Consider the following 144,179-nt stretch of genomic DNA (forward strand, 5'->3'; position numbering starts at 1 on the left):
TTGATTTCGCAGGCCCATTTCAAGGCCTAACATTCCTAGTTGTGGTAGACAGTTTCTCCCGGTGGTTGGAGGTTGTGCCTGTACAAACAATGTCATCAGCTAAAACAATTCAGGTTTTAAGGGGCCTCTTTGCCACCCATGGGTTACCTGACGTGATTGTCTCTGACAATGGGCCCCAATTCACCTCTGCTGAATTTCAGGATTTCCTCAAGGCCAATTGGATTAGGCACACGACTTCGGCACCCTTCCACCCGTCCACCAATGGCTTGGCTGAACGCAACGTCCGAACAACAAAAGACGCTCTGAAACGCATCATCCGCGGCAACTGGCAACAGCGATTGGCACAATTCCTTCTGGCACAGCACACCACACCCTGCACAGCCACTGGGAAGAGCCCAGCTGAGATGAGGTGGGGAAGAAGATTAACAACTAAGCTGGATAGACTTCACCCTGACAGACTGCCCACAGAAGCTGAGGCGGCTATACCAACCCGGTCTCTCAACATTGGCGACTTAGTGTGGGCCAGGAACTATGGCCCGGGAGACAAATGGGTACCGGGAGTGGTCATTGATGTCACGGGGCCATTGTCTTATTCTATTGAGGGGGAAGGGAATAGAGTAATGAAGAGACATATAGACCAATTAAGAAAAAGGGCCCCAGAAATTGATATTGTAAAAAATGATGTGGGCAAATACACACAGGCTCAAGATGTCATACTCAATCCTGACCGCCTGAGCTCAACAGTTACCAGGGATGGTGAGGGTGGAGTTGAAACACAAACCAGGCTACCTAACGAAGTGCCTCAGCTAGGCAACGATGACTGGGAGTTGATTCCAAGGGGTAGCTCAAGTGCATCTCATAGAGATCAACAACATCAAACTCAACAACAGAACACTAACATTGGGTCATCAGAGCCCTTGGCCCAAACATCTGGGACTGGTGCCAAAGGCCAGACAGCAAATGAGTCGGTTGCCACCAAGAGTAATAGATACCCCACCAGGGTTCACAAGCCACCATCATATCTGAGAGACTATGTTAATAAATAACATTAGTGGGGGGGAAGGGGTGTTGTGTCTGTAGATTAATTAAAGGGGCCTTTCTGGAAGTGGGAAGCTCTGAGTGCAATTATTGGTTGATGCAATTTAGGCGGGAGTTTCCGGGCTGGGGATTGGCCACTGTTTGAATGTATCTGATTATATAAGGGGGAGTTAAACGGTTAATTGCCAGTTGACTATTGCTTGTGTTAATAAACGTTCTTGCATTAAACCTCACGGTGTGATCGTCTATTCGAACCTAGCAATATTACTTTCCCCGTTCCATATATATTAGTCCTTTGGGTTCAAAAAAGACGTGCTGTTGTGCAGTTCCTCTGTGGATATGGAATTGACCGCACTCCCAGTCTGGAAGCATGGAATCTAGCACAGTCAGGGCAGGACTGATAGGACTGGAGCTAGCACACAAACCCTGATTTATCACATTGCAAATGGCAAATGCAGCTGATGTGTCACTGTTGTAAGGAACCTGTCATTCTATTGTGGAGTAGCTGAATCAACTCCACAAATTTCTTTGGGCATCCAAACATTTCAGGATGACCCAGACACTGTGTACAGTGTAAAATGCCTTTGTCAGGTCCATGAAGACAGAATACAGAGGTGTGCTCCGCTCAATGCACTTCTGGACTTGCCTCATGGCAAATACCATGTTTGCAGTACTTTGTTCTGGTTGAAAGCCACCCAGACTCTTGGAGGTTCTTTTCTGAGACAGTGTCAAATTTGTTTAGGAGAAAGTGGGCAAAGATCTTGCTTGCCCTGGACAGCGGTGAGATACCTCAGAAGTTTCTACTTTAAGTTTTCAGATTTGCTTCCCTTGTTTTTATAGAGACCCACAATGAAAGGATCACATAAGACATCAGGTGTCTCTCCTCTGTGGACTAAATGTCTTCCAAGATGTCTTGGAATGTCTTCAAGGTGTTTGGACTAGTGCTTTGTTGATCTCAGTAGGAATCCCATCCTGCCCTGTTGCTTGATTTGACCTCATCTGCAGGATCACTTTCCTGATTTCATTAGTAGAGGGAGGCACGTTTAGGGCATACAAGACTGGCAGCTAAGGAATCTGCGGTAAGACATCATCATCAACCATGGATGGCCAGTTGAATAAGTTGGAAAAGTGTTCGGTCCAGCAGTCCTTCCTGGTCTTTGATTAGATAACAGTAAAAGGGAGCATTCCCCTTACCATAAGGACCATATACTGATTTTATGGCACTGAAGAACTTTCTGGTGGCATGCATGTCTACATAGTGTTACGCCCACTCAGGCTTCCTGTCACCACTCATCCTGCATTTCTCATAGATCCATCTACCTTTTGGACTGCAGGTGCTTAAACCTGTCTTTCTTTTGAGATGGCTGATGGATCATTCTGCCAATCTGCACAAGGCCTACTTCTTGGCCTGGAGGGCTGCTAAAATGGTCTTGTGGTTTTCATCAAGCCCAATCTTGATGCACCCAGGTTTTCAGTACAAATACACTTGTTGAAGTCTGAATAATGACATCTTTAAACTGCATCCACTTTGCAGAACAGGTTCCTACAAGTGGTAAATTGCCTGAGAGTTTTCATTAAGTATGTCTTGGAAGTATTGAACTTGGTCTGGGTCTTGTAGTCTGCTGATTCTGAATGATATTCTAACTGACCTTGGTTGTTTATGATGTAAGGGGGCTGTGTTTAGATTGAGGAACAATTGGATCAGCCTGTGATCTGTTCAGCTCTCAGCACCCTGCACGGCACACGTGATGGTGATGTCTTTAAAATCACACTGATGTACTATGACATACCATGTTTCCCTGAAAATAAGAATGGGTCTTATATTTTTTTTTGGACCAAAAGATCCATTAGGTCTTATTTTGGGGGGATGTCTTATTTTGCAGCCACCTGCCTGCTCCCTCCCACTATCTGGTTGACTGCAGCTGCAATGGCTTACAGGGCTTCCCAGGGCAGACACACTTTTTGCCCGGATGGAGAAATGATGGAGACCGGAATCTTTGTCTACTTGCAAATGGGGTGCTTTGAAATGGAGCTAATCGCTCCATTTCAAAGTGCCCCTTTTGCAAGCAGATGAAGCTTCCAGTCTCCATCATTTCTCCATCCAGGTGATAAGTGCTTGGGCACCTGTGGGGTGCTTGGAAATGGAGCAATTTGCTCTGTTCCCAAGCGCCTCATAGGCACCCAAATACTTTTCGCTCAGAGGGAGACAGGAAGCTTTGTCTGCTTGCAAATGGGGCACTCGAAAACAGAGCAATTTGCTCCATTTCAGAGCACCCCGTTTGCAAGCAGATGAAGCTTCCAGTTTCCCTCTGGGTGAAAAGTGCGTGGTAGAGCCAGGTGGAGGCAGAGGCATGGAGTGGGGGAGGCAGGTGATCCCAACGTGCCCCCCACTCCATCCCACCATCTCTCAGCTTGTCTGTGGCCACGCCGGGATTGCCTGCCTGCCCCCCATGCCTCTGCCTATGTCTGCTGCTGGTGCTGCCGCTCAAGCCTCCCATGAGCCAGGCGGCCACGCAACACGTCCGGATCGACTGCCTCCCCCTACTGCCTCTGCCTCCACCTGCCTCCACCGTGCACTTTTCACCCAGAGGGAGTCTCACCTGCACTGCCCAAGGCTGTGGCTGCTGCCGGACACCATTGGCCCTCGCGTGCTTGCTGCCTCTTGTGCTGGCTACACCCATCCCCCACAGGCTTATTTTTGGGGTAGGGCTTATATTAGGCCCACCTCAAAAAAGCAGGCTAGGGATTATTTTCAGGGTGGGTCTTATTTTGGGGGAAACACGGTAGTCAAATGTTTGGACCCGAGATTCAAAGAAGTAGTTTTGAACTTGTTTGCAACTCTGAACATCATGTCAGTGATGCATAGGTTGTGTTCAGCACATTTGCTCAGAGGTAGCAGGCCATTTCTATTTAGTTTTCCCACATCATGTCTCCCAAGTACTCTGTTGCAGTTGTTATTGGCTGTCCCCACACTAGCATTGAAATCACTCAGAATCACGAGTTTGTCGCTGGCAGGGGGGTTGTTCAAATAATCTGGTTTAGGTCATTGTACAGCCTTGCTTATCTTCATCTGGACTCCTGAGAACTGATGCGTAGGCACTGGCAGTGGTGATATACTGGGACATGCTGAACGGAAAGTGGAACTTCATTATGACTTCATTTATCCTAGTGGGTAGGATAGAAATGTTCTTCTGCAGGCAGTTTTTATTGCAAAATCCTCTCCGTGAGTCCTGTTGTCAGTCTGTGGTTTCCTTTTCCAAAATGACATATAGCCACTCGCTGCTTCCTATAATGAACTCTCGTCTGCTGGCCTGGTCTCACTGAGTGCAGCCAAGTCGGAGACGTTCGGCTGCTATGAGACTGTCTGTCTTTCAGACTATGATACTTGTCTCTATCCAGCAAGGTCCAGATGTTCCAGTTTTCAAAAATGAGTTTTCCTTGATTCTGTTTTCTTGATTCTTGACTGCCAAGGAGATGATCTGCTGTCTGTGGTTAACTGTTGTTGGGATGCAGGCAATGTTTAGGGTACCTTTTCCAACCCCTTGACTCATGTGAGGGTGAACGATGCTATCCTAGAAAGGCTGCTCCAGGCACTGAGATGAATGACAACTGGTCCAAGGGTCACCCACATGCAGTTTTATGACTAAACTGCCGCTGGCCATCTTCACCTGTTGCTTTGCCACTCCCCCATCACTGCAGGACTCCACAAATTGGGTTTGGACTGGAAGGCTTGTCATGCTCTTAGCTCTCCACAACGGCTGCTAGGACTGCCTTTTTGACCCTTGGACTGTTGATCAGTCTCTTCCACTCGGTCTGCCAGGGCTGATTTCCACACTGGGATAGACACCTATCACCAATAAATATGTATGAAAGTACACTGTAGAAAGTTACCTATTTGCTCTAGTTTTTTTGGGCCATTTAGGCATAACTTGTAATAACCATTCTCTCTTTCTCTTTAGGCCCATAATTGCCTTGGTCTTTGGTCCCTCAATTTTCAGATCCATTTCAACAGATAATCTACCTATCATTTACAGCAATCGTTTCCATTATATATGTACATTGCCATCCCCAACCAGCATTTCTAATTTTATGACTTTATCAATCGTTCAAGGCATAACTAGTTAGCTGAGAGACAACATATGTGTTCAATTGAGTCATTCAATCATTATTTATAACAGAGGTGGGGTCCCAAGGCCCGGTAGATTTCTTGAAAACCTTGGATAAAGCCCCTAGAGACTTCCAAAGTTACATCATACCCTAATTATTTTAGTCTGGTAAAAAGGGGGAGTGCCAGGATGTAACCCCTAGTGTGGATTTTTATTTTAATATATGAGACAAAGGAGAAAGGAATGGAATAGTTGAAATGCTACAACTCTCTTCAATAAAGATTGGAAGCACTGTGTGTATAAGCGTGTGCATTGTGTGTTTTCCTTATTTGCCTATATTCAGTACAGTTTTTGAGTGCAGATGTTTTATAAATACTCCTGATCACTGAGTATTCCTGAGAAGCTTAGTTTCTCTTAAAAACACTTACTGAGCTCCTAACCCACAACAAAACCGGTTGAAAAGGAAACAACCAGGCTAACAGATATAGGAATGCTAAGTTGACCTAAGTTTATCCAAGGCAAGCAGCCTGGTTTGAGTGCAGGGTTTGGAGTGGTGGGAAAAGGGTGATTCATTCATTATGCTGGCTGGTTTTCCGGTCCAAATCTCCCTCTGCTTTGGTTTCCAACCTTCAGAGCAATAAAAAGAAGGGCTTGTAGTAATTATTTTATCATTTCCTTGTGGTCAGTAATGCAGCTAGGGAGTACAGTAGTGATATCACAACTTGAACTTACTGTTTGGATTAACTGACCATTTTCCTTTGTTGCTGCTGCAATTAAATTGGAACGTTTTCTTCCTTGGGATTAATTAGCACATGTGTTGTCTTCTTGTCCCATGACATCTCCACCACTCCTAAGGAGAACAATATGTTCTCTCACTTGCTCTCCTGATGCTATTTTCCCTCAAGAAGGTGCATTTCACCTTGGCTGGTTTCATGATGACTGTAGTTTCCTTGCATTACCTAAAACAAATGCTGATTATGACACTAACTAGACTAGAGTAAGCAGTTTCTATCATTCAGCTGCATGAAGGCTATAAATCTGGCTGCCAAAATCCAGGCAGCCACTGCAGGGCAGTAACATTTTCTATCAGTAGCCTGCCAAGGAGTGCTTGCTTGGATTTTGGCATTTAGGATCAAATTACCCCAAACTGTATTCATTTATTTACTTGTATCCTGCCTTTATTATTTTTATGAACACATCTAAGACGCCTTTCTCCTCTTGTTTCCCCACAACAACAACCCAGTGAGGTGAGATGGTTTGGGAGGCAGTGATTGGCCCAAAGTCACCCAACTGGCTTTCATGGCCAAGGAGGAACTAGAGCTCACAGTCTCCCGCTTTCTGGCTTGGTGCCATAACCACTTAACCAAACTGGCTCTCTCTTTGACTGGACAGAGTGACAGGACTTGCTGAGAGGAGTGTGAGGGAGAGGGGGAATCAAAGAAGCCCCTCAAATGATGTCATCAGATCTAGCAAAGGGTTAGTAACTAAAAGGACGAGGCAGGCAACTAGGAGAAAGAAAGTATAAAGTGGTTTCCAGTGTGCAAATACAAAGCTGGAAAACTTTGAATCTGGCTAATGTGCAAAGAATGTTCAAACTATCGCACCATTGCACTCATTTCTCATGCTAGTAAAGTCATGCTTAAAATCCTACAAGCTAGACTTCAGCAGTATGTGGATCGAGAACTACCAGAAGTACAGGCAGGATTTCGAAGAGGCAGAGGAACTAGAGATCAAATTGCCAACATACGCTGGATCATGGAGAAAGCTAGGGAGTTCCAGAAAAACATCTACTTCTGCTTCATTGACTATGCTAAAGCCTTTGATTGTGTGGATCATAACAAACTGTGGCAAGTTCTTAAAGAGATGGGAGTACCAGACCATCTTATTTGTCTCTTGAAAAACTTATATGCGGGTCAAGAAGCAACAGTGAGAACTGGACATGGAACCACTGATTGGTTCAAAATTGGGAAAGGAGTCCGGCAAGGCTGTATACTTTCGCCCTGCCTATTTAACTTATATGCAGAGCACATCATGAGAAAGGCAGGGCTAGATGATTCAAAAGTTGGAATTAAGATTGCCGGAAGAAATATCAACAACCTAAGATACGCAGATGATACCACTCTAATGGCAGAAAGTGAAGAAGAACTAAAGAGCCTCTTGTTGCGGGTGAAGCAGGAGAGTGCAAAACTTGGGGAAGAAATGGAGGTAGTGACAGATTTTATTTTCCTGGGCTCCAAGATCACTGCAGATGGGGACTGTAGCCAAGAAATTAAAAGACGCTTGCTCCTCGGAAGGAAAGCCATGGCAAATCTAGACAGCACACTAAAAAGCAGAGACATCACCCTGTCAACAAAAGTGCGTATAGTCAAGGCTATGGTCTTCCCAGTTGCAATGTATGGCAGTGAAAGTTGGACCATAAGAAAGGCTAAGCGCCAAAGAATTGAGGCCTTTGAACTATGGTGCTGGAGAAGACTCCTGCGAGTCCCTTGGACTGCAAGGCGATCAAACCGGTCAGTCCTAGAGGAGATCAATCCTGACTGCTCTTTAGAAGGCCAGATCCTGAAGCTAAAACTCAAATACTTTGGCCACCTAATGAGAAGGAAGGACTCACTGGAGAAGAGCCTAATGCTGGGAAAGATTGAGGGCAATAGAAGAAGGGGACGACATAGAATGAGGTGGCTGGATGGAGTCACTGAAGCAGTAGGCGTGAGCTTAAATGGACTCCAGAAGATGGTAGAGGACAGGAAGGCCTGGAGGAATGTTGTCCATAGGGTCGCGATGGGTCGGACACGACTTCGCAGCTAACAACAACAACAATGTGCACACATTGCTCCTGTACAGATCTGTAGCATCACAGTAACAACAGACATTACAACTAGGGGAGTCCCCAGATATGTTGTTCCTGGCCAATACCTGTCTAACATGTCTTCTTTCTCTAGCACTTATGCGAGTCAGCCAGTATTTAAAATATTGTACTGCTTTCTCCCTCCACAGCCTCTGAGTTTGAATACATAACTTTTTTTCAGGTTGGGTTTTTATCAATTCAATACATCGCTTCCCAGATAGAGAAGCAGTTTTGGATGTTGCTCTGGCATTCAGATTACTCTGAGGAGTAGCCAGAGATACGTACCAGTATTTGCAGGAAACATCAAAAGAAGATAAGATAGTAACCACTACTGCCTGACTGAAGGCTGACCTTCCTCTTTACATGTGTGACATATGTAAAAGGAGATGGGGTTTCCTTCACATGGGTGCTCTTTTGACTATTTTGATGACCCATGTGGGTCTCCTAAGAATACATAATTTTTCTAGTTGGACATCATATTTAGTTCTAATTTGTTTTATCTGTCTGTTTAGAAGAGTTACTTTTCCTATTATTTATCTGCACAAGTAAGGCATTTTATTTTTTTATTTTATTTTAATTCCATTTATATCCCGCCCTTCTCCGAAGACTCAGGGCAGCTTACAAGCTTAGCAGTAGCCTTCATTCTATGTATATGCCTGCTTGTTAGGGCTTTCGCGCACACACCAGCGGCATTATTACAAAGTCAGCTTAATTGCCCCCAACAATCTGGGTCCTCATTTTACCTACCTGGGAAGGATGGAAGGCTGAGTCAACCTTGAGCCTGGTGGGATGCGAACCTGCACTAATTGCAGGCAGCTGGTGTTACTTAAGGAGGCATTAGCCCACTGTTCCACCAACGTTCTTTTTATGCAATTTTATGCAATTTGAAACTAAACTGTCCTCATTACTTTCTTGGGTACTAATGTATAACTGAGCAGGTGTCTTTTCTTCCCCAGATACATCAACTACATCAAACAAAACAGATTATATTGGATCAGTACCATCTTGTAGTCTGCTGAGAATGTGGGATGATGCATTCGTACAGATTGGCTTCATATTGTTTAAAGTTTGTTTTCATTCAATAAAATTCAATTTTGTTTATGCCTTATGAGATTGATTTAACTCCTACAGGGTGAAAGACTGAGACCAATATTGTAGTCACATATTGCACTTTACATTGCAAGGGTATGTGGCTATGTTATTTAGTTGGTTCCATTTTTACCTTTTAATTACCACAAGGGCAAGAATAGATTCTAGGAACCCTATCTACGTCATAGGATTTTTCCTGTAAAATAGATGATACAAGTTGTAAGTACTGAGCATTTACACAGAAGGGTGAAGGCAGAGCTTTATAGACTTAGGGGTTTTCTAGGAGAGCAGCTAGAGGCCTGCAGTCGTCCATCCTGGGGCCTGTCTGTTCCAGATGCTAACTGAACAACACACAGCTGAAACCATTACAGCTACAGCAGGTTCTTAAACTTGAAATGGGCTGATCCAGTTCCGTCAATTCTCTTCTGGATCTGACTGGATATAGGAAATTTATCCCCAGATCTCCCACATTTTTATAAAAGATCAAATCAGCAAAGTGAATTTCACTTGAGAGGTACTGGCCCTATGGGGGAAATAGTTCTCTCTCTAGATCACAATCAGATGGGTTCATCCATCATGGCAATTCATGTTTAACCATAATTTTATTTAAGGTTTTAAATCATTAATCAAAGTTTGCAAACTATAATGGCAGAGTTCACAAAACAAACTGAACTCTCTTGGTCTTCTACCAAGGGGTCAAAACTTGGTTCTGCTGCCTTGCGTGTGTGTGTGTGGGGGGGCACAGAGGACCATGCAACTATGGGACTGGCTAGTTCCTTGAGAGCCCCCCCCCGGCTTACTGTAATAAGCCAACATTAAATGGCCATCTTAGTATTTTCCCCCCATTTTGATGTTTAATTTCACTGTTCTATAATTTAAATATTTTAGCCCTAATTTAATTTTTAATTTTAATGTTAATTTTATATGTTGTTATATTTATCAGTTATATAACATTGTACATTGCCCTGAGCCCCTCTCTTAGGGAGATTGATGGCTTAGAGATAGGAAATATAAACAAACAAACACATGTAAAGCAAAATAAGTAATGTGTCAGGACCCAACCCAAACCACGTCTTAGGAAGACAAAACTCTCGGAGCCAAATCTAGTCCAAAAAGAATCTTTACTATGACATGCTTGGTTGTAGGAATACAAGACAGGACTTAATATTGTACTACAAACTAAACCCTTATAAAGAGTTCCCGATTCAACCCCCCCTTAACCCCATTTGGTCAGACCCCCATCATTTACTTTACTTTACTTTACTTTTATTAAATTTGTATACCGCCCTTCTCCCGAAGGACTCATATCATCCCTCTCATGGGAAAAAGGAACTTAGGACCTTTTATGTTTATTGCTCTCTTCCATGACACAAGCCAGATGCTCCTACCCTAACCCCCGCTTTTGTTTCCCCAGTTCAAAAGGCTTCTCTTTTCCTTTGAAATGCCTAATACTGGCTCAATACACATCTGTTCCCTCCTCCTCGGGAGATGGCAGGATCCATGGAATAATGTTTTAAACATACATTTATGAATATGATATAAATGGATTCTGACATAATGGCATTGTGTATTGTGTGAGCTCACAGCAAGATATACTGGATGCTGTTTGACATTTTATAGATACGTATAAATCACATTTCAAAGATTTATTTCATAAGACAAATATGGCTTCAGGATTTATGGACAAATGGCCTAGATATGTTTTTCCCCCCTTCTTCACATGTACAGGTGACCATCCTAGGTGCAAGGAGGCAAACTAAAAATATTTGAGTGGTGATCTCATGACTCAAACTCCACTCTTTATGTATGTACATATGTGTGTAATACTTGCTACTGTACTTTGGTAATGGCAACCTGTTACCTCCTAATCACAATCTCTCTTGCCATTAGCCATGTTGGGTAGGACAGGGGTAGGCAACCTTGGCTCTTTTATGACTCGTGGACTTCAACTCCCAGAATTCCTGAGCCAGCATGGCTCAGCTTGGAAACTTCTCCCTTCTCCTCAGCATGGCTGGCTCAGGAATTCTGGGAGTTGAAGTCCACAAGTCATAAAAGAGCCAAGGTTACCTACCTCTGGGCTAGGAGTTAGGAGAGCTGATCCCAACTATCAGGAGGCCAATGGATTGCCTGCTTCTAAGGGTATAGAGCTGCAATTTAAACATACTCACCCAAATATACAATATGTTCTGTTGATAGTTCAAGAACCTCAGACTAGGCAGATACATGTCACCTTTATAAGAGAATGGAACAAAAGAAATCTTTTGTACTGCTAGGAATGGGGAAGGAGGGGCCGTGAGGAAAGGAGATCTTGGGAGATTGGGCATGTTCTGCTTTTTAATATTTTTTTTTTGTCTTAAAAAGTGTTGCTTGGTACTGAAAGTCTCCCACTTGCTGATAGTAGGCAGCCACTTAGAAAATGAGCAATCAAACATTGTATAGCAGAACCTGTAATGTATTGGCCTTTTGTATATGTTGTGTTTGCTCTTGTTGCACTGCTTGCTAATTGCTTGCATTCAATTGCTAAGTGCTGGTTCACATGTATGTTGTAATGGTTGCTAGCCGGCCCAGACTGGTTGTCTCCAGCCAGCTAAGTAGGTCTTTGGGCGGGAAACCTATGCTTCAGACCTATTGGTCACCGCCTATTGGCCAACTGTATAAATAGCTGCGCAGCAGCTCCCTTATTGCTTCTGTTCTGTTCTGACCTTCAATAAAGCATTTTGCTGTTTTGAACCTTCCGTCTTGCTCAATGCCTGCAAAGAACCGGCTACACAACAGAACCCTTGTTCAGAGGAACACAAAGAGTCAGAAGTGATTGAATGACCATAACAGAAGATGACAACATTTCAGTAGGAGTTTGCTAATGTGGATTACTGGAAGAGACTTTTGTCTAAACCAGGTGTAGCTGAAACAGAGTTGGCTGATGGTTCTCTTTCCAAGCAATACAGATGTCATAGAACAGTGTTTCTTAACCTTAGCAACTTTAAAATGGGTGGACTTCAACTTGGGGAATTCCACCCATTTTAAAATCGCCGAGGTTGAGCAACACTCTCATAGAGGGTATACCTCTCTGGATGATGAAATGTATGCATGAGCACAGAGATGTACAGTTTGCTTTAGAGGAAACTAAGCAAGGTTTCCACAAATAAGAAAGAACTCTGAGTTGAAGTGATCAACCTGTGTCCCAGCTGCCTGAGAGAATGCTTCTCCATCCAAAATCTGGAGCAGTCCTGAAATCCTGTTCCTGTTATGTTTTCCACTGTAGCCCACTGAATGCTCTGCTGGGAAAAGGACCCTTCTTAAGTGCTGCATCTGAAATGCTTGCTGAACATCTAATAAATCTAACAAATAAAATACAATTCTGCACATTGTTTATGGTGCCTTCATAGTCTCTACTTGATGTGATGCCTTTATTGAGAACTTATTGTCTTATTGTTGTTAACAACGCCTAGTACAGACATTTTATACATTTATGTTGGGAGAGTTTCATGATAATTTTGAGTGAGTTTAATATGTACCAGGGCAAAGCTGACCCATTCCCTTTTGCTTGAAGACTTCTCACCCAGAGACTTCTGAAGAGGTTGCTTTCTCCAAGATGAGTTAACTCTGCCATTGGACTACATTGAGAAAGCTGGAACAGGGAAAACATCCTCTGCGTGTGCCCTTTTTGGGCTGCAAAAAGCCTCTCCTTTCCTTGTGTCCCAGCCATTAGGATCTCAGACCTGGAAGGTCACCTGGTCCAAGGCACAAAACCATGGCACCTCTGAATGGGAGGTTGCTGTCCAGAATGAGAATTTGGAATAAAAGAGAGCCCATTGTTTTGCCAGGCTTCCTTTAAAAATAGCTCAGACCACCAGAAGTGCTTAGCTACAGTGCCCATTCTTGTAACGCCTTGGTTAAGGTTTCTCCAACATGATGCCTTCCCGATGTATTGGAATTGATTGGGATTTCTGGGCATCAAAACTAGATAAGGATGCTGTGGAGCAGCAGAATAATTGCCCCATCACCTTCATTTATTTTAAGACCAGTGTCACTGAACCTCTTAACCATCTGTCCTCTCAACTCCTTCACATGTGAAACTAGTTACTAGTTCTTTCATGGAAGCCTTGGCTGCTCCCAGCATGACGTTTAACCTAGCTTCTGGGTCACCCAGCCTGCCTGCTTCCTCTTGCTAACTACCATCTTTCAAAATCCGCTAATCCATGGGCTGCAATGCTGGGCTTTGGTTGTGTTGATGACCCACAGCTGGGAAACCACATTCCTGCCTGTGCCAGTCCAGAGGCTGATCCCTAAATAAAGGGAAGTTATTAATTGTGTGCTAATGGAAGTCCATTGGCAAAGGCACTTGGCAGAGAAAGACATTACGGGCAGCTGGATGAAACATTTATCCTGGTGCAGCCACTGACATTCCACTAATTATCCAATTGAGGCAGGATAGTATTATAGGCTTAGAAGAATAACAGACTGGGAATGGAGCAGGGTCACAATTATCTAAATGTAATGGTGACTCAGGAGACAGATGAGAAGTTATGAGATTCCAATCTGTATATAGTTCTTTGAGATGGATAAGCTGATTGCAAAGGCAGCCGTTATCTAGGAAGGGAATGAAAAGAGGAGGGAGCATCAGGAAAACCAGTTCTGGGGTTAGGGTTAGGGTTAGGGTAAGGTAAAGGTAAAGGTTCCCCCGCACATGTGTGCTAGTTGTTTCCAACTCTAGGGGCCAGTGCTCATCTCAGTTTCAAAGCCGAAGAGCCAGCGCTTGTCCGAGGACGTCTCCGTGGTCATGTGGCCGGCATGACTAGACGCCAAAGGTGCACGGAACGCTGTTACCTTCTCACCGTAGTGGTCCCTATTTTTCTACTTGCATTTTTACGTGCTTTCGAACTGCTAGGTTGGCAGAAGCTGGGACGAGTAACAGGCGCTCACTCTGCTATGCGGCACTTGGGATTCGAGCCACCAAACTGCCGACCTTCTGATTGACAAGCTCAGTGTCCTAACCCACTGAGCCACCGCGTCCCTTTAGGGTTAGGGTATCTCCTCTTAATTCATGTCTGCAGAATGAAAGGTCTCTCTAAGTCTAACCTCAATCTTGATTTTGGGAAATATGTGATTCATTCACAATGTGCTGCTTTAAAATATCAATTGGTTGCATCTGCCTTTGTCTCTCTTAAATTGTTTGAAAATAAATCTGGAAAAGGGAGAATGAAGCCATGTTCTTTCACTTGACTGAGATGCCAGTGAGACACATTTTTTTAAAATGTAAATGAGCATCAAAAGGAATTGTTTCATCAGTTTCCAACAAGGCCTTGATTGGATTCATATTAAGATATAAAGTGGGCTCTTATTTGTTAGTGTACCATGGTGTAGTCATAAAGGCACTATGATCTGAAAACCATGGTTCATACACAGCATGTTGTATGAAGTTAATTATGGTTTATCTAATAAAGCTGGTGTAAGCAAACCGTATTTTAGTTCAACCAAGTTCAATTGATGGCAGATGGTAACAACAGCTTCATAATGGCATGGTTCTGAGAAGGAATTTTCTTCTTATAACCAACTTTGGTTTGGGGAGGGTAAAGCATTTCTTTGCAAAATATCCCCAAGCTACCAGTTACCACCCAGCAAGATTCTTCCACGGTGCACATCCCAGAAAAAGCCATTATCATGGAGGAAGAAAGACTCTGCTGGGTGCAGAGGGATGGCAAGAGAAATAGGGACATTTGGGATCCCTGCTCTATCCAGTTTTCTATTCCTGCAATTTATACCAGAACCTGCAATTATAAAAAAATGTATATATAAATATACTTATTTATATTTTCCTCTGATGTCTGTGAAAAGAATGTGGGTTGCTCAATGCAAATCAACATAATGTGAAAATGAAAAAAAAAATGTTAACCAATAATTGTCCACTGCCATCTAAACTCTTCCCTTCTTTCATTTCTTTTCTTCCAAATGTTTGTCTTCTACACCAAGAGAAATAGGGACAATTGGGATCCCTGTTCTATCCAGTTTTCTATTCCTGCAATTTATACCAGAACCTGCAATTATAAAAAATGTATATATAAATATACCTATTTATATTTTCCTCTGATGTTTGTGAAAAGAATGTGGGTTGCTCAATGCAAATCAACATAATGTGAAAATGAAAAAAAAATGTTAACCAATAATTGTCCACTGCCATCTAAACTCTTCCCTTCTTTCATTTCTTTTCTTCCAAATGTTTGTCTTCTACAGCAATTTGACAACCACTCCCATGTCTCCCAAATGGTTGGCTATGCTGGTGATGAATTACAGGAGCTGCACTCCAACCCACCCATCTGAAAAGCTTCATGATGGGCAAGGCTACCTTAAATCTTTCTTCCTTGAAGGGAAGTTAAAGCAGCTCTTAGATTTAGGATGAAGATCAATTTTACTCTAGCAAAAAATGCCCACTTGTATTGCAAATAAATACCTCTCTACAGCTTTCTCCCCTGGCCCACATTTCAACCTCAACCCATGACTGAGGCAGTTTTAAGGGCTCTTCCTCTCAGCTGAGTTAAAATGCCCTTCAGCACTCCTTCAGGAACTTCCTAAGAACAAAAGCTTCCCGGTGTGAACATGGCTAGGTAAGTTCCATTACTGCAGGAAAGAAATAAGATGTACACACCTCAAAGATCTATTGACTGCCAAACATACAAATCAAGCCCTATTTATAAGTCTGTTCCAGGGTTTAAATTGTAGCCCTTTTCCTTCCATCAACTTCTGGCAGTTCTTTTCCAAGCCTGGAGTGTTGGAGACAGCTGCTCCCTATTTACATAACAGTTCTGTCCAGTCTGAGAAACGATATTCCTTCCCCGCTAGCTTTCGCCTTTCGATTAATACCATCATAACTGGAATGGAGTCAGCCAAAAGTCTCCTGCCCTCCCCATCAAGGGGATAAGAGCAATTGTTTCGCATTGCACAAGCTGCTTTGGAAATTCCCTCTTGGAGGCCATCTTGGGAAGCGGTGTATTGCCTTCTGGGAACAGGAATGGACAATGGGAGATAACTGGGAAAATATGGGCTGCGGGGCTGCTCTGTGTCTCTTAGTGTAAAACCAGTTACTCTGAGAAGTATTCCAATGGAGGTTAGACAGTCACCTCTCTGCAATGCGTTAAGTCAGGTATTTGGTTCTTCAAAAACTAAAAACAGTGCAGGAGTTTGGATTTTCTCTAAAGAACACCCTGCTCTTAAAAGGTTGCTTTCCATTAAACCACATTTTTAAAATGAATTTGTTCTCCTTTGCAGTCCACATCAGTTAATATTTTTTTTAAAAAAAATCCTTTTAAAATCAACAAACTCCTTAATTTCTTCTCTCTAATGGGCCCTTCTACCAACACAAAGGAAATTATTCTGAACTCACTAAATCCGTCAGCATCCATATCATATAGGTCAGGCTTATCAGAGGAAGGTCCCCCTGAGTTTCCTCCATCCTCCTCTTTTGGCCAGAGAAATGTTCTCTCCCAGGAATCCATGTCCTGGCTATTTCCAAGAAACATAAATCATCCTTTGGCACAACCTCCAAGGGGAAGCAAATTGAAAACATCCAGACTTGATGTGGCTGGAGTGCAGGGCACAGGAGCAAGGCGTTGATCTGCCTCACTTCGTAGTAGACCAGGGCATTGCCTTCCTTAGGGAAAAGCAACTGCACACCCAAGGAGGCTTTTCAGACTTGTGGGAGGACAATATAATGGTAAAACCTGCATTCATTTCATTCACTGCCTCCTTTCTGCAGGCAAAGAGAAGAGGCTAGGGCCGATAGAAGCCTGCTGCAGACTCTTCTATCCTCAGGTGACATTTCGTTGAGGCCAATGGACAAATCCCACCAGTGCAATGGAAGACAGTAGGATATTGGCCCTCCCTTTCTCCCCAATCGACTACATTTCACACAGTCCTTGACTTGCAACCATTCGTTTAGTGGCCCTTTACAACGGCGCTGAAAAATCCCCAAATCAAAAGTGAATTTTTGTCCTTATCTTGTAAGAAATAAAACTCCAAGTCTCAAGTCATTTAGTCATATTACTGTCTTTAAGCAAAGCGGTCAGTTTCTCCATCTCCGCTAATTCCCTTCTTCCGTCGTGCGTACATATTCCTCTTTCCATCTCTAGCCACAGGGCAGCCCTGCAGCTCATGTTATTTATAAAAATCAAGTCCCATGTTATCTTCCCACCTGTTTATCTGCCATCCCTAAAACAAAAACTACAGGTTTCAATTTTCAACAGTTTCCGAACTAGTGTAGATATCTGGTTCCAGAATTACTTAGACTTAGTTTTGACTAGAGGTGGCTCTATCTTTATTTTTTTTAACCCACTCACAGTAGATATCCCGGTCTGTTTACCAACCCTAAAATTCTTTCTACCTCCCCCCCACCCCAATCTTGACACTGAAAAGGTAGAGAAGCCACCACCTTAGCTGTCAAGTGCCCTTTAGTCGGCTTTTGAATAGCTTATTTTTTTTATTTTTTTTTTAAATTCCATTTATATCCCGCCCTTCTCCGAAGACTCAGGGCGGCTTACAAGCTTAGCAGTAGCCTTCATTCTATGTATATGCCTGCTTGTTAGGGCTTTCACACACACACCCAAGCGGCATTATTACAAAGTCAGCTTATTGCCCCCAACAATCTGGGTCCTCATTTTACCTACCTCGGAAGGATGGAAGGCTGAGTCAACCTTGAGCCTGGTGGGACTCGAACCTGCACTAATTGCAGGCAGCTGGTGTTACTTAAGGAGGCATTAGCCCACTGCTCCACCAAGGCTCCTTAACGAGAAGTTGTCATTTTCTTCCTCACAGTGAGTAGCAAACAATTACATGAGATATGGGGGTGGGTGGGGGTGGCACATGGTAGGTGGTCATATTTTTTTACTCCCCCATGGATGAGAGGAAAGGAACACTGACTGGTTCAGCCTGAGTTCTCAGAATGGTTCTGGGGGAACAATTACACACAAATTCAAAAGGACATTTGGGAGATAAAAACACTGGAGGTATGGAAATGACACATTTTTTATTTTTATTTTTTTAATCACATTTATATACCGCTCTTTCCCGAAGGACTCAGGGCGGTTTACAGGGTGATTAAAAAACAGAGATACAAAAGTTAAAAACAGATTAAAAAAAATTATATTCGTCCCTGCATAAGTAAAACCCCAGTTAAAATAAGATTAAAGCTAAAATTAAAATTCTCAGCCTGGGCCAGAGAGCTCGAAGAGCCAGGTCTTCAGGTCCCGGCGGAATGAACGGAGGTCGGGGGCAGTCCTCAGCTCCACTGGCAGCTGGTTCCAAAGGGCAGGCGCCCCCACTGAGAAGGCCCTATCCCTGGGTGTCGTCCGCCGGCAATCTCTTACCGGTGGCACCCTGAGAAGGCCCTCCCTGTGGGAGCGCACTGGACGAAGGGAGCTTGATGGAGGTGCTCCCTCAGATAATCCAGGCCCATTCCATTTAGGGCTTTATAGGTCATCACCAGCACCTTGAATCTCACCCGGAGGGCAACCGGGAGCCAATGCAGCTAGTCACATGGGTGACTAGCAGGAAAGATGCAATGGAACCTATTGGGAAATAATCAAAAGCAATTGCTATTGTTGTACTGTCTGGAAACAACTCAGATGAAAGTACTGTTCTGGCCACTACATCACAAACATGCCAGAAAAAAAAATGCAGAAAAGAGCAAGCAAAAGTATCAGCACAACCCATTCTTTATGGAGGAGTTATAGCACTGTGGAAAGCTTTGGTTTCCGCCAACTTGGTTTCAGAACTAAGGCTGTGTTTGGCTTTCATACTTCCTGGGTTCACACAATACTGAACCATAAATGGTTGGGTTCATCGTTTGCTCAGTTAAAATGTGGTTGGCTTCCGTGATTCAGTGTGCTATATGGACGCAATCCAAAATTCAGCTGGAGCTTTATGAGTAACAGTGTTCACAGGAATTGTGAGCAAAATCTTGTTTCCTAAAATTAGAATTCGGTAGAATCATAAATATGTCCTGGCCTTGAAACCCTGGATCAGTGTTTCTCAACATGGCTGCTGGAGTATTCTAGTAGTTGAAGTCCACACATCTTAAAAGTTGACAAGGTTGAGAAACACTGGCCTGGATTGTCATTGAAGCCAGATCTCCAAGCTGGTAGAACCCAGAAATTAGGCATTTAGCCTGTTCAGCATGAGTCATCTAGGTAGTTAGGATTTAGCTCTTCCTTCTTAAGGAAGGGAAGCAGCCCCCACCTTTCTCCAAGTTTTTGGCTGGAAGGATCCGGCAGATCAGATTTCCTTGATTTCTTTCTAGGCTGGAGGGAAGAACACTAATTGAAAACAGCTACCTTGATGCTGCCATTTCTGCCCACTCGGCTGCAGGGAGGCAGTCTGAGGCTCCCATTTCAAATTTAAGGGGAAAGGGTCTGAGTTTGCAAAAGGCTCTGACAGATGAAGGCTGGGCTTTGGTCCAAGGCCTATATATAGAGTGAACATAGGCAGACTATGCACACACAGTCTGGAGACCAAGGGGACACACACAGGCCAGTCCCCCTCCCAGCTTTGCAAAAGATCTTCACGGAGATCTCCCTCCATCTCTGTTCAGCTTCTCCTTAGCAGCTATTTCTTCAGCAAAAACCTTGTCAAGCAAAGGTTCACTTTACAGTACCTATTCCACTATTGCCATTTAATCCTGCAGTTTGAAAAAGGTTTCTGCTTGCAATTGGCTCCAGCATTCTTTGTTTAATAAGGACGGTCTGTGCTCCCTGGAATCCATTCTGGGTAAACAAATCTCTCTCTTGCTATTGTGCTTCTCTTTATCTTTAATGTGGGGATTGCTTGGGCTGGGGTGGGAAACAAAAACTTGTTGAGAGTAGCTACAGGTTTCATTGTTCAGAGTTTAAACCTCTTGCCTTGGTTTTTCTGAAAGTTAAATCTGTAAGAGTCAAGTTACATTTCAACATTGCCTATAGCAGGTGCAGATGTCATCCAGACCTCTTCCAACAACCCTGCCCATGTTCCTTTTCTATTATATTCATAATTGTCACATGAGCATCAAGGAGTGTTTGTGTGTGTGTGTGTGTGTGTGTGTGTATGTTCTCTCAGCATTCTCAGAAGTGGCTTGTCATTACCTTCTTTCTAGGGCTGAGAAAGAGCAACTGCCCAAGATCACCTAATTTGCTTTGTGACTCACAGTCTTCCAGCTTCTAGCCTGTTCCCTTTACCACAACACCAATACACTAAAAAGTTCAGCTTACTCTAAAAACAAAAATAAAAAATAGACAGCATTTAGTTCAAATTCCTGAATTCCCATGTAAACATTTTAAAATGAGGTACGGGAAGCATGCAAAACACTCACAAGCATGGTCCCAAGAACTCAGAGAAGGGATTGGGGTGGAGGTGCAGGAAATCAATGAGCATTGCTGAAGATCTGGAAGTGTGAAATCATCCATGTTCAAATCAAGTGAGAGACATGTTTATCACCAAAAGAAGGAATGCTGGTTCCCTATTCATTTTTTTATTTTCGTTTAACTCTGAAGCTCAGACTAAGCAGGTTATTGAGTTACACATATATTTTTCCCTCCAGAGAGGCCAGAATGAAAGTCCCAAATGTTTTTAAAGAACAACACCTCATGATGTGGTCATTGTTTCACCCCCAGTTCACCTTGAAGGCAATTTAAATTCATCTTTACCTTTTCTATTTTTAAAGTAGTGTGCTCCCTCTTCTCCTGACACAAATGATCTAATGATCTTGTCTTACAAATGATCTAAAATATTTCACTGATAATATTAGTAATTATTTTGTTCTACTGGCCATATGAGTATGCTTTGGACTCATCCCTTCCCCTCTGTTGATGGGGTGGTAGCATCCTCTATAACCATTTTGACTTGGATTGAAGAAGAGCCTGGACATTTGACCTCTGAGAGATTTGCTCATGCTATGCTTGCCCAACACATTCTAAAGCTCCTGCCTGCTCTTACTTGGGCATCTTATATGCAGATATTTATTGTTGTTTGCTATACATGTATCTAGCAGTTGTTGCAAAGGCTACTGAATCTGTAAAGGAAAAAAGGACCATTGCTCCTGGAAGAGAGTGCTACTCCAGAAGGCCAGGGAAAAAGAAAGCTAGTTTCTGCCACTCATGCAATTATGGTTTTATCCTAAAAGAATGCATTACTGTACAAGTTCTACTTTGTATGACTCTGCTTTCTACCTTTTTTTTCAGTTTTATCTATTTCAGAACAGCATTGGTCACCGGGGTGGTACAATTAACGTCACCCTATTTTCCAGTTAGTTTGAAGACATCCATGCACACTAATGCATGCTAATGTGGCCATGATAAACAGCCTTCTTAATCAACTAGTGAGATTTCTGGATAGGGAAAAGCAGAACATTATTATTAAAAATAAATACAGTGGTGATTGTGCTTTTTATCTTAAATATGTTAAAATAACAACACACGTGTTACTTATCTATGTATTCAGTCTCTAGGCACCCTCATTGTAAAAGTACAAACACAATTAATGGGGAGAAATTGGGTTAGTGACTGCAAAATGTAGCCAATCAGTTTTCTCTATTTGGAGCCATTTCTCAATTCAAAGTGGTCAATTGCAAGGAAGTTTTTTTTCCCCAGAATTCAGCCTATGTATTTCCAAGAAGGCCAGTTCTGCAGCTTATGGGGTTTTTTCCCCCTGAGTGATTAACATAACAAATACCTGGATTGTGTCATTGGAATACTTTTTCCCTAAGAGATGATTTCATTGTTTCCTGCTTTAGAGCTGGTCCTAGTGGCTTTGTATTGCTTCTGAATACGAAAACCTTGCAAAATGAAGGCAAATATTCTGCTCAGAGAGAGGTTCCCTGACGTTGGGCTCCAGCACAAGTCCAAAAGCTCAGACGACTAAATCTCTGGTCCCAGTGACCGATCCAGATTGGATCCTACAGGAAAACCTTGGTCTACTCTGAGCCTTGGATGCATTTCCCACTTCTATCATTTGGGGTAAATTATTTCACAACTACTTTAGCTAAAGCCTAGTTGAGGTTACCCAACTAGAAACAGCAGCTGGCTCCAGAAAAAAAAAAATATCAAACATGCTGTTAGAAAGAGGGAGGATATTCCATTTGGAAAGCAGCTATGAAGGATTCTGTGAAACCGAATGACTGAAAGCAAATGCAGGCTGCTGTTGCTCTTCTTGAGTGGCGCCAGTCAAGTCTCTCAGCTTGGCATATGCTATACAATGTCTGGGCCTTAGGGGGAAAAATTGTCAAGTACCAAATTCAACTTATGTTTGGTGACTGAACAGAAGGAAAATTGGCAAAGTTACTGGGAAGACATGCATGTTGCTGGAAACACCCACTCAGCCTACTTGCCTGTATCAAATTATTATAGATGTCCCTTTATGCACATTGTACACAAAAGGGAACAATTTTAGACCTACATTTCCCAGCCAAGATGTCCTCTAAATGTGTGGTCTTCATTTCCCATTATTCTCTGTAATTCTGGTTTGGAAATTGTGAGAGTTGATGTTCATGTTCAGCACTGAGGATGTTACCTAGTTGGCTAATGAAACATCTGCAAGAAAATAACCAAGTTCAGAGAGCACCAAAGACCTCACATCAAGAAGATACCCTAACTAGAGAGGGATAAGCTAAGCCAGGACATTTGGTTACTTTCACCAGAAACAGGCATATCCAAGGCTCTTAATCTTTATTTTCTTATGAAAATTGCTGAAGAAGCAAAGATCTGTTAATCAGATGTTTTTTCCCCCCAAGACAGATGGCCAGATTCTTTCCTGCATTCAAGAACAAGAGATCAAATTGATGGTTTCTCTCTATGTTGTATGCAGATAAAGACCAACCTCAGCTCTTTTATGACTCGTGGACCTCAACTCCCAGAATTCCTGAGTCAGCTATGCTGGGAGTTGAAGTCAGCTATGCTGACTCAGGAATACTGGGAGTTGAAGTCCACGAGTCATAAAAGAGCCAAGGTTGCCTACCCCTGCACTAGGGGATCATAAACCTCTGTCAAAATGAGGAAAGCAGTGTTACACTGTCAAGCTGCAAGCTCTACCTCTTTTGTACACATATACAATATCATGCTGCTTTTGTTATTTCCTCCCCCATTTCCCAGGGCAATGCCTCTGTACATAAAGATGCATGGCCATGAATTGGGAGCTTCCAGTATATTAGCATTAGATCCTCCCATGCTACTTAGCATATCGGGCAGCAAGGGATATCTAAGATTTTCAGGTTTGGGTGAATACTTCAGTGTGATGTTTAGAGTCTTGAAGTCCTCCATGAATGTTCTTTGCCATGTATTTCAAGGACATCATCTTAGTCATTTGGTATCAGGGAAGTCCATCTCATTGCCATCTTGGGGATTCGATTGTTCTCCACAAGGAGAATATAACCTGCACGTTGGAGTCATCTGCATATGACAATGTTATGTAATTTTCAGGCGAAACTCTTTTGGAGGACTTTTTTGTTAGTAATATGGTCAAAATAGGGAATCTTTAGGATTCAGCAAAGGCATTTTAGTTGGAAGACATCAAGTTTCTTGTTAAATACTTGTTAAATACTCACTGATCCCTTCCAGGTCTCACTGGCATAAATGGCTGTTGGGATCACTATAGAGACGAGCAAATGGACTTTAAATGTCTGTGGAGATTCTCAGTCATCCAGGTCATAGTTGCCCCAAAGGTGCTTTTCAAAAGACAATTGGACTTTCTTGGTTTTTCCCCTTGAAGATGTTTTGTTCCTCATCTAAGAAGCTTCTTCAGAATTGAAGATGCTTCTTGGATGAAAAGCAAAACATCTTCAAGGAAAAAACAAGTCCAGCTGCCTTCTGAAAAGCAACTTTGGGGAAATGGAATTTAAGTTTCAGTGATAGATGACAAGGATCAGATTTTATTCATCCTCTGGAAAACAGATGCTGCTTTTCCTAGTCTCTATGATCCGAGTGGGATTCCCTGTATCTATGCCCTGGATCTCATGTACCTGATCTTTGATTTCTCAGCACTTATTCTGAGGACTATTTTGGTTGTTTCTTCAACTAAGTCAGTCGTCACTTTTTGTAGTTTCATCTCATCTTCCTCAGATAAGGCAATATCATCTGCAAAATCCAGGTCGCCAAGAAAAATGAATGCCTTTCCTGGTGCGTGATGTTGATCACATAACATAGTTGACAGCCATAAGGAAAAAGAGTGGTTATAGAATACAACCTTGTCTAACTCCATTAATAATTTTGAAGACACCCATATGACCATTTTTAGTCTTAACACAGCAGCTTGATTGTAGGTATAAGTCTTTAAAGATTTAAGTTTAAGTTTAAGTTTATTGAATTTTTATACCGCCCTTCTCCCGAAGGACTCAGGGCGGTGAACAGGGCATATGAATAAAAATACAAACGTACAAAAGTTAAAAAAAAGGATTAAATTATTGCACAAATTAAAACAATCAAAATATACAAACATTAAAACCCTGACTCCCCATCAGGCCAGGCCAGCTTGTTCGAATAAATGGGTCTTTAACCCGCGCCGGAAGGAGCGAAGATCTGGTGCCATCCGGAGCTCAACCGGCAGTTGATTCCACAAAGCCGGGGCACCCACAGAGAAGGCCCTCCCCCTGGGGGCCACCAGCCAGCATTCTCTGACCGGAGGCACCCTGAGGAGGCCCTCTCTGTGGGAACGCACAGGGCGGAGGGGTAATAAAGTAATAAAGACTGTCCATACACCATATAAATGCAGAATCTGCCAGAGAGATTCTCGGTGGACACTGTCAAATGCTTTCTTAAAATCAATCACCAGTGGATGTTGATATTCAATGCACTGTTTCGTAAGGTGAAGACTTGTTCACAACAGGAACTTCCACAGCAAAGTCTGGCTTGTTCTTTTTCCAGATGTTGCTATGTGGCACTTTGTAGTTGCCTAAGGAGAATTATGCGAAAGGTCTTTCCAGGCACTGAGCGGAAGGTAATGCTTCACCAATTGGTGCAGTTGGAGATGTTGCCTTTCTTGGGGATTTTAACAATAGCCCCTCTTCACCAGTTGTCTGGAGCTACACCATTTTGCCAACATTTATTAAACAATGTTGTCAGCTCTTTCACCACAGCTCGGCCATCATGTTTTAAGATCTCTATGGTTATCTCATCTAAGCCAGCTGCCTTATTGTTTTAAATCGTCTAATCATCATCACTCCACCATTGTTGGTCCCAAGCCCAGATGTGAAAAGAGGAGGGTTGGGCATCGGGCAAGCAACCCGTCTCTATAAAAATTATAAGTGCTACAGAAATAGCAAGAAGAATCTCAACTTACAGTACACAGTTGCTGTTAATAGTCAGTGAGAGATCTATTCTCCATTAATTGCTTTAATATATTTTGATCATTTAATTGCTTTTATTTTTAATCCTATTGCTGTAAATAACCCAAAGTGTTGGGAACTGGGTGTCATATAAATTATATGTAACAAATAAATACAAGAAAACAAGTTCTCTGCTGCCTTCCATTGGAAGCCAATGGCCACCAGTCCATACCCTGTACATACGAGTGCAAAACTTCTCCCTTTTGTCAGTTTTAAACCCCAAAACTAGATCCACCGAGGCCCCTAGGCAACAGAGGATGATGGAAGAAGCACAAGGAACTGATTAGTGGCCGGAAATTACAGTCCCAACACGAGAAAGAAGTGTCAGGAGCAGGGTGAAGCCCTGGATTGGTTCCCTGCTTCCAAGACGCTTCTTCCCCTGACTTCTGCCCCTGCCTCTTAGAAGCCAGAAATCTTCTGGCATTTGACAAGAGGGCCTCATGCGTGGGTGGGAGCTCCAGTAAATTGAAGCAGGCGTTCTGAAAGGGCCAGAACAATGCCTGGAGGAGTTTGTGGTTTTTCCCCCAAAAGTTCTTCCTTAGGCAGGATTAGTGGTGACATTTGGTGTTTTTGAGCAACAATTGTTTGAGGTGGAAGGAACACAGATTCCTTAGCACTTTGCTCTGTCTGCATTCCCAGTCTTGTTCTCCTTCCTTCTCCACTGAACATTCCCCTCCCTCCCTCCCTCTCCAGCATTACTCAGCTCACATGGAATCCATTTGTTTCTGGCATAGTTCAGGCACATTTGCACTTGAGGGATTTATCTTGTGTTTGCCGAGCGGTGAAGTCAACAAACTCCGACGTGAAGTGGTCCCAGCTGTTTGCAAAGGTCCTATCCCGGCCCCCTCCTCAGCCACCTTCTTTTCTCCAAGACAATGATCTCATGCTGGCAGAAAGGCCCAGAATGGTTTATGGGAAGGCTACTGTGTTAAATAGAGTGGAACTGGCTTAGTCCCAGGTTAACAAACCTAGAAGGGATCACAATGAGTTTGTTCTTAGGGAAGCGATGGGAAAAGGGTAAAAGCATCTGTAGCATTTGAAATAGGAATTCACTAGATTCAGGTTACAGCGGAAACATCCTATGTGCTCCCTGGCATCTGCCCACATACTTTATGATTGTAGTTTGAATGTCCCTTTGGAAGAGAGCCTTGACTTTGCCTGCACAAAGTTTATGGTCTCTTTAAAATATGTTTTACAACCTTTTCTCAACCAAAACCCTCACAAAAAGCATTAAAAGGAAGTCTGTGGTAACTGTATCACTATCTTTAATTTCTATTTATTGTTTTTGGCTTTATGCTTTCTTTTACGCACAATGTTTCATTGTTTATTTTATTTCCCAGTTTATCTGTGACATTTTACATGACATGGACAATACAGTGTACTGTATTCCTTACCAATCTTTTCCAATTCTATTGTGACCCACTTTCAACACACTGAACTGAATACAGTAAATGTTTTAAAAATAAACAAATACATTTGATATCTTAATGTAAAATAAAGGTTGAAAATTCAGTATTTTTTATTTTTTATTTATTTTAATTCCATTTATATCCCGCCCTTCTCCGAAGACTCAGGGCGGCTTACAAGCTTAGCAGTAGCCTTCATTCTATGTATATGCCTGCTTATTAGGGCTTTCACACACACACCCCAAGCGGCATTATTACAAAGTCAGCTTATTGCCCCCAACAATCTGGGTCCTCATTTTACCTACCATGGAAGGCTGAGTCAACCTTGAGCCTGGTGGGACGCGAACCTGCACTAATTGCAGGCAGCTGGTGTTACTTAAGGAGGCATTAGCCCACTGCTCCACCAAGTAGGGACATTTTAAACTTAAATCCAGAAAAGAGTGAAACAGAAAATAAATAAAATCAGCAAAAGCCTAGAAAATATCTGGATCATCACTCTGAATTCAGCTGTTGAGCTTTGTTCATCATGTTACATGTGAACCAGGCAATCATGCCCTAGTAGTCAATAAATTGTGGTTGAAACAAACTACTGTGATTTGAGATACCAATGAATGCCCTAGGAGTAGTTCGCCTTGCTCTTAATTGTTCTTAGTCTACTTCCTGCTTTGGAAGATATCTTCAGTGGATTTCTTTAACTTGGGGGGTTCTGCAATCAACTGTCATTTCCTAGGAACTTTCCCTGTTTTCTAGAATCTTCCCAGGTAAATTGTTTTATTTTATTGTATTGTATTATTTTATCTATATTCTGCCTGTCTCGTTGTTAATTGTTCCTATGCTTTATTCTTGCTCAGCCTTCCAGATATGTTTTAGGATTAGAATATTCATGAAATTGTACAATGTATAGATAGATACAGTAGATATTTCGGTTAAGAACTAGAATAGAATAGAGCTGGAAGGGACCTTGGAGGTCTTCTAGTCCAGCCCCCTGCTCAAGGAGAAGAACCTATATACCATTTCAGACAAGTGATTGTCTAGTCCAGGGGTAGGCAACCTTGGCTCTTTTATGACTCGTGGGCTTGAACTCCCAGAATTCCTGAGCCAGCATAGCTGGCTGAAGAATTCTGGGAGTTGAAGTCCACGAGTCATAAGAGCCAAGATTGCCTACCCCTGGTCTAGTCTCTTCTTAAAAACCTTCAGTGATGGAGTGCCCAAAATTTCTGAAGGCAAGCTGTTCCACTGGTTAATTGTCTTCACTGTTAGGAAGTTTCTCCTTAATTCCAGGTTGCTTCTCTCTTTGGTTAATTTCCAACCATTGTTTCTTATCCTGCCCTCTGGTGCTTTGGAGAATAGTTTCATGCCCTCTTCTTTGTGACAACCACTCAAATATTGGAATACTGCTATCATGTCACCCGTTTCTTCTTTTCTTTAGACTAGCCAAACCCAAGTCCTGCAGACGTTCTTCATATGTCTTCAGGCCTTTGATCATATTTACTTGCTCTTCTCTGGACTTTTCCCAAGGTCTCAAATCTTTTTTGTAGCATATTGATCAAAACTGGTTGAAGTATCCCAGGTGTGGTCTTACTAGGCTTTTATAAAGCAGTACTAATACTTTGCACAATCTTGATTCTATGCCTCTGTTTATGCAACTCAGGATTGTATTAGCTGTTTTGGCGGTGGCTGCACACTGCTGGGTCATAGTCAAGTGATCTTGTACAATGTATAATAATGTACAATAATACTGCATCTTCCTTTCTACCTTAACCACTTCAGTATGTTACTATATCATTCAGTTGCAGCTATTTTATTCCAAGTAAAATCTGATTTTTCTCGAGATTAGTTTTCTGATTTTCAAGATTGCTGTAGCTATTTTATACTCACAGTTTCACTTTGCTACAGAAAGCAACAAAGGCAGATTAGTTCGGGCAGCATAAATAAATGTAGGAAAAAGTCACCCTGAGGAATGTTTCTTAAACAATGTCCTCAAATAGTATGCCTTTGGCCAGTGATTGGTCTTTGGAGGTATGAAGAACACAAAAGTCTGCTACTTTCAAATATAAAATGGGAAAGGGTAAAAATTTAGAGGGGTGAAATATACATCATCTCACACTTGAAATGCCATGATACTGAAGGAAATGACTAGGCCACGCCTGAGGGCGGGATCAAACAGGTCATCAGTCTTGAGTCCCTCCATGTTCACAAAAGATCTAATTCCAGCCCTCTGTGAATTCCATTGACTCTTCTCTACCGCCAATTTGCTTTGACCTTTAGTAGTTTAGATTCATGTACATAGCTTAAACTTGAAATAAACCCTTATATTAATTTGAACTGCCTGGCTTTCCTGATTTCTGCGCTTGACAGTTACAAACTAGAAACAGCTGCAAAGAAGAATATTTGTAACTCAGATTTGAAATGAGGGTTCCTTGGTGTTCTCTGGGCTTGCTTGTTTTTTTGCAGACATTTCATTACCCAAACTAGTGGTAGCGATTATCCTGACTTTTCCTTTCCTTTCCTCCAGTCCATCAGAAAGGGGCACAGACTTGTAGAAAGTCTTGTACTTCAGCATCATTTTTTTTTTGCTCCAAAACTTGACCTTTCCTTTCCTTTTGCCTAGTAACAATGCCATTGTAAAACAATTTTGGCTAATGTGTTGATGTCACAGTAACTTGGCAGAACAAAACCAACTCCACAACAAATGATTCTCAAACTATAGTCCATCAGGATTGCAAACAGATATTTCAAGCAACATTTCCCCCTAAACATCTATTTGCACAAAATATCACCCACCTCCCTGAAACATTTATGGCAGTTCTGGCCTTAAAACATGTTTTTTTTTAAAAAAAAAAACTACTATCCAAATGTATCTTGGCACCAGGTGAGATGTGTACCAAAAAGCAAAAATGGCAACTATGATTATGCAATTGAAGCCCACCTATTTTAGGTGTACTGTATTGTGCATATAATGCTTATAAAAAGAGGGCAAGGATTGGATCATGCAGTCATGGCTACTCCCTTGACTTTACCACCCCCTTACCCCTGTAATACTGGTAGTCCTCAACTTACAACCACAATTGAGCCCAAAATTTCTGTTGCTAAGTGAGAAATTTGTTAAATGAGTTTTGACCCATTTTATGATCTTTCTTGCCACAGTTGTTAAGCGAATCACTGCAGTTCTTAAATTAGTAGCACAATTGTTTCCTCATGGACTTTGCTTGTCAGAAGATTATAAAAGGTGATTACATGACCCCGGGACACTGCAACCGTCATAAATACGAGTCAGTTGCTAAATGTCTGAATTTTGATCACGTGACTATGGGGATATACTGCAATGGTTGTGTGAAAAATGGTCATAAGTCACTTTTTTCAGTGCTGTTATAACTTTGAACGGTCACTAAATGAACTGTTGTAAGTTGAGGAGTACCTGTACTATCACTCAGTGGTGCTGCAACTGCTGCATATCAGAAGTGGTTACACTGAATAGTTGTTGCAGTGTATGCCTCCCAGCATACACAAAGGACAGCACAGCAGGAGGCTGATGGTGCAGATCAGCAGAGGGGTTGGACAGCTCCGGGCGATAACTGCTCACTCAGGATAAGCCTAATGAGTTAAGCTGTTGACAGCCCCAGGCATGGTCAGCCTGGTGGGAAGCCAGGATCTACACCCATTGTCACCTGCACTGGCAGGAAGCCCAGGTTTGAACTGATTGGATGCCATCCACCTGGGCAGGTACAAATAGACGCCCGGCTTCCCTGTTTCCCCAGTTCATTCTGTTCAGAATAAACTCATCTTTACCCCAGCTCTGTGTCCGTCTCTATGTGAAGCACGCGACTTTACACTTGTTGCTCATAAGATGGCATGGGAGAAAGTCATGAAGTTCATCATAAGTCCTAGATTCATGGAATTGAATCTGAAAGGTGGACAGGTTCTTTGAGATCATCAAGTTCAATTTCCTGTGCAGCAATTCAGTATGATATCATTAATGGCAGAATAGAGAGAACAGAAACCTGCTAACTATTTAGATAGTACTCTCAGCGGCGTATTGCAATTTGCTGTCAAAAGTCCCATTGCTGTTAGCAGGTTAAAAAGGCATTATTTTTGCAACAAAAGCATGGAAGGATTCTCTATTACAGGCAACAAATGAAAAATAACAGCTGCAGTTATTGCTCCTAAAGAGAACTGAGAGGAGTAATGCTGTCTCTGGCATTGCCTTTCATTTTCCAGTAACAATCGATGCAATATTTTGTATAAATAAGTAAGCAATATTTTAAGGAGCTGGAGAGGCACTGAATACAGTAGCCACATCAATTTTCCTTTGGGAAAATAAATGTTATGACACTGGAAATGTAGAGAAAACAGGAGGGAAACTCTGTATTTTAGTCTTTTGATTTTACAAAATTATTTGTAAAACAGTGACATGGTGTTTAGGAAACACATTTTTATAGAAGTGGGTGAAACGAAATAAACCAAAGAATTTACATAATAACTGGGAAGCTTCTGATATGAAGGCTTCCCTGTTCTGTTAGCTACATTAATTCTCTCCTCTCCCAGCTGTGATAAGAAAATAATAAACTATTCAATATGATCTGTTCCAGATATTACAAGATAATTTACATACTTGAGATGAATTATAAATGATCATTCAGCTTGTATCTTTGCCTACATTGTATGCTTTTCATCATTGTCAAGAGTAGGAACAGTTCCAAATCAGTCTCTTCCCCCCTCCCCTGCCCTCCATAATCGTTTGACATCCCATTTCACTGCTTCCAGAGTTCATTGCTGTATCTGCTCTTTGTGTTTACTCACTCTACCTTCCTCCTTTTTGGCCACGGCAGTGGATCCCAAAGTGGGGGGAGAGTAGGACTACTGGACAATGTATCTAGAAAAGCACTTAGGAATGTCGGTTTCAGTCTAGAAAAAAAACCAACAATCCAGAAGTATATTGAAAGGGCCTGGAAGTGACTGTAAACAAACTGCCTTTGGAAGGAATGGGAAGCTTTTGAGATGTTTATCTGAACTGGAGGCCGGGCAGGGAGGTCGCAGACTCCTCTACCAAGCCAACACAAGCACTAGAGACGCATGATTTCATTTTATTGTCATAACCTCTTGACCCCCTAGATGCTGTGGTGGAGCTTGCATTTCCGGGCTGCATTTTGGCTGAGCTTTGCTCAGCTTACAACTAGCAAATTGGGACATTTGTGGGATTGAAACACCCGCAGCATGACTCAAAGCTGGCACTGCCACACGAGCAGCTAAATGGCTGCTTGAGGTAAAATAATTTTAAGGGCCATCAGTCAAGTAATGAGCAAGGCAGCAGCCGGGTGGGGTGGGGGAAGGATTCCTGAGTTATCCTTGGCTTTCCCAAGACATTTCTCTGAATAACTCTTCTCTGTGATCTTTGGGGGAAGATCATACATGTGTCACAAATGTGGAGAATGTTCTTGGCCAGAAAGCACCAAATTAAAGAATGTTTAGGTAGTCCTCAACTTACTACCACAATTGCTAATCAAGGTGGTTGTTAAGTGAGTTGTGGCCAAATTTACAACCATTTTTTGCCTTGGTTGTTAAGTGAATCATGCAATTGTTAAATAAATCTAGCTTCACCCTTTGACTTTGCTTGTTGGAAGCTGGCTGGGAAGATTGCAAATGGCGATCATGTGACCCTGGGATGCTGCAACCATTATAAATACATGCCGGTTTCTAAGAGCCCGAATTTTGATCATGCTATTGTAGGGATGCTGCGTCAGTTGTTGTAAGTCACCTTTTTAGTGCTGTTGTGACTTTGAATGGTCACTAAATGAATGACTGTGAGTTCAATGATTATCTGTATGCTTCTTTAAATATTCTGAGCAATGTCCTTTCCTCAGCTAAGGATCCACAATCATGCTGAGGCTTGCTGATGTGACATAGTCCATACAGAAACAAAGGATCTCATCTGAACTTGATTTAAGCAGAAACTGCAATAGGGCAGCCATTTTGGTTTCTTCAGCATTTCAAAGTACGGCCTCTTTAGGTCTGTTGCAATAGATTTAACATGAAGAGTCCAAATGTATAGAAATAAGCATAACTGAATTCAGGGTAATTTATTCTGTATGACCACATAATAGGGTTTTACAGTGAACAGGGTTTAGACAGTAACTCGTCCTTGTAAAATACAGTGTCCATATTTTCTTGGGGAAAAAAATAAAGGATGAACCTGAAAAAGGGGCAAATCTGAAACAGGTACTTCCACCCTTAATCTTAAAGAGGTTTACAGGGTAAAACTTTTACTTATTTTACTTTACAATTCAAAATTCAGGAGTGAAAGCAAGAATACATTTTTATAAATGTATATACTAATAAAACATTCAAAATCAAACAGCATATGTAAATATATTTTAAAAAGACAATTCAATTTCTACACTTTGTAACATGAAGGTAAAGAGACAATATATTGAGTGGCTCCATTTGTTTGGCTCAGGTTAAGTGACCAAAATAGAAATGAGTTTTTGAAAATAAAGGATATCCTTTACTGTATAGTAACTAAAGGACATATGGTCACTGTATTTTTACAGTGCAGTGCTATGTTCTTGTACTATTCATGTGCCATTGGTTTTTGGGGACTAGCCAATTAAATGCTATCTTCGTTTGGTTGTGTGGACTAAAAACCTAATAAATATCTGCAAGAAGTCAGAAGATAAATGCAATACAGATACATCTTATATGGTAATGAAATCTCTGATGTCATAAATTGACATTTTCTTGCTAGTTTTTAATATAATCTTGTTTTTCAGCCAATGCACAGTAATCATTGTACATTGTGCATTGTGCAGTAATCATTTATTTTTGTTATTTCTGATAAGGAATAGGGAGCTAATGTGTTATGTATAAGAAAATCAAACTTCACATTAAGTTCTTTCAATTGTCCTCAAAACACAGGAGTTCAAGCCTGGAAATCCAACAAAAAGAGCCTTTCAAATGTTGTGACTCAAAAAAAAAAAAATCCAGTTGTTTCCTTTGACCAATCTGGTGCCATCTCCTAAATCTGAGCTGTCTGGGAAAAACAGCTGAACCATTCAGAAAATTAGATGCCTAACCAAATGGAAGCTCTATTTACAGAAATTTAGAGCAGGGACTGAAAGAACAAGGAGTTTCAAATTAAAAGATCTGATTGAAAACAGACATAAATGACTAAACTTAATTACAAACTTTGAGAACATCTCAGTTAACTTCATCTTATTGGGAATGGTTTCCTTCTTTAATAAGTATAAGAAATATTAATTATTTTACAACTCCCACTTTTCAGGTCTAAAGTCTGAGTCTCAAATGTTGGAATCTGTTTTCCACACCAAGCCCCCAGTCTCCGTCCCCCAGGATTTAAAAGAAAACAGCAAATATATGCAGAGTGATTTCCACATTAATGTTTGCAGTTTTCAAGCATTTTATTATTGGATATTTTGACGTGTCAGCAGAGTAGTTTTTTTTGTAAAGACCAGGGCTTTTTTTTGTTGTAGAACGCACCGGAACAGAGTTTCAGCACCTTTTTTTGATGGATTTTTCCAGAGTTGCCTTGAACAAAATCCTAGTCTTTTAGATGCACTAAAAATTGAAGGGGTTTTTTTTCAATTACAAAGGTAAACCTTGTAGGGTAGGCAAGGTGGATTGTATGATGTGTGTGAGTTCCGGCACCTTCCCCCCCCCTGCCAAAAAAAGCACTGGTAAAGACATATAAAAATAATGGTGTTGGCCACAGAAACAACAGTATTATTCATTTTAGATAGTCCAATGCAACATTATTACCACTTTGTCATGTCTCTGTCTGCTGCCAGCCTGTGTGATCTTCTTGCAGCAGCTAATTGTTTCTGCAACTTCTTTGCAGAGGTGGCATCTGCTGCTGTTTCAGAATCTTCTCATTTTTGGTTTTGTATGAATTTGTTTTTAAGGCTTGGTCTTGTGCATCCAGAATTAGCCCCTCTGTCTCTTTCTTCAACTTTCCTGCTTTTAGCCATTGCCAGTTCTTGTTATCTGCTTTGCCTGCATTTTTTTAATGCATTGGCCATGTAATACTTTGCCTTGCCATGTCTCTTCTCTATTTGGTCTTTCTTGTAGGCCAGCTTGGTCTCTCTGGTGATCAGTAAGCCTTCATGGTATACTAGCTTCAGTGCATCTTCTTCATTGTCCTTCAAATAGTCTTCCAATGCCCTTTTTCCTTCTTCAACTATGTGGTGTACTTCCAATATTCCACACCCATCTATTTTCCTTGTTAATAGAGTCTGTCAACATCACTGTATGGATGAAGGTCATGATTCATTGTCATTATTTTTCTGGTCTTCATCTCCAGGGTTTTAAATTTTGCTCAAGTCCAGTCCATTATTCTAGCTGCATATTTAATGACTAGAATTGCTAAGATGTTAATTACCTAGAGGGTATTTCCTCCATTCAGTTTGGACTTTAAAATCTTCTTCACTCTCATGATGCATTCACTTTTAATCTTCTTCTTGACTTCAGTGTGCTTGATGTTGTCAACTTGAAGGAGGCCTAGACATTGGTAGTGATTTTCTTCATCCTGAATCTTAATGTTACTTTCCTAGGGCAACTTGAGTCCTTCAGCTTTCACTATTTTTCTCCCTATGGATGGTAACAGTGGCACATTTGTCCGCTGTAATATCCTGGCTATATATATGGACAGTGTTGAGCAGCGATTCTATTTCAGATGGTATTTTTCCATACAGCTACAGGTTAACCAGATAAGGAAGATTAGATAGTTTGGTAAATTTTCCCCCACATTTGATGCCCATGGTCTCATTTGTTCAGTGGAGTTGACAGACAAATCAATGCAGTGATAAACCATAGTGATAGTGAATCTCCTTGAAAGATTCCTCTCATGATATTACCTGCTCGCAGTCTATCACCATGGACCAGCAACTCTGGCTTCCATTGTGCCATTGATCTTTGCACAAAGCTTCTCATGCTTCTACTGATTCCTGTTATTTCTAGGCACTTGATCATCCAGTCATGTAGCAGGGAGCCAAATGCCTCCTTGTAATCAAGTCCAGTCTACATTCAAGTTAGTCTTCCTTCTCTTGCACTTTTCCCAAATCATCTGGTCAATTAGGAGGTGATCTTTTGTTCCTCTGCTGTTTGGTCAGTTTCATTTCTGCTCCAGTGGCAAAAGCTTATTTTCATCTAAATGCTGTTGAACCGCATCAGTTACAATACCAGTAATTTAAAAATTGTTGATAACCAGGTAATCAATCTCTAGCTGCCTGGTGCTTCTCCTTTTATTGGATCTTTCATTATAAGATAGGTTTTACCAGATTATGCAATCTTCAATTTTACCTCCTCGCAGTGGGTGTAGAGCAGTCAGATGTTCAACCAAAAACCATGCAGCTCATTTTCAGCTGGTGCTGACTAATTCTTGATCATTCTTACCCTTTTCATCACCATTTTAGCTGTTAATACAACTTCTTTCATTTCAGCTTCCTTTTTATTTTTCTTTCCCTTTTTTTTCTTTTTTCTTTGGGTTGTCCCGTAGCTCTGCCCAGAACTACATTGTTTCTCCTTTGTCAGTTGTTGACTGATCAGTAGCAGCCTGTCCATCAATCTCAATTGACTTCAAATGGAGATTCTGCCTATTGCATGCAATTTGAGATTAATATATACTAATATTTTTGACTATAGTTGATGCTTGCTTTGATTCCTTTTGTTTTTTTAGTTAAAAAGCTTTAGTCTTTCTGAGGAGAAGGTAGAGGAGAGGGTAGTACCTGGTATGGGAATAAAAACTATTCAGTAACCATGCTGATTTCCTCTAATGCTGATTCCCTTTGGTTTGCCTCTGCAGTCAGTGTTACTTCTGACAAGGTTTTGATTTCTTTGCCCTGGTTAGACTGTTGTAGTTTTTCCCATTCTGCTTCTGTGAATACTTTATTTCGTATTATAAATTGACATTAATCGGCTAACATCTGTTCTATTATTTCTGATTCTGGATGTTATTATTTCCAGAACTGGTGCATTTTTTTCCAGGTATCCTCTTCCCGTTGGACTCGATTTGTAATAACAAATCATTATTTCTTTGTTTATTTCATATTTTTGTGATGGATAAATAACTTTTCTTCCAGTAGTCCTGCAGCTGCTGGCCCTGGTTGCTCAGCCAACAGACCCGAGTCCTGTAGCCCATTTGTCGCCAGATGTCCAGGAACAGCAAAACCTAGCATAGCCCTTTTTGGCCCAAGCAATGGCTAGTCCAGTGTGAGTTTCTGTAATTTACATCTCATCATATTTTTTATACGAGAGACACTCTTCATTTGGCTCCTCTGATGAGGCCTATTCATCTGACATCTCACATAGCTCTCTTCCTCCTCAGACCATGCAAGTCCCCCAAACCATGTCAAGGTAATGTCTCATGGAGGTTATTTTTAATTATTAAAATTTTATCCTGTCTTTTATATATTTTGGGAATTCAAGATGGCAAACATAACAAATATTCCTGCTTCCTATGTTCCCCACAACAATAACACTCTGAGGTGAATAACCCAAAGCAACCTAGCTGGTTTTTGTGCCTAAGTGGGAACTAGAACTCACAATCTCCTGTTTTTTGGCCAGCACCTTCATTGGCATATCAAACTGTCTCTCTCTCACACTTAAACATTGGAATTCACTAGTAGGAGATGTGTGCTGGATACCAGCTTGGCTGGCTTCAAAAAAGGATTGGATCAATTGGATCAATTCACGGAAATCAAAGAGATCAGTAGCCTTTGGCCTTGCTGGCAGCCTGAAGGCCATCAGCTGGGAGACTAGTGGGCCTGCCTGTGCAGTTGGCTGGCCACTGTGAGAATGGACTGCTGAACTAGATGGGGCCAAAGATCCGATTCAGCAGTGCATTGCTTATATTCTTATGGCTGCCATTTTAATATATTTTAGGAGAGCCCATCGCTGCAACCATTTCACAAGGTTGTCCACAACATGTTCTCAAAAAATCTAAATGAGACTGCTGTCACACAATAATTAGCAAAGTAGCCTCTGCTCTAATATGTACGAATAAAAAAAGTTACAGATTTCACATACAGGTTTGCTTGTTTCAAAATGGGTTCCAGTTTCTGCTCGAAATTTTTCCGAAAACTTACTTGTTCACCACAAGCAGCTTTAGTGGTTTGGTAGGAAGTCATACTTAAGGCAGCTTAAAACATTTAGAACTGGTTATGCCTTGTGGTAAGATGCAATTTAAGCATGGTTTGCTGCTAACCAAAACTGGATGGTTTCAAACACTATGCTATATGATCCAGGGACAGCCATCCAATAAGATGTAGACTCTGCATGAATGTCAGATCCATTTTTGCAGTCCCTAGAGCACTATTTTTCAGCAGTGGGATTTCATTTAAGCAACAGTCAAAAGATGCAAGAGACACTGCAGGCTGTGAGTTTATTTTTTATTTTTGTTTGTTTTAAGTTGAGCTCAACTTCTGAGGCCTTTGTAAACATGACCATGTTATTTTTTTGCCAACTAATGGAAAAGTGGTTTGTTTGTTATTTTTTTCCAAGATATTTTCAACTTCTTAGCCTACCTTCAATGCTGGGGTTTTGGTGGTCTCCCAAGTATTAATTGAGATGACCCTCTGCTTAGCTTTTTTTGAGATTTGCTATGTGTATCATTCAGGAAGCCGAAGACCCACCCATACTCAGAGGGCACCCAGTTGAGAAAGGCTGATGTGGAAAATCCTAAGTTGAATTCTGGATTTGATGGACTCTATTCACACATTGCGTTAATATCATGGTTTGCTTTATCATTGATTTGAAGAAATGACAGTGGCTAAGCTCACATCCTATACTGTCATACTGTGGTTTGCTTGTTTGCTTTGGCTTTTTAATTTGGTGCATGTGTGGCACTAATCCAGAGTTTGCTATAGCTGTAGACAAAGCCACAAATGGCTAGGTTCACACAACACACTGAGCCACAGCCAACCACATAATGGCACAATGTGGTTTGAATGCAGCTGTGGTCTGAAGCTGTTTAAAGCCAACTCAGTTGAGCAGTTCAACTGAGAAGAAACACAAGGTGAGATGATGCCATGGATTGCAGATGGCTGCAGAATGGCTACGCAAAGGTACTTTTACAGTTGTTCCTTTAAGCAGCACACAGGAGTTTGAAAAGCTAAATGCACAATTGCCAGAGAGCTCTGGCACACTGGAAGAAATAGGATGCTCCAAAACAAACAGGACTAAAATTAGCATTTTGTGCTTTCTCATGTTTTGACCAGCAGAAAAAAACCTGTAAGAGACACCCAATTAATCTTTTCTCAGACTCCCCATATCTCCACTAAACTGAAAATGAAAAGAGGAAAAAGCCTGTTAGAAGCCACTGGGAAGCAGGGAGCAGCTTCTCTGCCTTATCATATACAGACGCTTGGAAAAGATGGAAATCTTTTGTTCCTTCTTGGCTAACATCCTAAGCACTTCAAAGTAAAACTCAGGTTCTGACTCCTCTTTTGAGCTGGCCTTGCTGCCCTGGAGAGGAAATTTACTTCAAGTCAGCAAATAAATGGCCTGATTAATCCACTTGAAAACCTTTAATCATTTGCCAGTGCTAACATTTTAAAAACCTTGTCAGCAGATAATTCAGATTAAATTTCTAATTTTGCAAGGAATTCTGTATGTTGGTTTCCTACATTATATTTTGCAACAGCCCATTCACATGTTGTTGTACTATAGTTTAAAATGCCAAATGGTTACAAGTCAAGCATTTTATAACTCTGTGTAAATAAATAAATAAACAGGGCAGCAAGAATATTCATGCTGGAATAAAACACATATAAAAGGTAAAGGTAAAGGTTCCCCCGCACATGCGTGCTAGTCGTTTCCGACTCTAGGGGCCGGTGCACATCTCTGTTTCAAAGCCGAAGAGCCAGCGCTTGTCCGAGGACATCTCCATGGTCATGTGGCCGGCATGACTAGATGCCAAAGGCTCACAGTATGCTGTTACCTTCCCACCGCAGTGGTCCCTATTTTTCTACTTGCATTTTTACAATACATTTTTTTAAAAAAACAAAAGCCCTCCCAACCCCCTCCCCTCTCCCCAACCCTCCCCAGCACCTCCCTCCCCTTCCCCTCCCCCCTCCCCGACTTCCCAGAGCTCAATACAGGGTATAAATATACAAACAATCATAGTCTACCTTATGCAAACAACAATAAAATATTAAATATATTGCACTTTAACTCTTATAAAATAACTACAAGTAATTTAAATATCACATCAATACTTATTCAAATGCTAGATGAAACTTTTTAGTCCCATATTTATTCTGGATATAATCAATCCATCTTCTCCACTCCACAATATATCTCTGTTGCGACTGGTCTTTCAAGTACGCTGAGATCTTTGCCATTTCCGCCAGATTGGAAACTTTTAAAGTCCATTCTTCTATAGTCGGCAGTTCTTCCTTCTTCCAATATTGCGCTACTAAAAGTCTCGCTGCCATAATTAAATTCAACATCAGCTTAGTGTCCACAACAGTAGTATCAGTAATAATGCCCAGTAAAAACAGTTGCGGACAAAACTTTATCCTTTTCTTGAATATCTTTTGCATGTTCCACCAAATTTTAATCCAAAAAGCTTTAACCTTTCTACAGGTCCACCATATATGAAAATACGTTGCATCTTCACCGCCACACCTCCAACATTTGGGCTGGCAGTTTGGATACATACTTGCTAATTTTCTACTTGCATTTTTAAGTGCTTTTGAACTGCTAGGTTGGCAGAAGCTGGGACGAATAACAGGCACTCACTCTGCTACGCAGCACTAGGGATTCGACCCACCAAACTGCCAACCATCTGATCGACAAGCTCAGCGTCCTAACCCACTGAGCCACTGCATCCCTAAAATGCCTAAAATGCCTTGGTGGAGCAGTGGGCTAATGCCTCCTTAAGGAACACCAGCTGCCTGCAATTAGTGCAGGTTCGAGTCCCACCAGGCTCAAGGTTGACTCAGCCTTCCATCCTTCCGAGGTAGGTAAAATGAGGACCCAGATTGTTGGGGGCAATTAAGCTGACTTTGTAATAATGCTGCTTGGGGTGTGTGTGAAAGCCCTAATAAGCAGGCATATACATAGAATGAAGGCTACTGCTAAGCTTGTAAGCCGCCCTGAGTCTTCGGAGAAGGGCGGGATATAAATGGAAATAAAATAAATAAAATGAATAAAACACATATATTCAGGGCCAATGTAGGAGATTTGCCTTTGGCATATCAAATTTGGTAGAAATATGGAGAGGGAAGAAATAATGCTGGAATTAATTCCATTTATTATTCTATTTATTCCATTCTTTTTATTTATATTGCTTTCAGGTATGTTCCCAAATAGGTTTTGTTTTATAACCCTCTCTGGAGGGAATTTAACTGAATGTAGTATAAAATAAATAAATAAAAGACAGGCATCTATGGGGCAGAGGCCTCAAAAAATATAAAAATGCTGGCTAAGATGGTTCGAAAAAGAGGCAGGGCTTCAGCCATACGGTTTTGATTATTATTTTTTTTGAAACACTCCCTCCCCTTTCCTGGATATCCCTTCGCTAAAATCTGTAAAATTGTAAAACCACATTAACAGAATAAACAGAATTAGTTAGTCCTTGATGTACAACAGTTCATTTAGTGACAGTTCAAAGTTACAATGACACTGAAAAAAAGTGATTTACGGTATAACTATTTTTCACTCTTAGGACAGTTGCAGCATCCTCATGGTCAGGTGATTAAAAATTCAGATGCTTGGCAACTAGTTCATATTTATGATGGCTGCAGTGTCCTGGCTGGGTCATGTCATCATCTTTTGTGACCTTCTGACAAGCAAAGTCAATGGGGAAACCAGATTCACTTAACAACCGTGTTACTAACTTAACATCTCCAGTGATTTATTTAACAACTGTGGCAAGCAAGGTCGTAAAGTGAGGCAAAACTCACTTAACGACTCACTTAGCAACATAAATTTTGGGCTCAAATGTGCTCATAAGTTGACGACTACCTGTACTTTTAATTTTTTTAAGAATTCAAAAATATTTTGTAAAAGCTTCTTTGACCTCTCTTGCTGGTAGGTCCTCCCTTCCTGAGTGCAGTGCTCACAAAAGATCTTTGGCAAAGTTTTATATTGAGAGCAGAGAAGGTATGTGTGGGACAAGGGACTCCTCAAATCATGACAGGCCTTTTTGGCCCAAGCTTTGGAATGACACAGGTGTAATTTGTGATGTGTGACTCTGCTGAATTCCTTCTGAATGTGCCAAATGTTTTCTTCTGATTTTTTATTTCTTTCTTGTCCTTGACTTTGACCACTTCTCTTTTTCTGCTTTCTTCATTGTTGCAGGGTGGCAGAAGATGCAATGGATTTCGCCTGGCCTATGTTTCTCAGATTCTCTATAGCTTTCCTGATTGGCTCCGTATGTATCTTTTCAGCTGGTCCAAAGTTTTTAATCCTGAATACTTAATAGAGATGTTTACTTTTAAATAGGGGCACGTAGGATTGCATTGCAACAGCTGTCATTTAATAATGATGGTAATAGGATTCCCTGGCCCCTCCTTTTTTTTTGTCTCCTCATGACTTATTTTTCCTTGCACAAACCATTGTATGATAAGATGACATCCAGTTAAGGTCAAAAGACAAGATGACTGAGGAAGAGGAAATCACGTGGATGTTATTTGGAATTGTTAAATAAGCTTGCTGCAAAGGTGAAACTTGCTTTCCAGTCAGCTGGTTGATAGAAACCTCCATGTATTTGGTGTTTGAAACAATCAGGCGTGTGTAGCTGATTTCTTTGCACCCGGGATGCATTTAGATGACTGACTGCAATTTGCAATTTTTCACAAATTTCTAACTTGAGAGTGTTATTTTTATTTTAAAGCCTTATTTTGCAGAAAGATAGAACTATCAATTACTGAAGGTCACAATTTAGTTGGCTCAGGATTAATGTACGGGGTAAAACTGGATCAAGTCTTGTTCTCCTGTTCTACATAAAGTATTAGGCAAGAGGAAATTCATCAGTTAGTACATTACTGCTCATTTTCTTTTCTATTTTACTATTGCATTCTAGGAAATGGCTAACTTTATTATATTTATACTGCCCTCTACCGGTTCTTTTAAGGTCACTGAAATTGTGCTCATGTACAGGACATTTATCTGCTGAGTACCATCTACAAACTATGGTTGGATGATATGCTTGTGTAAGAGGTATTTTTCTCTGCTGGTGAACAAAATTTGCCCACATGCATTCTTCGCAAAAGTTGATGACTTATTCTGTTTTTTTTGTTTCCCAGTAGTTTTGGCTGGCTCTGGAATTCTGGGAATTGAAGTCCACACAGCTTAAATTTGCCAAGTTTGTGAAACACTGCTCTAAATAATTCGTTGCATTTTGAATGCTATATGCTGCCTTGAGAACTGTTTGGGAAATTGGAAGGGCAGGACGGAAATTATTTGAATAATTATAGGCCTGCTCAAAGCAAAGTCCTTTGAAGTTAAGGGCATGTATTCATAAAATGCTAGTGGCTTTAATCTTTTTGCAGTCCATCTACCTCATGGGATGGGTGAATTCCATGTGGCTTTCTGGAGGGTAAAAGCATAGGCAGGGGTGTTATGAAGAGAATTACTGCACGATGGCAATACCGTACATTCTAGAGTTGAGACATAACTCTGTGGCCTAAGAGGATGCATTGTCATGTGAGCTTTCTTCTACAACTATGTGCTTATAAAATCTGTCTCACAGGTGCTTGATAATAAAATTGGCACAATTCATGAAAGCCTCTATTTAAAAATGAGTTATATTAGACAAAGATGACTTTAAAAAATTCTATGTGTCTAGTCAGAATAACCCTACATATACTTTTTGAGAGCCAAATGTCAGTGCTGTTGAGAAGCCCAAAGGCTTGTCAGTGCTAATTCTGGCTGATACATTATTTTACTCTCCACTTCCTTTGTCAGTCAGTTCTTTATACCAAGTCCTGGGCTTAGCATAAAACCTTCCTTTTGGTGAGGAAATGCTTTAAGATGGAGGGATCTTGAACCTAGCAAATTCCCAGCCTCTCTCCTGAAGTTCTTTGTTTGGCCTTCTACTTAACACCAGTGAAGTAGCTCCTGAGGCTTCTGGTGAGAAGAATAATTCTTTCTATAATCTCAGAGGAGGCGATTCCAACAAATCCAGCACTCCGTGAGGTTTCATCTGGTACCAGAGGACAGCAACATCAGCTTACGACTATATTGGCAGTTGGAGATTTAAGAGGCTGTACGAAAAAAATATTTTCTGTACTTATCACTAAAAAAAATTGCTGACAGATTCTGTATGTTTTTTTAAGTGACACTGAGACAAAAGAAATGTGTGAGGAAGCTTGTTTTAAGATTCTTTCAAAGTTCTATTAAACAAAAGTTGTCTCCTGTTTAGATTATAAAGTATCAGGATCATAAGGTCAGTGCTCTATTTAGCATCATGGGGGAGAGAAGAACAAACACAAGCTGATTTGTCAGCAAGGCTTTTTCTACGCCTCTGCACGTTGACCCAGCTGCCTAGGCAAGTAAGCATTCCCATGAAGGCTGCTCCTAGGATACAGTGTATAAGAAAAGGAAATGTTTCTTTCTCTCACATATGCAAACTGCTGGAAAACATTCTGTTATATTGGGACTGCTTTCTTTTACAGGCCTTCATTGCGTGGCTTTTTTGTAAGTTATTTCTTTTTTACTGTATTTGCAAATAATTTCCCATTAAAAAAATCTGAAAGCTGTTCCAAATCTTGCACAGGGAAGCTTCTTGGCGAATCATGAGCTGCATCTACACTATCCACATGAATTCTGACAGAATCTAGTTCAGAGGGAATATTTGTGATCCCTTTGAGTCACTTGATTTTAATAAAACCATTTTCCTGGAAAGTGGAAGGTCATGATTGCTAATAATGACTGCCAAGGAACCAGAGAACAAGCACTCCCTTTTCCTGCAATTGGAGCTCATAACAAGAACTCCTTTTTCCTGCAGAAAATATTTTTTTTAATAAATGAAACTGAACTGTGTTTTATTTACATGTGCGTTAACTAATACCGTAGTTTGAAAACATGTTGGCTCACTCCAAGCCTCTTCCCACTACTCAAGTTTGGATTTGAGATTTCTCTTAATTTGAATATGCAAGGTACAGATATTCAGTACCAACAGCAGGAAGGAAGGCAGCCTCCTGAATTGAGAGGGATACTCTGGCTATTATTACTGTTCTGATACTGAGTGTTTTCATAGCCGGAGCCACAGGTCTACATGGTCTTTGATCCATGAGGCATCATACTGAGATACAACCAGCTTTTGACCTCCTGTTCCTTTTGCTGCTCTGGCAACAGCAGTGACAAATAACAGGGCTACAGTTATTTTTAAAAATGGGTGGAAAAAGAAGAGGCATTTGACACTTACAATTCTCAGTTGGCTTAGATATTACAGGTGATGCATTTCACAAGGCTGTTAAACCTGTGCTTTTCCAACATACCTTTGGCTCTAGAGGATTGTGGGCATTGATTTTAGGTGTGTAAGCATAGACTGTTAATTGTATTTTAAAATAATTAATATTGTCACAGGAAATAGTTTATTTTTGCTTTGTTCTTCACTTTTCATACTCTTAGTTGATTGGGGTTATTAACAAATCTTGTAACAATAAAAAGTCTATAATAATAGAAAAAGTAGCTAGTGCTCCCCAAGATTAATGTAATGGTAAAATGAGAGGCTTCCTTAAGTTTACACAAATCACCAAAGCTGAGGCTTAAATATCCTTCAGGGGATCTGTGAATGGGTAAAAAAGTCAAGATGGCAGTTACTGCCACACAATCAAAGCCCCAGCCTTTTAAAAATGTGTTTCATAACACATGTTGAAAAAGGATGGAGCTTCAGTCTCAGCCACCATCTTGATTCCTGCCCGCCCCCCACCTTATAAATCTGGATCATCAACTGCTGTTGATTCTAAAGTCAACTTTTTATTGGAGGAGCCAATGTTTTGGCTTATGCCACTGCCACTGCTCTAAAGAGGGGTCCCCAGGTCAGTACATAGCTCATCCAGAAACACGATGGTTGGGATCTCAGAGATTCAATATTTTCTTGTCTAGACAAACTAGAATTAATCTCATCAAAGCAATGTGTCCAATTTCAGAATTTGAACAATGGTGTGTCTAGATGGGAGAGGCTCACATCAGAAGACTGATTGGTGATGGGACTGATTGGCGAAGTCCATTGGTGATGGACTTCCCAGAACTTTTTTCCCCCCTTTTGTTGTGCCTTTGAGTCAGTTTTTGACTCCTGACAACTGCCTGGACAAATCCCTGGTTTTCTTGTCAAGATTTTGGAAATGGTTTGCCATTGCCTGCTTTGTAAGACTGTGAGAAAAGTTCTGGCCAAAGACTCACTCTGCTGGCTTTGTACCTAAGGCAAGACTCACCATGTCCCAGTTTTTAGTCTGATGCCTTAACCACTACACCAACTGGCTACTCCCAGACCTTTATAGTAATTTTCCGCAATAGGGATGGGCAATCTGAGCCCTGCTTAGTCTCCAATCCCTGGAGCCATCTCAAGCCAGGTTCCTAAAATTGATGGCACAATATCCTGCCACTCTGAAATGGAAACAGTAACTGAAATATGCTTAATATAGTTGCAGTCAGAAAGTTGCTCCTTGATCCTCAGCTGTCACTTGATTCACAGGTGGCAGCTATAACAAGAACCACTTTTGGCCAATTAATCTTATGTCAATTGCTGCCCTTCCTGTGCAGGTTGGCTTTTTTTATCCAGTAAAGAAAAATGTTGGGGTGTCTATATAAAATAAATTAATGAAAGCAAACATCCGTGGTGGCACAGTGAGTGCCATTGCTATCCCCTCCTTCAATTTTTCTTCTGAAAAGGCTGCCTTCACCTAATCTGCAACATCACCATACATACTACAATGTACATAATATATAGAAGCAGCATACTACAAATATATAGGAACACAGTCATGAATAAAAAGACGGGCACAACACAATTGTTCTGAAGTTGCATTAAAGATATGGTGAACACAAAGAAAGGCTTCTTGGGGAGGGATTTTTTTTACAATTTTCATTGTTTGCTAACTTAGTAGTAAGCGAAAGAACAAATATATACAGGCAAAACGTACTTGATAATGATAATTTTATTTTTTTCTATTCTATCATTCTATTCTTTTATTCCTATATTCATTCCTTTCTTCTTTCCTCTCCACTGGGAACAAAATGTAGTTGTCTGCTAACCTTTTAATAAACATTTTTTTGCAACAATTCTGTGAAGTGGGTTAGACACAGAATGAGTGACACCAACCCAAGGCTACGTATGGAGATTTGAATGTGGATCTCCTTCAGCCCGACCTTCAAATCACAGCATCACCCTGGGCAAGTGTTTCTCAGCTTGGCGGCTTTAAGCTGTGTGAACTTCAACTAACAGAATTCCTCAGGGGTTAATACTACACAGTTTTACAAGTCAGCTTGGCTTTGCCCAACCCTCCTTTCCCGCCTTTCAGTCCTTCGGATTTACGCCTCCTCCCACCCGCTCCTCTCGGATTTCCGTCTTGCTTGGAATCTAGTCCACGCCCACTAGAACTTGAGCTCCCGCCATCAGCCTCACCAAAGCGCGTTTAATTTATAGGGATCATAGAGAGAGGCCGTGGTGAGGCACAGTTAACTTCCGGTTTTTTTTAAAAAAAAAACTACTTCTGTTGACGGAATACTATTAATATGTATTTACCGTATCAATAGATCTATTCATTTATTTATTATCTATTCTAGAAGACTTGGAGGGAGCTTCCTTGCCTTTACAGTGTTTAAAATCAAGAATGCCCCCATGACTTTCCAGAACCCTCCCGCGCTTTTTAATGTATCTGCGCCAACTCCTTTGGGGTGACGTCATCACTCCGAGCCGGAAGCGATCTGCCCCTCTAGTGTGCATCTATCTTGTTTATTGCGGGGCGGCGGGTTCGCCGCGATGATCCGCCTGCTGGCTCCGTTGTCCAACCGGAGAGCTGCTTCACGGGTGAGAGAGATTGTGAAACTGGGCAGGAAGCTACCGGGGTGGCCGGGAAGGATTTATTGTGCAAGGAACGAGGTCCCCTAAGGGCCTATTAGATCAGCGTTTCCCAACCTTAGGAACTTGAAGATGCGTGGACTTCAACTCCCAGAATTCCCCAGCCAGCATAGCTGGCTGGGGAATTCTGGGAGTTGAAGTCCACGCATCTTCAAGTTCCTAAGGTTGGGAAACGCTGTATTAGATGACCCTTGAGAAAGCCTACTGGCACGGTATCAAAGCTCCTCATCGTATTTTCTGTGCAGGGGGGAACTTGTGCAAACGTAGCATAGGTTAATAGGTTAAATCATGGTTGTGATCCCCCCCTTCACTCAATTATGTCCAATTCTCAGAGACTGTCTGGACAAGTCCCAGCAGTTTTCTTGGCAAGATTTTTCGGAAGTGGGTTTGCCATTGCCTCCTTTCCAGGGCTAAAAGAAAGTGACTGGTCCAAGGTCACCCAGCTGGCTTTGTGCCTAAGGTGGTGTCCAGGTGTCTAGCCTGATGCCTTAATCACTACACCAAACTGATTCTATGTTTGTGTTTTCCATGGCTATTTATGTTGTATCAGTACAGCCATTATGTTTACATCTTCTAAGGTCAGAAGAATATTCCCTCTTGGCTATCCTGGGTGATCCCAAAGTTGTTAGGAGTCTATGCATAGAAAATCATTGCATACTCTCATATTGGATAAGAATTAATCCTTGGTCACAAAGTTTCTTTTCTTTTCCTATTATTTATTTAGTAGCTATTTATTTCATTTTCTATCTTCCTTATTAGTTTAAAATAATTTCTTCCCATGGTTTTATTAATGAATCATCTTCATAACATTCCTGTGAGAATTAAATGGAGAGAATGGCTTATCTAAGATCACAACATGAATATAATATTTGAAGGGAATTCATCCTTGTGACTTCTTGATAAGCATCTATTTTCTACATCACACTAGATCTCATTTAAGAATTATCTGTTAATAAGAATAAACTCCCTTGATAAATAAGATCAGTATGAATTCACAGAACACTCTAAATCAAAGCTTCTTTTGCTTTGGGGCTATGTATAATTCCAGTTAATTCTGTTTAATTCAGGTAATCTTGATTAAATACTCATGTTTTAGCAAGTTGCATGAACATAACCTCTTTTTAAGGTAGCACTCTTTTGGAAAAGGTGCAACTTGGGATTGTGGGACTTGTCCAATGCATCTGAGCAGTGCTACATTGAGAAGATGTTTGCAGGCTTTGTGGGAAAGTAATACCTTTTTGCATTGTACTGATGAAAAAGGTGTTCACTACGGTACTTATTAAGAACAGTAATGATTTACCCAGTTAACCCTGGATACAGAAGCATTTGTGTGAAATGTTGAACCATAGTTAATAACACTGGCAGTGTTTGGACAGTGCTATAGAGTAATTTTGGTTGGTAGTGTGTAGTTCAACAAATACACTAATTAGCAAGTCTGATTGACTTTTATATGCAATGAATTTTATAAAACTACATAGAAAAAATATTGGGGATCATAATCAGAAAGCCTATTCCTTCTTCAGTGAGCTGCTCATATTCAGTAGCACAGGGAATTATAGAATGTAATAAGAAAGATGATGGCAAGGATAATGGAATGGATATAAAAAGACACTTCTTTTAATGTCTTTTCATCAACTCAGTACTGTGGCTAAAATAAGGATGCACAGAATTAGAGCTTTATGCTGCATTTCATCTCAGATATTTTATTTGCCTTTGCAACAATTAAAAAGGTTGGGATATTCCAGGTATAAGTAGTAGTGATACAGACTAAGCAGCCTAATGACAGTCGATCCATAACACATTGATCCTATGAATCACAAGTCAGGGTGTTCTTCAGATGTTTTAACTTGGAACTATAGTTTCTGCATGGCCTGGCCTGCCAATATACCAATAGTTGGGCATTTTATCAGTTATAGTCCAAAATATTTGGAGGCACTTTTCCTTTACTCAGTTGTTGAACAACTGAACAACAATCCTGAATTATTTAACTACTATTTGCTTTAAACCACAATTTCCAGTTTGCCATAACCCAAAAACAATTTAGTGAAACTGAATTTTGGCTTATTCCTGTTTAAGCAAACTGGGAGAAAGATAATTAGCTATGAACCTGGTTATCCACCTATCATTTTTCCCTCTTACGCTTTAATATGGCTTATCATTCTGCTTGAATACTGTCTTTGCACTGGAGATAATCTTTGTTTCATTTTCCATTCCAAGCTTATTTTTACATTGTCCAAAGAACAAAGTTTGGTTGGCAACGTAGATGGTTCAGCTGCTGTGGTGGATGAATCTTCATTGCAAAGTAAGTATATTTCATGAGAGCATGGTTTACTTCTATGTATGTAAATTTATATTTGTGAATCTTCCCCATTACCACAGGTTATTATAGCAGCAATTCTATGAACTAAGTTAGCCTGGGAGTTACTGGCTAGACCAGGGTAACTTGCAGAATGAAATTAAATTAGAAGCCAAGTTTCCCCAGCCTTAGGTAAATAACATACCGTAATTGCTGTGCTATTGGTTGAGTTAATTGAATTATTATCAAATACTGGTGCTTGCTTCAAGCTATGATCTGCTGTAGGGAGTAGGGGTTTTTTTGTTCACTTCCAATATTATTTTGCAAAAATGTTTTAGAAATGCACAGTAACAGGAATCTTGAAGTAACCTTGTGAGAAATCCTATGGTCAGTTCTTCAGACAAAAAAAAAAGATGCTTAACAAATATCAGAGACTACTTTTTGTATATATAAAAAAGATAACTCATCTTCTCCTAAACTGTTCTCTTCCAGTTGAGTCAATTACAATTTACATTATCCTCAACCATTTTTTTTTGTTTTAAGTGACTTAGATATGTGATGTGATATCAATCAGTTTAGGAAATGAAAATAGTTATGGTTCAGAATTTCTCACAGAAAAAAATCATTGTTCATTCATATTTGGAGGTTTTTAGATGAAATTTTCTTTTTCCTTTTCCCAATTTCTTATGCCCATATTAGGAATGTGCAGTGTGTTTGAAATAGGTTCTTCATAAAGCATATTATTAGCAAAACATTTGTTGATAAAGTATTTAAACAGAGACAATTTGGATTTGACATGTCAAACTCGCGACATCACGTGATGTTGCACAACGTATTGGGAAGGCTTTGCCATTGCCGGCAATCGGGTGGGTGCAGCTTCCGGATCATGTGTCCGGCCCACGGGTCGGCAGTTTGACCCCCCTGCTCACCTATGCCTAACTGCGTATGTACACACTGACATTTTAATTGCAGCTTCCTTTTTAAAGCTTTTGTGAACAACATGTTTCAGATGCTTAGAATAGCCTTTGCTGCACAACCCATTACTACCAAAGAAGAAAGGTAGTATATTCCATTTGGTAAGACAGGAGGAACAACTTATGCTGGCAGTGGTTTATTCTCAGATCTTGCTGTTTAGCTTCCAGACTTTTTGTCTCCAGGCTAGGTAACATCATCCGTGGAATTTTGGACTGCTTTGGACAACTGCTTATACTACTCCTATTAGTCCTATATATTTGATGCAAGCATGTATAAAAGGGAAATAAGTGTTTTAGTTTAGTTATCTGTGAAGCACGTGGGTAATATTTTTCCAGTTTTACTCTGAACTCTTCTAATGTATTTTTTTGGGGGAAAATTCTGTTGCTGGCTTTTAAAAAGCAACCCACAATGGGGGCAGCAGCATTTTCCCCAAGTAACAAAGAAAGCAAGTACGGTATTTATAAACTGGATAAGGAATACTTTGTTTCTTTCCTGTCATTAGGGATGTGTGTGTGTGTGAATAGATTATTCAACATGTAATACAGGTAGTCCTCGACTTATGGTAGACCGCCCAAAAGCTACTTGCAACCCAGTTCAGAAGTTATGACATTCATTGACTCCTCTCCGTGGTCATGTGACTGCATTCATGGCCATTTCCATTTTTCCGCGGTTATGGGATGGCAATTTGAGAATTCCCCCCCCCCCCCCCCTTCGACCAAAACTGGCATTTACTTTTGGTTTCTGGAAAAAACTGCCCAGTAGTGAATAATGAATTTACTTACGGTAATTTGGGAAGTAAAGAGATTTTTAAAAAAAAGATCGTAAAATTTGGTCCGGTCACATGATAACACTCATCATGATCCTCATGACTTACAACCATAATTGACCATAATTGCTAGGCTGAACTGCAGTTTGTACCCTGAGGACTACCTGAATGAGTTAGGTATGATCTGTAACTGCTTTATCCCATTTAAAGGACCCTCTTCAATGATTGCCCTGTGTCTTTTTCTCTTTCTCTTTCTTAGAAACATCTCCTGAAGTAGTCTCCAGTAACCCAATTTTACGAAAATGCAGCCTCCCCTTCCCCAAACACCTTAAACCAGTCCAAACCTGGGTCGAATCGTTGCAACATTACGATGCCAGGCATCTGGGCCTGGCAGACCTGCATCCGGATGTATTTGCAGTAATGCCTCGGTAAAGGCTGTTGTGTTATTCATTTCCACAAATTCCCATAAAGCTCATAATTGCAGAGATTGCTGAAACCGAGCAAGCTATCTCACTATCCCCCCTCCCAAGAAGAGATAGGTGAGGGAGCAGGGAGTTAACGGGCAGAAGGGATGGGGCAAAGAATGTAGTTAAATAACGATTACCAAACAAGAGCTGTGGAGATTTTAAAACATTAGGAATCCTCTCCAAGGGCAGCATCTGACCCACTTAGTGATGAATCTGTTCTCCTGGACCGTACAATTCATATGAAGTTAGAGTTGTATGGGAGTGAAAATCTGACATGTTGTATATCTCAGCTGTTAGAGCTATGAGCGATTAGGAAATTCTAGGGCACCAATACTGAACTGGTTTGCCTGTGCCTCTTTCTGTTGTTCGAGTGCACTTACATGGCTTCTCATATATTTTGCTAGCTGTTGCTTCTATCTGAAGCATGTCTCTGTGTTTTTCCCTCTCAGCCTTGATATCCTACATGCGGTGGCCATCTGGCAGAAGAATTTCAAAAGAATTGTGAGTATTGGAATGTAGATTGCAACAAATGCCTTGGATGACCAAGTTGTACCTGAGGTTACCTGTTCACAGAGATGTGCAATAGGCTTAAGGGGGCACCTCTGCAAGAAAAGTGCTGCCATATCCAAACGGTCCTCCAGGATAAAGCTGGATAGCTAAGTAGCCTTATATTTCTCCCACTCCGGAGAAAGCACAAATGTGCCATGGCTCTCTCTAATTGATTAATTACAGTTAAGAGCACTGAATATCAGTCCACAAACACTGGAAAACTAGTTGACTTGTCCCTGTCAATAGCTGTGGCTTGCTTTGCAGCCATAAAGATCACACACCTGTTCATTTTCTGGGCGTTAAGATGAGGATACAGGCAAGTGCCGCATGTGCCAGAGTGCAGATGAATGGGTGAAAAAGTAGCAGGAGCAGGGGTGGCTTGCTTTCCCACTTGGAGCAAAATCTTAGAAAACGAAATCTTAGCCTTAGAAAATGGAATCCCAGAAAACGATTATTTCTTCCTCAAATCCTAAATGGCCTTTGATACTGAGAGTGGCAGGTCTTGTAGAATACAATTTAGAAACACTTGCATTTCACATTGTGAAATTCCATTATCGTTGGTTGATTTTTTGCAAGAGTTGCAGGAGTTCTTGAGGGTTGTTATTCTGTAAAACTGCATATACCATAATTGTGCAGCACAAAATATTAAAAGGGACAACTACCATAATGATTGCATGCTTAGGGAGTCCTTTTTATAGCAACAGAGCTTAGACTCATATACCGCTCCATGGTGCTTTACAGCTCTCTCTTAAGCGGTTTATAGAGCCAGCATATTGGCCCCAGCAGTCTGGGTCCTCATTTGATTGACCTTCGAAGGGTGGAAGGCTGAGTCAATCTCGAGCCAGTCAGGATTAAACTGCTGGCAGCGAGCAGAGTCACCCTGCTCTGTACAGATTCAGAAATTGTGTGTCAGACTGATGATTCTGCCGTATTTGTAAACATTTCCTAATACTTGGGAGTAAAAGAAAAAGGTTGAAGTTACCTGAAGAAGCTGCTGTGGGGAGTCCCTGGTTCAAATTTGGTTTAACCTATGTAAAATCATGAGAGAGTGAGTGAAATGAGAAGCAGGAACTTCATGGAACACTCTGGTGAACTTTCCCGACACATCCTGCTCCAGCTTTAGTCTCAGATCTTACTTTTCATTTCCAGAGTTATGCCAAGACCAAGACCCGTGCTGAGATGCGTGGCGGTGGTAGGAAACCCTGGAGGCAGAAAGGCACGGGTAGGGCCCGGCATGGCAGTATCCGATCACCTATATGGCATGGAGGTGAGTGAAAAGTTCTCTCTCTGGTTCCCAGCTCTTCCCATTTCTTGTAATTAAGGGGGTGGGGACGGACGTGGCCATTACATCAGACCACAGCAGAGGAACACAAAACCAATTGCATCTAGTATTGTAAGACATTATTTTGAGGTAAACGTTGCTTCTTGCCTTGCCTTTTTTTTCATTTCTGCAAGTTTTCTTTTGATTTCACAGCTTTCTTGCAGACAGGAATGAGAATTTTTTTTGTCTTTTTGCTTTTGTAAATAGGCCCCTCAGGGAATCTTGGTTTGGTTAAAGATGTTTTAAAGAACTAGAAATACATAAGCCTGAAGTACATTAAGCCATGAAACCTGAACCTGTGTCATGGTTTTTGATCAGAAGGGTGAAATGATTTGTTTTCTCTGATTTTTCTTGGCACATTAAAAAAGCCGCCATTAATTTTGTCTGTCTGTTAAAGTTCTGTCATTTTCTTTCCTCCAGAGCTCAAGACAGTCCAGATTGTCCTCACTTAACAAAGGCAACTGGGGCTGGAATTTCTATTACTAAGTGATGTCGTAGAGCCTGATGTCACATGATTGCGCTGCTTAATGACAGAAATTCTAGCACTTCCAGTTGCCATCATGAAGTGACTCCTTTGACATTGTTAAGCTGCCATTTGTGACCTTCTGCAAGCTTCCCCACTGACTTGGCTTGTAGGAAGCCAGCAAAGGAGGCTGCAAATGGTCCAAGGGATGGAGTGATGTGTGGTAGTTGTGAGCCAGGGGCCTGGATAATGTGACTACAGGGACACCGCAGTGGCCATAAATACGAGACCAGTCATAAGTACTACTTTCTCAGAACCTTCTGGTTCAAACGTGTGGTCATTTAACGAGAACCACCTTTTACAGTGTGCATCCTGGAGGCAACATTACATGGCACACTCATTTCTCATAACATCCTGGTGGAGTACATGGCTAGAGAGTACATGACCGGCCACACGTACCCAGTGAGCTTCAGTGGCTGAGGGTGGCCTTGAGCCAGCGTTTCTCCAGTCTGAGCCCAGCTCTTGAACCCCAACATCACCCTGCCCCCTTGGTTCTGCTGCTCACATCCAGCCCAGCTGTGTAAGAGTGGCGCTCTGACTTCCTTATTTTCCTTCTAGGTGGTATGGCTTTTGGCCCCCGTGGCCCCACCAGCTATTACTATATGCTTCCCATGAAACAGCGGGTCCTCGGCCTCAAGGTGGCGCTGACAGCCAAGCAGCTGCAGGTACGAGAGCCATATTGCAGTGCGAAGGCCTGTTCTGTCCTGGTCTGCTTACGGGTTGATTCCTAGCTAGTTTTCCAGTGGATGCTCCCTTTAGTAGGGAGTACTGGTAGGGAGTTTGAATGCTCCCTTTAGCAGCTCTCTGTACAGTTCAGAAATGTTTTGGGCCTCTCATGAGTCCACTGCAATTAATTAAAATGGGCATTTGTGTAGGCCTGGGAAGCACTCCATCTGCCTTAAGGGATCTATCTATGTGTTAAAAAGGCAACTTTTAAAGCAGCTGCTATGTCAGGCGGGCAGAGGTGGAAGAGAACCGATGGGCTGTATTAACATATTTAGAGAATATGCTTGGTTTCGAGCATTTTTGCTGAATTATTTTCTAAGCGTTCTACATTTAAATTGATGTAAGTTCTCAGTTTCGGGTATTTCAAGTATTCTGCATGCTTTTACCCAGAAATCTGAGTTAAGAAGGAGAGCAAGGGGTTTTGGAGAGAGAACGTGCAGCTTAGTTTAAGCCTCAGCAGTGTGTTGCCATATTTTGGCTGCACTGATTGATGGACTTGGGGGAATATGGAAGCGTTTAATGGGCAGGAGTGTGAAAGCCTTTTTCTTTCATTCCCAAATGGTTCCAGAAACAGGGATTCTGGTGGAATAGTTCATCTGTCTCCGGATTATATAGAGGTCCTTACGTTTTTTTTCCTCCCCACCAACCTACAGGGTGATCTCCACATTGTGGACTCTCTAGAGATGCCAACGTTTGATCCTCAGTATTTGGCGGACTTGGCTCGCTACAGACATTGGGGAAGATCAGTGTTGTTTGTGGATGTGTGAGTTGATTTTGGTTGGGAAGTAACAAGGATGGCGCGTGCGTGCACACATACACACACACACGGCACCCTATGGAAAATAGCTTGTTTTGTCTAGGACTACTGGTCTCTTCAGCCATGGAATATTTTTCCTGTAAATCTGTTTTCAAGCTGCATCTCAGGGGAACCATAGGTTAGCTAGTGGGAGTCTGAGTGAGAACATTATTGTTGCCCTGCAGGCTCTCAAATGGGAGTTTGTCTACTGCTATTCATCTTCCCATGAATTGACAATCACAGGGGCAATTTAATACATTGAGCTATAAGGATGACAGCACAGGTACTCCTTGGATTACAACCGCTCCTTCAGCAGCCGTTCAAAGTGACCGTGGCATTGAATGAGAGTGATTCACACTTGGTCCTCAAAATTGCGCCGGTCGCAGTGTCCCCGCGGTCTCATGGTTGCAAATTTGGGAGCTTGGTAGCCACTTACGACAGTTGCAGCCTCCTGTGGCCATGTGATCCCCATTTCTGACCTTCCTTGCTGGCTTCCCACAAGCGAAGTCAATGGGAAAGCTAGCAAGAGGTTGCAACTCGCTGCTGCTAATCGTTCCTGCTCTTGCTGCCTTTTTGCCCATCCACCTGCATTCTGGCACATATGGAATTTGCCCACTCACACTACATAGCGCCCACCTGCAGCAATCACCCATGCTTATAGTGCCACCTTGTGGTGTCCACCCATGCTCTGCAGTGCCCACCTGCCCTTGGCTCTCACCCACCAACTGCTGGGATTACTTTCCCTAAGTGACGCAGTCATGCGACATCATGCTCTACAACTGTCTTACTTAATGATGGCCCCAATGGCCATCGTAACCCAAAGGCTACAGTATTTGTAAGGCCCAATACGCCTATTCCTGAAACTGTCTTTAAAATTATATTAGAAAGTATTATAATACATTGGGCTTTTCTGGCAGATGAATGTATTTCTTCCAGAGTAAAAAGTTTGTAGATTGGTGCATTCGTGTTATATTAAGTACAACATTCTCATGGCTGTTATTAAATCATTTCTTGTTTGCGGCAGAGCAGGGACTAGATCTGATTTGGGATACCTACTTTCTAAGCACATCAAATATGATATTTTAAGGTCGTGACATCAGTCTGCCCCATATGGCTTTTGGTTCAGTCATGTACCTTATGATTTAATCCAGGTTTTTGAAATACCCCCAGTTATAAACGCCCCAGAGTTGCATTGTAGAAGTTTCTGATTTTACAAAGACCCCTTTAGAGTGCCAGAAATCCTGCATCTTTTGACTGTGGAGGTATCTTTTTGCACCTGCTGTATAATTAATGAAATGGCCTGATACTTCTTTTTATTTTTATTTTTTTTATTTTAATCCCATTTATATCCCACCCTTCTCCGAAGACTCAGGGCGGTTTACAATTTAAGCACAAACCAATGTGCTTAGCAGTAGCCTTCATTCTATGTATATGCCTGCTTATTAGAGCTTCCCCCCCCCCCAGCGGCATTATTACAAAGTCAGCTTATTGCCCCCAACAATCTGGGTCCTCATTTTACCTACCTCGGAAGGATGGAAGGCTGAGTCAACCTTTGTACCTTGAAAGAAATATCGCCCCTTGCCCTAATAAGAGTATTTGAACGCCAACCTTGTTCTGAAGTTCCAGAATTGGGGCATCCTTGGAGGCAATACATGGAACGTCAGGAAGCAGGGCGTACGATGGGAGGAGAGCAGGAGAACCCCCGGGAACCTTTCTCTAAAGGTTGGCTGCCGCTGCTAGTCCCTCTTCTAGAACCCTGATATCTTGCTGAGGCTTTTTAAATCGATCTTAAGGAAGCCTGGATTCTTTTACTAAGGAAATGTGCCATTCGTTTTTGACCCACTGCTCAGAGATGGGAGAGACTTGAGGCAAGGAGTCAGAGGGGGCTCTACCCAACAAATGGAGGGCACTGGCTAGATGTTTGCATTCAGGCGATCCTAGATCTGAGCTTGTATAACATACCTGATTCTACCTTCTTGGCTTTCAGAGATGAAATACCTGAAAACATCCAGTCTGCAACAAGCGGCCTTAAAACTTTTACAGTTGTGCCGGCAATAGGTGAGTTGGGGGTTGGATGGGCAGGATTCTTCAAAAGATGAGTCCTTGTCTGCTCAAGCTATAGAGGCCTGTGTTTTCTCACTTCTCGATCTCTTAACTAGCATAGTAATTCCTGCCTCAGGAATGATGCTGAAAACTCTTTTGTCCTTCTCCGCTTTTGGGGATGACCTGCTTCCTTTGTTTTTCAGGGTTGTTCTATCGGTTACCCCTCTATAGATTTAACAAGAAATAAAAGGGATTGATAACATACATCCCATCTTACATAAAACCTTCTTTTAAAAAAAGAATGACGGCTGCTGGCCTCTCCTGAGAAAAAAAGGCCTGATTCTTAATTTTTGCAAACTCTTGGTGTTTACACCTACAGCCTGAAAATATTAACTGCAAATCCTGGAGGTTGCTGCCAGAAAGAGTGCCTTTCTGTATGTGAGAGAGCACCAAAGATTTATTAAGAAGATTTTTTTCAATAAAAGGCCATAAGAAACTTACAGCACCTCCTTCTACCACTCCAAATGTTTTTACCTCACCTATGAAGTGCTACTACCTCTGTTACATTATCCAGGGCAGGTTTGGTCTGTAGCAAATGCCACTGCCTTGTGTCCTCCCTCCCTCCTAGTCCTTTTCTGTTGTTTTAAGCCAGCAATGAGAGGCCAAGCAACATCTTACGAGGTTTGCATTAGTGGTGAATATCTATAGCTTGGGTGTAGGATGAGGGTGAAGGTTCGTTCTCTGAGCTTGTGGGTTGGTGTCAGAATCCATTTATATCATATTCATAAATGGAATGTTTCAAACATTATTCCATGGATTCTGCCATCTCCCGAAGAGAAGAGAATGGATGTGTATTGAACCGGTATTAGGCATTTCAAAGGAAAGGAGAAGCCTTTTGAACTGGGGAAACAAAAGGGGGGGCTAGCATCTGGCTTGTGTCACGGAAGAGAGCAATAAACATGAAGGGTCCTGACAGTTGGTTTCCAAAAGTTTCATTACAAGACTAGGTAACATCTTCAGCGGCTTTTAGGGGATCTGTGTCAGTGTTACCTTCTGTTTATAAGGGCTTGTTCTTGGGGCGGTGACCTCAGGCCAGGGTCATTGGAAGGTGAACTGCTGGTGGTGTGGGGAGTGGGGCTTGTGTGGGTTGGTTGAGGTTTGTTGCTGTCTCCAGTTAGCTATGTGATTGATTTGGATTTTGAGGGGTTCACAAGACCCATCGGAAGACTCACTTGACACCCCCACACCTGAAGCCCTTATAAATAAAAGAGCACTGACCAAAGCCACTGAAGACGTTACCTAGCCTGGTAATGAAATGTTTGGAAACCAACCCACAAGCTCAGAGAACGAACCTTCGCCCTTATCTTACAAGGTGCTTGAACTTGGGTTTGATCCTTTCTGTGGCCAATATTCCAAAAGCACTTCTAGTAGTCAGGCTTGTCAATACACGGGAAGAATGACTTACTTGCTGCCTGTCTTTGTAGTGCGTTAAGAGCAGGCATGTGTAATCATTTGCTCGTCCTTATGTTTTGTTGAGGTCCTCGCTGAGGCCAGCTCCCTCCCTCTCCCTCGCTCATTTAGAAACCACTCATCTCCCTCATAAAACAATTCTGGGTGGTGTACAAGACATAAAACATAAAAGCTTTATATAACTATTTTTTATAAAATCAGTTAAAAACTATTCTGTGACTGGCATCTTCCAGTGCCAACAATGTTTCCAAACATTTCTGGTCCACAAACCCTTGGGGGACTCTGGAGCTGAGGACTGCTTCTTTCCTGTTTTTCATCTGTGGACTCCAATAACTCTTTTCATCTCTAGGTCTTAATGTGCACAGCATGCTGAAGTATGAAACCCTGGTGCTCACCTTGGAAACCATCTCCTTCTTGGAAAAGAAACTGTTGTGGCATGACTCACGATACAGTCCACTCTATCCCTTCCGGTTGCCCTACAGTGATTTCCCCTAGCCCATTTGTCAAAGAAAGACTGACCATTTTGTGTGCGCGTGTGTATGTCTTTTAATATGTACATTAAAACTAAACCTTCTGCCCGAGTCATCGTCTGTCCTTGAATATAGGCAGCCTTGAAATAAAACTCTCAGTTTAAAAACGATGCAATATCACAATGGGAATTAATTGAGGTGAAGAAAAGTGGAAACACCATATAATGTATTTCAGAGAAATGGCAGAAAGATTTTGGTGAATCAGACTAAAATTGTTTTTTTTTTTAAAAATAAAAAAATAAAATCTGGCTATCTTGGAAAGCTCCTCGGTAGAAATTGGAAGAGTAAACTTGGGTTTTGACAGAATTAAGATTTTGCAGTTTTTGACTGTGGGGAAAATAAAATGTTAGTTGTACTGAAGTGAAAAATAGACTTTGAGGGCAGCTACTAGGAATGCTCACTCTTATGTTCTTCTGTGGAAAACAGTTCCCCCCTCCCCCACTGTAACTTAAGGTCTTTGATGTGGAAATCCATGATAATGTAGCATTGCAGTAAATACCCTACTTATTTCACATCTAATTTAGAAAGTATTTCTTAGCCCACAGAAGGGTTTCTTTTGTTTTATTTCTTTTGTTTCCCTAGTAGTGTGTCAGCTTCCTGGAAATAGAAAAAAAAATCACTCGGAGTTGAAATATCTTAAATTTTACCTTGTAAAGAAAAAAAAGTCTTATGATATTTCCCTAACTCAGGGCTTTTCAACCAGTCGTACGGGTACCACCTGTGGTACATTGGCACCTGGCAGGTGGTACGCGACAGTCCTAGAAAAGTAGTGGGGGAGGGGAATGAGATGAACCGGTGGCAGCACCACACAAGCCTGAGTGAGAGATGGCTGGAGCTAGGTGACTGGTGGTACTTGGATGTTGCCATATCCTAAAAGTGGTACAATGGGTGAAAAGGTTGAAAAGCCTATGTAAGCCCCAGATGTATTTGTAGGGAAGTGATTAAATGCAAACTATTTGTCAATGGCAGACAAGCAAAAAAAGTGATGGTACAACTACGGAATAAAGTGGCATAATGTAATGGCTGGATTTGTAACTTAGAGATGCAGAGAGACTGACCCTTGCCCAGTTCAGTATTCCTGTTTCTGTCTTAACATGATGATAATGTTCATTAGATATGTTCTTATTTTTGCTCTGCAAGACTACATCTCTGATTCACTAAACTGTGGGAACCGATAAATATTTGAACAGATTATACTTACAACTAAATGTGCAAAATGCTTTGTACTTGAAATGCCACTTTGTTTCAGGTTCAAAACAGCTCATCCTGACCTTATTGGCAGCCTTCTGATGTGGCTAGAGGTACAAATCCAGTGGCGCTGAGTTTACAACACCTGAGTTTACAACACTGACCGCAAAATAATAATAATAAACCTTTATTGTCAAAGTACAACATGTGTACATTGAGATTAGCTGAGCCTCCCCCCGTGCTCTCTTCCCCCAACACACAGTGACAACAAACCCTCCATCCTACCACACCATGTGAACCAACCACTACACACCGGCCTCCCAAGTCAATTCTGCATAAATTCACAGAGATTATGTCCCATTTAAAAGCCTAACAGCCCATGGATAAAAGCTATTTTTCAGCCTGTTGGTACGGCTGGCTATATTCCTATATCTCCTACCGGATGGTAGGAGAGTAAAGAGATACCGTCCAGGGTGTGAGTCATCCCTGAGAATCTTCCTCACTCTTCCAAGGCAACGAGCCCTGGCGATGTCATCCAGTGGTGTCAGGGAACAGCCCACAATGTCTTGTGCTGTGCTCACCACCCTCTGTAATACTTTCCTGTCCGCGGCTGTCAGACCAGCATACCAAACCACAATACCATACGAGAGGACGCTCTCTATAGTAGACCGGTAAAAGAGGGTCATTAGCCGTTGTTCTACCCTGTTCTTCCGCAAGACCCTAAGAAGGTCAGATCTTCACAGAGGTAGACTCCCAGAAATTTAAAGGAGGAAACTCTCTACACAGTCCTCCCCGATGTAAAGTGGGGCAGGTTCCTCCTTTTTTCTCCGGAAGTCTAACACCATCTCTTTCGTCTTGCCAATGTTTAGGTGCAAGTTATTACTACACCATATGGATAGTTTTTGTACCTCCGCCCTATATATGCTGTCTCGTCCCCACCTGTAATAAGACCGACTGCAGTTGTATCATCTGCGAACTTGATTATCGCAGTGGATGGGTTAGATGATACACAATCATAAGTGTATAAAGAGTACAGGTAGGGGCTAAGCACACAGCCCTGTGGCGTGCCGGTGCAAAGCTTCAGGGGGGTGGACAAAGCAGACCCGACCCTCACTGTTTGTAAAGTGGGGAGGGAGGGAGGGAGGGAGATCTCCAATACTTTTGAATTTCAAAATTAAATACTTTGGGGGGGGGAGGAAGGGGCTGGGAATATTTTTGGAATATTTGGAACACCCCTAGTTAATGTTTGAAGCAATCTGGTTTGAACTCAGGTTAAGTCTGTTCAAATTCAGAATGATTTGGACACTGCCAATGAAAGGAGTTTGCAGTAGGTTTTCTTTTTTTATCCTAGTTTTGAAACACAGGTGGATGCAGTTATGCAAGCATCAGTTGGCCATTTCAATGGAATTCCTTGGTAATTTTGTGAAACTGTTACAGTAATTTAAGCTAAAAACCTCAAAGATAACATCAGCATGTAAGAGAAATATAGTGAAAGAGCAACCCTTAATCTATAGTAAAAACTTATTTGTCCTTAAATATATAAGTATTGAGGGTACAAACAGTCAGAAATGGAATTTGATCTAATGTTTGTTTGAACCAGCACTAAATTAATCTTTATTTCAGAAGAGAAAAATCAGTTTCCAGCAATACCTTTAAAAGTTTTGCATTCCAACTTAGCAAAATTCTTCAGAACAGAATGTTTTACACAGAAATTTGCTGAAATTACAAAAAAGTTTTTGTTTAACTTCTGGGAAGGGTGTTCTGTCTCTATCCATAGCTTACTTAGTCATGAATTCATGTTCACGCTGTGGGTGCATGTTGGACAGAGCTTGCATAATGGGAAGTTGAAATTTGGAGTTTTGGACTCAAAAATTAGGCTCGTATTGCAGAGCTCACTGGATGGCCTCGTTCAGTTGAGCTATTCTGAGTTTAAATGGATAAACCAAGATATTTCTTATAAACCAGGATGAGCGAACTAAAGTCCCAGGTCTCTATTTGTGCCCATATTATTTCCTGTGCCTTTAAGAGACAATCTATGAACTATTAAAATTATCAAAACCTGGCACAGCGATCATCTATCATTTGAAGGCAGCAAAATTAGCCTAAGTGGAAAATAATTTTCACATATCTTTTTTAAAAAGGGAGAGGGAAATCTCTTCCTGAAAAGTCCAGTGAGGAAAAACGTCCATCTTATCTCCTATTTTGCATAATTGTCTTAGCAATGAGGGTAGTGTATGCTTACTAAAAGACTAATCACAGATCTCTGGAGGAAGGATTAAAGATTGCAATCACAGAGTTAGGTACAATTGGCTTCCTCAATAGCAAAGCGAGATCTGCCTCATTAAAAGGAAGTTTACTATCTCTGCGGTTGCACTCTTGTCATTGGTTGAAAGTAACAAATCCTTCTTCCCAAATCATAAGAACCTAGTATGGGTCACGTCTATGAAGAGCAACACAAGCATAAATGAAAAGGCTCTGAACAAGATCCTTTCAGAAGACAAGGGACAAGTCATCTGACCTCCAGTTTCCCAGAGAAAGACGAACAGCAGACAACTTAGCAGACAGACTGAGGAACAAATGGGGGTGGAGTGGAAAGAGGAATCAGCCTAGATAAATCACTAGAGAGCCACAAGAGAACCAAGTCCAACCTCTCAAGTTCCACTGAGCCTTAGTTAACCTCAATCGGGTGTTAACAGTTGGGAAGATTCTTATGCATAGGCATGATGAGCAATAAGTCAGTTTAACTGGGCCTTCATGTGTGGACGCGACAGTTTGTGCCTGACAGCAACTCACAAAGAGGACAGATTTTTGTAAATCCACACCTGTTGTTTTTTAAATAAAAATGGACATGGTGTTTAATTTTAGGGATTTCCAAACTATGGGGCCCCACATTTCCTAGTGGTCCTACTTTAGTGGCACTATTCCTTGCCATATTGCACTTGAAAACCTGGAGAAAAGTGGCCTTGAATTGATGCATTTAATTAAACCTGCTGCTCACCAGACACATCAGGAATAACCTTTAAAAGGTACCAGATTTGGGAAGCTCCTCTATTATATTAGAGATTTAGAAGATCCAGACTGCAAACTAAATATAAATGAGATCTGTGGATGTTACTATTTAGAAAATGAACCACAAGTACCACATTTATCCAGGCTTAAATATCGTAATTGTCAAGGAAGCACTCTTCAAATGTTACAGATCACCAATAGATGGCAGCACTGACACAGGACAATATTTCTCAAGCTTGGCCATTTTAAGCTGAGTGGGCTTCAGCTCTCAAAAGTTCTGGGAGTTGAAGTCCAGATGTGTTAAAGTTGCTGAGGTTGAGAAACTGTGTTAGGAGCTCTGGTATGTCCTTACCTTTAGCCACTGTTTTTCACTTCAGTTTGAAGTTGGTGTGAGAAAAGATTATGTTGCAACATAATAATGATGTTATGGAAGACTGCAGTGAATACTTCTCAGTCCGTATTAAGCAATGCATCATGGCTGAATTTTCAACTGTTGAAGGAATCTTATTGAAATTGACAGCCAGATGTAGGTTGTTTGTGGCAATGATTGTGCTGACATGAGTATTGTGCATCCCTGGGCCATATGATATAAAAAGTGGACTGGGAAGAACTGATTTCTGTGATCAAGAACAAAATGGATGACCTATGACAGCTGATGCATCTCACATGAGAAATTTTGATTTAAAGACAATTGGCAGATTGCTCAAAGTAAAATTGTGTCAAGCTTGCAATTTACAGGAACATATGAATTACATAACTGAGTTCTTAATTTTTAGAAGGTTTGTGTAGGATAGTTTCCTCGCAAGCAGAAATGAAAATTTAGGGTTGAATGGAATTTAAACATAGATCTCCCAGTTTCCGTCCAAACTCTTTCAGTATTTGATGTTCATCTACTTTCATCTAATGTCCTAAATGTGTTGTTGATATTCAAAGTTGTCCCTTTGATTCTGATGTTTTATTGAATTATTTCTCTCAAAATACAAAAAAAACCCATAACCAGTATTTATTCTTATTTTTGAGCTATTTCTTTTGGTTTCAGTTTGGAGAAAAATAATGGTTTTTCACTCACCAAATTATTTTTGACTTGCACTCAACTTTTATTGTATGTTCAAATGTGAGAGGAAATTTATGCAAGGTATGATTTGGGTTTTCACAATTCACCAAAGCGGGTTAAAATGGTAATTGCATTATTCCCTCTGCAACTCAATGGCTTCTCCCCATCTGCTCATGACAAGAAGCACTTTGGTTTGCAGAATTTGGAATAGGAACTGTCACCTTTTTTGTCTGAAAGAGAATATTTTCTGAGTCCCCATGAGAACAGATGTTTGTACTGCTGATCTGATTGAGTAGAGCTCAATCTTACTGTCTTACTGTCATGTTCCGACTTTCCATTTTCCCTTTCAAGATAGACTATAAATCTGAGAGATCTGATAGGATATCCTATGTCATGTCTTCGGCTAGGAGGGTCATAAGACCTGCTTTTGAAGATTCAGAAGACATAAGATTCAGGACAAGAAGCAACGGATGGAAACTAACCTAAGAGAGAAGCAACCTAGAACTAAGGAGAAATTTTCTGACAGTTAGAACAATCAGTGGAACAACCTGCCTCCAGAAGGTGTGAATGCTCCAACACTGGAAGTTTTTAAGAAGAGACTGGACAGCCATTTGTCTGAAATGGTATAGGGTTTCCTGCCTGAGCAGGGGGTTGGACTAGATGACCTCCATGGTCCCTTCCAACTTTATTATTATTATTACTATTATTATTACTACTACTATTATTATTATTACTATTATTATTACTATTATTATTATTATAAATTGTTTTTCCAAGTTTACAATTTTTCCCCCTTGTATTTGAGAGACATGGTCTTTTCTTCCTACTCTGCTCTTGGGATTTTATAATCATCCATGTGACTAATCTGAATTCACTTTTTTTCCAGATGTGGCCCAACTTATTCTATTTGAGGGATAAATAAAGTTTATTTATTTAATCCTTGCTTCCACCATCCCAAAATGATCAGTTTGGAATTATCATCCTGTAATATTCTCTCTTATGAATTACTTTTGGGATCATGTAGTATTTTAGATTCAGCTTGGTGTAATGGTTAAGGCACACCAGGGTGAAAGCTAGGAGACTGGGAATGTTACTCCTGCCTTAGGCACAAAGCCAGCTAGGTGACCTTGGGCCAGTCACTCTTTGTCAACTCTAGGAAGAAGGCAAGGACAAACCACTTCCAAAAATCTTGCAGACATTTGTCCAGGCAGTCACCAGGGGTCACGATTGACTGAAAAGCATGCATGGACACACATGCAGGTATTTAAAATGAAAAAGTTTGTAGTTTAAGTTCTGCTTCTCCTTTACTCAAGAATCAGCTTATGCTCACTTTAAACATAATTTTAAAATGATTTAAATATAAAATACTGTACCATTTAAAAATAAGATTGCATGAACAGATAATATAAGATATGTTTCTATATAGATAAATCCCAACAAGCCCCTCCTGGGTGCTTAATTATAGAATGATTATCACAAAATTACCAGTCATTTCTTTTTTATCTTACATTTTTTATAAGAAAGTGGCCAATTAAAATTTATGTGCACTCCAGAACAATCTATGGTTTCATCATAATCTGGACTCCATGTGTGGCTCAGTCCAAAAGCAGCTACTTTATACTGTCTTCATTTCTATGACAACAGTTTGGTCCAACAGCATTTTTGAGTTGTTTTTTAAATCAACATTATATAGATCAACATGTCTATATAATAATTTGTAATAGCTAATTGTATTTTCAATCTCTGTTAATCATACAGTGTCTTAATGTAAATTCTCCCCAAGGTCTTTCTTCCCTTGCATTCAATTTTTCCTGATACAAGTTTTAAAATTAAATTGCATGAATATAAGTCCCTTTATAAACATGGCAACTCATTGCATGCAGCTTCTCTAAAATAAGTGGTATGTGGTTTTTCCCCCAAATGTGTCTTTTTCCTTGAACTTTGATCATGGAAAGATGAATACTATGAGTTTTTTTTCTGATGCTAGAATTTATACTACTATGAAACCTAGTGGCACCCAAATTTACTCTCAGTAAAATCCATGGATACGTTTAAACCCCTAGTCATATCTGTGAAATTCAGAAAGCAAAGCTCCATGTCACTATATTATTTTAAATGCTTTGATTGCTCTTTGCCAACGTAACAGAAAGTATCAATAATATATTTCATTTTATTATACATTTTCATTTTTTTTGTATCTCTGCATCTCTAGAACTTTTGAAATTTCAGTAAAAGGCAAGAAGTCTTCTGTGGCCTGAATTAGACACCGCTCGGGTGATCACCATTGTGACATTTTCATGGTGCTGCCATTCTGCTTTGCAGTAGGAACAGTGGTACAACGTGGAAACAGGCTAAGTATACATTTGCATGCGAAAGTAATATGCACATCTCAGCTGCTGATCTCATGGAATCTCTTGGTGACATTGTGCCCAGGTGCATGCAGACCAACAAAGACAGGCTGACCTTTCCTTTCAGCCTAACCAAGGTGACAGCAACTAAGGTCATTCCTACCTGAATCTCCTGCATTTTAATGGCAGCATAGCTGCTAATGAAACTTCTACTGTACAAGGTGTATTGCTATGGCCACAGGATAAAATTAGAGACATGGAAAGTGTGTGTTCTTAGAGGTTATAAAATTGTACCTTTTCCTTCAGATTGCAATCACTGCAATGTCAAATCAATAGAGAAGCTATTAGCAAAGGTGAGAATAGGTCATGAAAAATGGCCTGGGAACAAACATTGAAGGAATCATAAAGGAGAAGCTACTGTATGGTGGGACATTTCACCTTGGCTATTTCAGGAAAAAGAAAGCAGATTGGTTGTTGCAGCACCGCAACTAGGCTGTCACAGAGAAAGGATGCCAAGTAGTTACTGATAAAACACCTATTGCCTAAAATTTAATTGTGAATTAAAGTCTTCAGTTGGCATTTATCACAGAGGTATGGTTGACATATTGGAGAGTGGGGAGAAATATTAATTTCTCTTATTTTTATTTTTCATCTTATTTTGATAAGACTAGAATTGGAGAGCAGGTAGATAGAATGGCTATTACAACAATCGGTCAGCTTTCACTGTACACTGTTGGTGACAGGGACAGGGTAGAGATGCTGTGGACTATCCCTTCTGCTGCCTAGGTATATTTTCCTGAGAAATTGGATTTCCCTAGATTCCTTGTCCTAGAGCAGGACTTCCCAAGTGGAGTGCTTGTACCCCCTGGGGGTGCAAGACAATATTCCGGGGTGTGTGAAAACTTGAGTTGAGAAGTTTCAAAATTATAGTGTTTATGCATAACCAGGTATTACTTTTGTAAGGGGTGCGAGAATATATCAAAAACATTCTAGGGGTGCGGGATATAGAAAAGGTTGGAAACCATTGTCCTAGGGGATTTCAATATGCATGCTAAGTTTACCCAATTGGGAATAGCTCAACATTTCATGTCTTATATGACAAACATGGACTAGCTTCAATTGATACCTGATCCCCTATGTAGCAGAGCACCAACTCGATTTAGTCCAACCTCAGTTTTGTGCTTATGTGAATCCCTGCAGGGTTAGTTAAAATGGTCTAACCCAGGTCCCCTTGATGAATGTAAATGGTTTCCTGAGTGAATTTGGGGAACTTTTTACATTCTTCGCGATATTGTCAGCAAGACATTGGACATGTGGGATATTGGCATTATTGCTCATATGTGTCCTCTTCCTTTCCATGGAGTCAAATTGGCTAAGGATAGAGAATAGGATGAGACTTCACCTGGAGTACAAGTTGGAGAAAAGGTCTCTTGGGACTATCTCAACTTGTGAGGCTGTTTCCTTTTCTGTAGCCATTGTAAAGTGTGTAGCCTCCCCACCAATGTGAAGGGAGAGCACGGAAATAGTTTGTGGCTTGAGGTGACCTACTTGCCCTGGCCTTTTTCGATGAAGCTGATCTGACTGAAGAAGAAGAATGATGTCTGCCTCCTTCTCCTCACCAGAATCCCATCCCTTGACGCTCATTGGAAAAAACAACAACTGTTGCATATTAGAATCTTCTAAATCCACTATATCTCTTCTTTCAATCTTTCTCACGTGCATTTGTCTCATCAAAATACTTGAGTGATTCCTATAAATGGAATCAATCTGGCTGCAAGACCCCATTCCCTCTGTCTCAGTTTTTTAAAAAAATCACTGCAGCAAGGAAGCCAAAAGATAGCATGCCTGCAGTTTGGTAATCAGAAGGCTTTCAAAATGGTTCCCCACAAAAAGTTGGTCTTGGGGCTGCAGAAGTGGAGAATAAAACTGGAACTGATCTAGGCTGTGTTTTTTATTTATAGATCTTTGTAACTTTTCTGAGATGGAGAGTGGTTTATAAGCCCACGCACAATAAGCAGCAGCACTCTTGGCTTGACTCCTTGTGTTTTGCTAGAGTGACACTTGAACTTGGGCCGATATCTGTTGTCATCTTGCTCCTTGAACTTGATCCCTTTGCATTGCTTATGGAATCTCAGATTCTTGGCTTCAATTAACATGTCACCCTGCCTAGACAGAAGGCTGGAACTTGTTCTGTAGCTTGATAAACACGTTGCCTCTAAGATTTATGACCAGTCTGTTTATGTTGAACCGGAATTAAGTAAAGCAGTGGAAACTTGTTCCAGCCCTAAACCAAAAGTCAGGAGACCCAGCCTTATAGCAGAAAAATAAACATCAATTAATTTGCACAATTAACAGCAACTTTTTCAGCTCTTTTATTACTCTGGGAGTGCCCAGTCTTCCTCTGGCCCTCTCCCCAAATGTGAAGGTAGTGCAGAGAAATCTCCTATCTTGTTTTTACAGCTACAAAGGCTGCTGTATTCCATCTAAAAATCCTTGCCGTCTAAAATTCTATTACTGACACAGCAGCAGTTTGGGCAATTCTTTATCTCTTAGAGCAGAGCCCATTTCTCTCAGCTTTTGCAGGCTTCATAACATAAATTACAAAACCTAACCAATTACAACCAGGAATGCATATTTACGTGTAGCCTGTGGTTTAGATTTTCCTGGAGCTGAATTAGATTGTGCAAAGCATGTTAGGTGGACTCAGTGTGAGCGAGAAGAGCAAGTTAAATTAGTCAGAATGGAATAGGATCAAACTGATCTGGGGATTAAGATGGTATTAAACGGGTGTTAGACTTTAATCCTAATTCAGAGGGAGACTGGAAGCAGTCCGTGTTAACAGGTCTGCTAATTTCAGCTATGTGGGTCCAGCAAAAGAAGCTATGATGTGATTTGTTGGGTTTTGACAAAGTAGGTTATCTCAACCCGGCCAATGTTGTATGTAAATGAAGGCTTATTGTGCATCCCCACAGTGGGATCTAAAGTAGTGTAGGCCGGCTGCTACATCCCTTCTTGCTCCCAGGACCTTGCCTGACTTCACTCTTTATATTAAAGAAATATCTGATGTTTAGCAATGAAGAACTAGCATATTCTAAAAGACAATGCAGTTTCTAGCATTATCTTGATTTCCCAGGACGTGGGTGCCTGGTTCCACATCCTTCCTCAGAAATAAAAATGAAGGGTGGCTGAAGGTTAGTCTAGATGTTGTCTGTCCAGAAAAGAAGAAATATAAGTATCAGGTATGATCCCAAAGAAGAGACAATGTCAGGGACCAGTCTAGTACTCCCATCACTGGAGGTTTTTAAGAGGAGCTTGGACAGTCACTTGTCTGAAATACTATAGGGGAGCAGGAGGTTGGACTAGAAGACCTCCAAGGTATTGCTCTCTCCTTTAAAGGTAAAAAGGTAAAGGTTCCCCCGCACATGCGTGCTAGTCGTTTCCGACTCTAGGGGCCGGTGCTCATCTCCGTTTCAAAGCCGAAGAGCCAGCGTTTGTCCGAGGACGACTCCGTGGTCATGTGGCCAGCATGACTAGACGCCAAAGGCGCACGGAACGCTGTTACCTTCCCACTGTGGTGGTCCCTATTTTTCTACTTGCATTTTTACATGCTTTTGAACTGCTAGGTTGGCAGAAGCTGGGACGAGTAACAGGCGCTCACTCTGTTACGCAGCACTCGGGATTCGACCTGCCAAACTGCCGACCTTCTGATCGACAAGCTCAGCGTCCTAACCCACTGAGCCACCGCGTCCTGCTCTCTCCTTTATGAATCGTTATTACACTCAAGACTGACTATTTTATATCATATGTATCTCTTAAAGATTAAAATGTTACACTCCCATCAGTCAGGGATGCGGTGGCTCAGTGGGTTAGGACGCTGAGCTTGTCGATCAGAAGGTCGGCAGTTTGGCGGGTCGAATCCTGAGTGCCGCGTAACAGAGTGAGTGCCTGTTACTCGTCCCAGTTTCTGCCAACCTAGCAGTTCGAAAGCACATAAAAATGCAAGTAGAAAAATAGGGACCGCTACGGTGGGAAGGTAACAGCGTTCCGTGCGCCTTTGGCGTCTAGTCATGCCGGCCACATGACCACGGAGATGTCCTCGGGCAAGCGCTGGCTCTTCGGCTTTGAAATCGAGATGAGCACTGGCCCTTAGAGTCGGAAACGACTAGCATGCATGTGTGGGGGAAACTTTACTTTTACCTTTACCTCCCATCAGTCAGCATTAAGTTTCCCAAAATAAACAATTCCACCCATTGTAATATTTCTTACAACTGAGTTAGTAGAAAAGTCAGAAAACTGAATAAAAATGATCTATTGTCTTAAAAGAATTCAGGAAACCACCAGCTGAAGGAAACGGTAATATTGCTTAAGGCAATAGTTTAAACAATTTCCGCAGGTGTGACCGACACCTAACAGAATTCTCTTGATGCAACTTTTGAGTGGTGCATGGTAGTGACATTTAAGTCTGGGCCCCTTCATTCTCTATTATTTAAAAATTGTAAGTTCTATTGCCTTCCGTAGAGCCTTTCTTTTTTTAAATTTCAGGGAAATAAGCACGTGAGCGGGTGGAGTAAAGGAAACACATATTTCCTGAAGTGACATGCTGTTTTTTTAGTACTGCTTTCATTCCATTTATCAAGCTTGACTGTCCTTCATCTAACTGAGAAGTTTTTTGTGCTTCAATTTTTGGTCCCTCAAGCTGGTTAAAATGGCAACTGTCCTGCTTCATACCACGGCTGTCCTTCTCGTCTTCTGGGTGCCTACTAGTAAGTACTAAATATTCAAAACAACAATAACAACAGCAATTGAATTTACATTTTAGCTGGTGAATTTAGAAGTTGAGTAACGAAAGAGCAAAATGGAACAAAGCACATCAAATGGAGAATCCTAATTTGTGTGAATGTTACATATAATGAATTTCCTCCAATGTTAAGTTGTATGCAGTTAACCTTAAAGGGATGGCAATCTACTACAGTATATAGCAAGAAAGGGGCAAAAAATCTTTCGTTTACCTGAGATAATATAGCATATTTAACATTTTATAACATTTTCTATGGAAGGGAAAATTTCTGATACAGCTACAACTCACAGGAGCCTTAATTAGCATAGAAAAATGTGAAGGATGCAGGGAAGTATAATATAATATTTGCAAAGTGTGTACTAGGCTACACAGTGAGACTTTTTTTTAAAAAAAGAGTGTTCTTAGATTACAAGAAATAAGAACATTAAATCAGATTTGAAGGGGAACTTAATTGCTAATATCTATGTGATGCTGATGCTATCCTCTGATGACATTTTTCATGCTCAGTAAGGACTCAGTGGGCACGCACTATATGTGTGCATATGAACATGAAATGGATTGAACAAAGCTCAAGGTAGGTAAAATGAGGACCCAGATTGTTGGGGGCAATAAGCTGACTTTGTAATAATGCCGCTTGGGGGGGGGCGGGCGAAAGACCTGCTATTTAGGCCAATATATGTCTTCAAGCCAAGATTGGTTCACAAGCCTTGCAGATAAAGAGAAAGCCTGATTTGAAAGAACTGGATTCTCCTACTGCCCAAGCAAATGACCATGGAGCACAATGCTCAAGATTACTACTAGCTGAAGGCATCTTAAGGTTGGCTCAGGTTTGGGTAGGGAATGAGTTGAAGGTGAACTCTGGAAGACACAGCAGGGAAAGGAGATCTCCAGAGCATGTTCATGGGCCATTAGGTGCAAATAGAGACTGTAAGGAAATCCATACAGCATTATTTCTTAGTGACTTCTGAGCTTATGTTCAAAGGTTCAAGTGGACTGCACCTTTATGTAAGCCTTATTGAAGGAAAGTACAGTTACCATTTGTTTAAAGGGGGACACAGTAATGCCAGGAAATACTGTATTTTGCTGGATTGCGTCCTGTTAGTAAAAACTCAGTCTATCACATTTCATGAAATTCAAAACCAAAATTTAAGAGAACTTTTACAAAATGTTTTATAGGTGGCATTTAGATCCTAAAAAATTAGCAAGTATGTATCCGAACTGCCAGCCCAAATGTTGGAGGTGTGGTTGTGAGGATGCAACGTATTTTCATATATTTATTTTATTTATTTATTTTATTACATTTATATACCGCCCATATATACATTTATATATGGTGGACTTGTAAAAGGGTTAAAGCTTTTTGGATTAAAATTTGGTGGAATATGCAAAAGATATTCAAGAAAAGGATAAAGTTTTCTCCGCAATTGTTTTTATTGGGTATTATCACAGATACCACCGTTGTAGATATTAAATTGATGTTGAATTTAATTACGGCAGCGAGACTATTAGTAGCGCAATATTGGAAGAAGGAAGAACTGCCGACTATAGAAGAATGGACTTTAAAAGTTTCTAACTGGGCGGAGATGGCAAAGATTTCAGCGTATTTGAAAGATCAATTGCAACAGAGATACATTGTGGAGTGGAGAAGATGGATTGATTATATTCAGAATAAATATGGGACTAAAAAGTTTCACTTAGCATTTGAATAAGTAGTGGATTTATATGATGTATAACTAGCTTGTAGTTATTTTATTAAGAGTTAAAGTGCGATAGAATTTAATATCTTATTGTTGTTTGCATATTGTAGATTATGTTTGTTTGTATTTTTTCACCCTGTATTTATCTCTGGGAAGTCGGGGAGGGGGGAGGGGAGGGGAGGGGAGAGTTGGGGAGGTTTGGGGAGAGGGGAGGGGGAGGGGAGGGGTTTTGTATTCAAAAATGTACTGTAAAACTTTTCAATAAAAAAACCCTTTCCTGTCTATGTCAAAGGAGAGCAATTTGTTATGGTACCTTGCAGATATGGTCATATATCTGCAACAGCAACCAAAAAAAGCCCAAAAAAGCCAATGTAATCCAAAGTTGCATTAACAGAGGGATTGAATCAAGATTGCGTGAGGTACCAGTACCACTCTATAAAGCCATAGTAAGGCCACACTTGCAATGCTGCATCCAATTTTGGTCACCACACTATAAAAAAGATGTTGAGATTCTGGAAAGAGGGCAGAGAAGACCAATAAAGATGATTAGGAGCCTGGAGGATAAAACATATGAAGAACAGTTACAAGAACTGGGCAAGGCTAGTCTAGTGAAGAGAAGGACCAGAGGGTGACATGATAGCAGTGTTCCAATATGTAAGGAGCTGCCACAAAGATGAGGATGGGGGTGTCAACCTATTCTCCAAAGCACCTGAAGGCAAGATAACGAACAATGGACAGAAACTAATCAAGGAGAGAAGCAACCTAGAATTAAGGATAAATTTCCTAATGATGGCAACAATTAACCAGTGAAATGGCTTGCCTTCAGAAGTTGTGGGTGCTTCATCATGGGAGGCTTTCAAGAAGAGATTGGACAGCCACTTGTCAGGAATGGTATAGGGCAGGGGTCGGCAACCTCGGCTCTTTTATGACTCGTGGACTTCAACTCCCAGAATTCCTGAGCCGAGGTTGCCGACCCCTGGTATAGGGTTTCCTGGTTGAGCAGGGGATTGGACTCCGAGGTCCCTTCCAACTCTGTTATTCTAAGCCCAAACGGTATTCTAAGCCATTTTTCCCACTTCCTCATGACAGTTTGAAAACATCCATGATTGTTTTGAAGCCTATCATCCTTGCATTGCTGAGAATGAGGAACAAACAATTATTGTCCACTCTGTGTTGCCTAGGACTGGAGAGACATAAGTTGGTTCAAATCCACCCTTAGACACAGAAGTTCGTCATATAATGTTGGAACAGTCAAGCTCTCTCATCAAAGCCTACATCACAAGCAGCGAAGGGTGAATGGGAAGAGTAATTATGCCTCCAGTGCAGTACAAACTCTGCTACTTTTCTACATGTTGTCATGATGTTGAATCTACAATATGTACAAAAGGGATGTTGCTGGCATCATGACATTGCTTTCATCATTTTGACAAAAGCACTGGATCTTTAGGATGCTTCTGCTTCCAAAGGTGTTGTTGGGAAAAAAAGGAAGAATAGAAGATTATTTACACCACCTTGTGCACCTGAGTTAAAGACAGGCTGTGTCTTTAATAAATCTTTTTTTCTAATTTTTTACTTACAAGGATTTATCTACTGCCTGGATTGTAAGATTCTGGATGGTTTGCAGGGCAAAAATATAATATTTGCACCTCAACACTGAGAGAATAGAAGTAAAGTAGCTCAGTAGCAACAGCCAAGCAGACAATGGCAATTGGTTACCAATTTCTCCCTGCTTGACCACATAGACCTGGCAGATGGCATCTGAGAGTAACCTGGAGTCAGTCCACAGAGGACTTTAAGTACAATTGACTAAAATGATTCAGACTTAATAAATAGTAAATCAGAAAATAATGCATAATTCATAAATCCAAAAATCAGGATTTATTAATACAAACCAGGAGGGAAAATATATTGAATTCACAATACCATATAAGGATATTTAATACAAACATTTTAAATACTCAAGAATAAGGTGAAAATACAGCATCCCCTCCTGCAGTTGAGGCTCCAAATCCCTTGCATTTTCGATGCTCAAATTTCATCGGGCTGCTGCTATTTTTTGAATGTTCATTGTCCACTGGTTATGTCCAAGGTCATACCAATTAAAACTGATACTATTTTGATTAATTCCCAAAGCAAAATATCAAGTTATTTGTTTATATGATTCCAAATTGGACTTTTTGCATGTTTTGATATTTATTCCTTTTTATATTTATATTTGCCATTTTTATATTTGCTGTTTTTAATCTATTATTCCGCTCTATCCAAAGCTGCTTTCAGTGAGATGAAGGTCTCTATGAATTTAATTAACAAATAAATAAATAAAACTAATTGATTATGTGCCATCAAGTCTTTGTTAACTCTTAATGAACACTTAGATAGAACTTAGATGCATAGATAAAACAAAAATATATAGGTTTAAACTGTGGGCTCTGCAAGACCTCCATGTCTATTTGAAACAATCTGCTTGAAAAGATCAGGCCAAATAATCCTTTCCATTCTGCTATAAGCCTGATGCAAGGTTGCTTTGATTCAGGTTCTCTCTTTCAGCAAACTTAATATTTTGTTCAGCATATTCATAAAACATGTCTTTGGTTCAGATATTATTAAAGAAGGCTATATTATTATTCCATGTTCATAGATAAAACTGAATTCAGTCCAATTCAGCAGTTCACGTGGGAGAGATTAAAAGGGCAAGCCTGCTTCCTCCTCAGAAGACCTAAAACCTGCTAGCTAGCTAGGGAGGGGGAGGAGCACCTGCAGATGGGAAAACAGAACAATAGAATAACAGAGTTGGAAGGGACCTTGACGGTCATCTAGTCCAACCCCATGCTCATCCATTTCAGACAAATGGCTGTCCAGTCTCTTCTTAAAACCCTCCAGTGTTGGAGCATTCACAACTTCTGGAGGCAGGTTATTCCACTGATTAATTGTTCTAACGGTCAGAAAATTTCTCCTTAGTTCTAGGTTGCTTCTCTCTTTGGTTAATTTCCATCCGTTGCTTCTTGTCCCGCCTTCAGGCGCTTTGGAGAATAGCTTGACTCCCTCTTCTATATGGCATATTGGAAGGCTGCTATCATGTCACCCCCTCATCCTTCTCTTCATTAAACTAGACATACCCAATTCCAGCAACTGTTCTTTATATGTTTTAGCCTCCAGTCCCCTAATCATATTTATTGCTCTTCTCTGTACTCTTTCTAGAATCTCAACATCTTTTTTACATCATGGTGACCAAAACTCTTTTTAGAGTCTCAAGATCATTTTTTCATTCTGGCAACCAAATTGGATACAATATTCCAGGTATGGTCTTACCAAGGCATTGTAAAGTGGTATTAATACTTCACATGATCTTGATTCTATCCCTCTATTAATGCAGCCTAGCACTGTGTTGGCTTTTTTGGCAGCTGCTGTACGCTGCTGGCTCATATTTAAGTGATTGTCCACTAGGACTCCAAGATCCCTCTCACAGTTACTATTTTTGAGCCAGGTACCACCTATACTATATCTGTACATTTGGTTTTTCTTGCCTAAATGTAGAAACTTACATGTAGAAACAGTCTATACACAAGCTTGCAATTTTTGCTTATTTATTTAAAATTAGTGGTGTTGCTCCTACCACTCAGATCCATGCTGATGATCCCAAATAAAATAAAGCTGTCTTTGAATTGGCACCATCCTTGTGTAGGAGTACTCTTAAAAGCATTTCTTCTTATTTATTTCTTCTTATTTTATTTGTATCCCACCTTTATTATTTCTATAAACAACTCAAGGTGCCAAATGTACTGTCAAAAGAAAAATCTTCAGGACCAGTCCAAGCTGGGAATAAACAAAATGGAGGGTGCTTAGGAAAGAAGGTACTGTTTACTGAAGAACAGGACCAACAGCATGTGGTTCTGGGAAAGCTGACAAAATAGAGTTGGGATAGGTGGGTTTTTATACCTTCTTTGGGCTTTGTATTTAAGGTTCTTCCTGTTCCTAGTACTTTGATCTGAACTTGAGTGTGCCCTTTTGGTATTCTAATGGTGGATGGTTAATCCTATTGTGTCCTAAAGATCACATCTTTAGATTTTGGGTGGGGGATGTAGTTTTTAGGGGTCTTTGTCTCTCTAATCCCATCAGATCCAAGCTTCCTGGCCCCAGTCTTCCTGAATGAATCACCAAATATGCATTTCTAAAAGCTGGTTTCTGCTTCGGGCAGATTGGGGGGAGATGGTTTCCCCCCCTATTATTCCTTTGGGGAAATATAATATTCTGCCTTTTTAATATCCCCCAAAATATTTCCTTCTCGGGGGGTGGGGGGGGGGTTCTGACTTCCTACAGTACCTAATGCTTCTTCCTCCTCCTATTTTTCCCTCCACAAACAACCTTGTGAATTACCAGGCACTGCTCAATAGATCTAATTTTGGTTTGCCTAGATCCCTTAGAAATCTCTGATACTATCCAGATCCATATGTCAGTTTATTTACCTTTAGTGGAAGGCAGAGATGCTGAAGAATATTAAGCAGGGTTTTTTTCCCCCCTTCCCCAGTATTGCTCATATTGTTTGCCAACCCTGATTCATCAGTTCTTTTTGAGTTGAGAGGGAGTAAAAGCTCTCAAGCTAGGATGCAACCAAGTGACCTTTTTTAAAAATTCTGCTTACTCATAGTACACAAATGCCATGGCAGCACTTCCCCCCCCCACCCTAACATTATGGTGTTCCTTTCCTTTTTCACACAGTTCATAGGTGAGACCAATAAGTCACCCTTTGCTACACCAGTTGCATTGTCCTCCTAATTCTGACACCACGTTCTGTCTTAAAGTATCTATAATCTGTTAGGCTTTGTCACCCATTACTGGGTGGTTGACTATGAGTGGCAAGTGAGACAGCAGACGTCATAGTGGCATAATTTCTGGTTGACTCAAGGATGGATGGAGACAGTCAACTCAGCAGATGGAATAGGCTGAGAATTTGGAGAGTGCTAATCTCAATGTATCTGGAAGACGGAGCCTGAGGAAAGATGGAGCAAAATGTTTCAATATTTCGTTCTCTGTCTGCCACAGTGGAATGAAACTCTCCCTTAGTTGGAGTCTCACAATGCAGGGCAAGTTAATTCAGACTTCACTATTGCCCCTTACAAAATACTAGGAGGTATCTTCTTCTCCCATTCCTCTTTGGCACATATTCTTTGGCTTATTAATGTATTCAATGGATCATGCTAAACAATCTCCAATGAATTCTAATGAAATTTTACTACACTATTAATTTCTTCATAACTGTGGAGATTGTCAATCATCCAGGTCATGGTTATCCCAAAGGTGCTTCTCAAAAGGCAACTAGACTTTCTTGATTTTTCTTTCCTTGAAAACATTTTGCTTCTTATCCAGAAAGGTTCTCATCCAAGAAGTCCAGCTGCCTTTTGAAAAGCACCTTTGGGATATTAATTTATTCATTCCCTCCTGCCTCTGTCGCTCTATCAGTGCTGCCTAGGCAACCACACTGGAGATTGCTTTGGGTTGTGCTGAACTTTAGGGGGTAAACATCTGGCCCAGTGTTTCTCAACCTTGGCAGTTTTTGGAGGTGTGTACCTCAACTCCCGGGATCCCTCAGAGTTGAAGTTCATACCTTTTAAAGTTGCCATTGGTTGAGAAACTCTGGCCTAGCCTATAAAGTGGTAAAAACTGTCTCTGTGTGCTAACTACCCAGGTGCAGACAGATACTTACACTTGGCAAAACACGTGGATGGCCAGCAACACGGTGTGCTCTCAGAACAGAGTTGTACGAGGAAGCCAACTTAGCACTCATTGCCAAGAATTCCACTGCAAAATCTTGTTTGTCTTTTTTCAGTGGGTCTGGCTGAGTACAACAATGGCAGGAAGACAGTTCTATTCCAAGGGAAAGTGATGTGTGATTTTAAAGTGTGCGTTATTTCTTGGCATGTTACAAACAAGTAGAAAGCAAGAATGCGATCAATGTTACAGTAAAGGGGTTTTTATATGCTGTGAACTGATGGGAAACTATTTCTTTTTTCTTGGAATCTTGCCCTTGGACCTGTTAGGGCAAGTTGTTTCCTTTTTGTCTTGGCTTACTCCACTCTGTGGAATAAATGTTGACGAGCCGATTGTTGCTGCTTTAATGGGGCTGTAGTTCACGCTAGACAAAATGGGAAATCAATGGTTCCATATAACTGGCCAGGAAGGGAATGAAAGGTTGCCACTCTGTGCTTTTCAGTCATGCACTTCTCTGCACAGAAGGGTTCCAGGAGAGGTCACTCAGTGGTTGCTCTCTGATTATTTATAATCACATGACATGACATACTAATGCTATTAATCAAAGTAAGGTGGTGACTTTGGCTAATGGATAAGCAAAGGTAAAGAGGTGGAGGCTGGAGCTGGGTGCTATATAGCCAACAGGGTGCCCTTTAGCCCTCCAACAGTAGAAACTGGGGAGGAAGTGATGGCAGCCTTCCCATTGCTACTCGGTTGGAGGACTGCCCTTTGCCTCTAGGTCATGGGTCGGCAACCCGCGGCTCCGGAGCCGCATGCGGCTCTTTGAGCCGTCTCCTGCGGCTCCCAGCCGCCCGGTGCACGCGCACCTCTTCGAACGGGCAGTGGTGCGCGCGCACCTCTCCAAATGGAGAGTGGCACCACCCGTTTGGAGAGGTGCGCGCGCACCTCTCCGAATGGGCAGAGGTGCGTGCGCACCTCCGCGCGAACGGGCAGCGGTGCCGCTCTGGGAAAGCTGCTGCAGCACGTTTCCAGGCTGCCGAAGGCGGCAGCTCTGCAAACGGGCCGTCACCATCGCGCAACTGGTTCCATCATACATTAAAAAAATGGCAACCGCGCGCGTCCACACATGTGCAAGAAAAAACATTTTGCGCATGCGCAAAGCGTTTTTTGCACATGCACGTGCATGGATGCACGCACGCGGCTCCCACTTTTTTGTGTGTGTGATGGAACCGGTTCCCAGTGGCTGTTTTCCTTTTTCAGGTTGCCGACCCCTGCTCTAGGTGTAATGGACAATATTGTTTTAGTATCTATGTTGAGTTCAAGCCTCAGTCCATATAGAAAGGATGGAGAGTGCCCAATTGTCCATTCCTTCAGTAGGCATATTGGCTTGGGCAGAACTTTATATGCAGCAAAATATTTTAGATGGGTTTTTAAGAAGAGACTGGACAGTCACTTGTCTGGAATGGTATAGGGTCTCCTGCTTCAGCAGGGGGTTGGACTAGAAGACCTCCAAGGTCCCTTCCAGCTCTATTCTGATTGATTGATTGATCTTTCAGCCTACAGTATTTTCCTTCCCACTGTGCTTATTCATCTGGTCTAAATATTGCAAACCCTGCCTCTGCCTGCCTTTTAAGGGAGACAAGGTAGATGGAAGATCACCTTCTTTTCCAGTCTGTATTGGCTTCCCAATTATTCTAGGGAGGACTCAGAAGGAGAAAACCATTTTCTCGCTAATACAGTAACACACACACACACACACACACACACACACACACACACACACACAAAGCCAGGCAAAACTCTGATTAAGATTGTTGAAAATACTGTCATATATCAGGCCCAGCACAAAATGTTAATAGGAACATAGAGAGTGGCTGGTCAGTAGGGGAGGTTATGTGGCATTCTAAGAAAGGTTACAGCTTGGGGTGCTGTGACGGCCTGTGGAAATGACTTTGGGAGACAGGGGGAAGAGCTGCCAACTAGGCAATGGTCTCTAGGGGCAGCTAAATTCACAGAAGGAAAGAGGACATGGCAAATGCCTAAAAAAAACCCTCCCTAGTTTCTTGGACTGTATAGATTAGTGGGAATGATGTACTTTCAGATTTGCAAATTTCTGTTATCATAACCTTACAGTAAAGTTAGAGCTAGTTCTGAGGGTGCTTCTATCACAAGGCTGATAGACACTCATACCAAAATCCATAGAAGACTTTGCAAGGAGGTTGAATTCTCTAAATTACAGTATATCATAAATCAAATAAACATTCACAAGGAGTGATTTTATACTTTATAGCAAGTTTTCTTGGGTTTGATGCTGGAAAATGCAGTACAAGTTTATCTAAATTGAATGATCTAAAATGTCCTTATAAAGTGAAAGATCAATGTTACAGCCATGTAACATCAAAAATCTCTGTGGATGTAAAATAGATATTAAATGACAAAAGCAACTTTCAGCTGCTGAATTGTCACTGCAATCTCATTTAAATGACTTTCCAGGAATTATAGATCTATATCTGTGAGTTCTCTGGCAAACTGCATCAGTGATAGTCTTTGTTGCTAATGGAAGCTCCAAATTTATCCCTTGTAACATTTCGCTGTTGTCTGAATTGGGTTACAATACTCACGTGAAAGATCTGAAATTCTTCTCCACTTGACAGTTGTTTTGGATGCAAAATAGCTGCTTTGTGTTTGGATTGTGTTTTTTCAGACATCTTGGAAGTGTTTTGAGCCTATAACATTTCCCCTACATGCAATTTACCAACTCAGCTGAAACTGTCTTCTCTGTAGAAATGTCTCTCATCCTACCTAGAGAACAGGAAATGAAAAAGAAAGTTAAAAAAAGAAGCTGATGCAGCTGCTTGGGAAATGTAAAAGAACAGAGGAGAACAGGAAGAGTGAGTGTAGAGGAAGGGGAAAGGCATCTGACTCAGGGAACCCTCAACCCAGAAGTAGTAGTAGTACTTCTTCTTCTTCTTCTTCTTCTTCTTCTTCTTCTTCTTCTTCTTCTTCTTCTTCTTCTTCTTCTTCTTCTTCTTCTTCTTCTTCTTCTTCTTCTTCTTCTTCTTCTTCTTCTTCTTCTTCTTCTTCTTCTCCTCCTCCTCCTCCTCCTCCTCCTCCTCCTCCTCTTCCTCCTCCTCCTCCTCCTCCTCCTCCTCCTCCTCCTCCTCCTCCTCCTCCTCCTCCTCCTCCTCAACAAATGGTTGATAAGTCAGGACTATCTGTAGGCCAGAATGCTTGTTTAATTTTCATCAAAATATCTTTTTCCTGCTTCACATAGTGTCAGGACCCACCTCAATCCACATCTTAGGAAATAAGAACTCTTTGATGCAAGTTTAGTCCAAAAGGAAAATGTTTACTAGGGATGGAATCGATTGTGGCAATACAAGACGGAATCTAACAAAGTTAGATTCAGCCCCTCCCCTCATCCATTTGGTCAGGCTCTCATCATTTGCTTAGGTGTCAGGCCCTTCCATGGGAAAGGGAACTCTCCTTGGTTTTATGGTTATTGCTTTCCTTTCACAGTTGTAAATGAAGATGCAATCTGCTAAGCTTGTAAGCCGCCCTGAGTCTTCGGAGAAGGGCGGGATATAAATGGAATTAAATTAAAATTAAAAATCCAGATCTGTCTCTCCCCCTCCCTCCCCCAGTTCAAATGTTCCCTGTTGTTTGAAGATACCTTAAGTCTATCCTCTCCCCCCCCCTTCGGAGAGATGGCAGAATCCCCAGAATAAGCACATTGTTCTACCTATACATTTATGAAATGTGATATAAATGGATTCTGACATTCGGCTCTCCTTTCAGAAAAAAGATGAGTTCATCTGTGGGGAAAGAAAACATATAAATGTTAGCCTGGTTTGTTCGGATATTCTGTATGAAACCTCTTAAGCAACTTAGGTGCTTTAACATGGAGTTTGTTAACCCACTCATTTTCTGAGGAGGGGAGGTGTTTCCATGCCACTAAATATTGTATCGTTCCATGGTGTTTTCTGGAATCTGAGATTTCTTTCACTTCAAAATGTTGTTCTCCTTCCACCATGATGGGTGGTGGTGGTGGTGGGATTTTTGCTCGTAGTGGTGATTGTTGTTCTCTCTTTAATAGACTGCAGTGGAAGGTTGGGTGTATTCGTCTAAGATTTTTGGGTAGTTCTAATTCAACTGTTACTGGGTTTATGATTCTTTTAATTGGAAAGGGTCCAATATATTTTGGTCCTAGTTTTTTACAGGGTTGGAGTGATTTCAGGTATTTTGTGGATAAGTATACCATCTCTCCTACCCTAAATGGTGTGGGATCGGTTCTTTTTTTGTCTGCCTGTGTCTTGTATGCTTTTCTGGCATCTTCCAACACTTTCCTAACGATTGGCCATGTATTTTGTAATTGAGCAATCCATTCCTTCAGATCAGGGATAACCGGTTCTTTTGGGGTTAGTTCTGGTATTGGGTTGAAACTCTGGCCTGTAGCTACTTGAAAAGGAGTGTAACCTGTGCTTGAGTGGACTGCATTATTATATGCTACTTCTGCAAAAGGCAGTAGGTCCGTCCAGTCGGACTGCTGAAAATTAATAAAGCATCTCAGATATTGTTCAAGTATATTATTAAGTCTTTCAGAAGCTCCGTCTGTCTGAGGATGGTGACTAGATGACAGTCCTTGGGTGGTTCCTAAGAGGGATAAAAATTCTTTCCAAAATGCCGACGTAAATTGCACCCCTCTGTCAGATATGATGCGTTGTGGTACCCCGTGCAATCTGTAAATATGCCGTACAAAAAGTTTTGCTAATGCTTTTGTGGTCGGGTTTTTTTGGCAAGGTATGAAATGTACTTGCTTAGAGAACAGATATGTGACAGTCCAGACTACGGTGTTTCCATTACTTTCTGGCAGTTCTACGATAAAATCCATGGCTATTTATTTCCATGGGGCTGAGGGGTTTGCCACTGGTTGTAACAGACCTGGCGGTTTCCCTTGCAGTCTTTTGGCCATCGCGCAAATTTGACAGCTACCCACATAGCTTTCTATGTCCTTTTTCATAGATGGCCACCAAAATTGCCTTTTAGTTAAGTGTAAGGTTTTTACAAAGCCAAAGTGTCCTGCTGATTTTGTATCATGGCACAGTTGCATGAAATTGATTCTCTGTGTGGCAGGTATATATAGCTTCTCCCCCACCCACGGTAGTCCATCTTTAATTGTGCACACATGTTTATTTTTCTGGAACCATTCATCACTTTTCAAAGATTTCCTGAATTCTATTCCAGTTTGGCTATCTACCTTCGGCTTCATTTTTTCTTGTGCCCTGGTGGTGACTGGTGCTGCCAGTTGTTGTTCTGGTACAAGTGTACAAGACTCTACAGCCTCTGTCCCCTTCATGGAAGATTCTTTTGTGTTGCCTTGGGGCTTTCCCGGCTTCTTGGAGGATGATGCCTCTGGTTTTCGTGGGGGGGGGGCTTTTGAACGACATTCTGCAGCACGGTGGCCCTCTCTCCCGCAGTTGAAGCAACCTGTTGATTTTTTGGCTGTGGCTGGTGGTTTTTCCCCCTCGCGTGTTTGCTCGGGTGGCAGGCGGCCCCATGGTTTTCCTCTGCGGTGTCTCTTCAGTAGGTCTATTTCCACTTCCTCCGCCAGGATGTACCAGTCGTTGAGATGGGGTGGGTCTCCTCGAGGCAGGCAAGCGTCATACAGGTCGTAGTTTAGACCGTCTTTGAAGTGGCTGAGGAGGATGTCTTCTGGCCAGTTCAGCTTGCTGGCAATGGCTCGGAATTCTTGGGTATAATCAGCCACTGCTCGCCTGCCCTGACTCACCGTTTTGATTCTCTCCCGGGCCTTACGGTCAGCCAAAGGATCCTCGAACCGCCGCCTCAAAGATGACATGAATCGGTTGAAGTCGTTGAGTTCTGGGGCGTTGGAGTCATGCAAGTTCACCACCCAGTCTGCAGCCATCCCGTCCAGGGCAGATTGCACAATTCGGATGCGTGCTTTGTCACTGGGGATGTCCCGTCCGTACTCTTCCATGTAGCTGAGTACTTGGGTTAGGAAAAATCCCAGTCGTGATGGCTCCCCCTTGAATTTGACTTCCAGGGGTGGGAGTCTTTGGCTGGAGTGTTGTCTGCGCCGTGGCCGGTATCGCTCCTCATCCTGGTCCCCGTCTGTGGTTCTGGGGTGGGTGGGTACTGCTGAGGCAGCAATTCCTGTTCCATTGGACGGCCCCGGGGTTTCAGGTGTTGGATCCCCTCCGTTACCTTTCCAGATGCGTCCCCAGGCACTGCCTCGGTTGCGATTTTCAGCTCTCTCCTCCCTCAGTGAGCTCAGGGTTGCTTTCATCAGATCAATGGCCTTTTCCAGGATCCGCTCCTCCTCACTGGCATGCAGGGAACTCTCCATCTCTTGCCTCCATTCCAGTTGGTGGTTACTCCGCCTCAGGGTCGCTTCTTCCCCGGGGGAATATGCCGCTTCAGCTTCCCATCATCTCTGGGATTCCATTTGGGGGGAAGACTCCCCCTCCATGGGGCTTCCCTCCTCTCTTGCTTCGTCGCCAGACATTGTATTTGTTGCAAAGTCCCCCGGTAAGGTTTTCCCTTCCAGGTTGACTCTTAAAGCAGATTCCGTCTACTGTCAGGACCCACCTCAATCCACATCTTAGGAAATAAGAACTCTTGGATGCAAGTTTAGTCCAAAAGGAAAATGTTTACTAGGATGGAATCGATTGTGGCAATACAAGACGGAATCTAACAAAGTTACATTTCAATCCTATATAAAGCATTCCCATTTCAGCCCCTCCCCTCATCCATTTGGTCAGGCTCTCATCATTTGCTTAGGTGTCAGGCCCTTCCATGGGAAAGGGAACTCTCCTTGGTTTTATGGTTATTGCTTTCCTTTCACAGTTGTAAATGAAGATGCAATCCAGATCTGTCTCTCCCCCTCCCTCCCCCAGTTCAAATGTTCCCTGTTGTTTGAAGATACCTTAAGTCTATCCTCTCCCCCCCCCTTCGGAGAGATGGCAGAATTCCCAGAATAAGCACATTGTTCTACCTATACATTCATGAAATGTGATATAAATGGATTCTGACACATAGTTTTAGAACTGCAGATCTTTTTGGTAACCTTTTCTTTGCATCCTGTTCTTGTTTTTTTAGTGCACTCATGTGAAGTCAGCATCCATCCCAAAGTAAATGCTGTGATGTTTGGGGCTTCTTTGAATCTAACATGCACAGTTTCATGTAGCAACTATTCTGAACTGAGATGGGAAGTGGCTCTTCCATTCATGGTCAAGAAGGGAGATGGTTGGATTAATCTGCACATAGCCAGAGTGACTGAATGGACACTTCCACTGTCATGCTTAGTTAACTATGGAGACTTTAATCAAACCTACACCAAGAAAGTAATTTATGTTTACGGTAAGTATTTACACTTTATGTTTACCACATATATTCCAAAGTCAGAACTAGAAGGTATCATAAGCCTTGGGTTATATTTGGGTTTTGGAAACAAAATTCAGTAGAAGCACTGTGCTTGTTTTTTTCCACCAACTATAAAATAGTGGCAAACTAGTGTTGCTGTGTCTTTAAACATAGTGTTTAATGTTGTCAGTGGAGCTCAGAAAGGGGGTTCTTGCAAGGCTATAATTGAGACTGGTTTATGTTCACCTTTAGAGCCTTTTCCAGCCCTCAAAAGGATTTGATCTGGGAGGTCTGCAGGGTCGAACCTGGCTTCTGCCTTTCTGGTGACCCATGGTGATTCTGCTCTAGGTGTAAACTGACATCACAAAGGCCATGCAACAGCAGTTCCCATCGAGGGACCTTTAGATATGGTGGGATGACAATTTCCAGAATTTCTGACCATTATATTCTAAGGCATCAAGATCTCGAATCTCTTTTGGGCCGGTGGACACAGCGGAATTTTTGAAAGTCTCCTGAGAACACGGAGAATGACCATTATAGGGAAGAGCTTAATCAGCCTTTAAGGTAGACAAGGTCAGGAAACAAGGGGACACTAGTTTTCAAAAGTACTGTAATGCAATTAGGAAAATTCCAACAGAAAGTGAAAGTATATACCAAACCCTCTCTCTATTTCAACATACTCCTAACCCAGTCCGGGCAGAATTGTTTTGAATTTCTTGCGCTTCCTACTTCCCCAGGACTTTCCTGTAGCAGCTTCATATTCTCCAGATGTGCTCACGCATCCCTGAACCAAGTGGCTGCTAACATGCTGTCATGAAACAACAAAAGTCAAAAGATGAGAAAAATACATTGCAATTTTTTTTTATTAAATAAGTGTGCCATCCATCTCACTTTGCAAAGTCACAATGGGCAGCTTACAATTAAAATGATAAATATTAAAGTTTTAAAAGGCAAGATTGATACAGTGGTACCGTCTCTTCCAGCTCCAACACAAAGTGCCCCTACCAGGGTCCCAGGCCAACCATCAAAACTTGCTTTTAATGCCTTTCTGCTATGATTATACAGCAATTTAATCTTCTACTTCCACTGTAGTATTAAAGTAGTTTTATTGGAATATATCAATAGAAATATGATTTTTCTGTATCTCCAATAGACATAAAGCTAATTTTTCCTAGCTCTTTCATTTTTGTTTTTGTTTTGGCATGGTATGTTATATCAGGGCTTTTCAACCTTTTCACCCTTTATACTACTTTTAGCATAAGGCAATATCGGAGTACCACCAGTCGCCCAGCAAGGTGTCAAAAACTTCACCCCAAAAAAGAGGAAAAAAATGATAAACTACAGGTAGTCCTCGACTTACAATAATTCGCTTAGTGACTGTTCGAAGTTACAATGGCACTGAAAAAAGTGACTTATGACCATTTTTCACACTTATAACTGTTGCAGCATCCCCAGGGTCATGTGATTTATATTCAGACGCTTGGCAACTGATTCATACTTATGACGTTCAGTGTCCCAGGGTCACGTGATCACCTTTTGCAACTTTTTGACAAGCAAAGCCAATGGCTGGGGGTGTGTGGCCAGCTCATCACTCAGGTTGCAGGGTGCCTGTGTGTGTGTGTGTGTGGGGGAAATCCGTGGGTCTCTGGTAGAGCGGGGTGGGACAGGGGTGGGTGTCTTGCTTCCCTCCGTCTCTCCCATTGTCCATTCCTTCCTTCCTTCCTTCCTTCCTTCCTTCCTTCCTTCCTTCCTTCCTTCCTTCCTTCCTTCCTTCCTTCCTTCCTTCCTCTCACCTTTCACCGTTTCCTTTCTCTTTCCTTCTTTCCTCACCTTTCTCCCTCTCTTTTCCATACTCGCTCTTCTTCCTTTGCTTTCTCTCACATTTCTCTCTTCCCTTCCCTTTTCTTCCCTTCCCTTTTTCATCCATTTATTTCTTTTCCTTCCCTTCTCCATCCACATACTTTCCATTTCCCTCCCTCCCCATTTGGTCAGCCGGTAAAATTGTCTAAAAGAGCCCTCCAGGGGAGTTAAAAAGAAAAAAAGAAAAAAGGAGAGACAAGGCACCTTTCTCAACCGGGCACCCTCCAGCGGATGTGGGGGGGGCTTGGTGTCCTCTCTTGCCAAGACGAATTGTGGGAATTGGGTGACCTGGAGGACCACCTGGCCTTGCCGGAGCTCCTTAATGTTCCCGGAAGGACAAGGGGGTTTCTCCGGGGACGTCAGGATGCCACCTTACTACCTGACAGGTAGAGACTCAGGGCTGCTCCTCTTTTTGATCCTGGTTGGATCAAAAAGATGTGTAAAAAAGATGGGATTCGGGAGCAGGATGCATCTCCCCACTCTGGAGAGCCCCACTTTCCCCAACGCGTTGCTCCTGGCCTTATTCGCAAGAGAGGAAGGCCACCTGCCGTGCTGCCTCCAGACCCTCCATGGAAGCCAAGAGGGCCAGGAGCAAAAGCACAGCTTTGGCCGGGGAGTTCGAGGAAAGGGCGCCTGGGAGCGCTCCAGGGGCAAAGAGCTGGAGGGCTCCCCCGAGGGCATTTGGCCTGGCCCTCCGCAGCTCGGCCACACCATCGCGAGGCTCCCTCCCTCCCTCCCCGCCCGCCCGCCACCCTTCGCCAGCCACCGGGTAGAGAAGTAGGGCCAAGGCCGGGCAAAGGTCATGGGTGCTTCTCTGCGGGGTGCGCTGGCCGTCAGAACTGTGCTGCCTGTGCCCCCCCTCCCCTGGCCACCGCTCCATCTCCAGGGCTGCCCACGGACTTACCTCCTCCACTTTGCACCCCTTCGGCTGTGCATCCCGCCAGCCCGGCCATGTTGCTGATGGAGCTCTACAGCCAGGTAAATGGATGGGGTGGGGGTCGTGGGCCGGAGCTGCCCAGATCTCCCCGCTGTCTCCTTCACTGGAGCCACCCACAGCACCGCCTGCGGCTCCCTTTGCGACCGGCGGAGTTTGTTCCTGGAGAGCGCAAGTCCTCCCACCCATGTCTGAGCACCTATCTGGGAAGGCAGCAGGGAGTCGTTCTGGTTCCCCTTTGCCCGAGGAGGAAACTGAGGCCCGGGGGGGGGGGAAATTGCATGCAGGTGCCCCACGGCGGCGCTCCAGAGCCACTCGACTGTTGAAATTTTGCCCCGTTTTACCAATTTCTCTTGCCATGTTTGTTTGGTGAATCCCTGCAGTTGTTAGGTTAGTCCCAGAGTTGTTTGAATCCAGCTTGACTTTGCTTCTCAGAAGGTCACAAAAGGGGATCATGTGATCTCCCTGGGACAATACAACTTGCAAGCAGTATGTTTTCTGCAAGCAAGTGAGCTGGGCAGGAGCCCAGGATCGGCGTGTGCAGCTACAGCTGACCCGCGCTTCTGGGTGGCTCCACAGAAGCACAGCTCAGCTGTAGCTGGAGACACTGATCCTGGGCTGCTACCCAGCTCGCTTGTTTGCCCTTCTGGAAAACATGCTGCTTGCTAACTGAAGCTCCAGGATCAGCACCGGGCTACAGCTCATCTGTGCTTCTGGGTGGCTGTATCAGCTGTAGCCCCCACTACAATTAGCTAGGGCTCGCGTACCACCAGCCAGGTGTTCACGTATCACTAATGGTACGCGTACCACCGGTTGAAAAGCCCTGTGTTATATAACCTGAATGTAGGATTTGTTTATCATACATACTCACCACTTTGCTTGCTCCAGTTCAAGATAGTATTCAGTAAGCATTTATATATCTTGGAAATGAAACAAGAATCATTAGTTTATCTTCTTTTTAGGTTGGTTATGTAGGCTATTCAGAAAAGACGAATTCAAAGCAAGATAGTGTGAACCATATAAGCATACATTTTACCTCTCTGTGAGATTGTTTCTTATCAAAATATAATCATAACAATGCACACGTGTATCTTTGGAATTTGAATCGTAATCTGAAATGAATTTGCTGCCTTAGTTTTCTAACTCAGACACCAGCAGAACACATTGTTCCAAAACAGGGATATTAGATCTTAGATAATACAATTTCCCATCCATGCAATTAATACCAGGAAAAAAGGTCCCTGATGGAAATCTATTGTACCAACCTATACTTTCTTCTACATCTAATTTATATATATATATATATATATCCAGGCATCAAGCCAAAAATTAATCAGTTATTTCAGACAAATAATCACAACCCTTCCACTTCGGCTTCCTTTTCCTATAACTGGAAATAAGCTATTAATCCTGATGGGGTCCATTATCTAGTTCATAGGATCACCACACCCATGGCAACAAACTTGTATATACTGAATCACCCTCCCTATTGCATAAGGAAACAGGAAACAGGAAACTCCAGAGGAAAGCAGCGGCTTCTGGCAGTGTCTTTATTTCCAAGAAGAAGCATCTATGGGCTCCACATAAGTCCTTGTGGTATTATTAGTGATTTAAAATAGAGAAAGGTTGCTCTGTGGTGCTTTATTTAGAAGGGGATCTATCTGTCTTGCCCCACAACAACAACAACAACAATCATCATCATCATCATCATCATCTGGGGTGACTAGGATCATGCTGGGGGACCAGAACAGATACAAGGAAGCAACTTTCCACTTTGACTTTTAGTAAAGAGATGGTTTTACAGCAGGCATAAGCTGGTGCTTATTTTGTGGAGAAGCAGGGCCCTCTATCAAGACAGTCATGAATTGTGAGAATGGCTGCGATTACTGTCCGTGTTCCAAATGGATCATGCCCAGTAGTGGGATTCAAATAAATAAATAAATAAATAAATAAATAAATAAATAAATAAATAAATAAATAAAAAACCTTTATTGTCAAAGTACAACATGTGTACATAGAGATTAGCTGAGCCTCCCCCCGTGCTCTCTCCCCCCAACACACAGTGACAACAAACCCTCCATCCCACCACACCATGTGAACCAACTACACCACACACCGGCCTCCCAAGTCAATTCTGCATAAGATTATGACCCATTTAAAAGCCTAACAGCCCACGGATAAAAGCTATAAACATGCCTGAACAACCAGCTCTCTATGTGGACGCTGCTTCTGGAAGCCTGGTCTGGGCCTCTGAGGTCCAGAACGGACTTCTGGAAGTGGTATCCATGGACTTCTGGTGGGCCGTTCTGGGCCTGGGAGGCCTCCCCCAGGCCTCCAAAGCTCAGAACGAACTTCAGGAAGTGGCATCCACAGTCCATTCTGGGCCTTGCAAAAAAGGGCTAGGACTTCAGCCAGTTCACAAAGTCAACAAAAAATTAGCTATCAGTTCTATGGCTGAATCCCACCACTGATCATGCCACATCTCAGGGCACATCTTCCCACTCTCACAGCTGAACTGAGGCCTCCATGGTGATTGCCAGATTGTTTCCATTGTTCCAAGACTAAAGGTAGTCTATATGCAAGCATGATTTGTTTTTCATAAGAATGAATCTTGAATTGAATTGAATTATACCAAATTTAATCTTGGTACAACTGCCATAGTCAACATTAAACGGTGTGGGAGAAAATATTTAATTCTGATCATAAATGAAACTGATCACAGTCACAATATCAAGAGACATCAGAAACAAATTAACAATATTTTTTCTTTCTCTACACACACTCACCCACCCACCCACCCACCGACACACACACACTTGCTCACATCATCCTACCTATTCAAGAGTAGGATTTCATACTACGTGTGATTCTATAACTCCTTTTGCAAATTGTTAAATTTTTCAGAGTGCAGTCCAGGGAAAAATATGGTAGGAGAAAAGGTCTTCTTCTTGATCATTTATTTATTTAAATTTACACATCTACCCATCCTCTGGGCAGCTTACAAGTTAAAAAATTTCCCCAAATAGTAGAACTACTACAACAAAATGATCTACTTTTTATCTCATGCTGTTGAAAGACACATAAAAATGTCCACCAAAAGGTTAATATACATCTCCTTTCCATTTTTAATTGTCATGTTCAGATATCAAACACCAATGCCTCGTTGGCTGAGGAGCTGAATATCTTCTTCGCCCACTACGAGGTTAAAAGACCAGACCCCGTAGCCTTTGCTGGCTGGCCTTCTGACTCTCAGCCACTCACCCTGTGTGAACACCAAGTGAGAGCTGTATTGAAGGCTGTGAATCCCAGCAAAGCCGCAGGCCCAGATGGGGTGCTGGGGATAGTGGTCAGGAATTGTGCCGATCAATTAGCAGGGGTCCTGACAAGGATTTTTAACATCTCCTTGCAAACGGCATGTGTACCATTGTGCTTGAAAGCAGCTACCATTGTCCCAGTCCCCAAGAAAACTGCAGTTGAGTGCCTGAATGACTACAGACCTATTGCATTAACGTCTGTAGTCATGAAATGCTTCAAAAGATTGGTTCTCCAACATCTTAGGACATGCCTCCCACTGGACTTTGATAAACATCAATTTGCCTACAGGGGAAATAGGTCGACAGACGATGCCATAGCTACTGCTTTACACTCTGTAGCAAGTCATCTCGAGAAGCCTGGAAGTTACATCAGGATGCTTTTTGTTGACTACAGCTCGGCTTTCAACACCATTTTGCCGAGCATTCTCATCGAGAAGCTGACTGACTTGAAATTCTCCCCCGCCATCTGTGATTGGATTCAAGACTTTCTTAGGGATCGGTTACAAACAGTGAGGGTCGGCTCTGCTTTGTCCACCCCCCTGAAGCTTTGCACAGGCACGCCACAGGGCTGTGTGCTTAGCCCCTACCTGTACTCTTTATACACTTATGATTGTGTATCATCTAACCCATCCACTGCGATAATCAAGTTTGCAGATGATACAACTGCGGTGGGTCTTATTACAGGTGGGGATGAGACAGCATATAGGGCGGAGGTACAAAAACTATCCATATGGCGTAGTAACAACAACTTGCACCTAAACATTGGCAAGACGAAAGAGATGGTGTTAGTCTTCTGGAGAAAAAAGGAGGAACCTGCCCCACTTTACATCAGGGAGGACTGTGTAGAGAGAGTTTCCTCCTTTAAATTTCTGGGAGTCTAACTCTGTGAAGATCTGACCTGGAAAGTTAACACAACCCAGGTGGCTAGAAAGGCCCAACAGAGGCTTCACTTTCTTAGGGTCTTGCGGAAGAACAGGGTAGAACAACAGCTAATGACCCTCTTTTACCGGTCTACTATAGAGAGCGTCCTCTCGTATGGTATTGTGGTTTGGTATGCTGGTCTGACAGCCGCGGACAGGAAAGTATTACAGAGGGTAGTGAGCACAGCACAAGACATTGTGGGCTGTTCCCTGACACCACTGGATGACATCGCCAGGGCTCGTTGCCTTGGAAGAGTGAGGAAGATTCCCAGGGATGACTCACACCCTGGACGGTATCTCTTTACTCTCCTACCATCCAAGATATAGGAATATAGCCAGCCGTACCAACAGGCTGAAAAATAGCTTTTATCCATGGGCTATTAGGCTTTTAAATGAGACATAATCTTATGCAGAATTGACTTGGGAGGCCGGTGTGTGGTGTAGTTGGTTCACATGGTGTGGTAGGATGGAGGGTTTGTTGTCACTGTGTGTTGGGGGGAGAGAGCACGGGGGGAGGCTCAGCTAATCTCAATGTACACATGTTGTACTTTGACAATAAAGGTTTATTATTATCAGTGTTACTTTTCAGTTTTACACACCACAAAACATTTCCTGTGTACAGCCTGCTTTTTCTTGCACCACATTGAAGATGTCATATGTAATTGAGTGGTATGTGATTGTGTTCTGATGTGAAAAATTCTACCTTTCTTCTTACCATTCATACACTGATATTTTACGTACTAGTGATAAAGAGTCGTTCAGATAGCCTTGGGAGAAATATTCAGAAGTCATCACAACAACAAAAAACAGCAGAAGCTTTTCCTGAGTCCTGGGAAAGGCAGTAGCGTTAGAAAGAGATTCAACCTGGCTTCTCTCTGAATCATTGGGATATAAGAAGGAGAGGAAGAAGAAAACAGAGTTGCAAGAGTCTGTTAACGTAGCCTATCTCAATAAAGTTGAGTTCTAGTTCAACAATCTGGAACATTAGCTGAGAAGGCTTATTACAGAAGTGGTTGTCCTTACTTCTATGAGGAGACACACATTGGCCCTGAATGACATGCCAAGGACATCAGGGAAGAAAGTGAGCTGGGTCAAAGAAAATATGAGATTAGTTCAGAGGGGAAATCCCTATTAAATACTGTACTACAGCATCTCTCTTTTCTTTCATGCCCATTCATTAAAAAAAAGTAAAAGTAAAAAAAAATGCCATGGATTTTTTCCCCAAGTATTTTGTCCTTTATGTTGGTACCAAACCAACATGCCATCCCTTTGATAGCACAGTAAGGAAGGGATGCAAAAAGACATTTCAGGGATCTGGAATTTCAGGGGAAGAACATGATAGGGTCCTTTGAGCAATGAGGAGGCAATTGCCGACTGCAAGGAAAAACAGGCATGATCTGAGGGCATAGCCCACTGGTTATTTATTTATTTATTTTTTTTTAATTTTAATTCCATTTATATCCCACCCTTCTCCGAAGACTCAGGGCGGCTTACAAGCTTAGCAGTAGCCTTCATTCTATGTATATGCCTGCTTATTAGGGCTTTCACACACACACCCCAAGCGGCATTATTACAAAGTCAGCTTAATTGCCCCCAACAATCTGGGTCCTCATTTTACCTACCTCGGAAGGATGGAAGGCTGAGTCAACCTTGAGCCTGGTGGGATGCGAACCTGCACTAATTGCAGGCAGCTGGTGTTACTTAAGGAGGCATTAGCCCACTGCTCCACCAAGGCAATGCATTGGAGCTGAACACCTCGATGAGATAAATCCCAGGGATTATGCTTGGTGCTAATTAAGGAGGCTGAATATGTTTCTCCACTTTAGATTTGGATTCATCCCTCACTCTTTCATTAAACAATCTAGGGAAGCTTTTATAATGTCTGGAAACAACACGTTAATAACAACAGCATATAAATTCTTGATGGTATTACCACCTCTAGGAGGCCAAGATTGCCTAGCTCTTTGAAGCGCTAACTCTGGCTTATCTTTCCAAATGCTGATCATCACTATCTTTTGTTATTCCAATCTAGAATTCTCTACTCCAGTAATATATCCAGTTTCTGAAGTTCTGAACGATCATTTGGAAAAAATCGTGTGCAACGTCTCTAGCTTGAAGGTGAGGGGCTCCATCCCATCTCACAGCAACATTTCCCTGAGCAGAGATGGCAATATGCTGAACAGTAGCCACGGAAAACCATCTGTGGAGTACAATTTTGTGCCTAATTTAGAGCAGGATGATGGGGCTGTGATCCTCTGTGAAGCCAATCTCCTGTTGGGTACACAAGTGCTGAGAAAAAATGCAAATCAAACTTTGAAGGTTGTGGGTAAGTTGCATTTAAGTTTAAGTTTAAGTTTATTGAATTCATATACCGCCCTTTTCCCGTAGGACTCAGGGCGGTTTACAAAGTATTTAAAAACGTTAATACAATACAAAAGTTAAAAACAGTTAAAAATAATTAAATTTGATCCCTGCATAGCAGGTTAACTTTTTTTCCCCCTCCTTCAGACTAGGGATGCTTATTTGTTATTAGATGTCATGCTTCTCTCTGGCAATTTGTTCTAGCTTGGAAAAAATCTAGGACTTGTCCTTAATAGTGAGAGCAGCATTTAAGCAATCCCATCAAGCCCACCTTTCTTTCCCTTCTTTCTCACGAAGACTCTTGGTGAAGCCCATTTTCCTCTTGTGGCAGGAAAATATCTTTTGTCACATTAAAGGTAAAGGTAAAGGTTCCCCTGCACATGCATGCTAGTCGTTTCCGACTCTAGGGGCCGGTGCTCATCTCCGTTTCAAAGCCGAAGAGCCAGCGCTTGTCCGAGGACATCTCCGTGGTCATGTGGCCGGCATGACTAGACGCCAAAGGCGCACGGAACGCTGTTACCTTCCCACCGCAGTGGTCCCTATTTTTCTACTTGCATTTTTACGTGCTTTCGAACTGCTAGGTTGGCAGAAGCTGGGACGAGTAACAGGCGCTCACTCTGCTACGCGGCACTCGGGATTCGACCCGCCAAACTGCCGACCTTCCGATCGACAAGCTCAGCGTCCTAACCCACATTGCTCACCAGATAAATGAATGTAAAGATTTCAGAAGCACCATGGGCTTCTGCAAAAACTGTTTAAGTATACATGTAATGACAATGTATCCCCAGGGCAAGGATGCTCTTGCCACCTTATTTACAATGGATATTACTTGCCATCCTTGCCATGGTTGACGTGCTGGGGAGGCATAGCTGTGGGGAACCACTTGGTTTCATTCCTGGCGTTCAACACAGTTAAGTGAGAATAGGGTGTAAGCAGGCTGAGATCTTCTCTTCCACTTGACTAGTATAATTTGGCGCAGACAACACGAAGCCAGCTTTATAGCTTGTCCAAGCTTGCACTTTATGTTATAACTAAGGGTTCTTTTGTCCCATGCTTTTAGGATCACACCCAATTCTGGTACATATCACTTTCCCTAATGACTGGGTAATAATAGCGCTATACTGCATAGATCTTCTGGCCTGTCATCCATTACTAGGTTAGTTTTTTTCCAGTGTAACATCTTGTAATTATTTTTTATGAACTCAGAAATCTCACTATCCATAGATTCATAGCAGGAGGAACACTAGTAGCATTGAAGTCTGGCTAGCGTTCATTTTCCTCTTTAAAAAATTAAGATATTTGCTTAGATCTCTTACTTATACTTCTTTCATTATAAAAATGCCATCTCTAACAGCCCAGGTTTCATTGTTCAGAGGCTATCTTTCCTAAAGTGCTTCATGAACTAATCATGGAACAAAGCAATTACATGGTCAGTTCATGAAATGCTGTGGGAGAAGCATACTGGGGAATTTAGTAAAGAATTTCAGCTATTCTTTACTAAAATGTCTAGTGTTCGTTCACTCCACAGATGTTTAATGACAAATCCTTATTAACAGAACAGAACACAAAATAACACAAAATGCCTGATAGGAAAGTGATGTCTGAAGAGTAGACAGAGAAATCAACCAGTTTTGGTTGTTCGAATTTCTGAGCTGTCAATCAATAAAGGTAAAGGTTCCCCTGCACATGCGTGCTAGTTGTTTCCAACTCTAGGGGCCAGTGCTCATCTCCGTTTCAAAGCCGAAGAGCCAGCGCTTGTCCGAGGACGTCTCCGTGGTCATGTGGCCGGCATGACTAGATGCCAGAGGCGCACAGAACGCTGTTACCTTCCCACCATAGTGGTCCCTATTTTTCTACTTTCATTTTTACGTGCTTTCAAACTGCTAGGTTGTCAGAAGCTGGGACAAGTAACAGGCGCTCACTCTGTTACGCGGCACTCAGGATTCGACCTGCCAAACTGCCAACCTTCTGATCGACAAGCTCAGCATCCTAACCCACTGAGCCACCGCGTCCCTATGTCAATCAATACTGAATATGAAATGGCAAACAGGACTAACCTTTTTGGTTTCTTCTTGCAGCTAGCCCTTATAATGTCAGCATATCAGCTAGTCATCTGACTTACAAAATGGATTCAAAAATTGTGGTGACATGTAATGCTAAAGGAAAACCCCATCCAGAATATTCCTGGGATCTTCCCTCCAAAGTTAATGTGGAATTTTCAAATAACAGTAAGATAGTAACGGTTCATTCAGCGAAGGAATTCCATAATGGGACTTACCGTTGCCTAATACATAACGTTTATGGCAAGAATTCAGCACAGATTGACATTGTCTTTGAAGGTAAGATGAATGTTTTTACTTTCAGATTTGCACATTTCTCCTCCTTTTTTTATATCCAGTTTAATATTTTCAATTAAACACTTGATTTGCAAATTAACAGGTGTGTGTGTGTGTGTGTGGTGGGGGTGGTGGTGGTTGTGTGATAATTCTAAAGAGGAGGAGGAGAAATATTACCACAGAGGTTAGAGATAGCAATCTCACCAATTCTGTGGCTTCCTCAGCCAAAGAACGAAATAGGGTTTTGGTTGAATTGGTTAGAGAAATATCAGGTTAATAGCAAAGTGCAATTACACATATGCAGAAAGTTGGGAAGCTCTTCTATAACAAGGTCCAAGCCATCCCTTATGTTCTATTGCAGGGAAGTCTCGCAACTGGGTTATAGCCCCGGTGATAACAATGTTAGTATTGGGCTCAATCATCATTGGCGGTGTCTTGTACTTTTGCCGAAAACGACCACTATAAGAGAGGGCAGATCGGCATTCCTTTTTTGGATGAAGAGGCGGAATTTTCAGGGGATCCCTTTCCAGCTACAGCAGAAGCCAGAATGAGAAGGAATCTTTGTTTTCATTCACAAGTCTACAACAGCAGCAGAGGCAGAATTTGGATAATCTCCTCTACCGTGCCTGATCTACATTCAACTACTGCTGAAACCAGAAACTGTTCCTCTGAGCAGCTGAGGGCTTTTAGAGAAATTGAAATGTGTGCCAAACCAAAGCAAGAAGTTGGGTAGCAGCAAAACCTGTACCAGGTATGAGATTCAGCTACCTGAGTGCTTTCCAGTTGGGAATAGGAAAAAAATGTTGGGAATAGGAAAAAAATGTTGGGAATAGGAAAAAAATGTTTCTAGTTCTTAGAGCTGAGTATCATATATATACTGTATGATACCCAGAGTTATCAAAATTTGAACAATGTAGGCAAATTAACACAAGTCACTCATCTTTAACTCCCTATTGGGTTTAAATTGCTATATTTAATATATTATAAACAATTGAGTTGTCTACATTTTCTAAACAGATCTGCCGTATCCTTCTCCCTTTTGCTTTGCTGCAGTTCATACAGGCTGCCCTGTGTCAATTAATAACTAAAGTTTACAAAATTTCACATCTTTCATTGAAATAATTTTAGCCTTTGGTTGCAATCTTATGCAAAATACCAGAGAAGTGAAACCAGAAATTATGACTACCTATTTTTAAATTGTTGCATTTATGGATGGGGTTGTTTTTTTTTTCTATTTTGCTTCTATCAATAAAAATACCTTGTTTTAAATGATTTTAGACTTGTGGAAGTCTGTACTTTTCTTTGTAACTGAAGGCTCTGCTTGAAAAAAAAAGTTTACTCAAATTGCAGAAATGTATCAGTGATGCAGATTTTTTTTTTTGCAATGGGAGGTTTGTGAGGTGTGTCTGAGCATCCCCTGGAGAAGAGGAAAGCAATTTGGTCAGGCTAATCTAGGACAAATCTAGGTCCCTGACCTTTCCGGATTGGCGGACAGGTGGGGGAGGGGGAGAGGGGATGGTTCTGTGTGAGTGGCAGGTGTGTGGCAGATGTGTGTATAAGCCCACACAACTCCATTTGCACACATGGTGGGCATGTGTATTTGCTGCTCACATAAGTGGAGACGTGTGTGCATGCATGTACACCCGCCGCTTGAGTAGCCCATTTCTGAATGGGCCACAGCCCTGTAGTGGGTGTGGCCCAGGGGTTGGGACACTTTTTTAAAATCATTGAAGGCCAGGGTGTCCAACTTGGCAACCATGTTGGCTGGGGAATTCTGGGAGTTGGAGTCCACAAGTCTTAAAGTTGGACATCTAACAGAAGCTCAACGCCATTAAAGTTTCTAAACACCCCCCCACACACACACACACACCCCGAATCACTTAGGTGAGATGGACAGTGCAGAAATGTGATAAAGAGGTAAACAAACATGTTTTATAGCCTTTATTTTTGGTTCATAAAAATTGAACATTTGTGCTGCCCAATTGAGTATTCCAAAATAGGGCTGGGGCAGGTCATATATACTCTCCCCCCCCCTTGGGTTTGCAATTCCTGATTGTCTCATAATCTCAGGGCACAGACAAATATTAAACAAGATGCCCAGTTAAATTGTCAAGTAAATTCCATCAATAAAAAAGGAAGTTTGGGTTGGGAAATAGGCAGTGACCTTCTAATATACAAAACAACCCACCCTAGGCTCAGCATTCAGCCCTGATGCCTCCTCCTCGTGTTGCCATTGAAAGACTCTAAAAAAAGAAGAACTTTTGTGTGTGTGTGTGTGTGTGTGTGTGTGTGTGTGTGTGTGTATGCTATCTGCCAATTATGGAGAACCATAGCCTATAACCAGAACTGGCTCAGAAGTGGAGAAAGAAAGAAATGGATCAGCTGACTGGAACCTATCTCTGATAGAAAAAACATTTAAAGAAAAAAGGGGCTACTTTAATATGCAAGAGGATAATTCATGTTAGTCATTTGTGGTATCGGCTCCTTCTTGGTCAAGAAACAGCCAGAGGTCACTTTTCCACATCAAGTATAGATGGAGAAAATTTGCAGTTTCCAGCCTCATGTCACATCTTAAACCAAGTCAGTCTTTTTTTTTCCTGGAAAAGCAAAGCTGTTTTAAGGGGTTACCATTAGGGCCCTTTCATGCTCCAAATAAGCCTTTCGCCTTTGAACCCCCAGGGCTGCAAGGTTCTAAAGAAGAACTATGAACAGGAGCGCCCTAGGGTGTAATTTTCATTTGCCTTGCATAGGTTTGCCACATGGTGGCGCTATACTGTTACAGGAAATTCAGTGTAATCCCTCGTGTTCAGTTATGGTGAATAATGATTCAGTGTAATTTAAGGGACTTTCCCTGTGGATTTCCATAGTGCTAGGTGCCAATGTCCGCCACTGAGAGCCAACTACCATTTCCGGGTTGAGGGTGGTTTGAGTTGAAACCTCTCTTAGTTGGAAGGCCCCTGGCTGGGGAAACCCATCAGAGGCTAAGGCATTTCCCTTACCACAGGGACATTTGGCTGAGGGAAGAAGGTATTTCAAGTAAATAAGCAGAAATGCATTAGGAGAGGAGAAGCAATCGTAGCTGGACAAATATTTCTTTTCGCTTTTCTTAGACCCCATTTATAGTCCTGGCAGATGATGCACTCACCAAACTGGTTTTCTAGCACCATAGTTCATTTTCCCTCGGGTTCTTATTTTTTTTAATTAAAGAGTTTTACAGATACATTTTAAACATAAGAAACATAAAAACCCATCCCCCCACCCCCACCCAATTCCCCCTCCCTCTCCCTCCCTCCCTCCCCCCCGACTTCCCAGAGAAAATACAGGGTATTGACCCTAACAATCTTAAACTATAATATGCAAACTAACTGTAATAATACTTTAAGTCCTATCGCACTTTAACTCTCCTTAAAAATAACTAAATAACAACAAATCTTCTTCTTCTTTTTTTTTTTTTTTGCCCAAGTTGGCGGCGACCACGGGCGGCGTTCGTTGAGCTCTGCGGTGAGCCTACACAATGGGGATTGGTGAGGTTCACGAAAGCCCAGCTGAAGGGCATATTCGGAGGGGGGGTGTAGGAACAACAGGCTAGCACCGTTTCGCGGTGTGGAGCCTTTCCCCCCCCCAGAGAAGTAGAAGCGGCAGCGGCAGCGGCCGGGTGGCTGTAGCTTGCCGCCGATCAGCTGGTGCTCTGGATCAGCTGTCAGGCGCTGTGCCGGCTAGAACCGATTGCTCGCTCTCCCTTCCTCGGGCGTTGGGGAAGCTTCTCAGATTGAGATGACTTCGGCAGCCTAGGATCCTGCTGCGGACCCCTGGATGGATCATCAGGCGCCTGAACTCGGTTGGAGGGCGCCGTCTGCAGCCGTGTGGATCTCTCTGTTCCTGTCTGTTGCTCCTGGCCTTTCCGCTTATAAAATGGCTGCGGATTCCCGTCTCGGCGTGGAGGCTATGGGGGAGACTTTTCTGTCTCCTTTTCTCAGAGGACGATGGAGATTTGGCTGCTTGAATCTGAGCATTTGACATTTATAACTGAGCTCCCTGCAGCCCTAGAAATGGATTTAGTGTGCTGGATGATCTGCTTGCTACTTTCTAAGACGGACTGGATGCTGGAACAGGATTTGGGACATTTTTTCTCCTGTTCCCGTGACCTCCCTATGATGTTCCGGAAGGAGTCTAGGACAGGCCGTGGTGAGAGGGCGGCTCTGGACTGGCTATCAATCCCCTGCTGGTGTGAGAGACTAGCAAGGTGGACTTTTGCTTCCCCAGCAACGCTGCCCTTATCCATCCCAGACTGGATTTCATGGCTAGGTGAGAGGACAGTCATGGGCTCTTGTCTGGACCGGCTCAGGTGAGAGCAGAGCCGGATTGGCAGACTGCTGGATGAAGACACGTTCCGGACTTAATGTTTTTTACATCTGAACTAACATCTCATCAGCTTAATAACTTCTGACCCCATTTGTGCACAATGGCTCATATGGACAGTTCCATCTTATGGCTCGCGTACAATACTCTGGATCGGACTTGTGCGCCCTCAGAGGGGTTTCTCCCTCCTGGATACGACCAGCCTTCTTTTCTAACATTCCCCTTGATGACGGACCCAATTGCCAGGGTTCCGAGAGGTGGCTGGGCTTAACTAGGGGCCTCGAGTGGAGACGTGCTAAGAGGCCCCTGATAAAAATTTTAGCCGGTTATTTTAAAAGGTTAGGGAGGGGGAGGGAGGGGAGGGTAGGGAGGGAATCTTTAACCGGCACTCAGTCTGGACCTGTTAGAGGTCCTGACGGGACGGGGTCGGGGGGGGTGGCTGCTGGTTCTGGGAATGTGGGGGTGGGGCTTCAAATCCCCACGGCGATAGGGAATGGCAGCAGGTGTTTGCGCGGAGGGCCATATCGACACCTGGGATCGCACCCCCGCTATCTCCGAGCAGTGGCGCGCTCCGACCCTCCGGTTAGCACCCTCTTACCCGGGGATGAGGGTGATCAGGCCCCTGAGCTCAGGTTGGTCTATTTTAACGCTAGATCCGTAGTTAACAAAGCTCCCCTCATCCATGATCTGATCGAGGAGGAAGGTGCGGATCTAGCGTGCATCACGGAAACTTGGTTGGGTTCGGAGGGAGGGGTGCCTCTCACCGAGTTATGCCCACCAGGTTTCCGGGTGCTGCACCAGCCACGGGCTCAGGGCAGGGGTGGTGGGGTGGCAGTGGTTATTCGGGAGACCTTGTGTCCCCGGGAGGCCGCCATTGTGCAGATGGCCGGGAGTGAATCCCTCCTCTTGAGATGTGGTTCTCGGGTTCAGTTGGGTTTGTTGCTTACATACCTGGTGCCCAGCTGTGTGGCAACAGCCCTGCCTGAGCTGCTCGACACCCTCTCAGGGTTGGCGGTGGAGTTCCCCAGGCTTATAGTCCTGGGTGACTTCAACCTGCCGTCACTGGGAGGGTCATCAGAGTTAGCTCGGGAGTTCATGGCTTCCATGACAGCCATGGGCCTGACCCAGGTTATTGAGGGCCCGACTCATGTGGGGGATCATACTCTCGACCTGGTATTCCTGTCTGGACAGTGGTTGGATGATCTGGGAGGGGGCTCCCCGTCCATCACCCCTCTGTCATGGTCAGATCACCACCTCCTGAGGCTGGTTTTCCGTCATGCCACCCCCTGCCGCTGGGCGGCGGAACCGACCAGGTGGTTCCGCCCCAGGCGCCTAATGGACCCGGATCGATTCCAGAGGGCGCTTGGGCCTATACCTATCACCCTTACCCACAGCCCAGTCGATGCTCTGGTGGAGGCCTGGGAAACGGCTGCCACCAGGGCACTTGACTGCGTTGTACCCATGCGACCTCTGACCCGGCGCAGATCCCGTTGGGCCCCATGGTTCTCTGTGGAGCTCCGGGAGATGAAGCGTCGGAGACGAGGTCTAGAGAGCGGTTGGAGATCCAGCCGATCCGAATCCGACCGATTGCAGTTAAGAACCTTTATAAGGTCTTATCTTGCGGCGATAAGGACGGCGAAGTCTAATTACTTTGCCGCCCTTATCGCATCCGCAGATAATCGCCCGGCCGCCCTGTTTAGGGTGACTCGCTCCCTCCTTAACCAGGAGGTGAGAGAGGATCCCTTACAGGGACGAGCCGAGGACTTTAGTCATCATCTGGCGGACAAAATCGCTCGGATCCGGACCGGCCTGGACTCTGACTGGGCAGAGTCTGATGTGGAGGAATCAGGCGGTCTTGAGCACGTTATCTGGACTGAGTTCGACCCTGTTTCCCCTGATGATGTGGACAGGATCATGGGGAGACTGAGCACCACCACCTGTTTGTTGGATCCGTGCCCCTCCTGGCTAGCTTATGCGGCTCGGGAGGGAACACGAGGCTGGTTCCATGCAGTAATAACTGCTTCTCTGAAGGAGGGTGTCTTCCCTGCCGCCTTGAAGGAGGCGGTGGTGAGACCCCTTCTCAAGAAGCCTGCTTTGGACCCGGCTGCTTTAGACAACTACCGTCCAGTCTCCAACCTTCGCTTTCTGGCGAAGGTTGTTGAGAGTGTGGTGGCGCATTAGCTCCCTCTGTTCCTGGAGGAAACTGATTATCTGGACCCGTACCAATCGGGTTTCAGGCCCGGACACAGCACGGAGACGGCATTGGTCGCGCTGGTGAATGATCTCTGGAGGGCAAGGGACAGGGGTTGCTCCTCTGTCCTAGTCTATTAGATCTCTCAGCGGCTTTCGATACCATCGACCATGGTATCCTGCTGCGGCGTCTCAGGGGGTTGGGAGTGGGAGGCACCGTTCTACGGTGGTTCTCCTCCTACCTCCAGGGCCGCTCGCAGTTGGTGTTGACAGGAGGGCAGAGATCCACCCCGAGGTCTCTCATTTGTGGAGTTCCTCAGGGGTCGGTCCTCTCGCCTCTCCTGTTCAACATCTATATGAAGCCGCTGGGCGAGATCATTCGTGGTTTTGGGGTGGGGTATCACCAGTACGCTGATGATACCCAACTTTTTCTTTCCACCCCGAACCAACCCAGTGATGCCCTCGCCGTGATGTCCCGGTGCCTGGAGGCGGTTCAGGTCTGGATGGGGAGAAACAGGCTTCGTCTCAATCCCGCCAAGACTGAGTGGCTGTGCATATCGGCATCTCGGGTTAACCAAGTTATTCCACCTCTAACGATGGGGGGGTGAGGTGTTACCCCCCATTGATAGGGCTCGCAACCTGGGCGTCCTCCTGGACTCACGGCTCACTTTTGAAGACCACATAGGAGCCGTGACCAGGGGGGCTTTTGCACAGGTTCGCCTGGTGCGCCAGTTGCGTCCCTATCTGGACCGAGACACCCTACGCACAGTTACTCATGCGCTTGTGACCTCCCGTTTGGACTACTGTAACGCTCTCTACATGGGGCTGCCCTTGAAGACCACTCGGAGGCTTCAACTGGTGCAGAATGCGGCCGCGCGAGTTGTAATGGGGGTCTCCCGATACTCCCATGTAACACCTCTACTCCGTGAGCTGCATTGGCTTCCGGTTGCCCTCCGGGTGAAATTCAAGGTGCTGGTTATTACCTATAAAGCCCTACATGGCCTGGGTCCGGGCTATTTGAGGGAACACCTGCTGCCGGCATCAAACGCCCTTCGCCCAGTGCGCTCCCACAGGGAGGGTCTGCTCAGGGTTCCGCCGGTAAGAGATTGCCGGCGGGTGACACCCAGGGATAGGGCCTTCTCAGTGGGAGCGCCTGCCCTCTGGAACCAGCTGCCGGTGGAGCTGAGAACTGCCCCCGACCTCCGATCATTCCGCCGGGGCCTGAAGACCTGGCTCTTTGAGCTCTCGGGCCCAGGCTGAGGAGAAATTTTTAATTGGGGTTTTAAGTGTACAGGGTCAATTTAATTTTTTTTAATTTGGTTTTTTAACTTTTGTATGGTGGATTTTTTAATTCCCTGTAAACCGCCCTGAGTCCTCAGGGAAAGGGCGGTATATAAATGTAACTAAATAAATAAATAAATCTAATACTCATTCAAATGCTAAATGAAACTTTTTGGTCCCATATTTATTCTGGATATAATCAATCCATCTTCTCCATTCCAAAATATATCTTTGTTGCGAATGGTCTTTCAAGTATGCTGAGATTTTCGCCATTTCTGCCAGGTTCGAAACTTTTAAAGTCCATTCTTCTATAGTAGGCAAATCCTCCTTCTTCCAATATTGAGATACCAAAAGTCTTGCTGCCGTTATTAAATTCAGCATCAATTTAGTTTCTATGGCAGTAGAGTCAATAGTAATACCCAGTGCTTTTTTTGTAAAAGAAAAAGGTGCCGTAACTCACACATGTCATACAACCTGCCTTGCCTAACTAACCTACAAGGTTCCATCCAAAAAAGGTGCCGGAACTCTGTTCTGAGCGTTCTATGAGAAAAAAAGCCCTGGTAATACCCAGCAAAAATAATTGTGGAGAAAATTTTATCTTTTTCTTAAATATCTGCTGCATATTCCACCAAATTTTAATCCAAAAAGCTTTAACCTTTTTACAAGTCCACCATATATGATAATACGTTGCATCATCACAACCACACCTCCAGCATTTAGGCTGATAATTTGAATACATAGATGCCAATTTCTTAGGATCTAAATGCCATCTATAAAACATCTTATAAAAATTCTCTCTTAAATTTTGTGCCTGTGTAAATTTTACATTTCTGACCCATGTTGTTTCCCAAGTATCCATCGTTATTGGTTCTTGAATATTCTGGGCCCCATTTTCCCTCGGGTTCTTGTACTGTGTTACAAGTTTCTCTAGTACAGAGCTGGGTTTTTTTTTTAAAAAAAATATTTATCCACCACATGATCACTTTTGCAGTACTACTGAATCATATCCTGATTCCTGAATCTGCAAAAGTTCCTTCACTCAATTTCTCTGGCAGGTAAAATGTTTTCAGATGGTGGCTCTTATCAGGCTTATTTTCTTTGGGATGACAGGTTTGCTGTAGAATTATGTGATAATTGCATTTTATCTCTGTTTCTACAGCAGTGTTTCTCAATCTTGACAGTTTTAAAGTGCCAACTCCCAGAATTCCCCAGCCACATACAAAAACACACATGCATACATTTTCAATTGCTGTTTAACTTTCACAGCAAATGCAAAAACAAAAAACCAGCAGAAGTTCTTAAACACTAAAAACTTGATTTTTTCCTATGTCTCTGTAATTCATGAGAATTAGTGTTAAATATTGTGAAAAAGAGCACAACCGTTTCTTGATGAAATGGATATTCACCATTTCTTTCTCAAAAGTGGCCATGTTGATTTCGGTGGTAGAGAAATATAACCCCCTCCCATCTTTTGGATATTGCTATTCTTGAGGTCAGATTTGTCCATATATGTCCACATTTCCTGGGCAACTAGCCAAGTGGATAAAGTCATGTGACCATGGTTTAATAGATTACCATGCATATCCAAACTGGGAAATGTGCAAGGATATGTGACCTTAATCAAGCTACCCACCGTAGCATAAGAAAATGGGCAGAGTGATTCATTAATACTGTTTGTTATACTGTATTTCTATGTGTGTATGTAAAAGCATAGACAAGGGCAGACAAGGTGGCAAGGGTGCTATCTGCCATCAAAGCCTTCGGTCATTAATAACTCTTCAGTTAATCTTTTTCTGTGTCCTCCCCCTCCCCCTCATAGTTTTACACCAAAAACATGCAGACATCTGATCTCAACTCTACAGGTATTTAAATGAGTGACAGGCTTCTATTCAAATCTGCTGTGCAACAAATGAGATTTCTCCATGATGTATTCACATTTGGTTTCTCTTGCATGTTACTCATTCTGCCATGGTTTTTTTTTTCTGGCTACAATATACCTTTTGTGTAAATATTTCCTAAAGATATTTCTAAAGGAAAAGAGAAATGATTCAAGCAGAAGCATTAGCCAACCTGGGAATGTTGGTGGAATATTTGTAAGGCTAAAATAATCTTTACCAGAGGGTCAAGATTTCCTTTAGAAATTCCATAGGTTTCTTTTTTTCCCTGACTGTCAAGAACTTTCACAAGTATATGAAAGGATTGTTCCTGTTTCTCCTTTGTTTGGTTTCCATTTGCATCAAGAGATACAAGAGTCAAATCTGTACCACGTTCTTAGAATAAAGTTGGCTCGGGCCACTTCCTATGTACAGACATTGCAGTTATTATAAAGTAGTTCTGAAAGTTAGTTTTTATCCAACTGGAAATCTACATTATGGGTGTCACCAATAGTATTTTGATTTCATGTCCAGCAAGGTCTGTGCAATAATGCGTTGTTTAAAATAAATAAAGCAAAGGGGTGGAAGGTGTTCCCCTTTTGTTCATGTGAGTGGATTGGCTTGACACATACAGAAAAGGAGTGTTGGTGAGACCGTTAAAAGTCATTGGCGCTGTTTGAATTTGTTCTACCAGCAGCAAGATCTGACTGCTGGCCCAGTGATGGATTGTATTGCAAATCAGGGCTGTTTCCAGAGGAGGCAGAGGAGGAGAGGACCTGGAGTTTATGGAGCGAAGGAACTGGATGAGGCTGTCGGCAGGCCCAGAGGAAGAGAGAGAGGCTTTTGGAGGAGTTGGTGGCGGCAGCAGCAGCGAGCTCCAGGGGCAAAAAGAAGCAAGGCCTCTTTAAGGAAAAGGTGGAAGAGTCAGGATCAGAAAAAGGAAAGAAGGCGAGGTTGTCGGAATACAAGCTAACTTGAGGGCTAATCCACATGGAGCCCCATTTCCATCTGTCCTGTTTGCCATCGTTCACTCCCTAGAGACTAAAATGGACAATGTGAAATTTGAGCGGGCCACGAACAAGGAGTATATATCGGAGGTGGTGACCCTTTGAGAGCTGTATGCAATGAAATTTCATTTTGATGTATGCCGATTGGTGTACATTCAAAATGACAATAAAGTTATCATTATCATTATCATTATTACATTGGAACAACACCACTTTTATCATTTGCTTCCCTTTGATTCTCTGCCCACTACCCACCAACATCGCTGTTGGGATACATTTATATCTCAGTTCAGAGCAAGATCTAGTTTTCACCCCACCCCAATATCCATGAAACCTGAATATACCTCATTTGTCTCCACTTCTATCATATGCATTGCTATACAGTTATGGTAGGAATGGATACAAATGATGTAATAGGGTGCAGACCCAAGAGCTGTCAAATATCTTAGATACAGATGTCTTAGAACAGACATGTCAAACACAAGGCCCGGGGGCAGGATCCGGCCCGCAAAGTGGTTTCATGCGGCCCGCGAAGCCATCCTGGAAACAGTGAGGGAACGGCCCCCACTGCCTTGGCCCTGGCCCAGAGACCCTCCTTCTGCCAGAGACCCTCAGATCTGTCCCACTCCTGCCCAGGCCCCCATAGGCACCCTTGATGCGAACGATGTAGAGCTGGCCACGCCCACCCAGTAGGCCATACGCACTCTAGCCACTCCCACCCAGTAGGCCACGCCCACCCAGACCACGCCCACCCGGCCCCCTGAGGGCAACCGCAATGCTGATGCGGCCCTCAATGAAATTGAGTTTGACACCCCTGTCTTAGAATGTCTTAGAAACAACGGGCTTGTGTGTATTTGGGTATGTGTGTGTGTGTGTGTGTGAAGTTCTTTACTCTGAAGGCTGTGACATTGAGGTGCGTGGGGTTTTTTTTTATGTTATTGGCTAAGGTTGTGTTACCTGTATGGATTGAAAGCCCAGTTTAACTGGAAAAATCATTTTATTTGCCAGGGAGAAAATTGATTGATTGATTGATTGGCTAAAACCATCTTACAGAGAAACAAGCTAGAGCAGATCTTTTCAGGATCACATGTCTTTTCCAACCCCCTATTTATTTTATTAAGAAGCCATATAGCACTTCTTTTTATCGGTCCCAGATTTTCTTGTATTTCAGTTTAATGGATGATTCCAGGGAGTTAACCCTGTGTGTGAGAGGAAAATATCTTGCTGTCTATGCATTCCATTATGTACTGTATAAAAATCATGCCTTACGTGGTTTTATATATAGGTAGACCTCGACTTATGACCACAATTGAGCCCCAAATTTCTGTTGTTAAGTGAATTTTGCCCCATTTTACAACCTTTCTTGCCACAGATGTTAAGTGAGTCCCTGTAGTTGGTAAGTTGGTAACCCAGTTGTTAAGTGAATCTGGTTTCCCCACTGACTCTGCCAAAGGGGATCACATGACCTTGGGACAAGCAATGGCCATAAATATGAATCAGTTGCTAAGCATCTGGATTCTGATCACATGATCATGGGGATGCTGGAAAGGTTATAACTGTGAAAAACACTCATAAGTCACTTTTTCTAGTGCCGTTGTAACTTTGAACAGTCACTAAATGAACGATTGTAAGTCCTGTACTGTACATCCATTGGGTCTTACCTCCCTACTGTTATCTTGTAGGAGGGATGCTCTAGTTTTCTGACTATTTTGATTTTTTTTCCTTTTGCAACTCTACAATATCTTTTTTTGAGATAAGTAGACTAGATATGGAATAAAATTCTACTAACGTTCTAGACTGAATGGTGGTACCTCAAATCAATATCTTTCCAATGCTGATGTACGTACTCTATTTCAGACCCTTTCTGTAAATATATTAGATGATAAATTATCAAGCAGACAAAACTAGAACTGATTAATTAGCTAAGGCAAAGAGCAGTAGCAATAGTTTATGCACAAAAATAATTATCATATCTGAAGTTACATTTTGCAAGGAGCACATGAGCTCACACTGTTCCTTTAATTTGGAAGACTTGGCAAAATATTGACAGTGTTGATTATTTTAATAAATTTGGTTTCTTTCTTCTTTTTTTTGAAGGAGCCTTGAAGAATGGCATGGTTCCTAAGATCAATAAATATTAGAAATACAAGCAGGAAACTTTACTTCACTTTGGAAGAAGTGGGGAAAATCTGCATAGGCATGTAGATAGTATTATATGGGTTGTCTTTGTGATAGCTAAAAATAATTCTTTCCGAGTACAAGACTTGTTTCTTAAACTTTTTTATAATTGTCACTTAATCCAAATAAGAATATCATATATGTCACATAAATATACAGGACTTGTGGGAGATTTACAAGATGTACACACACACACACACACACACACACACACACACACACACACACACACACTCTACATACTTCTGATTTACATGTGATTAGTATTTTAAAAATTTTGGGAGGATGTTTTTTTATGGAATAAGTCTGGTGACTAAACAAAACACTGAATATATTCCAAGGTTAGATTTGCTACATATATTCAGTAATAACAGTGAAAAACAGAAAACCGAGAAGGGGCTTATATTCTTTCTATCATTAGTTAAACAAATTATTGATCAGCATTGAAAAATGCTTGATAATCATTCAGTTCAACTATAGCTAAAAACTAGTTGAAAAGGTTTTTTTTTAATGTTGGAAAAACAAAATAGAGAAATATAACTTTATAAGAAACAATGTGATTTTGTTAAGCAAGCTGTTAAGCACAAAGATTATCAGGATTTGTAGAAAAAAATGACAGATTTCTACCAAATATGAAACAGATGTATAAATAATATTATACTGGACTTATATCTCCACAATGAAATCAAACTAATCATCCATCAGGGGACTTTATTGCCTCTAGCAGCTCAAACTCAGGCATCAGCCCAACATACACTGGAGTAAAGACAAAAAAGCAAGTACTCATTTTCGTTTCTCCAAAATTTCCCTGAGTTATTTAACCACCCCACCCCACCCCCCTGCACCATTAGTACTTCATTTGCCTAGTGGCCTAACTGTCTCCTTGTTTGGTTTCCTCTTTAGAATATGCATCTTAATGTGCTTTGCCATTCCTTCGTGTAACAATAGCAGTGATAAAATATGTTCCTATGATTGCTTGGATTCTTCACAAACCTTTTCACTGTCTAAAGAAGATCTTCTTGCTGCTAAAGGCTTCTCTGATCTTGTTCACTCACCATGACAACGTCATTATGGTCTGGCCCGGTCTTGGGAGGGTAAAGTCTATTTCTGTCATGGTCCTTTGGAAGAATCACCACGCTCTCTGGAGAAATGTGTTTTCTGTCTTGATTCACTCTCTTCTTGACAGCTTCTTTCTTAACTGAGCTCTATTCTTTTGTTTTAAGTCAACTGTGACACCATGTTGGGCTTCTTTATCAGTAATCTGCATGTATTATGATCACCTTTAAGAAATCAAATGATTTGTGAACAATGGGCTTCCCATAAATGCATTTCTGAGAAATACAGGTAGTCCTCAACTTACAACCATTCATTTAGTGACTGTTCAAAGTTACAATGGCGCTGAAAAAGGGAGTTAATACCATTTTTCACAGTTATGACTGTTGCAACATTCCCGTGGTCACAAATTCAGACACTTGGCACTTGGCTCATATTTATGACAATTGCAGTGTCCCAGTGTCATGTGATCAACTTTTGCGACCTTTTGACAAGCAAAGTCAATGGGGAAAATCCAATTCACTTAACAACTGTGTTGCTAAGTTAACAAACGGAGTGGTTCATTTAACAACTTTGGCAAGCAGGGTCGTAAAATGGGGCAAAACTCACTTAACAAATGTTTTGCTAACCAATAATTGTGCTCAATTGTGCTCATAAGTCAAGAACTATCTGTATGTGGGGTTAAGTCTTCAGTTGCATTAGAATGAATAGTTGTAATAATGTTTTTACACTTAGGCAAGAAAAACCAAATGCACAGATATAGAATAGGTGGTACCTGGCTCAAAAGCAATAACTGTTAGAGAGATCTCGGTGTCCTAATGGGCAATCGATTAAATATGATCCAGCAGTGTGCTGCAGCAGCCAAAAAAGCCAACCTGACCTAGGTTGCATTAACATTATCAAGATCACATGAAGTGTTACTACCACTTTATAATGCCTTGGTTAGACCACACTTGGAATATAGCATCCAGTTTTGGTCAACATGATATAAAAAAGATGTTGAGACTCTAGAAACAGTGTAGAGAAGAGCAACAAAGATGATCAGAGGACTGGAAGCTAAAATATATGAAGAATGGTTGCAGGAATTGGGTATGTCTAGAAGGACTGGGGTGACATGATAGCAGTGTTCCAACATCTCAGGGAGTGCCACAAAGAAGAAGGCAAGACAAGAAAAAATGGATGAAAACTAGTCAAGGAGAGAACTAACTTAGAACTGAGAAGAAATTTCCTAACAGTTAGAGGAATTAATTAATGGAACACCTTGCCTCCAGAAATTGTGGCTGCTTCATCCCTGGAGGCTTTTAAAAAAACATTGAACTGAAATATTATTTGTCATTTGTCAGAAATGTTATTAGGGTCTCCTGCTCAAGCAGGGAATCTGACCTTTTTCGAATAAATACATAAATAAATAAAGTATCTGACTGAAAAATTTGCTGCCAGAAACCTCTGACTTATTGCCTCTAACAGTTCCTTAACCAGCTTCTAAGGCAAAGACAATCATTCACAGCACAGCCTTACCCCAAATGCCTCATTCTGCAGAAAGACAGAAGGACCATAATGTTCTTCCTGAACATTTTTAGGGAGTAATAAATAAGATCTTATCAAGGAACAAAGGCATACTGGAAGATCTTTTCTAAGGCTGCCAAAATTCTGGATTATGGCAAAGAGAACAAGATGCTTGTGTTCTTATTTTACCTGAGATAATGCCCCTTTCATTTATTTTGTTTGATTTTTTTGACATATTAACTTTGGACCAAGATTTTTAGAAGCTTTTAACAGTAAATGGCCCCATTTTCTTGGAGAGGGCATACAGTTTGTGATCGGGGGAAAAAAAACCTAATTATCCGTGGATAATTTACAGAATTGAAGAAGTGTTTGTTACAACAGGTTACATCTTGAGCTGTGTGAGCTATTTTGTGGAGAAAAATAAGAATATGAAAAGTGTATTTTGACTATCCCCACTGTCAGATGCTGCCCAGAAGTGAAGCAGTTTTTCAAACCGGCAAAACAAGGAGCAGGAACAAAAGAGAGAGAATGAAGTACTGAGAAATAATTTGTAGAAATTAGGCTGAGGTAAAATGGAAAAACTAGATTTTGAAGGAGTGTTGGAGTGAGTCTTGAGGAAAACAGAGGAATAAAAGATTATCCTTTATTTTGGAAACAACAGGGCTTGAGTTTACGTTGTTCTATTATTTAAATTCAACTTCATGAAAGTTCATTCCCTCTTTCCTTTTATTCCTTGAGAGTTTAATTGTGAGAGATATGCAATTTGTCCTTCAGACATTTTGGATTTTGGTTTCTGTCAATCCCTGTTGTTTCTGTAAATAGTTTGCAAACAAGGAAAATAGCAGATTGCAAAAGCAGGGTTTAGAGCGGGAGATTCCAGTGCAATCATTGGTTAAAGTAACAAGAAGCGGGAAAAAGAGTGTTGATGATTGGTTACAGTTCAAACAGTTCCACTATAAAAGCTTGCAACATTTGACAGTTGACAGTTGACTTATGTGTATTCAATAAACTCTTTCATTGTGAATCACTCTGAGTCCTCGTCTATCAGAACCAAACAATTGGCGACGAAGGTGGGATAGACAGAAGACCAGAGAATTGGCGAAATAGCTGCGAAAAAAGCGGCAAATTCGAAAAGGTGTCACAGTCAACCGAGCAGCCGCGGCGGAATAAAGAAAATTCTCCGAATGGCGCAAATTGGGTCATTGAAAGAATTCGACCCAAACTTCCCAGAGGATTGGGAAGAATACATTGGACAAGTCGAAGGGTTCCTGCTTGTGAATGGAATTACGGACGATCGGAAAAAGGCGGCAGCGTTACTGACAATTTGCGGCACACCAGTTTATCGAATCGCTGTGGGACTGTGTCAACCACAGCCGGTCTCAAGTGTGCCGTATGCTGACCTCTTAGCCAAACTAAAGGTTCACTTCACGCCTAGGAGATCCGAACTCTTCTGGCGGCGCATTTTTGAGAAAAGGAACCAGAGACCGGGCGAATCAATACAAAAATTCGTTGCTGCCGTCAGGGAAGCCGCAGTACGCTGTAAATACGATAATTTAGAAATAAGAATTCGGGACCGAGTAGTATTGGGCTTGCGAGACGAGCAGCTGCAAAACAGAATAATCGCCAAACCCACTGGCGATCTGCAAGAAGTGTTGGATGAACTTTTAACATACGAATCCACAGGGTATCGCGACCCCCCCCCCGCAGTAGCATGGCAGCGTCTGCCGAGATCAACCAAGAAGGCTATGTGGACTGCGGGGAGGTGGATCAGCAATGGGAAGAAGACATTGCCGAAGTCTCCAGACGATTCGGAAAATTGGCGCCAAAACCATCCCGAAGTGAGGGGCCTGAACCAAACCGCCGTCACCAAGCCGCAACACCGCAACGACAAACGACAGGGGCCCAACGACCATGGAGAGACTCCACGACAAGACCGCGCGACAACGACAACCGGTGCGGCAGCTGTGGGGGCAACCATCCCCGCGCTTCTTGCCGATTCCGTACCGCCAGATGTAGAGTGTGTGGGAAGACCGGCCACATCCAGGCCATCTGCAGGAGTCGTGTACGTAACAAACGCCTTCATGAAATCGATGTGTGGCCCGAAGGTAAGGTAACCCCTTATTTTAGTGGCAAAGAGACCCCTAGACCGAGGGTTAAAAGCCCAAACCGCGGGGAGGTGGCGTGTGTCAACCGCAGTAGGAAGGGAAAAAATAACAATTTTCCAGAAGGAAAATTAAAAATCATAGTCCATTTGCAAGGGGTTCCTTGCAAAATGGAAATAGACTCAGGGGCTTCAGTGTCAATAATATCCAGTGAAACCCTTGAATGGATTGAACAAATAAGTGGAAGAAAAATTCCACTTAGTTCAACAAAAATCCAATTAACTGATTTTCAAAAAACCCCAATTAAAATAAAGGGAAAAATTACCATTAGCGTTAAATTTAAGGGGTTTAAGGGGGTCTTAGATTTAATAGTTACTGAGGGACAAAGGACTAGTCTAATTGGCCTTAATTGGTTCCCGGCCCTGGGCATTTGGATTGGGGGAATAAATTCAATTATTAAAAATAAGACCCTCGAGTCAGTCTGCAATGAATTTGCAGACGTATTCGATGGGTCTCTTGGTAAATACAAAGGGCCCCCAATTAAATTTAATCTAGACCCATCAGTCAAACCTATCAGGCTTAAGGCCCGAAGGGTGCCTTTCGCCCTGAAGCAAAAAATCGAGGCCGAGCTCGACAAGCTTGTAGGCCAAGGCGTCTTAGAACCAGTCGAGGGAGGCTTGTGGGAAACGCCGATCGTCACACCCCTCAAACCTAACGGGGATGTGAGGATCTGCGCTGACTACAAAGCCACCCTGAACTTGGGAATGAAAAAACACGCTTACCCGGTCCCGACGGTGAAGCAGGTCCTCGCCACGATACAGGACGGCGCCATGTTTGCCAAGTTAGACTTGGCGCAGGCGTACTTGCAATTAACTGTGTCTGAAGAGGCTGCAGAAGCTCAGACGATAGTTACCCACAAGGGGGCGTTCCGAGTCCACAGACTGCAATTTGGTATTGCAGCAGCTCCAGGCATCTTTCAAGAAGTGATGGAGAGGACCTTAAAGGGCATACCTGGTGTATGCCCTTACTTTGATGATGTCTTGATAGCTGGAAAAAATGAAGAAATATTAGCAGAGCGGCTAGAACAGGTATTGCAAAGATTTAGGAGGGCTGGATTGAAATTAAAAAAGGAAAAATGTTGCATTGGGGTCAAGTCCACTGAATTCCTTGGATTCAGAATTGACAAAAATGGAATTCATCCTACCCCTGATAAAATCAAAGGAATTAAATTGGCCCCTGAGCCTAAAAACAAGGCTGAACTACAAGCCTTCCTTGGCTTAGTAAACTTCTATCATACTTTTGTGCCACACAAAGCTGCTATCGCAGAACCCCTCCATAGACTTCTAGATAAAAAGACCCCTTGGCAGTGGCTTAATAAACATAGAGTGAGTTTCCAAACTTTAAAGGACATTCTTTCCAGCCAATCAACAGTAACCCATTTTATAGAAAATAAACCAATTTATTTAGCATGCGACGCTTCACCTTACGGTGTAGGGGCTGTTATCAGCCACCTAGACAACCAAGGTATCCAAAGACCAATAGCATACTATTCCAGGACGCTAACCAAAGCAGAGTGGAATTATGCTCAGATAGACAAGGAAGCATTAGCAATCGTGGCAGGAGTAAAAAAGTTCCATGATTACCTTTATGGTAGGAACTTTACCATACTAACTGACCACAAGCCCCTATTGGGACTGTTTACTACGGATAAACAGACACCCCAGATCATGTCACCTAGAATGCTGAGGTGGTCCATTTTCCTCTCAGCATATTCATTTTCTCTCCAACACAGACCGGGCAAAGACATGGGACATGCTGATGCCCTCAGCAGACTGCCATTAAATATCACGGAAGAGGACCCTGCCCCTGTGGGACAAATAATGTCCTTACTGGACATTCCTGACTGGCCCTTAACTGCTAAAGAAATAGCTGTGGCAACAAATAATGACCATACTCTAAAGAGAGTTATGGCCTGGGTCCTTAGTGGGTGGCCAAATACTAACCCGGATGCCAAGTACATCCCTTATTTTAGAAGGAAAGATGAACTGTCAGTTCATTTGGGATGCATACTGTGGGGGAACCGTGTGGTCATTCCCGAAATCCACAGACCCGCAATTTTATTAGAATTACATGAGGGGCACCCGGGAATAGTACGTATGAAGGCATTAGCTAGGAGCCACTTGTGGTGGCCAGGATTAGACAATGACATTGAAGATTGCGTTACCAATTGCTATTTGTGCCAACGTTCTAGGCCTGAGCAACAACACACTCGTACGCATAAGTGGGAGTTGGCCAGGAATCCTTGGTCCAGGATTCATATTGACTTTGCTGGACCTTTCCAAGGGTTAACCTTCCTGGTAGTAGTGGACAGCTTCTCTAGATGGCTAGAGGTAGTTCCAGTCAGTTCATTAACCTCAGGTAAAACAATACAGGTATTAAGGGGCCTCTTTGCCACTCATGGGTTACCTGATGTAATTGTGTCTGATAATGGGCCCCAATTCACCTCTGTTGAATTCCAGGATTTCCTCAAGGCCAACTCGATTAAACACAAGACATCAGCACCCTTCCACCCGTCCACCAACGGCTTGGCTGAACGAAATGTGAGGACCACTAAAGATGCATTAAAGAGAATCATCCGTGGCGACTGGCATCAAAGACTGGCCGAATTTTTGCTGACCCAACATACGACCCCATGTACAGCTACTGGCAAAAGCCCAGCTGAAATGAGGTGGGGAAAGAGACTAACCACCAAATTGGACAGATTACACCCTGACAGACTTCTACCAAGTGCAGAACTGGACATTCCAAACAGATCATTCAAAGTGGGGGATTTAATCTGGGCCAGGAACTATGCACAAGGAGACAAATGGATCCCAGGGGTGGTTACTGAAATATTGGGTCCCTTGTCTTACACTATTGAGGGGGAAGGGAATAGGATCAGCAAAAGACACATAGATCAGCTTAGAAAAAGAACTATTGGTTGTTTGCCAGTTGATGGGGATCAAAGTATATACGGGGGGAACTTTACATCAAGGTTCATTGATAACAACACGCCAGATAGTGGGGAAGCAGAAACGCAAAATAACTCATCCCCTGGTAATCAACAACAATTTAGTCAAATTGACTGGGAATTGCCCCCTCGGAGTAGGCCAGCGATAGCTGATCTTCAAACACAACAAAATCCACAAAGTAGTAACAGGGAAGCGTCAGAGTCAGTTAGCCAAGAGTCCAGGTCCACCAGAGGGAACCAGCCAAGCAGACAACCAGATAGGAATGACCCTAGTATCCATAGCAATAGATACCCTACAAGAGTCCATAGGCCACCAAAATATTTAAAGGATTTTGTACATAAATAACAACAACTGGGGGGTAAGGGGTGTTGTGTCTGTAAATAGTTTGCAAACAAGGAAAATAGCAGATTGCAAAAGCAGGGTTTAGAGCGGGAGATTCCAGTGCAATCATTGGTTAAAGTAACAAGAAGCGGGAAAAAGAGTGTTGATGATTGGTTACAGTTCAAACAGTTCCACTATAAAAGCTTGCAACATTTGACAGTTGACAGTTGACTTATGTGTATTCAATAAACTCTTTCATTGTGAATCACTCTGAGTCCTCGTCTATCAGAACCAAACAATCCCCAATGCCATGGTGAATGATAAGGCAGGATGGAGAACTGCCATTCAAAACATACTCAGAGGTGTCCATGGGGTATGTGCAGGTGATAGAATGTCAAGACTGTGATATAGATTATTAGAACTCCAGAGTACTTAAATTAGATCCAACCCATGATATCTAATTGCAGTAGTTGTACCAACATTTTAGGGGGGAAAAGTCAATCTCATATAAAAAGTGGAACAGCAAAACTGGGCAAATAATGCACTTTGTGAAAATCATTGAGATAGGTTTAGAGTACGCAGGCAGGAAAATGGAAGATCCTGAAATCAATGGAATTCTTGTCTGAAGTACTGACAAGTAAATGATAAGGTGGAAATAATCTTTGTTTTTACTCGGAAGACCATGTTCTGAAGAGTCTCCAGGGGATCCATTGTTTTAGTAATTAAGTGTTCTTTCAGCTAGAGACACGTTTCCCACGAAGTTAGACAACAAAGTAAATGGGGCGGAGTGAGGACTTTATGAAATAATGTATTTTATTTAGCATGAAATCTGAGTTTAAATAGACAAGCATATGTTGAGGAACACATTGAAGTTAATTTAAGGAAATGAAAATCACAGGGGAAACAGAAATTAGCCCTTTTTGAATCCTTCTCCCTCTCCAGTACTGAGGAAGTATATTGTTCATATACTTTCATCTACTCAGCTCAGAAACTCAAAGTATTGCTAGTGTAGACACAAGGGGGTTAATAAGGCATTCAACAAAGTAGACCACAATCTACTGCTTGGTAAGCTAAAAAAGTGAGGGACGCGGTGGCTCAGTGGGTTAGGACGCTGAACTTGTTGATCGGAAGGTCGGCAGTTTGGCGGGTCGAATCCCGAGTGCCACGTAGCAGAGTGAGCGCCTGTTACTCGTCCCAGCTTCTGCCCACCTAGCAGTTCGAAAGCACGTAAAAATGCAAGTAGAAAAATAGGGACCACTCTGGTGGGAAGGTAACAGCGTTCCGTGCGCCTTTGGTGTCTAGTCATGCTGGCCACATGACCACGGAGACGTCCTCGGACAAGCGCTGGCTCTTCGGCTATGAAACGGAGATGAGCACTGGCCCCTAGAGTCGGAAACGACTAGCACGCATGTGCGGGGGAACCTTTACCTTTACCTTTAAGCTAAAAAAGGTGGAATAGACAACATCACCACATGATGGTGAATGTTGAACGAGTAGTCCTCAATGGTATTACATCCACATGGAGAGAAGTAAGCAGTGGGGTACCAAAAGGCTCCGTTCTTAGGCCCAGTACTCTTCAATATCTTGAAGGGGAACTCATCAAATTTGCAGATGACACTAAACTGGCAGGAATAGCCAACACCCCAGAAGACAAGCTCAAGATTCAAAAAGATCTTGACAAACAGGAACAATGGGCCCTATTCAACAAAATGAGTTTTAATGTGGAGAAAAGCAAAGTTTTACATTTAGGCAGGAATAACCAAAGATATTTTGATTTTTCCCCCCAACCCATTTCTGGAACATTTTCTCATGCATGGTTTTTTCAGCATTTACTTAGCATGGTTGTAAAAAAGATCTCCTTAACAAACTGAGAGGAAAAAAAGGACATATAAAAATGGAAAGAGGGACATATAATAGCAACAGAATATTAGCAAATAACCTGATTATGCAAGGATGAAATCCGGAAAGCTAAAGCTCAGAAAGAATTAAGACTTGCAACAAATGCCAGAAATAATAATAAAGCTTCCTTCAACATGTAGGAAACAAGAAAAGAGTTAAGGAAACAATCAGTTCATAATAGGAGAAGATGGCAAGGAGATGAGAGATAACATGGAGAAAGGAGAAATGCTTAACTCGGTTTTTTTTTTTGTGCATCTGCCTTCATACAAAAGGAAAAAATAGTCCAGCCTACCAAAAGCAGCACCATAGGAGACAGATTAGGAATGCAAGTCAAAATAGGCAAGAAAATGCTGACACTTATCCATTTTAGACAAGTTCTAGACAAGTTCAGATTGCCAGGACCAAATGGATTACATTCCCAAGTTCTGAAGAAGTTGGCAGATGTGATCTTAGGATCACTGAACATAAACTTTCAGAGCTCCTGGGAGCACAGGGGGATTACCAGAGGACTGGAAAAGAACTGGTGTGGTTCCAATCTATTAAAAGAAAAGGTGGGGGGGGGAGGAAAGTGCATCTAGGAAACTACAGATCAATCAGCCTGACATCAATACCTGAGATGATCCTGGAAAAGATAATGAAGCACCACATTTGTGAGCATCTAGAAATGAACAAAGCAATTAATAGAAGCCAGCATGGGTTAGTCAAAACAGATCATGCCAGACAAACCTCACTGTCTTCTTTGACAAAGTGCTAAATTAGTGGATAAGGGAAATCCTGTGAACATAGTTTACTTAGACTTCAGTCAGGCATTTGACAGTAGACCACAGCCTGCCTCTTGTAAAATAGAACAATGTGAGATATCAGATGGATTCACAACTGGCTGGTGAACCGCATTCAGTGAGTAGTCCTCCACGGAACCACATCTACATAGAGGAAAGGAGGGTATCCCAAGGTTCTTTCTTAGGCTGAGTACTCCCCAATATCTTTATAAATGATCCAGATGAGGGTATAGAAAGGAAACTCATCACATTTGCAGACAACACCAAGTTGCGGGGAATAGCTAATACTTTTAGATGATAGACTTAGGATTCAGAAGGACCTTGACACTTTGAACACTGTGCCCTATCCAACAAAATGCAATTCAATGGTGGGAAAAGTAAGGTCCTACACTTAGGCAAGAAAAACCAAATCACAGATATGGAATAGGTGGTTCAATAGCTGGCTCAATAGCAGCAATTGTAAGACAGATCTAAACCACCAATTAATTATGAACCAGTGTGGTGCAGCTGCCAAAAAGGCTAATTCAGTCCTAGATTGCATCAACAAAGGGATAAGTTTCAAGATTATGTGAAATAATAGTTCTACTTCAAACTGCGTTGGTGAGACCATACTTGGAAAACTGTATCCAATTCTGGCCACTATGATACAAAAATGTGTTGACACCCTGGAAAGAATGGAGAGAAAAGAAATAAAGACTATAAGAGTTCTGAAAGCTACTCCATGTGATGAACAATTTAGGAAACCAGATATGTCTAGTCCAACAAAGAGAAGAACTAAGGGTGATATGATAACAATCTTCCAGTACTTAAGGGGCTATCCAGAGAAGAAGGAGTCAACTTATTTTCCAAAGCACTTGAGGGCGGGACAAATAATTAAATTTTATTAAATAGTTAAAATTATATTAAAAGTTAGAAGATTATTAAAGAGAGATTCAACCTAGAACTAAAGAGAAATTTCTTGACAATGAGAACAAATAATCAGTGGAACAGCTTATCTCCAAAAGTTGTGGATGCTCCATCAGTGGTAGTTTTCAACAAAAGACAGCCATTTGTGTGGCATGGTCTAGGGATCTCCTGCCATAGGCAGGGGGTTGGACTAGAAGGGACTCCAAGGTCCCTTGCAACCTTATTATTCTATGTTCTCTGTGTTTATTTTTGAATACTTTTTTCTACAGTGTTTGCATTTAAATTGGAAACTAAAAATATCTATAGAACTATTTGTAGTTTACTGGTAATTCTTGACTTATAACCATTTGTTTAGCATCAAAATAATAGCAATCAAAGTAACAGCAGCACTGAAAAAGTTATTTATGATCAGTCCGCACACTTATGACTGTTGCAGCATCCACACAGTCACATGATCAAAATTCAGACACTTGACAACTGGCTGGCATTTAAGAGGGCTGCAGTGTGCCAGGGTCATAAGACCACCTTCCCAGATGGCTTCCTGCAAGCAAAGTCAATGGGAGAAGCTGGATTCACTTAATGGCTGCATGACTCATTTAATAAATTCAGTGACTTTCTTAACAACCAGAACAAAGAAGACCATAAAATTGGGTACAACTCACTTCACAACCTCCTTGCTTAACATCAGAAATTCTAGTCTCAATTGTGGTCATAATTCAAGGACTATCTGTTAATTGTCTGGAAATTCTTCCATGCAAAAAAGAATCACTCTTTTACTAAAATAAGCAGTTGTGTTTTACTAATTGTAAAACAAGCAGTTTATGAGGTACTGAATCTCCTCTACAGCCACAACAAATTCTAGCTATCACATTTTCTTTGGCTTTTGAGATTTGAAAAGTGTGAAGCTGCATTGGTGAAAGCGGCATGTGTGTGTAAAACAATTCCCTCTCCCCCCCACCCCCACCCTGCTGCCTTTGCCAAGCCAGAAAGGTTGAAGGCCACTGGCCTAATTGTAGCTACAGTAGTTTGGTAACAGCATTTTTGGTGATTTTGGGAAGGGGCTGGAAAATATCAGATACCAGTAAATGTTGAGGAAGGGTCTCTTTATTAGAGTTGGAGTCTTCAATGGGATGTCCAGAACCTCAGTGTGACATGGACACTTCCTTTGGCACACATTAAACTCCTTGTCCCATCTGGCATTTAGAAATTACAATCTGTCAGGTATTACACTGTCAAGGACAAATATATGGATATTTTTAATAAATGCAAAGCAAAGGACCCACTTCCATAATCATCTTCATCTCCAAGAATCCTCTGAAATCCAAATAGGCCTCATGAAGATAAAAATGATGGGGGCTGCCTCTGGCTGCTTTGTTGGACGTGTATCCATAGTCTAGAAGTTGGACAAGAGGCAACACAGAATATCCTTCAGTGATGGAAAGAGCTCAAGAAACCATCCTGGTAAGTTTTCAAGCAGTTATATAACCTTCCAGGAAGCCATTTTGTGATTGGAACGACATTTTGGGAGAGTATCCACAATATGCTCACAAAATCCACCAACTATCTTCCAAATTTTGGCCTAGAATTGGTCCTGAATATATTTCACTCATGTTGAATTCTGTTGTGTCAGAAATTATGAATTGGTCAGAAAGACAGTTAATATCGCAGAATTAAGACATCATAACTGAAACACAGTGGAAGATGTCAGTTAGCCCTTTCACCTTCCAGATAATCTCCCGATGTTTCCTTGAGGAAGCTGCTAAGGCCTCATAAATTTGGAAGTTTTTGTCTTCTTGGCTGGCTGCTAAGTAGTAACCTCTTGATTCTCTGACTCTCCTGCTAAGTAGTAACCTTTTGATACAAACAACAATGGGAAATGAGAAATTGGCCACACAGAGAGCTCTTGAAGATGCCAAACTGCTGAGTTTGCCTGGAACACAAGAGCTTCATGTGGAAAAATAAAAACATTATTAAAATGCCCTTTGCAGTCCCCCTTCTATTTTCTGCAGCTGGCCATGAAAAAGCTTTTGTTCCGCTCTTGGAAGCATCCTATGCATATTCCAGTTTTTAGAGCAAGGATAGCATTTCAAAGCATTTGGAAAATGCACAGGCATCAGCAGTTTCTCTGGTAAAATGAAAGGCAAGGTAATAAGCAGCCACATACAGTATATTTGACTTCTCCTTGGTCTATACTTGGCAGCTTAATAAAGAAGAGCATTGAATGCTAGTTGCAAACTCAGTGCTGAAAGTTCTAGTCCTAATTTGTGCATTGTATTACACATGCAGATCAGCATCATCTATAATGTTTATTCCTGTGCACATGCAGTTCCATTGGGAGACCATTTTAATTAACTCTATTTCTTTATAGACCTTCTCCTTTGATATGTTGTAACTTAATTGTGGGTTTAAGGAAGTTTGAGTAAAAGATTTTCCTCTGTTTGCTATTTTCACTTGATTAACTTAGTTTCAATTTGATTGTCAATTATCTAGCAGAGACACTGATTTTCAGTCCATTGTGGATTCTATTAAAGATGAAGATGAAGACAGTGTAAGAAATAAAGTGTATCTTGATATAAAAGTTCTCACAACTTCAATAATTTTTAAAATTAAATGTCTATGTGTGTGTATACTGTGTGCTTTCACTAATAATGTCATAATCCTGAAAACTTAATAGGTAGCTTCCCCAGTCACTTGTTTTGTGTTTTTACAGGAACTAATTGAGCTGCTTAGTATGTCTTTAGCATAATCATGGACTCTTCACAGTAGATCTAAAATTCTGCATCCTGCATTCTCTATTAAGGTGTAGCTTATGTTGTAGTATCATTTAAAAACACAGCACCAAATGCTGAGTAATTTCTTGGAGCATACGTTTTTTCCCCATAAGGGCTGCTATCTATTACTCCTACTGAAACATTACTATGGTAACTGTTAATTTAGCAAGGAAATATGTGGTTTACAGGTTAGAAAATGGGCCATAAAGTGCCTACTCCAAGGTTAGCATGCAAATTATGTACTACATTTCTGGAGGCACCCAAAATTTGCATCTGAGACTTTGAATAAACTCTATACAAGTTCAAATCATGAGCACTATATCATCTAGTTCAGGGTACCTGAATGTACCCTGCAAAGAATCTTGTCTTTTATAAGCAATTCAAAAAGTAGCTGAATTTATATATTGGATAGGATCTTTTTAATTCCATAACATATAAATCAATCCTTTATGAGCCCTAATAAAAACACATATCTCTGACATATATTTTTTCTTAAACACAAAACATTCAGAAAACATTTTCATTACTACTGTATTGCAGTATTTGCTTATCTGCTCCTGTATAAAGTAAAATGTGTTCTATATCTCCTTGCTTCTTCACCAGCAAACTGTAAAAACAAAGTATATAGAAATCATTTTCCCCCCACTGTGATCCACTTGCCTTTAAATCCACTAGCACTGAAATGCCTGTAGTCATTTATACCAGTTCTCAGCAGCGTTTGCTCCTGAACCAGAATGGAGGCCATTTAGAGTTCACTCAGTTCTGACATCATGCCAGCTTTGCTGGCCCAACACAAAGCTGTGCCTCTACCTTATCTCCAAGATCCACAGACAAGTCACCTCAGTTGTCAAACAAGTTTTTTTATTCACAGGAAGAAAGTCCAACATTCCCAGCAATCAATACACATGAATAACAGTAAACTCCCAGGAAAGGGAAAGTCAACATATATAATAAATTAGGCTTATTAAGGGCACTTTTCCAACAGGTATCTGGCCAGAGTTCACACACTCAAACCAGTCTTCTCAAAATTCACTCCTATCTTTGCTTGGACAAACCAGCTACTCTTTTTATGATGATACTCCAGGTTTTCTTTCCCATTCTACTTCAACAAGCTGGGTCTCAATTTTTAACTAGATCTAGTCCTGCTTAGCTTTGCCCAGATTCATTGAGGAAATATGTGGTCTGCAGACCTAAAGGCTGCCCTCCCCACACTGGGAAGGTAGAGAATCATGGGTTGAAAAAGACATTTTGCAGCATTTATTTTCTTTCTCTCATAATACACCTTCTTCCACACATGCCAACACAGGAATTTAAGAGGCCTTGGCAGTAAAACTCTGTTATGGAATGTGCCCAGTGTCCTGGAAGGGAGTGAAGCAGTAGTGCAAGGTGTGTGGCTGTTGAACAAAAGAAGGCCTTTCTCTCGTAGTTAACGTCTTCCTCTTCAGCTCAACTTTTTATATCTTTAGTCACACTCATAGATGGTCTGAGCCAGGGTGGGCAACTGTGACTCCTTTACATTCTATGGATTTTAACTCTATCACTTCAACTCTATGACCTCCCGACTTCAACTCTGTTGCCCCTTTACAGCCTGTGAATTTCAACCCTCAGAATTCCTGAGCCAAACATGCTGGCTCAGGAATTTTGGGAGTTGAAATCCACAGGTCATAAACGGCCCATAGTTGCCCCTCTCTGGTCTGATCCCTTCAGCTGGTGATGGGGTACAAACACAGTGCTTTCCCTTGTCTGCAGTTGCAGGAGGGTACCCATTTAGGTACAACTCGAGTTCAAACCATCAAGGTGAAGCCAAGGTCACAAACAGGAAAGTAGATTTCTCCAGATTTATGTTTATGGAGATTTTCAGTCATCCAGGTCATGGTTGTCCTAAAGGTGCTTTTTCAAGAGGCAACTGGACTTTCTTGTTTTTTCTTTGAAGTGTTTTATCTTTGGGTGTGTTATCCTTGGACAAGCTTCTGCAATAGTGTATTCTTGGGTTTAAAGTGTGCATGTATGTTGTGTTGGCTGAAGATCCTTTAAGCTTTTCTGATGTTCTTGCAACACTAAGACAACGCTAAGGCACAAGCTTGTCCACCCCAAAGATCTTGTCCATCCCAAGAATAAAACACCCAGACACAAACTGAGCAATGTGGTATATGCAGTAGAATGCAATGAGACATGTGCAGATCTGTACATTGGCAAGACAAAACAACCACTTCATAAATGCATGGCACAACATAGGAGAACAAACCCATCAGGACAAGATCCAACAGTCCATCTGCATTGAAAAGACAACACTCTTTTGAAGACAGCAAAGTCCACATTTTGGACATAGAGGACCGCTGGTTTGAAAGAAGGGTCAAAGAGGCCATCTATATCAAAACTGAACAGCCCTCTCTCAACAGAGGGGGAGGGAATACGACATCATCTATCTCCAGTCTACAACACAGTCCTTTCAACAGTTCCAAGAGGGCTTCACACCCATTTGCACTACTCAGGTGACACTGAGGACACAGATAAACCCCCAAGTGGCCTCAATGACTCTGTAAGACAATGCAAATGACCAGGTGTCTGCAAGTCCTTCCATTCCCTACCATCCAGTCAGAGGTGCAGAAGCTTCTTGGGTGAGAAGCAAAACATCTTCAAAGAAAAAAATAAGAAAGTCCAGTTATCTCTTTAAAAGAGCAGGCTTGGCATTCCTCCAGATTGTTCTCTGCCCAGTGAATCTGACCAAGGATATAAAAAGTGGAGCTGAGAGGTTGGCTTTTTGCACATCTCCATTGCCCCTCCAGGAGGGTACTTTAAGTACATGCTATCTAGATATGTATTTCAAATATACATTTCCAAGACCATCATGAACCTTTTAAGCTTTGACTCTGGAGTACTGAAACTGTGAGGGACCATGTTACTGTATATTGTGTCCAGCAGTCTTCCAGAAGACCGATACACACCAACAAGGTGAATATCAGTGATCCTCTGGAAGACTGCTGGACAGGTGTGGACATGTCCTCCTGAGGAACTGGTACAGTCTCATTACAGCTGTCTCATAGTGTTGACACCATGGTACAAAGCTGTAGAGGACCATTTCTTGGGAAGAGAGGGCAGGAAAATTCAGCTGCTATTCCAAGAGTCTGGTGCTGGGACCAGACCTGCTTTCTGTCTTTTTCCCACAGCTTCATCTGCCAACCATGGATGTGGGTGGAGGTGTCAGTCATGGGAATGGCTGCCGGTTTGTCAATCCTTTGGAGATAGGTTAGCTTTGATTCTGAAAATTTGGAATGGAAATGATCATTGTGTGAAAGTTCCCAGAGAATGAGGATTCAGATCTAGACTCAAAAGGTACAACCCAATCTTTGTTTAGTTGAATCATGTTGTTCATACAAAATATAATTCAATTTGAATGGAAAAGAATGCAGGAAAAAACTACTATAAGATCATTAAGAGCAAGATCTCAAATTAGGAAACCTTCAGGTAAATGGATGTTGTGATAGATGAATTAAACAACGCCAGGTCCCCCTGGGATCAATTTACACGAATCATTCATGAAGAAGGCATATTATTGTCCACAACCCATTCAATTCTTCTGATGTCATTTTCTATTCATATTCCATTTTTACAAACTGTTTTATTCTTCAACAGGCGGGTGGGGTAGTTGGCTGATTATGACTTTCTTATGCTTAGCTCTTGCAGATCTCCAGCTGTAATCTCTAAAAGGTTAACAGGCTGTAAAAATCCAGACAACCACTGGACTGCACTAAAGTGTGTGTGTGTGTGTGTGTGAGAGAGAGAGAGAGAGAGAGAGAGAGAGAGAGAGAGAGAGAGAGCGTATGTGTTTTATTTTGTTTTCCACTACTGCCTTTCCACGACTGTTTTTCACAACTGGTCATCAAGATTTTCCATACAGATCTTGTCCCTGTCTACAGAGCACACAGGAAGATGAACTTCACTTCTACTTGCAATAAAATATTTGTTTGTTTTCCCAGACAGGATTTCTTAACTGCTGGCTGTTTTGATGGCTGATTCCCTGGAAATTTATGGGGTGGGGCAGCTGCACCTCTTTTAATATCATTAAAAGCAAAGTGGACTCTCAGCTCTCCTTTTTTAAAATTTATTTTTATTGTTGTAAAAAAACTTAAAAGGGGGAAAAAGCAAAATATAAAGGTAATTATAAGGCAAATATGTACTACACATAAAAAGTGCTTACAAAGTGAAAAAAATACAGAAGAAAAAAAAAGAAGAGAAATGTAACAACTCTGAGCTTTCCGGAAAGGAAAAGATTTGTGCCAATCATTTTTTTTAAAAAAAGATTGTTCTTGATGTGTACTTATGGTAACACAGAATGACAAACAGCCATACCATTATTAGTCTTTCTTGGTGCACTTTCACAAAAGCAGAGGATAAAAAAAATATTGAACTGGAGGAGAAAACTTCTACAGAAGGAGGAGGAGGAGGAGGAGGAGGAGGAAGGAAGGAAAAGGGGGGAGGAGGAGGAGGAGGAGGAAAAAGAAGAAGAGAAGCCATGCCCATAAATAAACACAGTGTGTACAGCTGAGTAATAGGTAGCAATTGCCCTTTGAAGACATGTAGTTGTACCTATCACAAAAAATCCCAGCTACTGAAAAATCTTCATCAGGGTCCAATCCAAGTGGAGAATAAACAAAATGGAGACTGCTTTAGAAAGAAGGTTGTGGTTTATTGAAGAGCAGAGCCACAAGACATGTAGCTCTGGAGCAGCTGACCACATATAGCCAGGATTTGTGGGTTTTTATACCTTCTTAGAAAGGGACACGGTGGCTCAGTGGGTTAGGATGCTGAGCCTGTCGATCAGAAGGTTGACAGTTTGGCGGGTCGAATCCCGAGTGCCGCATAGCAGAGTGAGCGCCTGTTACTTGTCCCAGCTTCTGCCAACCTAGCAGTTTGAAAGCACGTAAAAAATGCAAGTAGAAAAATAGGGACCACTGCGGTGGGAAGGTAACAGCGTTCCGTGCGCCTTTGACGTCTAGTCATGCTGGCCACATGACCACGGAGACGTCCTCAGACAAGCGCTGGCTCTTCAGCTTTGAAACGGAGATGAGCACCGGCCCCTAGAGTCGGAAACGACTAGCACGCATGTGCGGGGGAACCTTTACCTTTACCTTTATACCTTCTTAGGCTTTTGTTTTTGAGGTTGTTTCCTGTTTCTATGGCATGAACTTTGACCTCAGCTTTTGAGCATGTCCTTTTGGTATTTTGATGGTGGTAGCGGTTAATCCTATTATGTCCTAAAGGTCATGTTTCCTGTCCTTGGACTCTTTGTTTTTCTAATCCCCTCAGCTCCAGCCTTCCTGCCCCCAACCTTTCTGAATAGGATGATCAAATCTGCATTTCTACAGAGCTGGCCTCTGCCTGGGGGAGAGGGGCTGGGGCTGGTTTCTGGGGGCTGGTTTCTGTCTTTTAAGATTTTCTTTCTCCATTACTGTCTTCCTCTGGGAAATATAATATTCTGCTTTTAATATCCCCCCCAAATATTTCTTTCTCAGGGTCTGTATTTGTGTGTGCTGTCTTCCTACACTTGTAATAACTACACAATATAGGTAGATCTTAGTAGATGGCAGATTTCAAAGAAGCAGATTTTCTTTTGCTTATTTGCTGGAGATAGATCAACTGGACTTCAGGGAAAAGGCCTGTGTGTGTGTGTGTGTGTGTACAAACTCACAAACTCACATTCACAACTCACACAAAAACACACACACACATTCTCTCTCATACACATACAGAGGGGATGGCTTCTAGCACCACCAGCCAAAAAGTATTATGGAACTAATTCAATACATTTCTGAGAGAAGAAAAAAAAGTGGTAAAAAAAAACAAGAACTGAGGGTTTTGTGTGAGAAACACTATAAAAAAAAAGAATTTTGAGCCCAGAAATATATTTTGAGTACTTAAGCTAATACACTTTGAGTACTTAAGCTTGTTTCCAGATTTGAATAAAGATTTTAAAATTGGAAAATTTATTTTCAAGACCATTCCCAATAATCCCTAGCACTGAGCCTAACCTTGAACCCTCTTCAGAATTTTTGCCCAATGTGTGCTTCACCTCCTCTTCTTGAGAACTTAATAGTGCTTTATATTGCTGTAATTATTTATAGTTTAGTGTTTGAAGGAGAGGTGGGTCAGGGACAGAGAATTTACTGGTGCCCTGGGCAATAGGGCCGAGGGTGGGCATTTCCAAGATGGGTGTATTCTCCATCGCAGATATATTTGGAGGAAAGGGAAATGCTGAATTTCTGAAAGGCGCCATAAGGAGAGTATTAGCACTGATCAAGCTTCCTTTTTCTGCTCTGTGACCTTTAGAAACAGGCAGGGTAATCAGAATTAATAGTCAGGCTCCAAGTCCTTATACGTAGCATGCCAATAGCTCATTTAACACAACTAGCAATTAAGAACAAACCTTGACATGCCAGGTATGAATTTGCTACCAGATCATAGTTTGCAATCCAGTGAAGCAAGGGAAATATGAGATCATTACAAGGTCTTTTTCTTTAATTGTGGAATAAATATACAGATACTATTCAGATATATAGGCAAGGGAGGAGAGAATTCTAGCTTGGGGAAAATCAACCTTTTTCATGTGTGTATTGCTATTTCTCTTAGGGTAAGGTTATCAGATCTAGGCTGCAAAAATCTGACCAATCACCAGATACTCTTCAAAGGCAGCTCCAGGTAATCCATCCCTGAGATGACCAGGGCATGAGTGACTGAAAAGAGGGCTTCCCAAACTAGGGAGGGCATAAATGGTGTATACCTGAAGTGGAGTAAAGGTCCTCCTAGCCTTGACTACCACTTACCCCTCGAGAAGGAGTCATGAGTCCAGGAGGACCCCCACATTATGCATTGAATCCATCTGGGGCAGTGCAACCCCATCCAAGACCAACAATAGTACTCTCCCAGATACCCCAGAGAAGCCTCATTCCATAGCTACTTTGGAGGTTCAGTTGAAGTCTATTGTCCCCCATCTAGGTCCCCATGAGAGGACAACCATAGTGTTGCTTACTTCACCCAGGACAGAGATGTATATCTGGGTATCATCTGCATACTGATGATACCTCATCCTGTAGTGATCTTACCAGTAGCTTCATGTAATGTTAAAAAGGAACGGAGAAAGTATCAAACCCTATGGCATGCCACAAAGCAGGGGCTGCAGGCTGGACCTCTTATACCCTATCAACATGACTGGAGAAAGCAGGTAAACCAGCATAAGATTATGCCATCCACACCCAACTCCTTGATCTGATCCTAAAATAAACCATTTCTGATGGTTTTGAAGGGCTGTAGGAAGTCAAGAAGAGCCAGGGTGGATGAACTACCCCTATCCCACTCTCACCAGAGGTCATCCAAAAGCAGGTCTAGTCCCATATCCAGGCTTGTAGGGGTTCAGATGATCTATCTCATTCAAGATCAGCTGGAACTGAAAGGCAATCGCCTTCTCCACCACCTTCACTAAAAGGGAGAGATGGAAGAGTAGATGAAAGTAATCCTGAATGGTGGGACCTAGCAATAGCCTCTTCAGGATGGGTGCACTAGTGCCTCTTTGAATGGTGCTGGGAAGACACCCCCCCAATGATGAATTACCCATCACTAGAAGCCATCCACATCAATCCTCAGGCAGCCTTGACCAACCAGGAGGGGAATATACTTATCTAATTCACAGTGGCCACATTTACATTTCCAAGAACCCTGTCTACTCCATCAGCTCCAACAGGGTCAAATTATTCCCAGCTTACTGGGTAAATCCATTTCCTAGGCATCTTAAAGGGATTGTACCTTTTGATAAGAGATAAAGGATAAGAACAGTTATGAATTATATCTGATCAACATTGCAAGGATTTTTTTTGAACAAAAACACAGTGAGGGGTGTTACAGATCTTTCCAGAGGTTCTTTTTCACAGACAGCAATTTCCAGAGCTCCCTAAAGCAGCCATCAGAATCAAATACCCCAAGCAGCAAATGATCAGTAACTTGTCAACAAAATCTGAGAGTAAAACACAGTACATCTTAACTATAAAATAAATCTGTTTCCTTTCCCCTTTGGTCTGAGTCATCATGCAGTTTTTCCAGCTCTTTGAAAGAAATTCTGCATACCTTTTAGAATCATAGTTTAGTGAGGACATTCCTGGAAATGCATCAGAGCAGAATGCTAGAAAATATGTAGCCCTGGGCATCTTCTGAGCTAGCATTAGCTTAGGCTGGAATTGTGCAACCAGATGTTGCTAAGTTATAATGGCCAGCAAAACCCCCCACCCAGCAAGCAAATATAGTCAATACTTGGAGAACACAGATTTCCATACTAGGCCTAAGGAGACAAGATTCCATCCTGTATTGCAGACATGTCAAACACAGGGCCCGGGGGCCAGATCTGGCCCGCGAAGTGGTTTCATGTGGCCTGCGAAGCCATCCTGGAAACAGTGAGGGAACGGCCCCACTGCCTTGACTCTGGCCCAGGGTGGCCAGGAGCCAATGTACAATTTTGAGGTGGTCATCTATGCTGAAATACATTCAGTCTTAGCTCCACAAGGCCATCTGGAAACAGTGAGGGACTGGCCCCTGCCGCATCGGCCCCACCCCTGGGTGCACGCTAGGGAGGTATCACCCTTTGTGAGGAATGAAGAAATGCACCATCGCCTGGAAGTGGCCAGCGCATGGCCCTGCCTACTTCAGGCAGGCTAGGGGCTGGGCAGCGCTGTGCTTCTCTTCAGATTTGTGCCACCCGGCTCAGCCTCTTGGCGCTGTGAGGAGAAGGCCATGTGCTGGCCACTTCCAGGCGATGGTACATTTCTTCATTCCTCATGAAGGATGACACTTCTCCAGCTGCATTTCTTGCCTGTTTTTCTCCCTCCCTCATCTCAAATATTTTCCCATCACTCTGTTCTTAGGAAGGAAGGAAGGAAGGAAGGAAGGAAGGAAGGAAGGAAGGAAGGAGAGGGAGGGTCTGAGGGAAATCCTGCCTTAGTCCTTCCCTGCTGCCCTTTCACCATCCCCTTGCCCCCTCCTCCTGGCCTAACCTGGGTGGTCTCCCATCCTATTGCTAAGGAAGCTTTGGAAACAAAACCAGGTCTCCTCACATGGAGAGGAACTGGGCCTCCCTCTTGACGTTGCCCTCATACCCATCATGAGCAACCTGGCTAAGGAGAGCAAGCACAGCAGCTGGGCACCCCCTTGGGGATGGGCTTAGTGCTGCGGGTGGTTGAGGGCTAGGCTGGGCATTTGACCTCCACATCACCGTCCAGCCTCCCCCCCGCATGGCCTGAGAGGAACAGTGAGGCTCCTCCAGTGGACCATGCCTCGGCACTTGCCCTAGTCCCATCTCCTTCTGCCAGAGACCCTCAGATTTGTCCCACTCCTGCCCAGGCCCCCATAGGCACCATTGACGTGAACAATGTAGAGCTGGCCATGCCCACCCAGTAGGTCACACACACTCCAGCCACGCCCAACCAGTAGGCCACGCCCACCCTGGCCACATCCACCCGGCCCCTCAAGGGTAACCGCAATGCTGATGCAGCCCTCAATGAAATTGAGTTTGACACCCCTGCTCTATTGAATTAGGTGGTAACAGGAGCAGAAATTATAATGCAGGGAGGTCTAGCTTCACCATGCAGCATCTTTGGTCTGCTCCTAGAACTGCCACGATTAATGTCTGGCAGGGGACTATTCATCACCATTTTACATTTCCCAATGATTGATAGATTATGTGCCATCTTGTTTTTGACTCCTTGAAACCACATAGAGATATTTTCTTTATGATCATCAATCCCTAACCTATTCTCTCAAGTCTCGCAATAGGGCACTCATCACCAATAAAACTGAGTCCACCCTACTTGCTGCTGGTCTTTCTCTTTTTATCTTTCCTTCCACCTTTTCCAGCTTTAGAGCCTTTTTCAGAGATAATTTGAGCCTGGTCATTTTTGCTTCAAGGGAGAACTCTGGGTTGATTTGTTCAATGATCCATCAGTTTGTTTTCTTGGCTGTGCACAATATTCTCAGGAGTGTTCTCCAACACCAAAGTTCAAAGGCATTAATACTCTTCCTACCTTGACCCTTTAAAGTTCAACTTTCACTTCCTTATAATGTCACAGGAAATACCAGTATGTCTCTAAAAGGAAGGATGTCAACTGCATATCTTGAATTGGTTTCATCTGGTGCAGGGAGTCAGCCAAGCAAAGGCAACAAGGAAGAGGGCAAATGTCAGGAATAAGGGACAAAAGCCATCTCTCTAGACTTTCTGTTGTTTTGCTAGGATTGGTCTCTCATTTTTCTGACCAATGAGTAGCTACTCACAGAGGCAAAAAAAAAGAGAAAGAAAAAAAAAGAATCCCTCAATGATTCAGTTATTGCCATGTTTACCTGGGCAAACAGGAATGGGCTAGGAAGTAGCAAATCATATTATCAAACTCATTTCCACATCTGCTAACCAAGATGTGATTGGGGGAAGTAAGGAAATGGTCCAGGCATTTTGGAATTCCAATGTGAGGTACAGTGGTAGGTAAAGTGATGGGGAGATACAGGTTGAAGTCTTCCCTCAGCCACAGAAGCTCACTAGTGGCTTTGAGCCAGTCCTATCCTGTCAGAGCAACTTACCTCACCCAGATGTTTGGGGATCAAATAAAAGGAAATCCCTGTATCCTCTTGAATTTCTGGAGAAGAAGTAGGGATATAAGTCATGGGACAAAATCCATAGCATGGTTTGAAATCATGTGAAAATAGTATGAAAAATTCATTAAAAATGAGTTGGTGCTGCATAAGGACACCATGAGTGGCCACAGAGCATATGTAAATGTAAGTCCCAAGGTGCTTTTTCAGGAGGCAACTGGACTTTCTTGTTTTTCTTTGAAGATGTTTCGCTTTTCATACAAGAAGCTTCTTCAGTTCTGACTGCATGGTGGGGAAAGGAAGGATTTATATTCTTTGCAGACGGTCATTTGCATTCTTTTAGAGAGTTGTTGAGGCCACTTGGAGGTTTATCTGTGTCCTCAAGGTCACCCTAGTGGTGCAAATGGGTGTGGACTGCCAAGTGGCCTCAATGACTGTCTAAAAGAATGCAAATGACCAGCTGTCTGCAAGGAATAAATCCTTCCATTCCCCACCATCCAGTCATAGCTGAAGAAGCTTCTTGGATGAGAAGCAAAACATTTTCAAAGAAAAACAAAAAAGTCCAGTTGCCTCTTGAAAAAGCAGCTTTGGGACAACCATGACCTGGATTGTTATGTATTTAAAGTTAAATAATATATTCCCCTCACATTCATGAGGGAATCCCGGCAGCCGTCGTCATAAGGCTGCCACGGTTTTCCCCCCCCCACTGACGTGGCAAGCGGCCGATTCTGACAGCTGTCAAACTGCCGCGCAAGCGCAGTACACTGACAGCTGTTAAACCGGCCGATTCTGACAGCTGTCAAACTGACAAGCAGGCGCAGTGCACTGACAGCTGTCAAACCAGTCGGGCTGCGCATGCGCAGACCAGCCGGAGCTGTCAAAAGCCGCCAGCTGGCCCCGGCAACAACCCGCTGTCAGCCGAGGCTGCCTCAGCCGGTATCTTCTGATTGGACGCCGTCGCGTGGTGGGAGAACCCCGCCAGTTCATTGGTTCTGTTAAAGTTATTGGTGTTACTGTTCCCTATAAATAGCGGGGATTCCCGGCGGTGCCTCGCCCGGGACCTCTGCCCAAATAAAACAAGTTGACCGTGCCTACTGTCTCCTGGTCGTCCTTCGGAATAGTCCATGGATGGCTGTGAATCTCCATAGACATATATATGTAAGCATTCACAAGACTGGTTCAACGTATACATACTCAATCTGAATGAGAAAATCTGTATGTGAAAGAGAAGGAAAGTGGCTGTTGGTATTTTTGGTAGTTACCAAATATTGACTCTGAAATGGCAATAAATATTGCCAGCGGCGCCAATTGACCATTTGTTTTCTCTATCCGATGCCTGGTCATTTGTCACAGCACAAAATGGGAATACCTTCACTTACCTGTCTATGAGGAATTGACAAGGAATTGATCGCCGCAATATAAAAAAGATGCTGAGACTCTGGAAAGAGTGCAGAAAAGAGCAACAAAGCTGATTAGGGAGGCGGAGGCTAAAGCATATAAAGAACGGTTGCAGGATTCACTGTCTAGTCTAGTGAAAAGAAGGACTAGGGGTGACATGATAGCAGTGTTCCAATACTTGAGGAGCTGCCACAAAGATGAGGGGTTCTCCAAAGCAGCTGAAGGCAAGATAAGGAACAATGGGTGGAAACTAATCAATGAGAGAAGCAAGGTAGAATTAAGGAGAAATTTCCTAGCAGTGAGAAAAAATTAACCAGTGGAATGGCTTGCCTTCAGAAGTTGTGGGTGCTCCACCACTGGAGGCTTTTAAGAAGAGACTGGGCAGTCACTTGTCTGAGATGGTATAGGGCAGCCATAGGGTCTGCTGCTTGAGCAGGGGGTTGGACTAGAAGACCTCCAAGGTCCCTTCCAACTCTGTTAATCTGTGAAATCTGTCTATTTTGGTTTCTCTCAGTTTTTCTTTACACTGTGGATCTTCCAGGTTCGCTTTCTATAAGTTCTTCATTTTTATAAGTTTGGATTAGCCCTCTTACAAATACGAGATTATTTTTTTAAAAAAAGTTTAGTTTCCTTTAAAACAGATGTTTGTTTTTGTTTGCTATGTTAATATACATAGTGCATATGTTATATGCAGTATGCACTACACATTCTTCATTAACAATTTCCTGATATTTATTTTGTTGGCCATATTTTCATGAATACACCTGTAAATATCTTCACTTTTTATATCCCTTAGTATGTTTTTTTTAATTAACGCACATATATTTTGCAACTGCACTGGGCTCTATTTCAAATACCATAGAATAATGTTTTTCAACTTAGCAATTTTAAGACGTGTGGACTTCAGCTCCCAGAATTCCCCAAGTAGCATTCTACATTCCATCCCATTTGGCACTTTTAAGATTCTACACTGTTTTGTTTGCAAGCTGGCTTCACGTAATACAGACTTGCCCAGAAGAATACATGGCTGCATCCAATCCAGGGTCAGAAAGTAGATTGCACCCGATGAGAAATTGGCATAGCTCCATCTCTTATTTCTTCTTCCCAGGTTGATATAATTATTTATAAGATATAATGAAAACTAGAAACTTTTTAGGTTGCAAACGTAATACTGCTTTGGTTGCATTCATGACCCTAGATCAGGGGTGTCAAACTCAATTTCAATGGGGGCTGCATCAGCATTGCGGTTACCCTCAGGAGGCCGGGTGGGTATGGCCAGGGTGGGCGTGGCCTACTGGGTGGGTGTGGCTAGAGTGCGTATGGCCTACTGGGTGGGCGTGGCCAGCTCTACATCGTTGGCATCAAGGGTGCCTATGGGGGCCTGGGCCGGAGTGGGACAGATCTGAGGGTCTCTGGCAGAAGGAGGGTCTCTGGGCCAGGGCCAAGGCAGTGGGGGCCGTTCCCTCACTGTTTCCAGGATGGTTTCCCGGTCCGCATGAAACCACTTCGCGGGCCAGATCTGGCCCCTGGGCCTTGTGTTTGACATGTCTGCCCTAGATTAAAGATCACCAGCAAGTCATCAAGAGCACATGAGATGACTATTGCAACAACTTAGAACACTGGTTGCCATTACCATAAAACTATTCCCAAGCTCCGTAGAAATTGGCTTAGATTGTTCTGTTGAGTGATTTGTCTCAGCTTGTAGCTAACTTTAGCATGTGCCCACAGTTTATTATACTGCCCTCTAATAATTTAATTGGGATTTTAACTGGGGTTTTATATGTTTTATATTTTTTTCAGGGATTTAGTTTAATCTTTTTTAATTGCTCTTAATTTTTGTATTGATGTTTTATATGCCCTGTAAACCAACCGCCCTGAGTCCTACGGGAAAGGGCAGTATATAAATTCAATAAAATTCAAATTCAAATTCAATTTTTTAAATGACACATTGTCACAAAGTTGCTTTTGTCATAGCTCCATCCCACAGCTCCCCAGAGGTGACTAAAAGGCATCTCTAGCTATTCTAGTTTTAAAACATCCTCTTCTCCTGATCCAATTTTTTGCTGAGGTTATTATCTACATGTTCACTTATGGTGGCTTTAAGTGCAAAACAGCTGGCCTGTCAGGCGGGAGAAGGCTCTCCAGAAGAACAAGAGGCACTTTGCTGCTTGGAAAGGTGAAGTCAGGATAATCCATCATACACTTTCCTTCCATTGTTCCACATTGAATTTGCAAGGACAGCACCATTCATCATTTCAGCCAGAGACAGAGGGGGGCTCAGAAAAGACAAATGTAATATAGGTAAAGGTAAAGGTTCCCCCGCACATGCGTGCTACTCGTTTCTGACTCTAGGGGCCGGTGCTCATCTCTGTTTCAAAGCCGAAGAGCCAGCGCTTGTCTGAGGACGTCTCCGTGGTCATGTGGCCGGCATGACTAGATGCCAGAGGCGCACGGAACGCTGTTACCTTCCCACCGGAGTGGTCCCTATTTTTCTACTTGCATTTTTACGTGCTTTCGAACTGCTAGGTTGGCAGAAGCTGGGACGAGTAACAGGCGCTCACTCTGCTACGCGGCACTCGGGATTCGACCCGCCAAAGTGCCGACCTTCTGATCGACAAGCTCAGCGTCCTAACCCACTGAGCCACCGCGTCCCTCAGGTAATATAGGTAGTCTTGCCTTATAACCACAACTGAGCCCAACATTTCTGTGGCTGTCAGCAGTGCTTTTTTTTGTAAAAGAAAAAGGTGCCGGAACTCACACGTGTCATACAACCCGCCTTGCCTACCCTACAAGGTTCCATCCCAAAAAGGTGCCGGAACTCCATTCTGAGCGTTCTATGAGAAAAAAAGCCCTGGCTGTCAGACAGTTGTTAAGTGAACTTTTTACATCCTTTCTTGCTACAGTTGTTAAGTGGGTCACTGCCAATGTTAAGTTAATAATATGGTTGTTAAGTGAATCTGGCTTCCCCACTGACTTTGCTTGTCAGAATGTCTCAAAAGGTGATCCCATGACTCCAGGACACTGCCACTGTCATAAATATGAGTCATTTGTCAAGCGTCTGAATTTTGATCATGTGACCATGAGGATGCTGCAACAGTCGTATGAAAAATGGTCGTTTGTCACTTTTTTCAGTGCCGTGGTAACTTTGAATGGTCACTAAATGAACTGCTGTAAGTCGAGGACTACCTGTACATGCATTCTTAATATTTTTAAACTTTAACAATATTAAAAATATTTTAACTGGGGAGGATACATAGTGATATTGTTGATACCCTGGTACCCTGAACATTCATCCATCCATCCATCCATCCATCCATCCATCCATCCATCCATCTCTATTACAGACATGTCAAACACAAGGCCCGGGGGCCGGATCCGGCCCACGAAGTGGTTTCATGTGGCCCGTGAAGCCATCCTGGAAACAGTGAGGGAACGGCCCCCACTGCCTTGGCCCTGGCCCAGAGACCCTCCTTCTGCCAGAGACCCTCAGATCTGTCCCACTCCTGCCCAGGCCCCTATAGGCACCCTTGATGCCAACGATGTAGAGCTGGCCATGCCCACCCAGTAGGCCATACACACTTTAGCCACGCCCACCCAGTAGGCCACGCCCACCCAGGCCATACTCACCCGGCCCCCTGAGGGCAACTGCAATGCTGATGCGGCCCTCAATGAAACTGAGTTTTACACCCCTGCTCTATTACCTATGAAATTACATCTATCTGATTACAAATGTTAATTTCTTCTGACTGCTGGCTTTTAGCCTAATGCCATATTTAGACATTTGGAGTGAGACTTATATTCCAATTCCCACCCTCAAATGTTCTACTTTATACAGCCGAAATATGCGCCTCTTAAAAGGCAGTGTTTTGCTATTCAAAATCTGCCCTTAGCTGACTGCTTACTCCCTTTGAGATTCACTTCATTTTCCCCCGGACTTCCCCAAACTATTGAACTATAAACAATCCTTGAAGTGCAGAAACAGATGGAAAGCAAGATTTGCTTTTCTACTGCTCAGAAAAAAATCCCAGAGAAAAAAAATTCAAAGGTGCTGAACGTGATTCACAGTGGCCCACAATGTTTAATGAATGGGGGAGGGGAGGGGAAATAGCAAGGAAAGATGCCAACTGCTGTAGCAACCATGAAAAGTCCCAGCTGAGAGCAGCCCATAGGAGCCTTTGTTGCAGACAATTGTTTCTGCTGGAAATTTTCCTCCCAGAGGCTTTGGAGATGAAGGGCCCCATTCTACAGATTCTTAAGTCACAAACAACACAAAAAAAAACCCCTGTAAAATCTCCAGCATGGAGGATTTGAAATGAAACTATTTGACCTTGAACCAAACTCTGAGAGATTCCTGTTGAGATGATGGAAGAGGTATTTGGAAGAGGGGCCAGACCAACCCTCACAAGCTCATCTCGTTTGCCACGGCTAAGACAGGAGTTTGGAATGGGATGGCAAAGATCAACGCTGAAACAAACTTACTTTCAGAAGATTTGGGGGAGAGGTGGATTTTGTTTTCACAAAGAAGACTTGAAATGCAGTTGTTTAGAGCAGGGCTTTTCACCCTTTTCACCCATTGTACTACTTTTAGGATAAGGCAATATCCAAGTACCACCAGTTGCCCAGCAAGGTGTCAAAAAGAGTCTCAAGTCCCGGGAGGCAACATGAGGGCCATGAGGGGTATCGCAATCTCATGGGGGGGGAGAGAGGAAAAGAAGATGGAAGAGAGTGAGGCTGCAACAGAGAGAGAGAGAGAGAGAGAGAGAGAGAGAGAGAGAGAGAGAGAGAGAGAGAGAGAGAGAGAGAGAGAGAGAGAGAATGGGGAAAAGAAGGAGGGGCAGTTGTGAGGTTGGCGCTCAGAGCCACAACGCGAGCAGTCTCAAACACCTACCTGCCGAGGGAGTGGATGGCTCTGTCTCCTTCAGGCTCGCGCTTACTTGTGAAGTAAGAAGAGTGGGGGAAGGGCGACACAAATCATGCTTGCCCACGTGCACGAGAAGAAGTCAATCTGGTTGCTGCACAATGAGACCCTGGGGAGGGCAGGGGCTCGCTCTGTGCCTGTGCTCTTCGTGCGCCCTATGTAGAATTCCTGCAGGCCGCTGCCAAGCGGCATGTTTTCCACAAGCAAGTGAGCTGGGAAGGAGCGGAGCGGGGGGTGGGGGAAGGAAGGTGACTGAGACACTCACCGCGTACCACCAGCCAGGTGCTCACGTATCACCATTGGTACGCGTACCACTGGTTGAAAAGCCCTAGTTTAGAGTTTGGGCTATTTTTTGGGGGGGAGGAATGATGGACTGGCCTATTCTCCTTGACTTATAGTTAAAGTTGTTTTACAAATGTATTTTAATTCAGTCTTAGATTTTATAATGTATGACCACAGTAGCCTGAATTGAATTGAACAATTGCTATTACCTGGAACAGAGAGAGAAAGGAATAACATGAGATTTAAAGGGTTGGTAGGTTAGAGTCATGCCTAGTTAGACCATCCAAGACTTTCCTCAGTACAAATTTTGTTTCTGCTATGAACTCACTAAGGAATTTAAGACCATCATTCAACTTAGTCTCCCCTTCCACTATTTGCAATATGGTGATAATGTCACTGGCAATAGTTAGAAGCATCACTGGAAGGACTACAAGAAACAATGGACATTGGACACAGCATCATGCATGATTATAGCACCCGAACCTGGCATACTT

The 144,179-nt window shown here is 42.3% G+C and overlaps 2 protein-coding genes and 1 long non-coding RNA gene across 3 annotated transcripts; 2 read left to right on the forward strand and 1 right to left on the reverse strand.

Annotated features, from left to right (window-relative positions):
* The first annotated feature begins 47,681 nt into the window (after positions 1 to 47,681).
* MRPL4 (mitochondrial ribosomal protein L4) lies at positions 47,682 to 60,366 on the forward strand. Its single transcript, XM_083351433.1, has 9 exons — positions 47,682 to 47,809; positions 50,078 to 50,162; positions 52,157 to 52,325; positions 52,814 to 52,865; positions 54,063 to 54,180; positions 55,316 to 55,422; positions 56,137 to 56,246; positions 58,267 to 58,337; positions 60,142 to 60,366. Exons 1-9 carry the CDS (start codon positions 47,762 to 47,764, stop codon positions 60,285 to 60,287), a joined length of 906 nt encoding a protein of 301 aa, XP_083207559.1. The 5' UTR covers positions 47,682 to 47,761; the 3' UTR covers positions 60,288 to 60,366.
* Positions 60,367 to 72,488: 12,122 nt separating this feature from the next.
* LOC310635091 (uncharacterized protein) lies at positions 72,489 to 100,493 on the forward strand. The gene is made up of 5 exons (XM_083353713.1): positions 72,489 to 72,684; positions 87,242 to 87,502; positions 96,566 to 96,859; positions 98,973 to 99,233; positions 99,592 to 100,493. The coding sequence occupies exons 1-5, from the start codon at positions 72,627 to 72,629 to the stop codon at positions 99,693 to 99,695; spliced, it is 978 nt and encodes a 325-aa protein (XP_083209839.1). The 5' UTR covers positions 72,489 to 72,626; the 3' UTR covers positions 99,696 to 100,493.
* A 21,135-nt stretch (positions 100,494 to 121,628) lies between these two features.
* LOC310635093 lies at positions 121,629 to 127,284 on the reverse strand. The gene is made up of 3 exons (XR_014491328.1): positions 127,128 to 127,284; positions 124,776 to 124,925; positions 121,629 to 121,809 (listed from the first exon to the last, which is right to left on the reverse strand). It is a non-coding gene; the product is annotated as an uncharacterized lncRNA (long non-coding RNA).
* Between the last annotated feature and the right edge of the window lie 16,895 nt (positions 127,285 to 144,179).

Source organism: Vipera ursinii (genome assembly GCF_947247035.1).
Source record: "Vipera ursinii genome assembly, chromosome: 2".
In the NCBI taxonomy this organism is placed as follows: Eukaryota; Metazoa; Chordata; class Lepidosauria; order Squamata; family Viperidae; genus Vipera; species Vipera ursinii.

Coding starts and splice junctions, on each gene's coding strand:
- MRPL4 (XM_083351433.1), top strand. CDS start 47,762: ATGATCCGCCTGCTGGCTCCGTTGTCCAACCGGAGAGCTGCTTCACGG. Junction 54,181..55,315: donor ATCACCTATATGGCATGGAG/GTGAGTGAAAAG, acceptor TTTTCCTTCTAG/GTGGTATGGCTTTTGGCCCC. Junction 55,423..56,136: donor TGACAGCCAAGCAGCTGCAG/GTACGAGAGCCA, acceptor ACCAACCTACAG/GGTGATCTCCACATTGTGGA.
- LOC310635091 (XM_083353713.1), top strand. CDS start 72,627: ATGGCAACTGTCCTGCTTCATACCACGGCTGTCCTTCTCGTCTTCTGG. Junction 87,503..96,565: donor GAAAGTAATTTATGTTTACG/GTAAGTATTTAC, acceptor ATTCCAATCTAG/AATTCTCTACTCCAGTAATA. Junction 96,860..98,972: donor TCAAACTTTGAAGGTTGTGG/GTAAGTTGCATT, acceptor TTCTTCTTGCAG/CTAGCCCTTATAATGTCAGC.